Source organism: Acipenser ruthenus, chromosome 6, assembly GCF_902713425.1.
Source record: "Acipenser ruthenus chromosome 6, fAciRut3.2 maternal haplotype, whole genome shotgun sequence".
NCBI classification, from domain to species: domain Eukaryota; kingdom Metazoa; phylum Chordata; class Actinopteri; order Acipenseriformes; family Acipenseridae; genus Acipenser; species Acipenser ruthenus.
Genome location: NC_081194.1, coordinates 78091976 through 78236154, shown reverse-complemented (window position 1 = coordinate 78236154; position 144179 = coordinate 78091976). Strand labels below are relative to the sequence as shown.

General features: G+C 37.8%; 1 protein-coding gene across 2 annotated transcripts; it reads right to left on the bottom strand.

Moving 5' to 3' along the window:
* Positions 1-79380: 79380 nt before the first annotated feature.
* LOC117411302 (ephrin type-A receptor 7) lies at positions 79381-140493 on the bottom strand. Of its 2 annotated transcripts, XM_034018594.3 has the most exons (17): positions 140316-140493; positions 138318-138379; positions 135688-136357; positions 118740-118895; positions 115833-116168; positions 91595-91719; positions 90375-90543; positions 89496-89604; positions 88776-88831; positions 86083-86208; positions 85544-85729; positions 84920-84981; positions 84351-84560; positions 83716-83865; positions 82104-82297; positions 81248-81403; positions 79381-80696 (listed from the first exon to the last, which is right to left on the bottom strand). In XM_034018594.3, exons 1-17 carry the CDS (start codon positions 140407-140409, stop codon positions 80582-80584), a joined length of 2976 nt encoding a protein of 991 aa, XP_033874485.3. In that variant the 5' UTR covers positions 140410-140493; the 3' UTR covers positions 79381-80581. The 2 variants fall into 2 exon arrangements, with proteins under 2 accessions (XP_033874485.3, XP_058881822.1); XM_059025839.1 differs by lacking the exons at positions 79381-80696; positions 81248-81403; positions 82104-82297; ... (9 more) ...; positions 115833-116168; positions 118740-118895 and adding an exon at positions 132393-134200.
* Positions 140494-144179: the final 3686 nt, after the last annotated feature.

Below are 144179 nucleotides of genomic sequence, written 5' to 3'. Positions count from 1 at the left end.
TTTAAGTGTGTAAAAACACAATGTTTTGTTATTTTTGTTTGACAGCAGATATGGGGCTTAGGTCGGCCAGGATGTCCTTGGCTCACCGCGCACCAGCGACCCCTGTAGACTGGCTGCTGCTCGCTAGTGGGAGAGCCGCCTCCCTCTATGCTAGTAGTTTAAATAACAGCGAATTCTGCTTCCATTCATTTTTCTTGATCTTGTTAACATGCATTTTGATTAAAGAGTTCCCCTTATCTAGTCGTTGAGACAGGAAGTGATGTAGGTGACATGCAACAATTAAGCTTTTTTAACAAGAAATGCATTAACAACATCATCGACTCAATTTCAAAGCATTAACGGATTGATTTAATAAACACATTTTGTTTGAAAAGCACTTGATACTAAAACTCCTGTTACTATACCACAAGTTCGATACAATAACACTGTTTTTTGAAAATCCTGCCCCAAGCATCCTGACTGAGGACCCCCTGCCCATCAGTGTCATTTCTCAGACATTTGAGAACCTGTTCAATAATTAATCATTTTGTTTGGCTTTATGAAAAAAAAAATGTATGTGAAATGCTGGCCGTGTGTGATGAATATGAAATGTTAGTTTCTGAAAAATATCTGTGGTCAGGAGATTGTTGTCTTATCATTCAGAACAGCCAAGGACAGCAACACCATTATTGTTACAATTTTCTGCAGCTTGATCTCTCGTTGACTTTAATGCCTTCCCAAGCAAAAAGCAGAAATAGGGAAGGGAGGAAATCCTAGTTAGGTTACCTTACCTCACAGTGTTACAGTAATAACATGCTTAGCAGCTTTAAACAAAGACCAGAAATTATGCCATTTTAACTTTTGTCATTATATCATTTCTTCTTCAGTGGCAGCTAAAAGACGAAGTCAATCTTAACAGAAGGTCTTTTTATGTTAAACAACTTTTAAACATTTTAAAGGTCACTAATTACGAGTACTGCTGGCTAAAGTTCAATAGCTGACACTCAGACAGTGCACTGCAGCAATAATTAATGAATCAATTATTCTACAATGCAAGCTATTAAATAATCCGAGGATAGCATTTGAATTTGGTCAGCTTTTCGATTATGTAGTACCCCTGGATAAAATAAAAAAAAATATTTTTCAAATTGAAATCTAAAGTCATTATACAGCACTGTGTTATATGTTGTATGCACAGCCATTGTGCATTTAGTTCTAAAAATCGTTTGTATTGTGTTTTAGTACTGTATTTCCACTGTGTTTGTGTACTGTGATTCCTTCAGTCTCCAATTAATTTCATGAGTCTTCCTCTCCTTTTTCAAATGCACACACCCGCTGCATCGAAATAATCCATTCCCAGCATAGGAGGTTGTTGCTAGGGAGCTGACGTCACTGCCTTGTGACTTTTGCTAGTGCATTGCTGCCACACATGAACACCTCATTGGCTAAAATAAAAACCGCTTCAGCAAGTAGATATTTAATTTGCTTTGTGTTATTCTGTAATACGTGTGTATATAATATCAGTACGATATTAATGCTTTGTTTTTAATTGTTTTGTATATTGTTGTTTGTGATGTGCAGTACGAAATAAAACGAACAGTAATTCTAAGTGTCTATGTAATTTGTATGCTGCCTCCTTGCTCGCCACTCTGCAGTCTCGGCAGACCACTGTTCACACCGAACGTGGCAGGGGAAAGTCAGCGGATGGTCTGTTGTTACATCACGGCTGCATGTACAAGCAGCAAACAGTAAATGCCAGCGGGAAGGGAAAACTCTTTTTATACAGAAGACACAAAGCTTAATCAAATAAATATTTCAAGTAATGAGGAACGAAACATTATATATATATATATATATATATATATATATATATATATATACAGACGTGCTCAAATTTGTTGGTACCCCTCCACAAAAAACGAAGAATGCACAATTTTCTCTGAAATAACTTGAAACTGACAAAAGTAATTGGCATCCACCATTGTTTATTCCATATTTAATAGAAATCAGACTTTGCTTTTGATTTTTTATTCAACATAATATTGTAAATAATAAAACAAATGAAAATGGCATGGACAAAAATGATGGGACCCCTAACCTAATATTTTGTTGCACAACCTTTAGAGGCAATCACTGCAATCAAACGTTTTCTGTAGCTCTCAATGAGACTTCTGCACCTGTTAATAGGTAGTTTGGCCCACTCTTCCTGAGCAAACTGCTCCAGCTGTCTCAGGTTTGATGGGTGCCTTCTCCAGACTGCAAGTTTCAGCTCTTTCCATAGATGTTCGATAGGATTCAGATCAGGACTCATAGAAGGCCACTTCAGAATAGTCGAATGTTTTGTTCTTATCCATTCTTGGGTGCTTTTAGCTGTGTGTTTTGGCTCATTATCCTGTTGGAGGACCCATGACCTGCGACTGAGACAGAGCTTTCTGACACTGGGCAGTACGTTTCGCTCCAGAATGCCTTGATAGTCTTGAGATTTCATTGTGCCCTGCACAGATTCAAGGCACCCTGTGCCAGGCGCAGCAAAGCAGCCCCAAAACATAACCGAGCCTCCTCCATGTTTCACTGTAGGTATGGTGTTCTTTTCTTTGAAAGCTTCATTTTTTCGTCTGTGAACACAGAGCTGATGTGACTTGCCAAAAAGCTCCAGTTTTGACTCATCTATCCAAAGAACATTCTCCCAGAAGGATTGTGGCTTGTCAATATGCATTTTAGCAAATTCCAGTCTGGCTTTTTTATGTTTTTCTGTCAAAAGTGGAGTCCTCCTGGGTCTTCTTCCATGGAGCCCACTTTCGCTCAAAAAGCGATGAATGGTGCGATCAGAAACTGACGTACCTTCACCTTGGAGTTCAGCTTGTATCTCTTTGGCAGTTATCCTTGGTTCTTTTTCTACCATTCGCACTATCCTTCTGTTCAATCTGGGGTCGATTTTCCTCTTGCGGCCGCGCCCAGGGAGGTTGGCTTAATAATATTTGCAACTGTTGTCACAGGAACATCAAGCTGCTTGGAGATGGTCTTGTAGCCTTTACCTTTACCATGCTTGTCTATTATTTTCTTTCTGATCTCTTCAGACAACTCTCTCCTTTGCTTTCTCTGGTCCATGTTCAGTGTGGTGCACACAATGATACCAAACAGCACAGTGACTACTTTTCTCCATTTAAATAGGCTGAATGACTGATTACAAGATTGGAGACATGTGTGATACTAATTAAAGAAACTAATTAGTTTGAAATATCACTATAATCCAATTATTTATTATCTTTTCTAAGGGGTACCAACAAATGTTTCCAGGCCATTTTACAATATCTTTGTAGAATAAGCAATAATTCATCTCTTTTCACAGCTTCTTTGCTTTATTCTATGACATACCAAAGGCATGCAAGTATACATGATAAAATAGCTTTTAATTTCATCACTTTTCAGGAGGAATGAAGCATTATTTCAATGAGTTGTAAGGGTACCAACAAATTTGAGCATGTCTGTATATATATATATATATATATATATATATATATATATATATATATATATATATATATATATCTTATATAAAACTTAATTTTAATCCCCCAAACCATCATAATCCCCCCACAATTACCCAAAATATCAGGCAATTGTGTTGTTTAAATAAAATAAAAACATGTTGCTTTTAAAAATTGAGATATTTTCTTTCTTTGTGAGTTTTGTCTGGTTTGCTGGGTATGGGCAAAAAGTGTGAGTTAAAGGCATCATTATACATTGATATTATTGAGAATTATCGTATACAAATGCAACTACTGCCATCCCATCATATCAAACTTTTTTGGGGAAACTGTAAAATTGGCAACAATCAGTGGTACTGTGCATCTGACAACACAATACCTGGAACAATGAACAGCAAAGAAAAAAGGAGAATTGTGGTCACCCTGCTCTACCGGAGAAAAAAAAAAAAATGTAAGCTCGCTGTGGGTCCATGACCTCCTCAAGAAAAGAAAAAGGTACAGCAAATATCATCGGCTGATACAGGAGCTCCCGTTTGATGAAGATTTCAAACCGTTTTGATGCAGATTTCAAACCAACTTAATGTTGTATTATACAACTCTGGAAAATCAGTACCAGAAGCTTTTCCTGCGTTTCATTTTTTATTTATTTATTTTATTTCTTCCTCGCAAAGGAGCCCCCTGCTTTCCCCTGATTGGCTGCGGTAGTTTATGTCACGGCACGGTACGGTGCGGCGCGGCGAAAGTTGAAAATAGTTTATCTCTTGCACCGCTCTGTGGTGCCGCTTCCCGTGACCGCCTTCATTGAAAACAATTGCTTTTGCCACGCGGCGTCCAGTGTGAACGCCCCTTTAGGCACATGCAGTTAGACAGTAAAAATGGGGAGCCAACTCCAGGACCATGATATATCCAAATCCGCAGTATAGCGAGGGGCGATATAACGAGGGGTGGGTGTATTTGTAATTATAATTGTAACAATCTTTTCTTCCAGATAAGCAATAAAAATGTCCAAAATGCTTTGGAGCTCTTAATCCAAATAAAAAGGAGAGAAGAGGTACATTTTGTTTTGATGAATGGTGTTTGCATTTAAATTATTTATATTTTTATGCATGTACTGTTTTGGTAATACTGACAATGCATTATACGTAGGGTAAACTTATATTTATGTGTGTCAGTTACTGATTGCATTCTACTGAGTTTACAAGACAATAAATTGTGTGAGTGTGTGTGTGCGTATATATATATATATATATATATATATATATATATATATATATATATATATATCTATGCACTGGATGGGCCAAATCTGAAAATCTTGGTGATCATCTGTGCCTTTTATGCAGATACCTTAATGAGGGCAAGTATTTTCTTACTATTTTTGATTTAATTGCTTTCAGTTCTTTTCAAAATTACAAAATGTATAAATTTGTTTCAATGAAAATCTTGACTCTTACTTGTGTATGCAGTGCCTATAGAAAGTCTAAACCCCCTTTCAAAATGTTCACCTTTTTGTTGCCTTATAGCCTGGAATTAAAATGCATTAAAATATTTTTTTTTCATTTATCTACACATCCTACCACACAATTTTCAAGTGAAAAAAATGTCTAGAAATTTGTAGAAAATCTATTAAAAATAAAAACTGAAATAGCTTGGTTGGATAAGTGTCCACCCCCCTTGTAATAGCAATCCTAAATTAGCTCAGGTGTAACCAATCGCCTGTTATGGGGATGTTTCTCATCGGCAGGGACTGGGGCACTTGTCAGGATAGAAGGGAAAATGAATGGAGGAAAGTAAAGCGAAGTCCATGAGGAAAACCTGCTGCCCTCTGCAAGAAAGCTGATACTGGGACGGAAGTTCACCTTTCAGCATGAAAACAACCCAAAGCACACAGCCAAAGCTGCACTGGAGTGGCTAAGGAACAAAAAGGTAAATGTCTAAATGTCCTTGAGTGGCCCAGTCAGAGCCCCGACCTAAATCCAATCGAAAATTTGTGGCATGACTTGAAGATTGCTGTCCATCAACGCTCCCCAAGGAACTTGACAGAGCTTGAACAGTTTTATAAAGAAGAATGGTCAAATATTGCCAAATCTAGGTGTGCAAAGTTGGTAGAGACCTATCCCAACAGACTTAGAGCTGTAATTGCTGCCAAAGGTGCTTCCACCAAGTATTAACTCGGGGGGGGGGGGGGGGGGGGGGAGACTTATCCAGTTATGATATTTCAGTTTTGTATTTTTAATATATAATTTTTTTCTCAATAAAAACTTTTTCCCCTTAACAGTGTGGAGTATGGTGTGTAGATAATTTGAAAAAAATCCTCATTTAAATGCATGAATCTCTGAGGCACTGTGTGACGGAAATATAATGAGTTCTGGTTGTAAATCTCCCTTTCGACCTGTGAGGGAACTAAGTAGCGAAAGGGAAAGGCTTTGGACAGGTTGGCCTGACAGTTCATTCCCTGGGTCGGGAAGACAGTCAGCCTGGAAAAAGGCAAGACTCTGGTGCAGGAACATATTGACCTGGAAGGTAAACGAGGCAGTAGCTGCAAGCAATAGAGTCAGCTGCAATCGTTTACCATGCATAATCATATAAAAGGGGCCGGAGAATTGTAAATCTTTGGTGTTGAGCATTTCACTAACATACCGGGAAACACACTTTTCAGCAAAACTGTTTGTATAACAAGAGCAGTGTCCATTTGTTTTATATATATATATATATATATATATATATATATATATATATATATATATATATATAATAAATAACACTGTGTTATATACAACTCTTTATTATTATCTTAAATGGATCTTATAGAGAAAGTGATTTTGTTTCTTAATATACCCACACCACACACTTTATCCATTCTATAATATTCACATTGTATAAAATGCACGGTGTATTACTAAGGTATCACTGCTAGTGTAAAATAAGTTAGGTATACCTTTCTACCTTGTTGTTAGTTTCACTATTGTGATGATGTGGCGGAGTGTCCCGCCCCTATTTATTATTATTTGTATTTTTGTTTGCGGCGCGGGTAAAAGCGCCGCGTCTTTTATTATTTAAAAACCCCGTGAGGATGCATGGCTGATCAGCTACTGATTACTTAAATAGCTGACAGTCATGCATCCTTACCAAACGCGTGCAGACTCTGGCCGGGGGATAATAAGATAATTACCAACTAGTTAATCCCTCGGCCAGAGTATATAAACCTGCAGCTCTCTGCATTTGGGGTTGAGAGTGTAGAGGAGAGTACGGGAGAGCGGAGAGCGGAGAGCGGAGAGCGGAGAGCGGAGAGCGGAGAGCGGAGAGCGGAGAGAGGAGAGAAAGCCACATTTGGAAAACAATTGCTAAAACGTGCTGGATTACCCAGCACGTCACTTACTTGTTTGTTTGTTCATTCGTTTGGCCCTCGTGCCCTTTTGTTTTGTGTTTTGTTGGTTTGTTTAATATTTTGTTTGTTAATAAATATGCTGAGTGCTACTGCACTCAGCTTCACCCGCCATCCACTGTTGTGATTCAGTTACTTCCTGGTCCGTGACGTCATCACCCTCACCACTGCGAGCCAGACTGCCACATATGGTGTCCTGCGTGGGACAAACAACGCCTCCAACAGCCGGACCAGGATTGAAAAGTGCGTTTTTTTTTGTTTGTTCGTGTTTTTTTTTCAAATTAAAAATGGGGAAAAGTAGCCGGAGGAGAAAGCAGCAGCAGCAGCAACAACAGCAGCAGGAGGCGCAGCAACATCAGCCTTACCTTGCCACACTGGATATCTGCCTCACCTGCCTGAAGGGTGAGGAGTGGTGCTTCGCGGTTGGTGAGGTTGGGCACGTGGCACCAGACCAACCCCCTCCATGGCAGGAGAAAGAGGAGCCAGAGCATCCAGTGAGGGAGGACCTGCATCCTCCAAAGAGGACGAATGCACTCTCCTCTGAGGGAGTCTGGGACTGGCTGGTGGAGCCGGGGAGGGATTATGAGGAAGCCCTCCCTGCAGTGATCAACCTCCTGTGGGCAAGAGATGGGGAGCGCTGGGAGGCCTGGGAACAGCAACACCACCCAGCTTCCCTCCCAGACATCGCAGCCATGGTGTTCAACTACCTGGCTGCGGATATGGGAGAGACCCTGCTGCTGCCATCTCCAGCGCCAGAGGGAGAGGAGCCATCGCTGCCGTCTCCAGCGCCAGAGGGAGAGGAGCCATCGCTGCCGTCTCCAGCGCCAGAGGGAGAGGAGCCATCGCTGCCGTCTCCAGCGCCAGAGGGAGAGGAGCCATCGCTGCCGTCTCCAGCGCCAGAGGGAGAGGAGCCATCGCTGCCGTCTCCAGCGCCAGAGGGAGAGGAGCCATCGCTGCCGTCTCCAGCGCCAGAGGGAGAGGAGCCATCGCTGCCGTCTCCAGCGCCAGAGGGAGAGGAGCCATCGCTGCCGTCTCCAGCATCAGAGGGAGAGGAGCCATCGCTACCGTCTCCAGCATCAGAGGGAGAGGAGCCATCGCTACCGTCTCCAGCATCAGAGGGAGAGGAGCCATCGCTGCCGTCTCCAGCATCAGAGGGAGAGGAGCCATCGCTACCGTCTCCAGCATCAGAGGGAGAGGAGCCATCGCTACTGTCTCCACCAGCAGAGGGAGAATGCCTGCTGGTTTCGCCTCCACAGCCTGGGGAGGAGCCCGAACGTCCTACGCCCGAGTGGGAGGAGCCCGAACGTCCTACGCCCGAGTGGGAGGAGCCCGAACGTCCTACGCCCGAGTGGGAGGAGCCCGAACGTCCTACGCCCGAGTGGGAGGAGCCCGAACGTCCTACGCCCAAGAGGGGGGAGTCGGTGCGTCCACAGCCCAAGAGGGAGGAGTCGGTGCGTCCACAGCCCAAGAGGGAGGAGTCGGTGCGTCCACAGCCCAAAGAGGGGGGAGTCGGTGCGTCCATAGCCCAAGAGGTGGAAGTCTGCGCTTCCACAGCCTTAGGACCCAAGCTGCAGTCCCAAGAGCCAGAAGGGGAGGAGTTACAGGCTCAACCCCCTGAATTTTTCTGGGGGGGAGAAGGGCAGGATGCTGATGTTCCCCAGCAGCCTCTATTTATGCTGCTGAAGGGAGCACGGCACACACCAGCCCAGCCGCCACAGCAGAGGGAGCCAGAACCGCCACAGCCTCCCTCTGAGTGGCCAGCATCCGCCCCATCGCCTCTGCCTCCACCACCACCAGGAGCAGAGCAGCAGGAGCTGCCTCTGTCTCCACCACCACCAGGAGCAGAGCAGCAGGAGCTGCTTCTGTCTCCACCATCACCAGGAGCAGAGCAGCAAGAGCTGCCTCTGCCTCCGCCACCTCCACCAGCAGAGGGTGAATGCCTGCTGGTTCCACATCCACCGTCGTGGGAGGACTGCTTGCCCCTCCCACCTCCACCAGCAGAGGGTGAATGCCTGCTGGTTCCGCCTCCACCGTCGTGGGAGGACTGCTTGCCCCTCCCACCTCCACCAGCAGAGGGTGAATGCCTGCTGGTTCTGCCTCAACCGTCGTGGGAGGACTGCTTGCCCCTCCCACCTCCACCAGCAGAGGGTGAATACCTGCTGGTTCCGCCTCAGCCGCCGTGGGAGGACTGCTTGCCACTCCCAGCTCCACCAGCAGAGGGTAAATACCTGCTGGTTCCGTCTCAGCCGCTGTGGGAGGACTGCTTTCCCCTCCCACCATTGCCATTGCCTGGGGATGGCTGTTCTGCATCGCCTGGGGCTGCCTTTTGTTCTCTACAGGACACAGGGTACGAGGGAGAAGTGGAGCTCCCGCTGCCGCCTCCATGGCCAGGGGCTCCCCTCCCGAGTTCGCCTCCCGAGGGTCCACTGCGGCTGCCGTCGCCTTCCGAGGGTCCGCCGCGGCTGCCGTCGCCTTCCGAGGGTCCGCCGCTGCTGCCGTCGCCTTCCGAGGGTCCGCCGCTGCTGCCGTCGCCTTCCGAGGGTCCGCCGCTGCTGCCGTCGCCTTCCGAGGGTCCGCCGCTGCTGCCGTCGCCTTCCGAGGGTCCGCCGCTGCTGCCGTCGCCTGGGGTCGCCAGGGATCCTGCTTCGCCTGGGGTCGTCGAGGGTCCGGCTTCGCCTAGGGTCGCCGGGGATCCTGCTTTGCCTGGGGTCGCCAGGGATCCTGCTTCGCCTGGGGTCGTCGAGGGTCCGGCTTCACCTGGGGTCGCCAGGGATCCTGCTTCGCCTGGGGTCGCTACACGATGGCCGGAGCTCCATGAAAGGGAGCTGCCAGAAATGAAGAAAGGGGGGGAGGTCAGGAGACCAGCTCCCCCAGCCGCACTTTCGCGGCTGGAGATCATGTGGTCGGAGCCCCACGGAGGGGAACTGCCGGCCATGAAGAAGGGGGGAGAGGTCAGGAGACCAGCTCCCCCAGCCGCACTTTCGCGGCAGGATAGAGTGTGGCGGGAGCCCCGGAAGAGGGAGCTGCCGGCCACGAAGAATGGGGGGGTGCCAGAGATTCCACCATGGCCACCCCCCAGAAGTAACTTGCTTCCCCCTCTTCCGGGACTTTAAGACTGAGGGGGGAGGTGGCCGTTGGGGCCATGTGTGCTGCGCACAAGGGGGGGCATGTGTGGCGGAGTGTCCCGCCCCTATTTATTATTATTTGTATTTTTGTTTGCGGCGCGGGTAAAAGCGCCGCGTCTTTTATTATTTAAAAACCCCGTGAGGATGCATGGCTGATCAGCTACTGATTACTTAAATAGCTGACAGTCATGCATCCTTACCAAACGCGTGCAGACTCTGGCCGGGGGATAATAAGATAATTACCAACTAGTTAATCCCTCGGCCAGAGTATATAAACCTGCAGCTCTCTGCATTTGGGGTTGAGAGTGTAGAGGAGAGTACGGGAGAGCGGAGAGCGGAGAGCGGAGAGCGGAGAGCGGAGAGCGGAGAGCGGAGAGCGGAGAGAGGAGAGAAAGCCACATTTGGAAAACAATTGCTAAAACGTGCTGGATTACCCAGCACGTCACTTACTTGTTTGTTTGTTCATTCGTTTGGCCCTCGTGCCCTTTTGTTTTGTGTTTTGTTGGTTTGTTTAATATTTTGTTTGTTAATAAATATGCTGAGTGCTACTGCACTCAGCTTCACCCGCCATCCACTGTTGTGATTCAGTTACTTCCTGGTCCGTGACGTCATCACCCTCACCACTGCGAGCCAGACTGCCACAGATGATTAAAGCGCCGGCCGAAGTTTGCCCATAATTCACTACATAGAAACCACTGTTCTTTTAAGTAGGTGGTTACACGATTGCTCCCCAAGTGAGAATCCAGTTCTTCAAACTTGCTGGAGGATACTGTCTGGAATTCTATTAAAACACAAAATAAAAGGGTATTTTTTGTTGCAGTATTACCAATTTTAAGAGTACATAAATAACAAAAGGGTAAAAACAAGACATTTCAGTAAAATACAAGTGTTATCAAGATAACTATCATGTAGCTTGTCAATGTTTATTGTACAGTATGCATAAAAAGTTAGAGAAAACATGTTTTACCCTCAGTCTTAATGTCACCAAAAATATTTAGTTTAATTCGCTTTATTTGCAAAACTAAATGATAAAAAGATGGGATTTATTTTTCATGATAATAGTAGAAATGATGACAATTTGCATTTGTTGTAGATATGACTTACAATACTATTGACAGCACCATCACACCTTACACAATAAGAACGTCTAATGAAAGTAATTATCACATTAATAATTGCCTTACCATTGTGCACGCTTTCATTGCAACCATTGTTTTAATGACCATGTTCCTTTCATCAACTGACAAACATCCTCCATCTCTTTTCATCACCCATCTGTGTACTGCCTTAAAAAAATGGCACATTACAAAACAAATGCACACTTACTATTTGTCACCAGTTAGCTTGCTTTTCTCATAACAGGGTTCTTTTACCGAAACATCAAAATTATTAATATGTATAAAAATAGTATTTATGTATTGGAGCCAGTGATGTAGTCAAGACCAAACGTACTGAGACTGAGACCAAATGTACCGAGACCGAGACCTAGACCGAGACCAACCGTACCGAGACCAAGACCAAGACCAAACGTACCGAGACCGAGACCAAGACCAAACGTACCAAGACCGAGACCAAGACCAAACGTACCGAGACCAAGACCAAACGTACCAAGACCAAGACCAAGACCAAACGTACCGAGACTAAGACCAAACGTACCAAGACCGAGACCGAGATCAAGACCAAACGTACCGAGACCGAGACCAAACGCACTGAGACTAAGACCGAGGCCAAATGTACCGAGACTGAGACCAAGACCAAACGTACCAAGACCGAGACCGAGACCAAACGTACCAAGACCGAGACCAAACGTACCGAGACCGAGACCAAACGTACTGAGACCAAGACCGAGACCAAACGTACCGAGACCGAGACCGAGACCAAACGTACTGAAACTGAGACCAAGACCAAGACCAAACATACCGAAACCGAGACCAAGACCGAGACCAAACGTACTGAAACTGAGACCAAGACCAAGACCAAACATACCGAAACCGAGACCAAGACTGAGACCAAACGTACCGAGACTGAGACCAAACGTACTGAGACTGAGACCAAGACCAAACATACCGAGATCAAGACCAAACGTACCGAGACCAAGACCAAACATACCGAGACAAAGACCGAGACCAAACGTACCGAGACCGAGACCAAACGTACCGAGACCGAGACTGAGACCAATATATTTTTGTTGTGACCAACCTTATCAACTGAATTACTTTTTGCTAGAAGAAGAAGAACAACAACAACAACGATAACAACTATTTATTTTTTGAAAGGTATTTTTCTTTTGATAAACCAAATAAACACAAAAACTGAAATGTGTTCTATTGACTTTTTCCAGTTACAATCAATTCACTTGGGAATACACACCCGAAAAGGTGTATAAAAACATGTACATTAAATATTTACATATAATTGGAAACATCTTAAGAGAATTTTGAACTTGAAACTTGAATGATTTATTTTGTTATTCAGAATCTGTAATTATTTTACCCCCTTTTATACCCCAATTTGGAAATTGCCAATTATTCAACCTAGCTCACTGCTGCAACCCTACTGACTCGGGAGAGATTAAGTATATTGCTGGGACATGTGGAAGCCGAGAGAGGCTAGGATCCTTCAGAACTGAGTTTGACAAGTGTTTGTTGCATCTCAGAAACACCAGAGATGAGAGAAGCTGCAGCGACAGTTTCGCTCGATGTGGTGTCATGATCAGGTCCCCCTGGCTGAAGACTCTTTCAACTTCTGCTGATGTAGAAAAAAAGTTGGATAGACTCTCACACTGACAATGAAGCATCTTCCCCCAAGGCAGACTCTCACACTAACATTGAAGCATCTTTCACCAAGGCAGACTCTCACACTGACAATGAAGCATCTTCCCCCAAGGCAGACTCTCACACTGACATTGAAGCATCTTCCACCAAGGCAGACTCTCACACTGACAATGAAGCATCTTCCCCCAAGGCAGACTCTCACACTGACATTGAAGCATCTTCCACCAAGGCAGACTCTCACACTGACAATGAAGCATCTTCCCCCAAGGCAGACTCTCACACTGACAATGAAGCATCTTCCACCAAGGCAGACTCTCACACTGACAATGAAGCATCTTCCCCCAAGGCAGACTCTCACACTGACAATGAAGCATCTTCCCCCAAGGCAGACTCTCACACTGACAATGAAGCATCTTCCACCAAGGCAGACTCTCACACTGACAATGAAGCATCTTCCCCCAAGGCAGACTCTCACACTGACATTGAAGCATCTTCCCCCAAGGCAGACTCTCACACTAACAATGAAGCATCTTCCCCCAAGGCAGACTCTCACACTGACAATGAAGCATCTTCCACCAAGGCAGACTCTCACACTGACATTGAAGCATCTTCCCCCAAGGCAGACTCTCACACTGACAATGAAGCATCTTCCACCAAGGCAGACTCTCACACTGACAATGAAGCATCTTCCCCCAAGGCAGACTCTCACACTGACAATGAAGCATCTTCCCCCAAGGCAGACTCTCACACTAACAATGAAGCATCTTCCCCCAAGGCAGACTCTCACACTGACAATGAAGCATCTTCCCCCAAGGCAGACTCTGACACTGACAATGAAGCATCTTCACCAAGGCAGACTCTCACACTAACATTGAAGCATCTTCCACCAAGGCAGACTCTCACACTGACAATGAAGCATCTTCCACCAAGGCAGACTCTCACACTGACAATGAAGCATCTTCCACCAAGGCAGACTCTCACACTGACAATGAAGCATCTTCCACCAAGGCAGACTCTCACACTGACAATGAAGCATCTTCCACCAAGGCAGACTCTCACACTGACAATGAAGCATCTTCCACCAAGGCAGACTCTCACACTGACAATGAAGCATCTTCCCCCAAGGCAGACTCTCACACTGACAATGAAGCATCTTCCACCAAGGCAGACTCTCACACTGACATTGAAGCATCTTCCACCAAGGCAGACTCTCACACTGACAATGAAGCATCTTCCCCCAAGGCAGACTCTCACACTGACATTGAAGCATCTTCCACCAAGGCAGACTCTCACACTGACATTGAAGCATCTTCCCCCAAGGCATACTCTCAACCTAATTATTAGGGAATTAGGGAATAACACATATTCTCCCAAGGCAGAGGACAACCATGACAATAACAAATCTGTAAACATAAATATGAAATATTCCATACCAGTACATAATATACAGCCTATATAAGATTACTGTTAAAATAAATGACTCTGGTCATGCAGTAAATAATTGCAAAATAAGTTTACTTAATTAATACTGTAAAAGTATGCATGCATGTTTTGTTAAAATAGCAAGCAAAGCTTTGCAGGTTTAAGCGAATGAGCACAGAATACACCAAAGTGTCTGATGTAAAGCGGCCATTTTCTCTTTATTTTTTTATTTAAACACCTCTTGCAAAGCTTTCTAAACTGAAAAGTTTGTAAGTTAATATAAATAAATGAAAAACATTAAGACTTACCTAATCTGGTTTCCCTCTAAATCAGTAGCTTCTTTCAACATTCAAAAGTAAAAAATAACCCCGCCTCCAAATGTAAACCAATCAATTGGAAGAATGTAATTGAAACAAAACCCCACCGCCTATCCACAGTAAACCAATCAGATTGGAGATGTATTTTTCTGCCTATGGGGCAGATCTGCTCCCAGAACAAAATTCATTGCTGATAACTGAACTGAGCGTAAGGATCATGCTCTGTGCAAATCATGTGTTGTCTTTTACAGAAGACTATTTTCTTTGCAAAATGATGTATATACTTGCCAGCAAAGACAAGAAGCCATGCACCCGGTATAGAAGTGAGGCACAGCTCACCAGCTCACCTCTGAGCTTGATGAGCTCTGTGGGATCTCATCAGTACATCTAGCTTTGCCTGGGTTTTTATTCTGCACTGCTGCTTTTAATTAATCCTTCATAATTCTGATATCCGTCTGGAGACAGTGGGGAATCCTGATTGGTATCACCAAAGTAGTAACGGTTTAATGAAAAGCTCTTTCTGCCTTTGTCAGACCATATCTAGCCTGCCCTTAATGTCTCCGGTGTCACACTTTATTACGTATCTGTTGGTTGAGTTTAGGGTAATTTTGATCAATCTGACGTTTTATGTGGAAAGATTGTTCATTCAAATTATGTCTAACAGGCTTGCATAGTTTGGACAACATGTTCCCAGGAATTACTAATCATGTTTACAGTTAAAACCCCTAATATTGATGCAGCTTTTGAATGTAAGCAGCTCATATCTTCTTGTACAAATACATTTATGTAATTGAGAAATGTAATTAAACAAACTGAGTATGCTCCATCAGATGCACTCAAGATATTCAATCTAATTTCATGTAAATTAAAAAAAGTAAACAGATTCATGAATAAAATGTGAATACAATGCATCTAAATGACGTTTGTTCCACAACAACGCACATGCACGACCCACTTAAAAATCTTCAAAGCAGCCCTGTGATACTTGAATATTATATAAATGAAAGATGCTATAAGTTAAAGAACCATAAATAGCAATTAAAGTATGCTTCCAATTAAGTAACAATCTCTTTCTAAAAACACACCTGATATCATTGTTATCGTCCCATTTGTATGGGCCAGTAGGGACCTCCTACATACTAGCAGGCAGTTATCAAGAATGAAAAAGGTTGATTACAGATATGAAAACACAGTTTTTAAATATATACATTAAGTTGTAAATGTGCCCTGTTATATAGATAATTGTTAAAATTGAAGTGGGAGGTATAGGGAGAGGTTACAGTTGTGTTCTGATTTCTAAGAGTAAGTAGATGTGCTACTCCTACTAAGAAGAGAAAAACTGCACATACTTGTAGTGGATACTCATTTATATTTGTTACTTGGCACACCCCAAGTCAGAGTTATGGGGATTGGACCTGAGTTCTACTTGCCCTGCCATAGACATATTAAGAGACAGCAGCATCTATTGAACTGAATATATCAAAAAGTTAATATATATATATATATAAAACACAATATTTGAGAAATAACAATAAAGTCACTCTGAATGATTGCAGACATACAGCAAAACTTTGAAAATGTTATTTTTCTGTGAATATTGACTTACCTACGGTACGGTACTGATCATCAATTGTCGATAATGACCTTTTACTCATGACAAACGAGGTGCTATTCCTTGATAATGTTACATTAAATGAGTTTATATAAACTACAGTTGAAAAATCTATATTATAAATAATCTTGTAGTTAATGGACTCCATTAACCTAAATATAATGGCTGGGCCCAAAAGGTAATATGTTATATGTTTGAAATAAGATGGGTCAAAAAATGTACTAGACTTCAATAATGAGAATAATCTATCAAACAATCCACCCATCTAAAGCTGGCATGGTCCACATGATAGTAAAGATGAATTACATTACAATTACCGTCAGTTGAAATATTATGCCATTTACATTTTAAGCTCAGTTGCCCTCTCAGGATAGGAACTCCAAGTTCAATACAATAGCATAATACAATTTATCTTTAATTTAATCTTCAATGGATGCTTGTGACCGAGCTGTTGTGTGGTGTGTGGGTGGTGATGTCACGGACCAGGAACAGAAACCAAATCAATGAATGGCAGGTGAAACTGAATGCAATGGCACTCAGCGTTTTATTAAATAATAAAATAAACAAAAGATTTAAACAAACAACAAAACAAAAAGGCTCGCTGGCCAAACAAACAAACCTAACAAGTATCGTACTGGTTTTTAGCCAGCACGTATATAGCAATTATTAAATCTCGTTCTGCCACAGACTTACGTCTCTACTCCGATACTCTCCTCTTTAGCGTGGACAGCTGCAGGCTTTTATGTTCTGGCCAAGGGGTTAACTAGCTGTTAATTAATTATCTTATTACCCCATAGTCTGCGCAAGTTTAGTAAGTATGCGTGACTGTCAGCTAGTTAAATAATCAGTAGCTGATCAGTCACGCATCCTCACGAGGTTTTTAAAATATAAATATAAAACAATAACAAATATGCGGCGCTTTGCCGTAATATAAAACATAAATCATAATAAATAAATAACAAACAAAGGGGCGGGACATTCCGCCACAATGCTGTTCTACTTTTTCTGTTTTACTAGTTATGTAAAGTTTGGTGAACTGTAAACCCTCAGTCACTCATATCATATGACTTTGTATACCTAAATCAAATAGCGCATACTTAAGCTTGCCATCAGTTTTAAAGCGATAAGATTCAAAATCTTATATTTCATGACTTCATTAAATTGAGCACTTACTGTGTCAGAGAGCAGAGTATTCCTCATGTTTTGGCTGTTAATATTACATTCTCAACAGTTCAAATATTGTGTAGTGCTGAGAAATGCGGTCATCACTTTACCATACTCAAGATTCATACTGGTACAGTACCAACAGAACTTTGTAAATTAATTAACGTACGTTTAAAGATATTTTTCTTATGTCAACATTCATTTGTTTTAAATAAGTTAGAAGCAATGAAAAATCTGCAAATTTCAAGATTCAGTATCTCATAGTCATGACAACAAGTTCAGAAATCTACAAAACTTGATAAAGAACAGGTAAAGAGATGTATCTTACCACAAGCATCTCTACAGCTGCTGAGCTGTTGATATGTCATGCATTTAGCACAGCATTCTAGGATTGCTTGACTATTTAAATTTACTGAGGTAACTTATTTTGAAATAACTTCATTTTACCTCCAATCGTAGAACTATATGTTGAGCACACTAGTGCGGTACATTGTATTTCATTCATCTGTAGGTTGGTGTGTATTCCAATTTGCTTATACATTGTATTATATATTTTTTAAATTGTTTTTCACACATTGTTTTCTGTATTACATCGCTATTAAGTTACACATAATGTTCAGTGGTGTTGTTTCAAAAGTATCCATTTCATAATGTGTGACTGTGTCCAGGGGTTAATACATAACCCCTTGTCATTTCACCTGTTTGCAAGCAACAATAACATTGTGTGGACTGTATTACCACCAGACCGATAGCTAAAGCTAACTGTTTCACAGGGCTCATCTTCCTGATGTTTAGCTTAAAAAAAAACACTTTTCTGACACGTCTTTTCATTCGCTGATGTCTTGCATTTTATTATTAAAACGCAACAGGGAATGTTCTTATCATAAAGCTGCAGGATGCCAATATGAAACCCCACCCAGGAGGTGGGGATCTGTTCATATTTAGCTTTCCCAAGGACATACATACAGTAAGCAAGGCTCTGAAATCCTGAAAGGCAATCCATAATGGGGTTGCTGGAACACTGCCGGTAGCTATCGGGATGCTATCTTTATTGCCATCCATTTCCAATGAGGTATCCATTACTGGAAATTTGTATAAAAAAATTAAGAAAATGCCTCTATTAATAATGATTTATTGCAGAACTGAACATGTTTTATTTAGTTTTACTTATGACTGCTCTCACTTACATTATTTAAAGGGATGAATGAAAGATAACAAATGTAATAGCTTCAATAAAATCTGGAGACCAGCAAAAATTCGTCTACTCATCATACTTCCTTGAGGACATTTTTGACTTTGTTCCAAAAAGGGTTTTAAAGGAAACAGGAGTAGTTCTGAGCTGCATGCAACAATTGACGAGTTAGTGAGTTCAATCACAGATGACGTCTGATTTTTTAGGATTTGACCATCCTCCTGCCTCTGTATTCTCAGGTTGGCTGGATCCCTGGTTCAATAATAGCTCTGTTGCTGATAATGGTCGACTATTTTAATTAATATTCTATTTCAAGTGATTTTGTTATTAAACCCATGTTTTTATTATTATTATTTATTTCTTAGCAGACACCCTTATCCAGGGCAACTTACAATTGTTACAAGATATCACATTATTTTTACATACAATTACATTACTTTTTACACACAATTACCCATTTATACAGTTGGGTTTTTACTGGAGCAATCTAGGTAAAGTACTTTGCTCAAGGGTACAGCAGCAGCGTCCCCCACCTGGGATTGAACCCACGACCCTCCAGTCAAGAGTCCAGAGTTCTAACCACTACTACTCCACACTGCTGCCCCACTACTCCAAACTGCTGCCCCACTACTCCAAACTGCTGCCCATACTGTTACTTTTGATTCATGGAATGCATTATACATCAAGGGTCATGAAGGTCAATTAGATTGAGCTCCATTAAAACAAAAAAATGTTTAAAAAAATGTACACCCCTGTGGCAATGTGCCCCACCCCCTGTGTATATTTTTGTGTTTTATGTTGCATGTAGTGTGTTAATGTTGGTGTATTGTAGTTGGTACACGGTATATAATGCGGGTAATGAGCACAAGTGTTTAAAATGTATAATTGTATTTAGGCACAGGGATTGCACTTCACTTCACATGCATTTACATTATATAATAATATGTGAGCACGGGGTTGCACAAAATTAGTTCACGTGCTGGGATTCAAGTGAATAATTAATTAGGAATTGAATCCCAGCACAACAGTATACATAGATGCACGTTTTACTCACTCGGGGTTGTGTGTTCGTGAGTGGAGAACGGGTGAGAGAGAAAGGAGAATAATATATATAAAAATAACAATTACTTTTGCGTGCTGGTAGGACCAGCACGATACTTGTTTGTTTAGTTTTACTCACCGTGTTTGTTTGTCTGTTTGTCTGTTTGTCCACTGTTTCAGTGTTAATCCATTTTGTTTGTCTATTTATTTTGGCCTCAAGTGCCGTGTGCTGTTTTCTGTTTAAACCTTTTTATTTTACAATAAACGTACTGAGCGCAGACATTGCGTCTCAGTTTCAACCCCAGTACTGTCTGTCTGTGTACTCCTTTCTGGTCTGACGTCACCCTTACAGCTAGCCTGTCACAACCCCACTTCAAGTTTATTGCCTAAAGCAAATTTTAAAAGAGAGAATTTCTTTAAAGTTTTTAGGTTGTGTTGAAGTGGTCACTCAAAAAAAAAAAACATGTAAGGGAAACAAAGCAACAACCCTGACATTTATACAAAATGTAATAAAGAATTGCTTGGTGTGACCTTTAGTTATAGTAGAAAGTTGCGTGCGGTTATGTCACAAATAGCATCTTCACTGCTGAATTCTCGTGAAACGATGGTACGTCTTTGCAGACATGTTTCCGTGCAAAAAAATAACGTAGTTTTGGTCAATTTGCACGTCTTTTTAGCACAAGAAGACAATTTACTCACCCTTTTTAGCCTTGCTGTTAAGCGTGAGGAATATGTATGATATGTGTGTGCTGCATCACATTCTCATGACAAGAGAGGGAATTTACTTTCTAAACTGCATGGAAACCACTCCATTGTTTCTTGCATTGAACCCTGTGTGAACCCAGAAACAGTGCCCTATTCACAAAAGCTTAAATCACAAGTCACTGGCACCAAATTTAAAGTTTTTTTTACAAATCTTTTAATCCATCAAAACAATATTTAACGCTTTTACAATATAGCCTACTATTTCTATTCATGAAATACACTTCATTGGGAAAACTTAACATTCCACATAGCGGGTGGCCAAATAAGACCCTTCTTTTACTCTCTTTGCTCTGTTTTAGAAAAGAGGAATTCACTGCATTAGAATAGACCAAATGTTGATCATTTATCACTGATACCGAGGTTATGAATAATTTGGTAGCGATACATAGGTTACAGAGGTCAGTAGGTCGGTACAGAGGTCGGTAGGTGCTGGGGCATTGCTATGATCCCTGTTTCTGGAACTCTTCATTGTCACAGAAATGCTGTCCCAGATGCTAATGTCAAAACAAGCTTTCAAACTTATCGCTTTGACCTTTGCTTTTATTTTAAGCCTGAGATTAATTAACATTTTTATCAATTGTGCAGCCCCTTAGGCTGTTGGTGAGGATGGCAAATCTTTAATTGTAGCCAGTTTAGACTCATATTAACACGTGAGCTTAAATGGTGACTGCGGTTTGTAAACTATGTGTCTAGTTTATGCTGAGGAGTAATCTCTAGCCTTATTAGAGCTGAATCTTCCTTATATATCCCAAAGTGATTCTGGCACTTGGGTTGGCTAAAATACAGTGGGTTCAACAGAAAAGTGCCACAGTAATTTATCAAGGGGTACACGCAAAGTTTCGAAGTCAGCATTTGAACTGTGATCTGATTCTCCCACACACACAATTCCTTTTCTATTTATTTATGCTTTTTGTAGTGTGTGAGTAAAGTGTGAAAGCATTCCTGCAATTGGATATTGATGTAAAAAAAACACAAATAAATGGTAGAAAAAAAGTTTACGTCAAAGTGACCTCTGTTTTTTTAGTCACGTTATTTCCATGTTCTCTGACAGCGTTGTAGATCTCTACATATCTGATAAAAGTGATACATTGACAGACGGTACATGTACGCTGAAATGGACAATCGGTGAAAGGAAGCAACACAAAATGTCAAGTGTTTGCCCAAAGGAAAATTTGAAAGAGAGTAGATAAAATCCTAGCTGTGGTCCTTCAATGCATGGCAAATTGAACACAGATGTTTTTGATCTAGGCGTTTCTCAACAGTATATAGTTAAAGGGAGATTATGTCTAACTAAACTGCTTGATTTTTTTGAGGATGCAATATCGACAATGGATAATTGCAAAGCATATGACATGGTTTATTTAGATTTCCAGAAAGTTTTTGACAAAGTCCAGCATAAAAGATTAATTCTCAAACTGAACGCAGCAGGGATTCAAGGAAATGCATGCACATGGATTAGGGAATGTAGAAAACAGAAAGTACTGAAATAATGGTATATAAATACCATATGGGAGATATTGAAATTGAAGAAGGAATCTATGAAAAAGATCTAGGAGTTTATGTTGACTCGGAAATGTCTTCATCTAGACAATGTGGGGAAGCTATAAAAAAAGGCCAATAAAATGCTAGGATATATAGTGAAAAGTGTTGAATTTAAATCAAGGGAAGTAATGTTAAAACTTTACAATGCATTAGTAAAACCTCATCTAGAATATTGTGTTCAGTTCTGGTCACCTCACTACAAAAGGATATTGCTGCTCTAGAAAGAGTATAAAGAAGAGTGACCAAAATTGTCGACCCAGGGGACTTTTCGACCTGAAAAAAGAAACAAGGACCAGGGGCCACAAATGGGGATTAGATAAAGGGGCATTCAGAACAGAAAATAGGAGGCACTTTTTTACACAGAGAATTGTGAGGGTCTGGAACCATCTCCCCAGTAATATTGTTGAAGCTGACACCCTGGGATCCTTCAAGAAGCTGCTTGATGAGATTCTGGGATCAATAAGCTACTAACACCAAACAAGCAAGATGGGCCAAATGGCCTCCTCTGGTTTGTAAATGTTCTTATGTTCTTATTTAAGTAAAACTCTTATTTTTATAGTGTGAACTAGCCATTAGCATATCTCATACTGCTTACTATATTGTAGTCATGCATATTATAAAATCAATTTCTAAATCTGCCGAACTGAATATGTAGACAGGCTTTATTGTTGAAACAGGTAACCAGTTTAAGTGAGGCTGAATGTATAGCGCACACTGATCTGAATAGGACTCTGCCCTCTTATGTTCTTATGTTCTTATTATATACTCTGACATCTTTTTGTTTTTACTGTTTGAGATTTCCATAATTTTCAGCATGAACCAACTCCAATTCAGATCAGGAAACCTCCTGCCGGATTCTCCTCAACAATATCTCATTCATGTCTCCGATGGAAACTCAGTACTGTCTACTTCTAATGCAGACTTCTCCCATTACATTTGTGATATTGAGTTTTTTTGTCAGTGTTCTAGGAAAGCTGCTTCTAGTTATATCTGCCTATTTCTGTACTATAAAATACATTAAGTAATAGGTTGATTAATTGATTGAAACCGTGCTTGCATACTTATTGATGACTAGGAATCGTGCGGTGGGGGTAATGTGTTTTGTGTAAAGTATATTTGAGTATATTAGCCTACATGCAATTTCTACTGAGATTTTCAGGTACATTACGATGTATAATTATTTTTTATTTTTTTACGATGCTACCCACCAAGTGAACAGTCTTAACTTAAATGGCCCTTGCTGCCGGATGAGTTTGATTTCATAACCAAGTAATTCAGCATGATGTATTTATTTTGGGTTAGTGAATCAGTGAATCAAACAAACAAATCTGTTGAATTGATTCACTAAACTGAATGAATCAAACAAATCGAGTCAGTAAAAAGAATCAAACTGCACATCACTAGTTTTCAGGGTAGAAAAAGAGGTTTAAATAGTGCACCTATCAATGGTTAAAACCTGGTTTCCAGACGCACAAATAAATTACACCATGTGAATGGAGCTCATCTCATTATTCTGAGCTGGATGCACATTTAAAATCATCATACATTACCATAAAAATCACATGAAGAAAAAATACAGTAACTTGCAACATTTGTTCATTGGTGCTTTCCTTTCATGGCAGTACCACAAGTTTATTGTATTATCTTAGTCACAAGTTGATTTTTCTTTTCATTCGATGTATTTCTATCAAACAGTATCAGAAAATGTATATTAAAAAACTGGCTGGCTTAGGGATTTAACTACAGTGTATATAGCTAGTGTTTGCTGTTAGGAGCGTTAAAATCTAAGCTGAAGAAAGCTAAAGAAATCTCCAATGATGGATATGTATTTTATTTATTTTTACTTTTAAATGTTACTTCATTATACTCTGTCAAAAAACGCAATTAATGAATTGTTTAAAATGTGCAAACAAAACTAAATCAAACAAACGAGTGAATAAAATATACAAATGTCAGAATCATATATTGTACAGTATTGAAACTCTCATTTTTTTAGATGATTTTATGGGCAGCAGTGTGGAGTAGTGGTTAGGGCTCTGGACTCTTGACCGGAGGGTTGTGGGTTCAATCCCAGGTGGGGGACACTGCTGCTGTACCCTTGAGCAAGGTACTTTACCTAGATTGCTCCAGTAAAAACCCCACTGTATTAATGGGTAATTGTATGTAAAAATAATGCAATTGTATGTAAAAATAATGTGATATCTTGTAACAATTGTAAGTTGCCCTGGATAAGGGCATATGCTAAGAAATAAATAATAATAATACATACATTTTGACAGTCATTAAACAACCAGACCCACATTTTCCCCTTTTTTGCTTTTAAAAGCACTTTACACTTTTTAACCCATCCTCAGCACCGTTAATTAAAAAGAAAGCCCTCCATTTTTAGTTATCCCTCCCTTCCCTTCCATTGAAAAGTTCAAATTAAAAAAAGCCGGGTGTGAGCCCTCCCAACTCATAAAACACCACAAACAGCTATTAAAAACAAAGTTCATATTTTAAATGGCTCACTTTGGCTGACTCCCAATGACTTCCAAATATTTTCACTGTCAAACACTATGTTGAGGAAGGAACCAAAAGAGCCAATTAAAACTTTGCTGACAAAAATAATCAAATACTAATATTAATAATTAAAAATTCATTTGGGAATAATATGCAGAAACAGTTTTTTGTTTGTTTTTGTAAGATTAGAGATGATGGGAGTATACAATGTAATAACTCTTGGGAGTCCATAAAACTGGAGGCTTTGTTTACATTCTAAAGGAATTTAATGCATGGTTAAATGCCAGACAAATTTGGCATAAAATAACCTCAGCATAAAACAGCTACCAATATTGCAACATGTTTCTGTATACTGGAACACTCTGTTAATACTGATAGCATCCTTTGGAGCAGCACTTGTTAACATACCTTTGTTCTAAAAAGACTTTCACTTAGGGGCTCTCGAGTGGCGCATCTGGCAAAGGCGCTCCACGTGGAGATGCGCTCTATAGCCTGGACATCACTGGTTCGACTCCAGGCTATTCCACTGATGACCGGAGCTCCCAGGGGGCGGCACACAATTGGCCAAGCGCCACCCGGGGGGTTGGAGCTTAGGTCGGCCAATGTGTCCTCGGCTCACCGTGCACAAGCGACCCCAGTAGACTGGCCAGGCACCTGCGGGCTTGCTTGTAAGTTGCCAGGAGCTGCGTTGTCCTCCGACGCTGTAGCTCTGGGCTGGCTGCATGGCGGGCCTGCAGAGTGAAAAGAAGCGGTCGGCTAATGGCACACGCTTCAGAGGACAGCGTGTGTTCGTCTTTGCCGCTCCTGAGTCAGTGCAGGGGTGGTAGCGGTGGGCCGAGCCTAAATACAATTGGGCATTCCAAATTGGGAGAAAAACAGGGTACAAATTAATTGGTGACTATTAAATTAAAAATAAATAAAGAAATAAAAATATTTTCACTCATTGTCCTACATATGTTTCTAACTGACTGCTCAAGAGCTTTCAATATTTCTGCCATGGCACAATAGCTCTTATGAAATCTAGCGCCTGCGTGCAGATTAGGTCACCCTGTTGAAAATGTATGATGTGGACAATTTGCCACAGTGAAAAATCAGGCCTTAGAAGTCTTTTGCAACTTGACTTAGATTTAGCAGCAGGACTGTACAAAGCAAGACAATAATACCATAGTCGCTCCACAGGGAAGGTAATGTATTGGGACCAGGAGTATGCTATCAAACACACTTGGGAGACAAAATCTATTGCTTGGGGGAACAAAATCAATATGAACCGTGCAACTTGACAGTTCTAAAGGCCTAAAACAATGATATTATTAGCCAAGCATCATCAACCATGCTAGAAAATCTTCTAATGGAAGATTCTAAAGTGTGTTTACTTTGATTGGCTGGCTTTACAATCACACAGCACTACCACTGTAGAAAAAGTAGTTTCTTTGGCGACATGACAAACCACTTATTGGTTCTGTATTGAAGGACAAACGGCAGTGCTTCTGCTGTATCTCAGTTTATAGCTCTGGCTGAAACTACTCATTATTTATTTCTAGCAGGTAATTATTAAATGTTAGAGCTTTGCTTACACAGGATGGTATTGTGGTGTGTGAACTAAGTTTGCATCCCTTTTTAAAAATCCAACTGCTGATATTACAGAGCTCTTAAATAACCCCCTGGAGTTCTGGAGTTATTTATATCAAAACCTTTATTTTATATAGCGCCTTTCATAGTGAACCACCATCACAAAGCACTTTGCAAGATGCAGTAACAACAAGAAAATCCATTATGTATATATATATATATATATATATATATATATATATATATATATATATATATATATATATATATATATTAAGCTTTTCAGCATCAATCTTGTTTTCTTTTTATAAAAAAATGGTCTTATGTGGTTATTGCATTGTGAATATGACCCATGGTATAAAGCAGGTGTGTATGTTCTTTAAAAAAATTACCTCATTATCTTTTAATGTAAGTTATAAAGCTGTACAGCCCTACATAGGCTGTCTACAGTTGGCTAATTATTTACCCATCTATTTAACTAGAATTATCCTACTTTTAATAATAATAATAATAATAATAATAATAATAATAATAATAATAATAATAATAATAATAACAATAATAATAATAATTTCCTTTTAAAGGTAAACAAAGATTAAGTACAGCAATTGCATATTACATCACAGTGAGGAATGATCCAGTGGTGATACATTGTGCCCTTGGCTCCATTTCACATAAATTGCTTATTCATCAGTGATAAGACCCTAAGGTCATAAACCACACCAATGGTTCTGGTTCGACTGTCTAACACACAAATGTATGTAAGCCTAACTGCAGTGTATGCATCTGTATAGCAATAGCTTTCATATTTGGTTGCCTCACAACTGTGATAACAGATGTCAGTCACTTATTAGTAACTTACTTAACCTTGCTTAAAAATGTCAGTTGTAGCCCATTCGATTTAGTTTTCTCAACTGTATTAGGTTGTAGTCAATGTTTAGAGCAGAATCTCGATGCACAGAGGAAATGAAAATGCACTATACCATTAAGCAGTCCACATCTGCTTTTAATATTACTTTTAGGAAAATTAGGAAAAAAGAATACAAGTGTGTCTGCTGACAACAACCTTGCTTATTATAAGGAATAGTTTTTTTCTTCTTAATAATAATAATAATAATAATAATAATAATAATAATAATAATAATAATAATAATAATAATAATAATAATAATAATAATTAGAAGTGGTGGTAGTAGTATTTCCTGCAGTATGTAATTTACTTGTAGACTGCAATGCATTTCACTCTTGTTTAGTTTAGCAGCTAATAATATTTCACGTCACCCCTGTAGTTAATAAACTTACATTCTGGTATCTGACGTCGTGGTCTTCTCACCCAAACTATACACAGTGAGATCTCTTAAACACAGACTCCCCCACACACAATGTATTAACTTATATTAGTCACTTTAGAATATTGTTGTATTCAGAGTGTATTGTGTTTGTGTCACGTTTTCTTTTTTATTACACGCCACTGAAGATCCGCTTCACCTTATCAGTTATATGACAGGAAAATAAGCTTCCATCGGTTTTTAAAGCACTCAATTCAGAAGTTAACTGACTGGTACGTGACGGAGGATGGCTTTTTTTTGTTTTAAAATCAACACGTTAAGAATTAATTTATTGGATACCTGTCGATAATACTTCTTAAAGGTAATACGAGTATGAGTATTGTGCTCGCCCTACTCCTTATGTTCTGTAAGCTTAAGGTGCCATAGATCATGACTAAACAAATAGTATTTAAGCAATAATGACCGACAGGCAGGCCATTAATGCCCCAGCTGGGAGAGGCGTAATGCCCTGCCTGGAGGTCATTATTGCTATTATAAACCGTCTTTATGGTTTTAACAGCAGTAACATTAAGATTTATAACCTTTTATTTATATTTTTCTCTATGTCCTGCGGTGCTCGTCCCGTGCTGCTGCAGCAGTCCTTCGACTGTATCATTCCGCCTGTGAACAGCAAAGGGAACTATTTTTTCTTACCAAACCAAATGCAGTTTTTAATTTATTTAAGACAGGGAAAACATTTAAGACCGTTGTGTTTCGTCTGCTTTTTCGAAAAGAGAAGTTATTTAAATAGGTAAATATAACAAACTGATTCTATAACTGAAAGTATTATTAAACAAGTTAATTTATTCTTAAAAGCAATGAATTCAATTAGTAATTTAAATATTTGAGTTGTTTATTTTGTAAAGTTCATTTTAAGTTTATTTATTTCAAGTTGAATTGCAGTTTCCTGTGAAAGTGCAGTTTTGAAAAATAGTGGGTATGTTTGTGGCTGATATTTCTGAGGTTTCTGAATGTGCTTTTGCGGGTTTTCAGTTTGTTGGGAGGTTTGCTGCTGATTTTCAACTGTTGACGGCTGGTGGACGCAAGGGTGCAACCGGGGGAGGGGCTCAGGGGGCTCGAGCCCCCCCTTAGCCAGAGCCGTGATTACAATTGTGTTTATGTTTTGTATTATTACCGACTACAAACTCATGATACAATCGTATACTGTACTGTACGGAAGCACTGACTACGGCAAACATCACTTACCTTCCACCCAATGAAACCATTTACACAGCTGACTAAATGCGACCAATGAAAACCACACGTACAAAGGCTAGCTGACAGATGCAACCAATTAAAATTCTGTAGGTGATACCATCGTTTTCCAATTTAGAAAAATACACGGTTCGCTTCTAGTTGAAATTAAATATGACGAAAAGTAAAATAACACTAATATAATTAGCCTTATTAGAAAGTTAAACATTTGATTTGGTGGTTGAATTTTCTTTTGAACTCATTACTCATTACTGTATAAAAAAAAGTGTCTTAGAAGAAAAGTTAAAAGCTATTGATCGCGTCAAAAGTGGGGCTAAATAACTTGATCGGTATTATTTTGTATTGTTTTGGTTTAATATAATATAGCAGGCTAATGTTCCTATTGAAGTAGGCTACAATATATTTTTTTCATTAAAAAAGTTGTCGTTGTTCTTTGTTGAAATTAATGTTCAACTTTCATATTTTGCTGTGTACTACTCATTTAATCAAACCAAGAAGTTGCTTGTATCGGTCATGACATTTTTCAAATCAAGTAAGCTTATTTGTGTATAAAAAAAAAAAAAAAGACAATAGAGTTGCAGGCAGTGTCATCTCACTTAAAGGCACCCAAGCTGAAATCGTAAAGTAATTTAAAGTAGGCTACAAACGTGGCAGCGGACTGTCTCTCTCTAACGCGCACGCAAGGACTTGCAGACTTGATACAACTGTGTTGAGAATTTTAACTAGAGGTACCGGGAATATGACTGCACGCCCAGAGGTTCCGGGACTGTGCCCCGGCACAAATTAAGCACTGATAAAAGGTAACGTTACTGTTACTTGTGGTGTATGCAATCTGTTACTTTTACCCTACTATAAACAGTGATTGCCCATCTAGCAAGACTGCATAATTGAAAAGCTCATGTTAAGTTTACATCATGATGTATTGTATTATTAGCCTCCTATTTCAATGTGTTTCTGGTTGTATTGCTGCCCTGTTTATAATATCTCAGGCCTCATGATAATACGAGTTTGATTGTACAGGATTTGTGATTTTTTTTTTCTTCTGTGCGTCTCGCTATATTGCGGCCCTTGATATATTGTGGTTTTATATAGGACCCCCGCGCGATATATGCGTGCGTGTGATGTATTTTCTGGACCTCTGCAACTTGGCAGGTAGCACGGTAGCATTCCCGTTCTATTCATCCGAGGTTTATAATATGCAATAAAGTGATGCGGCAGTAACTAGCTCCTGTCACTCAAACACACCTTCTTATTACATTCCAAAGAAAGGATCTGCACTGGTTTAAGTATTTCATTTTTTATCATGTATATATTACTTTATTATTAATATTAGACTATTAGTATTTTATTGGAGAACATGTGTGACCTGACACAATGGTTAGCCATCCTGGCTAATAATACCCTGGCAGAACACTAACTTGTTCAGTCACGCTGACTAATTTCATTTCTGCTAAATGTTTTATCACCTTGCACAAGTTGTTAACACTTTCCAGACTATCTTGCTCAGGCTTGTAAATTAGCAGATTAGGGATCAGTCATACTTTCTTTATATATATATATATATATATATATATATATATATGGATAGTTATTATGCAATTTACCTGGCAGACTTGTTTCTGCCGTACAGTAAATTATTGTAATATCCCATCCATGGGAAATGCAGGGTTTCAGTGAGTCACACCTACTGTTACAAGCTCCTGTTTGTGCATGTGTGAGGGTTTCTCCAGCAGCACCAAGACAGACAAATGAGCTTTTACAGAGCCTTAGGATTTTGTTTTACATTTCTGAATGTACCCAGACTGTGACTAGGCACTAGTCATGTAGTTGCCATGCACACTGCCAGTGTTGTTTTCATGTAAACGATCAGTCGAATACTGAGAACAAAATTTGGAAAAGGGTAAATATGTGAGACCTATAATTAGATTTGTCTTATAACACACTTGAAATACATTTTGTAAAATGGAATGAAAAAGAATTGTAATTAATTTTTTTCAGCTCACCAAAGCGTATTGTTCAGTGACCACCACATAATTCAGTATGATTTAGCAGGATTGGAAGTATTTTAGAACATAAGAAAGTTTACAAACGAGAGGAGACCATTCAGCCCATCTTGCTCGTTTGGTTGTTAGTAGTTTATTGATCCCAGAATCTCATCAAGCAGCTTCTTGAAGGATCCCAGGGTGTCAGCTTCATCAACATTACTGGGGAGTTGGTTCCAGACTCCAACAATTCTCTGTGTAAAAAAGTGCCTCCTATTTTCTGTTCTGAATGCCCCTTTATCTAATCTCCATTTGTGAACCCTGATCCTTGTTTCTTTTTTCAGGTCGAAAAAGTCCTTTGGGTTGACATTGTCAATACCTTTTAGGTAGGTAATAGACCATGTTCATAAAATTGTTTATATATAGGGTACTCTGTTTTAGGGAATCTTTTATAAAGTCAGTTGTTGTAGGGATTTTTTTCATTTGTTTTCATTTTTCCAACCACTGAGTTTTGTGAACAGAACCAAAGTAAAGGTTTGCTGGGTATCAACCTTCTACTCCCCCTGAATCAGTCTTGTGAGTAGAAAATAATCGCATGACCTTTGTAGGTACCTGGTCTTTGCATAATTACACGCATTTCTTTAAGCACAAAGCTAAATAACAAAATAATAAACACAATTAAAATTGAGATCCAGCCTGGAGGGGGACAGAAATAGACCAGCAAACAGCCAAACAATGGGTCATGATTTGCATAATACTTTACAATGGCATGGCACATGTGGTTTAGAAAATAAGAGAAATATAATCAAATAATATAGTACAAAGAATGTATTTCAAGAATAATGATTTATAATATCCCCGTGATCAAAGCAGTCCCACTGTTAAACATGAAGGACTAATGCAGGACACCCATTTATTTCTACTCTGCAATTTGACACAATAGCTAATTGTTCATTAGTATGCACATCATTTTCCGGGGACATACATTTATTATAATTTTAATACCCAGACTCATAATTTTAAGGATTATGTTCAAATGAGTTGAAACCTGTACTATTATGTGAAATTCTATTATTGAAAATACTATTCTTAAGGTCAATACATATTTTTAAAAGTGAGTCACTGTTATGCTGTTTTTGATAAGATATATGTATAGATAAAAAATACCATTTAAATACCAAGAAATTCAGTTTCCTTATAATGTAGTGTATAATGGCCAGTGATATGAATGTGATACAGGCATTTGAAATGTACACAAACTGTATCAAATAGCTTCTATCAGATGTTAATGACTTCCAAATACTATATTTATATTTTTAGGCTATTTATTTGTGTTACCTTCACAGGCAGCATAGACTCCAATCACTCAATGCCTGATGGAATAGAAGAAGCTGTCATCTCTTACCATTGTGAAATGTCATTTTAAATCAAGATTTACTCACTCCACAATACATTATAAAGGTAGAATACACACTGGTATGAGATCACTTGTGGGCAGAGCAGTTTTGAAGGCCACTTGTTGAAAGCAGCTCATGGTGACATACCTGCCTGTAGCTGGATGTCTTTGTTGGCTGTGGTGTATTTGGTTATATTATTTTATTGCGTGTTGTTGCTGATGAGAAGCACACCGACTGGTCCCGAGGTAGAGACGGAACGGCGCCTGTTACAAATCACATACATTAGATTAGAGATACTTTGAGTACAGACACAAGCAGACAAACAACCTACCGGATGTTATGAGAGTAAAAATATTGTTTTAAATGTTCAATAGTAAAATGTTTATGAAATACAATTAAATTGTATTTACCAAAAAAAAAAAAAAAAGCTGGTAGCTTTCACTTATGAATACGGAAGAGAAAGAAAGGGACACTAGTCCTTGGAACTGTAGTTCTGTTTGTTTAACTGTTAACCTGAAATCCGCCATCACAAGTTCCATAAACTAAGGGTAGTGTTGCATCATTGCGTAGGGCACGTTTTAACTGACGTGAAGTCCACGCGCACACGTTTATAGGGAAACGCAACTTTTTGTTTACAACTTGAAAAACCAGCCTATGTAAATACTAGTAACATTTAATCAAGCGCCATTTCCCTGCACACCTCTTAAACAAAACATACAGTTGTTCAATTTGAGTTTAGGTAGATGACACTGATTAAACAAATGAAATATACAACCTCCTTGATTAACAGCGGTCTATATTTAGAAAGTTTGCAGTGTTTAAACTGCACATGGTTGATTACTCTACTTTATTTTTTATTTTGGCATTAGCATTTTGGTGAAATAAGCATTTATATCCAGTCTTTATTTTATTTATTTGTCTTTTGCATAAACAACTATATGCGGTTATTTTATTTGAGTGTTTATTGTTAATATAACTTCTTTATTCTTTCTATATTACATTTAATAATCTGGTTTACACTGACATTTTGTTTTTATCTTGTATTTTCTTTGACTGTTTAATCATATTTAATTTTTTTTATTGTTTGTTAGTTTTAATATTTTAGTATTTTTGCATTCCATATTTCTTTTAAAACTCCCATTTATTTTGAATACATTTCATTTTTATTCTTTTTGATCTTAATCAAACCATATATTTTATTTTAGACTGCTGAATATATGTCTTAAAGTAGTATTTCAGTTTTATTAATTGGGTACTCTTGAAGCATAATTGTATTTGTCACGTCTTAAAAACTAAATCAGTTTGTTGGTGGTAATTCTAGATATTCATTGTTATTAACCAGAGCGCGCACGCACTAAAATTACACATTTTGTTAAATTGTGTGATAATCAGTTATGGAGGATTTTGTAACAAAATATGTAACAAAACATGGTGATCATTGTGAATTTATAATTCAGAACTTGGAGAATGAATGTCAACCTAACAAAAAGGTTGCAAACTTGTTTGAAACTGATCCCTGGGTGAAAAAGAAAAATAAGAAACCAAAAATGTCTTTCGTGATATATGGTTTGAAGCAGAGTTGTGAAATATATCAAGATAAAAGAGGAAATAAAAGAATTGGAAAGTGTTACTGGGGCATCGATGGCTGAGAGGCAGCAAATGGAAATGCGCAAGGAGAATGCGACGTAGTTGCAACAGTTGATAGACTGTCAGGAAAAAAAATAATTACATTTCAAGCGAACCTGCCGAAGTCACAGATTGCATATCAGGAATTGTGGAAAGTGTCAGGTGAAAATAAAGGCGAGATTCACAAAGAGGAAAATAAAGTTATGGCAGGATCTGAGTCCGAGGCTGATAGTGAAGACAGTGATGTCCCAGATAATTGGAGGAAGCATAAGGAAAGTGAAGAAAGTAATGCAGTCAATGTAACACTGGTTGGTAATGACTTGACATTCTGGCAGTTAGTGATTAGCAAGTACAAGGTTTTGGTATACCCTAAATGTAAGCACCTGTTCATACAGTAGAGCCATGAACTGTCGCGTGACAACCTCCCGCAGACTATTAGTGCAAGTATACACAACTGCTTGAGAGATTGGAATGAGTCTGAGCACAACAAAACTGTTCAAAGAAAGGTTGCTGTGTTGGGACGGCGAGTGGCCGCATTGTTTGTTTGTTTGTGTGTGTGAATTAAGTGTGCTAGCAGTGACGTCACAAACTGTGTTGTGTGTTTGTGTGCGAGTTCTATGTTTAAGACACGGATGAATTTAAGAATCACCTCTGAATCACACGTACACATTTGGATTACATGCAACATTGAGGGTATTATTAATTTGGCTAAAAGGACAATGTGGAAAGCAGCTATCAGTGATTTGGTGTGTACTGTATTTCTGAACCCACAATGTTTTGGCTATCATTAATCCTTCCCCTCTCACTGCACAGATGTAAATACAGGCTTTCCCTCAGAGCAATCTAGGTAAAGTACCTTGCTCAAAGGTACAGCAGCAGTGTCCCCCACCTGGGACTGAACCCACGACCCTCCAGGCAAGAGTCCAGAGCCCTAACCACTACTTCACACAGCGTTTACCCACTTTTAATTTGGGCAATATAGCGTTTACCCACTTCTCATATAAGGGATACAGAGTTTACTCATTTCTACCCTCCTGTGATGTGCAAATACTAGGTTAAAGACAAGATATTTTAACAGTCAGCATCTGTGTTGTGTTGCTGTGCGCAAGACTGACAGCTGAGAGCTCTCAGTCAGAACTGTGGCGCAAGCAGGGGGGCATGGCCATTGGACTGTGTGTTCTGTTTGTGTGTGTGTGTGTGTGTGAGTGTGAGTGTTCTGTGATTGGTTGTTTATGTTCTGTTAATGTTCTGTTGTTAGGCACACTGGACCTGCTAGTAGCCTTCATCCTAGCCCACGAAAGGACCCTCACAGAACTGTTCACGTGAAGCGCACCGTCGGGTCTGAACAGCACCTGAGAGGGAAATAACTGTGTGGGGGGCTCTGGTTGGCTGAGGGCCAATAACAATGTATCTGTTCATGTTCAATCTATCTCTGTTGAATCTATCTGTTCAACTCCACCAAACAGAGTAGAATGATATAAAAAAAGGGGAGGGGGTAAGATGCGAACTGGGAAAGTTCCTTATGAAATTATGGACAAACATGGAGAAGGCAATTTTAAAAAAACATTTGTACAAAGATAGGAGTTTAGTTTATTGTACTGCATCTTCAATGATATAACAGAGTGAAAACTGGCTTGAAAACTAGTTTCACTGATAAACAAGTCTGCTGGAGAACTGAAGTGCACTGATGCAGTTAGTCAAGTGTGGAAATTGAGCAATGAAGGAGATGTTTTGCAAATACAGAAACAAATGCACCCTATCTGTGATTGATAAAAGGGAACAACACTCCCAGTGGAGGTTTTGGGAGTTTCATAAACTTTTAAAGGAGAAACAAACCACTGCGAGCAGTTTACCTTTTTAAAACAAAAGTAATGTTATAAATCACATACATAAATAATTAGAGATACTTTGAGTGAGATACTTTGAGTGAGGCTTTCTCTTCTACATGTTCATTTGGAACTGATAGTTTATACTACAGTATGTTTACAACATGATGTGGCTCTAAAATACCCAAGATAGAATTTGGCAGACATTCTGGTGGTGACTCATGGAACTGCAGTAACATTAATATTAACTTGAATGTTCTTTTTCAAGTCTGGGGGATGTATTAATCTTAACAGAGATATCTGTTTGTATGGAGACAAAAGGAGGATTTGCACTTAATATATCTCGGTAGAGATCTTGTGAGTGGATAGCTTTCAAAGCAAAACAGATCATTGAGTTAAAAGCAGCAAACATTCTTTCTCGCATACAGACTGCATCAGATAGGCTACGCATTCCCAGATGAAAGAAAGAAAATTCAAGCAGAGAATGACCCTTTTGAAGGTTGAAATGAAATCAGATATTATCAAAAGAATAAATACTGCACTTCTTGTCCACAGGTCCTGAGATGACATTGATGGTGTTTATGTGGATTGGAAGCACATTGGAACTGAGGGGACCATTCCAGAGGTGTTCATGCAGCCAGTTCCAGGATACTTGCGGGTCAGTTTGGAACCTGCATAACTTTACAATGCTTGTCCATGATATGTAGTAATCGAGCTCTACCGTGTATCTGGAACAAGAGTCTAAGTTGCTGAGAGACTATCATGAGGAAGTATATGAAACTACAGAAGACATTCTTACATATGGGGAACCATTCCGGTCTGCATATCGAAAGAAGAAGAAGAAATGTTTATGATGGCGTTAAAGTGACATTTTTGGGGATGTGGCGGGGACTGTTAATTTAACTATATAGTGGAGCAGCTTAACACTTTGAATGGCATCTTACAGAAGGTGGATAACCAGTCAGTTAATATGCCTGATAATGAAACTACGTATTATAAACATGGGGTACAGATTCATGCAGTTTAAGGTACCAAAAGTAATATGTCAGAGATCCTGGGGTGCCGAGATGGGAGAGCTATATGAAGGAAGATAGTGGGACCTGATCTTTAGAGGACCATGTGTACTGATAATTGTTGCATTTTTGTCAACTTTATTGATTTGAACTGTTTTATCAATAACTATAGATCGGAGTTGAAGTATGTGCGACGCCAAGCACTGAATGAGTACATGCCATTGTCACCCAAGGCTAAAAGAATGGGAGAATAGAAGCATGGAATTATTATTATTATTATTTATTTCTTAGCAGACGCCCTTATCCAGGGCGACTTACAATCGTAAGCAAATACATTTCAAGTGTTACAATACAAGTAATACATAGCATTTATATTGTTTAGTACTATTTGCATTTACAGCTAAAGTATATCAGAAACAGAGAAGATAAGGTAATAATCTACACATATTGTAGAGAATAGAATAAGAGGAACACTTGTTAATATTTTATCACACATTTTACTATTATCACACTTCTATAATGCTGATGGATTTAATCCAATACTGTAGTGATCAAACAGTGCTGTGGTCAAGACATTAAAGAGTGTCATTTAAGCAGACAAAATAGAAATATTGCACATGATTTTAAAGATACTGATTCAACAAACTGCAGCTGGAAAGCATCACACTCCAACAGGAGAAGGTGGGGAAGGAATCCCACCCCCCCCAAGCCAAGAACAAAAGAGATTCAGAGAGGCTCGCTGTCAATAAAAGGGTCGGCAGAACTCTGATTGCAAAAAGCATGTAGTGAAGCGCAACCTGATGGAGTGGTAGCCCACTTTCAAGGAAAGGATTAATGGAGATCAGATTGCATAGCAAGTGAGAATCCCGATCCTGATTTTCAAGGGTGACCAGTGGTGAGAGGCTTCACAGGGGAACAAAATCCTGCAAGCAATATGTTATTAAGAATCCCATAGCGACCTCATTAATTCTTAGGTACAGCAGTCTCTGACTCATTACAAAGCATCATTTTGTTTCAATTGTTTTATTAAGCTTAGGCTGTACTCTCTCAGCTTTAAGGGGGGGTTGTAAGCATATTAGCTATGTTTTATTATTACTATATTGCAGGAATTGCACACTATTGATAATAACCAGTAAAATACTGCATTAAATGGCAAATATATGCAGTATTATCTGTAATAGTTGAACACAATGAATGTTAGCTTTTATGTACTGTATGATGTTGTAATCAGGTACTATTGAATGTTAGTTTGTTATAATTGTGTACAATAAGATTGAATGTAAGAACACAAAAGCATTAGTCACACATGCTACGCTACACTTGACAACCATCTAGTCGCAGCGTGCGCCCAGACTGAGGGGAGCCAAGCTCTGTAGGATTTTGACCAATCGGAGAGTTTTGATAAGGATGCCTTACTTTCTATACGTTGCCTGCTACAGAGACTAGGGCTATTTAACCCCAGGAAACGTGAATGAAATGTTTTACTGAGCTCTGTGTCTGGCGTCAGACCCAGGGATCCTCCTGATCACTCGTTTTATCACCAAACTCCTCAATAATGCTATCCAAGTCATTATTTTATTACTATAACATCTCAAAAAGCTTGGCAAATGTCCACGATTTTCTTTGAGCGCTAGATGCGGAAGCAGCTATATTGTTTGTTTATGTCTGTATTATGTCTGTGGTGAAGGGACGATGCGTATTGCTCAGATCCGCCTCTCTCGGTCATTGAAAGCTTTTCTCGGCTTTTTCTGGAGAAAAAAACGACTAGGGACCTGTGCTTGACACCGCAAAGGGTTAAAGCTTAAATGATGTCTATTGTGAAACCAAAATTAGAGGGGATCAGAGTTACCCAAATCTGTCACATAATTCTGAAAAAGTTCTGAAAGATATGTTAAGGGGACAAAGAACATAGGAATACAACAGAACGGTGTCACAGGTATTGTCATAACTGGTTCTGTAAGGGTCACTGACCACAAAGTGAATTGATGCTTGGTAGTTTCTACATTTTGTTGTTTGTTTTGTGTCACAATATCGGTAGCCTGTTACCATGCAGACTATGTGTAAAATAACAAGATACAGACCTTGTTTCTACAATCCCTGCATGTGTAATGGGCAGTGTTCTGTGATAAACTGCCGCTGCAGATTCTGTCCTGTCACGTCGGTGAGATGAGGTTAAACGCTCTAAATCCATGGATGCAGACGTGTCTGGCTCTCTTGCATTGTGGTTTAGACGCTCGCTTGCTGTTCACAGGGTTTACACCCGGCCTCCGCCCAGTTACACAATAATTAAACAACAGAACCAAGTAGAAAAAAAAAAATGTGTATAGTCTTATAGTCAAACAACCTATTGAATATAGTATTAACAAAGCAATCTGTCCAGATTCAATGATCCCTGCCACAGTCCTTCAAATGGAGAAAAATAAAAAAAATACACTGAAAAATTGAAATGCCTTTAGGACAGCCTCATATACAGCAGTGGTAGGTATGATACTTTGATACAGAAGGTGACTGACAAGAGACACAAATTCAAATGCTGAAGTTCAGGCAAAGACAGACATGCAGGGCTATAGTAGACAGGGGCACCTCATGTCTGAGTTTACTTCATGAAACAGAAAGCTAGAAGGTGGTAGGGATAGGTAATCCTTGAATAGTCTTTTAGACAGACAATACTGAAGATTATGTGTCAGAAACCCTGGTACAAGAAAGTACAACAACAAATGTTGAACAGCATCATACAATGAGGGGTTCTCTGTGACATTTGTAAGGCATTCAAATTATATCCTAAAATAAGTGGGTGTGGTTTATTTTCTTCTGATTGATAATATATAGAAGTAATTTACATATTTCAGGAGGCGAAGTTTCTGCATGGCTGTCCATTGTTCTAAAATCGGTAGCTGGTCCAGTTACACTCTTTGATAATCAGTTTTAAAGTATCTTTAAACAGGGGACCTCAGAGTGACTCACCTGGTAAAGGTATGGCCGTATGGTTTGCAGGGTCATACAGTCTGGTTTTGCAGGTTAGGGAGGCAGAATTAGCAGGGACTGAGTCACCTTACCATGCAACAGAGGCCCCTATTGGCCAAGTGCCCACCTGATGAGCTCAAGCACTTCTCCAGCATCCACTATCGAGCAATGAAGTGTAAAGGCACAATAAACTGGGCAGTGGGGTCAAAGGAATGAATATCCACTGGCCTTCAGTTCTCCTGAAATAGTGTAATATATTTATATATATATATATATAATTTATCCCCAGGTATCTGCGTTTCCGTTCTCCGTCACCTCTGGGAAGCGGCGGTTCTCACCTACGTTGTTGACATGGCTGCTGTCAGGCCTCACCTCTCTGATGGTGGCTCACTGCGGGGACAAAGGGGGAACCCGGGGTACAAATATCGAATTCTGCTTACTCACCTAAACGCCTACATTTCTCCCAGTCATGAACAGCTTCCAGTGATGTAGTAGAGAGAATTGCAGTCTGATGGTATCTTTTTGCATCTTTAAGAAAAGCCTTTGTCTCTGGCATTTAGATCACTGCTGGACAGTAACACAAGTAGCTCCTCTTGATTGCCTGATGTGTTTGTCAGGTGATGGACTTTTTGTTTTGCTAACTTGTTTCCTTTCCTTAAGTGAGTGAGAGTGCTTGAGAACTATTAGGAAAGGGATTCAATGAATTGCTTTAATGGTTGCCTGTCTGCCATTGTGTCTGTCACGCGCAATCTATGGGCAACCGTATTGCTGACAGCCTGGAGCTTAAAACAGTTAACTAATCCCTGAACAGCAGTCCCAGCAACTGTTAGTATAAATGAGATTCAGCAGGACCACAATTGAAAGGAAATCTGCTAAACCTGAATGCGATTTAGCAATAGTAAAGTTATGAAAGCAGCATCTTTTGCTCATAAGTTTTTTAATAGATGAATGTGAAATGTAAATGAAGAGTAACATGTAATTTAAAATACCGTGTGACAATTTTTTTTTTTTTGGGAGACTACATTTGGGGGCTGATTCGTGAAAGTGATTTACAGTATAATCGTAAATCTCGAAAAACTACTCACTTCTAAATCTTTTGTAGTCATTTTTGTATTACTTTAGTATAAATACATGTTAATTTGGATTCATATGTTGTTTTTTTCTGACTTTATGTGAACGAAAAGACACAAATTCGCCCATTTTCTCATTGGAAATAGGTAAATTTCAAAATATCACTGTCCTGGTCACAAAAGCAAAGTTTGTGGGGAATAATAGCCATTTTCTATACTTTTGAGGCATAAGCAATTAGGAAATAACACTTACTACCCAGGAACAAAAATTGTGTTACATAGTGTAATGTATATATGTTTCTGTATCATATGTGAAAGAAGTGAGAAATCCATGTCATCTACTCCAGAATACTGAACCAGGAATAAAAACCACTGTCAACGAGAAAGCATGAGGAGCCATTAGTGATTTAACTCATTCACCAATTACACAATTCAGGGGGAAAAAGACAAAAAAATCAGACTTGTATATTTTGACCTTACCCTTTTATAAGACCTTAAAACTGCCTACAGTATATCAACGTGTACACCAAACTTTACTGGGACGAACCCTCCAGTAAGAAAGCCCCAATCACTTAATGAATTACAATTTCGTGTACAGGTTGAATAGAAAAAAGTTATACAGATGAGCAAGTAATGCATTGACTTTGGAAAAAAAACATAATAGCTGGCTATAAAAAAAACCCAATTGCCTCCGAAACATGAGTTGAAGCACATATGTTTATTTGATGGACTGTACATTCAGACGTTTTTGAGTCAGTGCTGTCTGTCTAAAAAAAGCTGATGCCTTGTCTTGGAATGTTTCAAAACGCCCGCAGGCATAAACTGAGGCCAGTATGGGCAGACTCACTGAGGTTTCATCAACTATTACTTATTTTGGAAAGGCAATGAATTCAATGGAAAATAAGTTGGAACTGAAGCAGGATGGCTTCCTCTGAAATAGGGTGCCCACATTTAATTTTAACAGCTCAATCTAGGTTTTGAAAGCTCTGGATTAAGCAAGAGCACATAAAACCCCAAAGGCTTAAGAGTATAGCAGAAAATTCAATAAGACTGATATTTCTTTCTCTTACATCTTTTATGCATGATACAAGATTTATTGCAGGTAATAATGCAGTCTGGTTAGTGTCTTTTGTCTGTTTGCTCTAACAACCCTATGTATATGGGCCTACCCTATATATATATATATATATATATATATATATATATATATATATATATATATATATATATATATATATATAGGGTAGGCCCATATCTGAAGATAGTCGCACATCGTTATCACTCTTTTAAGGGTGGTTTCAGTACTATGACCTGGGCAAAAATGAAATTTATCATAAACATTATGTACGGCAAGAAATTAGTTAAGTTCGCTACTACCCTCTCCAAGACTTTAGATAAGAAGGGGAGATTGGAAATAGGCCTATAGTTAAGAACGTTTAGGTCTAAAGCTGTTTTTTTAAGCAGGGGTTGTACCACAGCAACCTTAAACGAATTTGGAACAAAACCAGAACAGAGGGAATTGTTAATAATGCTTAAAATGGCAGTATCAATCATAGAGAATGCTTCTTTAAGTAATCTTGTGGGAACAGGATCTGAAACACAGGTACTAGATTTTGTCTTAATAACCAAGTAAGTTAAATCTGACTGGTTAATCAGAGAAAAGGCTAAAAAAGACTGGCCTGGGGCAGCAGGACCTGAGGAAGTGATATTTTGAATGTTAGAGGATGAATGCTCTAAGCTGGGTGCACTGATGATATAAATATGTAATGAACAGTTTTTGTTGTTTTTTTTCTGTAAACAAACACGCACAAGAGTGCTTAATCTGCGTCCTTTCGCCTCTGCCTGCCATTTTACAGCCATTAAAGATTGCACCACAAAGCTGCCCTTTCATGACAAGTTAGATGCCAATCACTGCAGGGAGTAAAAGCAGTTTCAGACTGCTGTCAGCCTGCTTCTAATAGGAATCAGCACACTGCTTGAAACACCCAAAAAGTCCACTTCAACAAATCAATAATAATACAAAAAATCAGTAAAAGAGAACTGGCAATAAAAATAAAGTATTTCTGGATAGAAATGCTGAAACCTGTGCACCCTTCACTGTTGGCTGCATTAACATTGCAGCTCTTCCAAATACAGATGTGGAATATAAATTGATGATTGTGTTTTTGAAGTAAATGGAGAACTAAAATTAGCATTTTTATTCCCAGTCTTGTGAAGTTTTAAATTTGATTTTACTGCCACTGGTCTCTTGTGTCATTCATTTAGTTATTATAGTGTGAGTCCCTCTACTCCTGCACATATGGGTGAATCTTTGGAAAGGAGGGTCATCGGAAATATATTCACATACTATCACTAGATTATTTATATTGTACATATATTGTTTAGAATTAAATATTAAATAATTTACTACTTTGTCATAAAAGTTACGTCTCCATGATAAGACTCACTGTCAGCAGCTAAACACCTGCCAAGCAGATAGACCCTTCGTGATATAGCCTTGGAGCCTGCTAACATATGACCTTCCATTTTTAATCAAGCATAGGCAATAAAAAATGCTCAACAACCTGTGATTTTTTTTTTATCCCCATACCCAACATGAATAGTATTGTACTGTACTCCTACTGGAAATTGAGTGCTGACTGACTTCTGTGATAATCTCAGAAGGCTTTATATTGGTTCAAAAGGTCTGGCTATATTATAAATATAAAGGTTTAATTCTCTCTAAAATGCCAAGCCTATGTTAATATCAAACATACTAACAAGTGTTGGATAGTTGTTAAAAAACTTTTTTGTTTAACTTTTAGCTACTGAAAAACCACTTTACATTAAGTGTATCTAATTACTATGTATTTACATAGTAGTTCAGTTTTTCAGGGAACACAAAAAGATACCATATCAGGAATGCATAGCTGAAAGGACTGTGTTTTAAAATAATAGGCTTCCATGTAGATGTACTGTAGTTGGTACAGTAATAATTTTCAACAGAAAAAGTAAATACCACTTGCCAAAAGAGACGACTGTGGACACGTTGACTAATACAGTACATACTTTTAAATCCGGTACATATTGTAGCAGTATGTAAAATTCCCCTTTAACAACCCGACAGCAAAATCAAATAAAAATGTTACCCATGCACAGAACTGCAGATGGAATCGCTGTTCTCGTTCGCTTTGTTGCTGCTGCATTTGTCAGGTGAAACTGGAGGAAGCGCTGTGTAACTGCACAATAAAAACAAATTTGTGCATGCAAAAAAAAAAACAACACAAAACAAGACAACAACAACAACAAAACGCGAGCTGTAACATTGAAGAGCTGGGCTTTGTATCAGAAAACTGTAGGAAATCGCGTGTGACGGTTATGTGCATTAATTTATTAAATATATACGTATATATACAAAGGAAATGTATTTTATTCTTAATACAAGGATGGTAAAATGCGACTGACGTGTATCTGAGTGTCGTATATCTGAGTGCTATATACGGGAGACTAAAACAAGGTACTTCCTTTCATTGGTAAACAGCAGTTCTGCCAGACTTTATTCAACAAGTAAACAGTCGACAGGCACAACAGGACACAGCAACAACAAAAGAGCAGCCGATCTGACACTCACACAATCTCCCAGTCACGCCCGAGCTCAGGGTCCCCTTTCACACCACACACACCCAACTTATCAGGGCTCCCCGTCCAAAACTACATAAATAAATACAAGAGAATCTGTAGGATATGCTATACACATACATACACGTTTGTGCAGACACATATATATATGTAACGATCTACATGAACGGGTTCTCAGTGAGTTTATAGGCTAAAGTTTTCCGACACAAGCTCAATTTAAAAAATAACTTTCTGTAACAGATGATTTTAAAAAGAATACAGTATACCTTAGGCACTTTGCCATCCGTTCTTCAGGGTCGATGGAGTTCCGGAACCAAGTATCTTTCTTGGAGATGGCTGGTCCCACGATGTGGACATTCTGAAGTAGGTTTAAAACCTACTCTCGTACAATTTCAGGTCTTGCACAAGACAGTGGTACACCCCTAGGGTTTCCCATTGCTCGTTTATATGGTGAATCCACATTATTCTCTTTCTTTCTCTTCTTCTTCTGATCAATAACCATGCAGCAGCTTGCACCCGATCCATATTGCCTTCAAATAAATAACAAAATACTGATATTACCGAATTATTGGATTGAACCTTTTTAAATTATTATTATTGTTCTTGGCTTAAATACATGTTCCTTAAATACACACAGAAATGATGCTAGGAAATGATACAGTTAAGACGCATCTCATTCTCCGCCTGGTCTGAGACACGTGTTAATTATGAAGTCGGTAAGGGTCAATTAACGGCACAATACAGATTTGTGAATCGGACGAATAATACGAGAACATTGGTCTCTAAGGGCATGTTATTCTAACGTTGTGATGAGTGCTGTTTTTTGACGATTAATGCTGTATATGCATCACCGGATGAAATACTGTCATGGTAAACACTATTACTGGCATGATAAATGACACTGTAAGTTTTATGCATATGGGCCCAGGTTTACCAGGCTTAGAAATACGTGCAACGTAATACAAATCCACATCATAAAGGAACCAACTAAAACAAGTTGATTATGTTAAAAAAAAAAAAATAATAAAATAATAATAATAATAATAATAATAATAATAATAATAATAATAATAATAATAATAATAATAATAATTCAGTTACTATTATTGTTTATTTTGCTTTTAACAGAAGAGGTTAAGAAACAAATCTTTATGACAAGCAAAAATGAAGGTTGGTTGTCATGGCTACTGCAGATTGAGTTTTCTACTCGTAACTCCCTAAAACAAAACCGAACCAGGTAACTACAGACCAATAAGCCTGACTTCTATTATATGTAAACTTATGGAAACTGTAATAAGATCCAAAATGGAAAATTACCTCTATGGTAACAGTATCCTGGGAGACAGTCAGCATAGTTTTAGAAAAGGGAGATCGTGTCTAACTAACCTGCTTGATTTTTTTGAGGATGCAACATCGACAACGGATAATTGCAAAGCATATGACATGGTTTATTTAGATTTCCAGAAAGCTTTTGACAAAGTCACGCATAAAAGATTCATTCTCAAACTGAACACAGTGGGGATTCAAAGAAATGCATGCACATGGATTAGGGAGTGGTTAACATGTAGAAAACAGAAAGTACTGATTAGAGGAGAAAATGGAGTGAGGTAACCAGTGGAGTACCACAGGGATCAGTATTAGGTCCTCTACTCTTCCTAATTTCCATTAATGACTTAGATTCTGGTGTAGTAAGCAAACTTGTTAAATTTGCAGACAACACAAAAATAGGAGGAGTGGCAAACACTGTTGCAGCAGCAAAGGTCATTCAAAATGATCTAGACAACATTCAGAACTGGGCAGACACATGGTAAATTACATTTAATAGAGAAAAGTGTAAAGTACTGCACGCAGGCAATAAAAATGTGCATTATAAATATCATATAGGAGATATTGAAATTGAAGAAGGAATCTATGAAAAAGACCTAGAAGTTTATGTTGACTCAGAAATGTCTTCATCTAGACAATGTGGGGAAGCTATAAAAAAGGCCAACAAGATGTGCGGATATATAGTGAAAAGTGTTGAATTTAAATCAAGGGAAGTAATGTTAAAACTTGACAATGCATTAGTAAGACCTCATCTAGAATATTGTGTTCAGTTCTGGTCGCCTCGCTACAAAAAGGATATTGCTGCTCTAGAAAGAGTACAAAGAAGAGCAACCAGAATTATCCCAGGTTTAAAAGGCATGCCATATGCAGACTGGCTAAAATAATTTAATCTATTCAGTCTTGAACAAAGAAGACTATGCAGCGATCTGATTCAAGCATTCAAAATTCTAAAAGGTATTGACAATGTCGACCAAAGGAACTTTTTCGACCTGAAAAAAGAATCAAGGACCAGGGGTCACAAATGGAGATTAGATAAAGGGGCATTCAGAACAGAAAATAGGAGTCAATTTTTTAAACAGAGAATTGTGAGGGTCTGGAACCAGCTCCCTAGTAATGTTGTTGAAGCTGACACCCTGGGATCCTACAGAAGCTACTTGATAAGCTTCTGGGATCAATAAGCTACTAACAACCAAACAAGCAAAATGGCTCGAATGGCCTCCTCTCATCTGTAAACTTTCTTATGTTCTTATGTTCATAACAATATTTATTATTAGATAACACTTTACAAATACTGTGTATTTACATAATAGTTGCTTAGTAAATACATGTGTAGTTACATGTAATTGCAATGTCATTATACATAGTTACAATGTACTTAATGTGGAAATCGTTTTGCATGATATATGTAAGTACACAATTGTATCAGAGAAGGGTTAAGGTTAGGGTTAGGGCTAGGTTTAGAGTTAGGGATAGGGTTGGGATAGGGTTATACAGTATATATATATATATATATATATATATATATATATATATATATATATATATATATAAGGCTGTAAGAAAGTCGTGATTTTATTATCATGAAGTCACGGCCACTGTGTATTAAAGTTGCAGTTTCGGCACGGTCATAAATAAAAACAGTTTGTACATACAGGTATATACATTGCCCTGCATAAGTATTCGCCCCCTTGGACTTTTCCGCATTTTTAAGTGTTACAACCTGGAATTAAAATGGATTTAAGTAGGATTTTTTGTCACTGATCTACACAAAATAGTCCATAATGTCGAAGTGGGGAAAAAAATCTACATATTTTTCAAAATTATTTACAAATAAAAAACTGACAAGTCTTGATTGCATAAGTATTCACCCCCTTTGCTGTGACACCCCTAAATAAGCTCTGGTGCAACCAATTGCCTTCAGAAGTCACATAATTAGTTGAATGGAGTTCACCTGTGTGCAATTAAAGGGTCACGTGATCTCAGATTAAATACACTTGTTTCTGGAAGGCCCCAGAGAGCATATCTTTGTTAGAGAGCATATCTAAACAAACAGCATCATGAAGACCAAGGAGCTATCAAAACAAGTCCAAGATAAAGTTCTGGAGAAGCACCAATCAGGGTTGGGTTATAAAAAAATATCCCAAACTTTGAACATCCCCTGGAGCACCATTAAATCCGTTAAAAGAATATGGCACAACCGCGACTCTGCCTAGAGAAGGCCGTCCACCAAAACTCAGTGACCAGGTAAGGAGGGCATTAGTCAGAGAAGCAACCAAGAGGCCAATGGTAACTCTGAAGGAGCTGGAGAGATCCACAGCTGAGATGGGAGAAACCGTCCATGGGACAACTATAACCCGGACCCTCCACAACATTGGGCTTTCTATCTATCTATCTATCTATCTATCTATCTATCTATCTATCTATCTATCTATCTATCTATCTATCTATCTATATATATATATATATATATATACCTGAACATTACCATGTTGAAACTAATAACACTGAATTACAATTAGCTATCTTAACAAAGAAGGATTATTCTGTTTGAACATTACATAAAACCAGAAGGGTCATTTGCTAGCAATTCAGATTCAAATGCTCTTGTTCCCTCTTTACACTACTTGTTAACCGCTTATGATTGCTGTATTCTTCTCTCCTCTGTTTGTTAAATGCCTTTGGTGTAGATTTAGACTGAGCAAATTTTCCCAGCCAACTTTAGCTTCGGGTCATGAGAAAACATCACTGCCAAAATAAAGTCATGTTATTGAGATGCATCACTATGATATCAAAATGAAGAAGAACATGGCACTTAATAAACGCAAATGATTAGACCCATACAGCTTAATTTGTTTTCATTTTTATGAGAACAAGCTTGATTATTACTGTGTTATTCTGAGTGAAACGCTAGAAAGCTGTTTTAGAAACAGAAAGCATGCTTCAAACAAGACATTCCTATCCTATCTGCAATGCAGTTTCTTCATAGAAATATTCACTGGTAACAAAAATACTTAGATTCTTCAAAGAGGAGTTCTTTATCTGAGTTATTTTACTCAGATAAAGTCAACAAATACATAGTGCTCAGTACATTTTTGCGATTTTGTGTCCTAATACCCCTTAATAATGACTTTATTAAGACCTGACTGATTGATTCTTTTCTTTAAACTGTAAATGTAGCCATGCATTTTCATTTGGTAGTTTTCAAAGGCAGTACCTCTTACGTGATGAATGCATTATTCTATTTTATCCCTCAATTAGTCAACAAACTACAACATGGGAAGAACTAATCTGGCATAGTGTGTCTCCTTTGCATTTCTGCACTCCAGACAGCATGTTTTGAGTAACTGAACACCCCAGCTTAACTAAGACTGAAGCATATCATATTTTTCTATCATTATTCACAACGTCTTCTTAAACAAAGTCATTTTAATCCTTTTCTATCTTGTCATTTCTGAATGTAATGACTATATGTGTGTCCCTGCTTGCTTCAGATATTTATTTTGGCTGATGCCACAGGTTTTTGCTTCAGGATACTGTTTCAGCGACTAAGGAAAGTGAAGTGGTTAGCAAGGGCAGCAGGTAGCATGAGACTGAGATCAAAGGCACGGAAGATAACATAGCTAACAGACTATGCTTGAAGGCAAGTCAGTTAACACTAGTGCAATATTAATATTGAATAGATTGGTTTCTCTTTGATGTGCTTTCCCACTTATTTTAAAGTAAAGTTCTCTGTTCATTTATCATTATAACTAATAAAAGCAATATGTACATACAAAAAAACAGTGTTTGAAAGATGCTGACTGTTTATCATCTGAGGTAGTATGGAGGTCATACTGTATGCACTATTTGACAACATAAAGGTTTTAAGCTTTCTCACACCGGGATGTGACGATGGAAGCATAAAATGATGTACAAAGAGAATCTAAACAACAAAAACAATACATGAGTTACATTAGTTAGAATAATCTTACACCCAGGGGTTAATTTGTAAACAAAAAGGCACCAGGTCTGGGAATCGGTGCGATCCGGCACAAATGAACCCCTGCTATTACCTGTAGCAAGTTGCACTATAAGGGACTCGGCTGTGCATCACAGCTTTAGAGTGTTTCAGTAGGAGGACACATAGGACATTGAAGCAAAATCTACAGGTAGCTCAGATCATTGCTGGAATTTCTAACAGGACGGTCTCCTGTGCCCTATATAATCACTGTAACTGAAAAATACTTATGCAAGGCACTGTATACTTGCTTTCAAGATGGATTTTTGTTAATTTGTTCAAAAACAACAATAAGAAAAAGAAACATACAAATAGATAACCAGAACATAAGTTCTTAAGACTCCCTCTTTATCACAATTTGAAATAAAACATGCTCTAAGCTCTTCCTGATCATATAAATTGAACTGAAGCTGAACTTAGTTACAGGCACCATATAAATGAGTGACATTCATGGTCAGAACAGTATCCTAACAATTCTAGATGTTATGTAGACATTGGTAAAGACATGAAACAAAACATGTACTGTATATGGGCTTATGTAATTATATTATTATTATTATTATTATTATTATTATTATTATTATTATTATTATTATTATTATTATTATTTATTTCTTAGCAGGCACCCTTATCCAGGACTGCTTACAGTTGTAAACAAAAATACATTTCAAAGAATCACAGTACAAGTATTAATACAATTAAGAGCAAGATAAAATACAATGACTTTGGTTCTAGCAAGTACAAGTATATGACAAAATAAAATTCAATAACGGAGCAGATAGCAGTGTCAGTAATAGTTACATCAGGATATAATTAAATACAAAATACTACAGATTAAATGACACTTGACAGATTACAGTACTCTAAAATACAGGGTTAAATGCAGTAAAATAGGGAGCAGATAAGAGCAAGTAAAGCGCATTTAAGGAAGAGTGATAAGTGTCCAGATGGAACAGAGGAATTCTACAGGTGCTGTCTGAAGAGGTGAGCCTTGAGGAGGCACCGGAAGGTGGTCAGGGACTGGGCAGTCCTGACATCTGTAGGAAGGTCATTCCACCACTGCGGGGCGAGGGTGGAGAAGGACCGGACTCTGGAGGCAGGGGAGCGTAGAGGAGGTAGAGCCAGTCTTCTAGTGCAGGAGGAGCGGAGAGGTTGAGTGGGGGTGTAGGGAGAGATGAGGGTCTGGAGGTAGCTGGGTGCAGTCTGGTCAAGGCATCTGTAGGCTAGTACAAGAGTCTTGAACTGGATGCGAGCGGTTATCGGGAGCCAGTGGAGTGAGCGGAGCAGTGGAGTTGCGTGGGAGAAGCGAGACAGAGAGAACACCAGGCGAGCAGCGGAGTTCTGGATGAGCTGGAGCGGATGGGTGGCGGACGCAGGGAGGCCAGCCAGGAGGGAGTTGCAGTAGTCTAGGTGGGAGAGTACCAGGGCCAGGACCAGGAGCTGGGTGGCGTAGTTGGTGAGGAAGGGTCAGATTCTTCGTAAGTTGCTCAGGAAGAATCGGCAAGTGCATGCCAGAGTGGAGATGTGCTGAGAATAAGAGAGGCAGGGGTCCAGGGTGACTCCGAGGTTCTTAGCTGAGGAGAAGGGAGAGAGTGTGGTAGATTCCGGAGGAATGGAGATAGAGAGATCAGAGGAGAGGGAGGAGGAGGAGGAGGGAAAGAAAAGGAGGTCAGATTTAGAGAGGTTGAGTTTGAGGTGATGCGAGTGCATCCAGGAGGAGATAGCAGACAGACAGGTAGAGATACGGTAGGGGATGGTGGAGTCAGAGGTGGGGAAGGAAAGGAAAATCTGAGCATCATCAGCATAGAAATGGTATGAGAAACCATAGGATGCGATGAGGGGGCCCAGGGAGTGGGTGTAGAGAGAGAACAGGAGAGGACCCAAGACTGACCCTTAGGGGACTCCTGTTGAGAGAGGGCGAGGTGTGGAGGTTGCTTCACGCCAGGTTACCTGGTAAGTGCGGTTGGAGAGGTAGGAGGAGAACCAGGCCAGAGCAGTGCCAGAGATCCCCAGGTCAGCAAGAGAGGATAGTAGAATAGAGTGATCAACAGTGTCAAAGGCAGCAGAGAGGTCGAGGAGAATTAGGACAGAGGAGAGAGAGGCAGCTCGGGCACACTTAAGTAAGTTGGTGACAGACAGGAGGGCGGTTTCAGTGGAGTGAGCAGAGCGGAAGCCAGATTGGAGAGGGTCGAGCAGAGAGTGGTTGGACAGGAAAGCAGAGAGCTGGTGGTGTACAGTCCACTCGAGGGATTTGGAGAGGAAGGGTAGGAAGGAGACAGGACGGTAGCTCTGGAGGGAGCTGGGGTCGAGGGTAGGTTTTTTGAGGAGGGGAATGATAGAGGCTTTTTTGAAGGCAGAGGGAAAAAGACCAGAAAGGAGAGAGGTGTTGAGAAGGGAGGAGATGAAGGGAAGTAGAGCAGGAGCATCAGCTTGAAAGAGTTGAGTGGGGAGGGTTCCAGGGCACACATGGTGGGTTTGTGACCCTGGAGCAAGGAGGAGAGGTCAGAGTCTGAGAGGGGCGAGAAGGTGGAGAAGGAGGGTGAGTTAGTAGAGGATGTAGTGGGTGTAGGGGTTGGAGCAGGAGGGGGTGCGGGGGAGGGAGAGGTGTTAAAGAGTTTGTGGATATCTGAGATTTTAGAAGAGAAGAAGGAGGCAAAGTCAGAGGAGATGAGGAGGGGGAGGGTTTAGGAGGGAGGAGAAGGTAGAGAAAAGTTTACGTGGGTTGTTAGAGGAGGCTTGGATTATAGATTGGAAATAAGAACATTTAGCAGAGAAGAGAGTAGAGGAGAAGGAGGAGAGGAAAGTGTGGTAGAGGTCTAGGGCAGCAGGGAGTTTGGTTCTCTTCCATTTCTTTTCAGCAGATCGCAGTGTGGTTCTTGCTGAGCGGAACGCAGAGGAGAGCCAGGGTTGGGGAGGGGAGGAGCGAGCAGGTCGGGAGGTGAGGGGACAGAGAGAGTCGAGGGAGGAGGTGAGGGAGGAGGAGAGGGTGGAGGTAGCAGAGTCTACAGAGAGTTGGGCGAAGGAGTCGATAGGAGGGAGGTGAGAGAGAGCAGTGGAGGCAAGGACAGAGGGGGAGAGAGAGCGGAGGTTACGGCGAGAGGTGACAGTGGGGGTAGGAGGAGCAGGGAGAGAAGGGAGAGACAGAGAAAAAGAGATGAAATAGTGATCAGAGAGGTCCAGGGGGGTGACAGAGAGGGTGGATGGGCAGCAGGCCCTGGAGAAGGTGAGGTCCAGTTGACGGCCAGCTTTGTGGGTAGGGGGGGATGGAGAGAGACAGAAATCGTAAGAGTGAGAGAAGGAGGAATCCGACAGAGTGGCTGGGGTTGGAGAGATGGATATTGAAATCACCTAACAGGACAGTTCATCTAGAAAGTGAGCGAGAGGTTCAGGGGGACGGTACAGTACAATTAGCAGGAGTTGACAGGGAGAGGTTAGTTGGACAGCATGAAATTCAAAGGTGTTAACAGAGAGTGAGGAGAGCTTGGAGGGGACAGAAAAGAGTGAGGGAAAGAGGAGAAGACCAGTCCCACCTCCCCGTCCAGTGAGACGCGGGTTATGGGACAGGACGTAGAGAGAGGACAGGGCGGCAGGAGTTACAGTGTTATCAGGGGACAGCCAGGTTTCAGTGAGAGCAAGGAAATCGAGAGAGAGGTGGGAAGCAAAGGCAGAGATGAAATCAGCTTTGTTAGCAGAAGAGTGACAGTTCCAGAGTGCACCAGAGAGAGTGTAAGGGGGGAGAGGGTGAGATGGGGGGAGAGGCAGAGGGATGAGGTTAGAGAGGTTAGAGGAGCAGCGGCGGAGAGACGGCAGAGGACGAGAGCAAGAGGACAGAACAGGGATGTGAGAGACAGTCATAGCAGGACAGGTGAGACAACCTCTATTCAATTTAACCACACTCACCTGGTATTAATCACACACTACCTCACCTAATTCAATCACCACCTTACAATGTTACTTAATGTAGTTAATTTAAAGTTACTTGAAGCAGAAACACTTACCTATCTGCCTCAGACTGGTTACCTGTAGACTGACCACTAGTAGATTCACTCAGCTTAAATAGGCTCCAACCTCACTTTGCAAGGGAACTGGTAACAGTGCTACAGACAGTATTACAGCAATACAATACTTTCACACACTTCAATGGGATCACACCACTACAGGAAGCTGTGTGGAGACCAATCAAATTGCAAATCAACCTCTATTCAAATTCACCACACTCCCTGGTACTAATCACACACTACCTCACCTAATTATAGTGATACATTGAGTACTGAAAAACGTCAGTTCTGATATTATTTGGCAACAATGGTGGTATTGTTAAACTGTCCTCAGGGTGGTACAAACCAAATAACCAGAGTGTGATACAATTGACAAAGAACTATCTAGCAGGTCTGTTAAATGGTGATACAGGCTATTACCCAGAGAGAAAGTGAATCGATAATTATGACAACATTTTCAAGGCAGCTGTCACAATATCCCTTTATGTGAAGGAAATACATTAGTTAATCAAGTTCATTGAAATACCATCAATTCCAGTACTTGGTCTACTTGTTTAATAATTCTGTATGAACCCCTACTACTTTGTGGCATGTCATTCACACGCAGTAGCATTTAGTAAATGCTAATGTCAGATTATATGACAACTTGGTATTGATCTTCTCTTTACTTTATTAGCTTCCTTCATAGTTCAGTAAATAAACCTGGGATTAAAAGAAACAAAAAGGGAAAGATTGAGTTGGGGCCCTACAAGGCAAGCACTGTTGTGCATTATCATTGGGTGAATGGAGATTCCTGGGATAATAACTGCTGCGGGGATGAAAAAGGTCTTGCTAGTGGTCACCCATTGTCCCCGCTTTTGTTAGAGGAAGAGTCAGAAGACGATTGTCTATTGGGGCCTAGTCTGTGGAATGTGTCCAGAATCCCACTGTGTGTCTAATGCCTTCATTGCCCTGACCCTTTCACATTTACATTGCTGTGAGGCCTGGCAGGAGAGTGAAGCTGTAATGAAGAAAGGGCAGCTCCTGAAACAGCTAAGCTCCCCAGTAATGAGCAAGGGTGTCATTCTATTACATTAATGCGCTTTTATTCCCATGGCAGAGCTAATAGAGTTGTGATGACTTCACACCTGCTGCCGCCAGATGAAAAAAAGACACCGTGAAATCTCCCAGAGGGCCCTCAGCTGTCTATGGGCAAGAGTGCGCCTGACAGATAAAGCATTTGACAATGACATATTGCTTTAGACACCAATGCAAAATGACTTGAATTTTAAACCATAGTCTTCTCTCTGCCCCTCTTGCTCTAAAAATATGTGATACATTAAGAGACTGCAAATGAATAGATCAGTCCAATTATATAGAGCTATCATTTCATAGTTGATGAGGGAAAGTTAGTAATCCCTTTGGAGATGCGTCTCCCGGGGTTTCCTCTTTTTTCCTTCTTCTGGAATCCGATTTTTTTTTTTTTTTTAATTTTGGTTGACTGAATGTGTTCAAATATTACAACAAACCACCGCTGTGCTATCCGTGCTTCAACAAATGCATTCATTGTTTGGTGCAATGTCAGGAACAATGACAAACAATAGTCTTGCACTCTAAAGTCCAATTCAGCATTCATTTTATTTACTTACATGTCTCAGTCCAAACAGACCATCATCAATGTTTGTGTAACTAGCAAACATTAACATGACAGTCTCAAGTGTTGGGCCCTATCATTAGTATTTAAAGTGCCAGTGTCTATTTAAATATATATTAAAACATAACATGCTTAAACATGGAAATTGGTGAGACTGGGGAAATGAATTGGTGTCTTAGTCCATTGAACTGAATGAAAACGCAAGGACTGGACGAACATCTTCCCATTCAAGTAAAGAGCCAACTCTGTAGTCGACAGGTAAGTACGTGTCTGATGCTGATATCAGTATTATTACCTCTCAGCCACTATGGGGAGATTCATTATACTGTGCTTAAAAGTGTTTTGCAATTAATGTGGAGATACAATATACATATAGCGCTTCTGATTTTCGTTTTAAACCGATAACACCTGATAAAACAACCCCGATACAAACAAAAAATGAAATTGGTTGATAGCCAATAAACATCGGAAAGCACCGGAAAAACTGTGGAAATGGTTAATCAATTCACGACTTTAGCCTTTTCCCATTAAAAAATAAAACCTACTACAAAAATAATATTAAATACATTACCCAGTGCTGCTGGGCAATGTCCTGCCTTCCTGATTTGCATCTATCATTGATTCGTTCTGAATACTTTAAACCTGCCCCAACTACTGAGTGACAGCACATTCCCATATTTCTATTGGAGACTCCGCTTGCGAGATTTAAAATGAGATTCTAATCAGGATGGAGGCTTGTTAGCGGGATTTAAAGCTGTATTACAGTTAAGATATTGAGGATTTAAAACAGAATTGTGGCGAAATGTACAAAAATGCCTACACACAAAAACCCTAGAAGAATGTGCCCGTGACCATAGGGATTTCGTTGTGGAAGACAGCAAAGGAAAGAAGGTACAACTTAAGTGTGCAAGTACTGTAGAGTTACTACTATACATATTTTGACAGAAAAAAAACGATTTACATAAAACTTGAAAATAGCTAAAAATAAGCACCAAACAATACACTTAATTAAACCTGAAAAACAGAAGCCATATATATATATATATGTATTGTAACACAGCAGGGAGGGGGTTAATATCCTCCCTGCATAAAACATGTGCGTATGCACATTTTGTTAATTGTTAATTGTTTTGTTAATTGTTTGATTAGTAATTGTCCCCTGCACCTGGCTATCATTGTAAATTAGAGCCAGGTGCAGGGTATTTAAGGAAAGCACCCAGTCTGTTCAGGGCTGCTGGTGTGTTTAGATGCCCGCTTGACAGTGTGCTCAAGTGTAAAAAAGAAAAGGAAGTGTAAAAACCTTTTTGTTTCTGTGTGTAAAACCTGTGTGGTTTGGTGTGTTTGTTTGGCAGGTAAACGGCTTAGCCATCCTGCGAGCTAGTCAGGAACCTGCCTGTGTAGTCAGTGTTCCAACACGGAGTTAGGATTTTATTTGTTTTTGTTTTGTTTGTTTATTAAATATAGCGCGATAGCACTTAAACTCCATTTCTGTGTCCTGGGACTGCTTTAAAAGGGCAAACGAACGACTGTGAGTGCCAGCCTGTTACTATATATATATATTGTGGCAAGTCCAGTGGTAAATACGCACGTGCTCACATAAACAGTAGCAGATCCGTAAACAAAGTTCTACACAACACAGTAATACGGTATAAATCAGGGCGGCACCTGATGTATTTATTTTCCACAATCCAAAGGCTGGTCAAAACACAGGCAGGGTTTGGTACACGTTACGGGTTCTCAGCAAAGTCCAGGTTCAGGCAACAAGTCGGGCAGTCAGACAATCAAAGGTCGGTAATCACAGGCAAACAGGTATTTAACAGGCATTTACTTTTCACTCTACTCACTCTCCCCCAGCACAAAGCTGTCTCCTTACTCCTTCACTAACCTTTTGTGGGCTGTACCTTTTTATGATGATTCATCGTTAATTCTGTGACATCATTTCCTGCCTTGAGGTGGTCTGGGGAATGAAGTTTCCCTCGGGTCGGCCATCTTACTTCCGGTAATGTGAGGTCATAATTTGCCAGCAAACTTGCCCTCACATACCTCCCTACCCCTAGCTTTATCACAATATATATATATATATTCCTCCACACATTTTAATTGTAGGAGTGGGATTATTGTCGTTTTTCAGGTAATACTAAATTAACAAAAACTGCATTAAATAACAATATAAATATAAATATTTATATAAATATAAACCAAACATATAAATATTTGTGGGGATATTTATATTAATTATTTAGAAAACATTACATGTCTGTACTATGCTGTTTTTTTTAGATAGATAACAGATATTTAACCATTGTGGATGTTTCTATTTTAAAAGATAAATCACAGATGAAGCTGCTATAAAAGATTCCAGACACACTGAAGAAAGAGCCACAGCACACAGGCTTGGATCCTACTCTTTTCTAGCAGGTCACATGGCAGAATTCTCAACCACAGCTAAGGCAGTCCATGCCATGCCTTCACAGCCTGCTCCATTCTAAACTGTCTGATCTGCTCTAGGACTTATCCTGTTCTAATGTAACAGGCAGTGTGGCATGATGCACTGAAGTTGTGGATTCTGACCCTTGTCTGTGAAGTCTGAAGAATAGCCACACCTGTAGAATAGCCTGCTCTTCTGTATAGTGGTAAAGACTTGTGCAAGTGCGCATGGTTACTGGTCGACCCTGTTACACAAACCCACCCCACAGCCAGAAGCTAGTGCCTAAATTAAGGGGACCTGCTTGAACAATCACGTTTGAATCCCTCCCAGCGCCCAGGATTTCTACAATATAATATCAAGCAATGTTCTTTTTGCTTCCTTGTAGTGTGTTCCACAGCATTGATGCACTCCACAAACAGGCATGTCAGAGTGTCCATTCCTATCAAAATGTGTAGCCACCCATGATAAGGTGGATGTCTTCTTTGTGCACGGCAGTCAAGTTTTCTCTTTTTATATAAAAAGAGAAATGGGAAATTCAGAGCAAATCACAGCCAGTAACTTGAATACCTGATTTATTTTTTGTTTAAAAATAATTTTATCCTGCTGGTAAATCGCTTTCAGACAAATCATTCATCTATAGTTCGGGAACATTAATTTGAAATGAAAACAAATAACTTTAATCAAGAAGTAATGAGTTTGGAATGAATTTAATCCCCGATTCTACTCACAACATTGCCACAACCCCCACTGACATAACCTGACTAATGTGTGTCTGTGAAAGCAGCCGTCAATGCTTTGAGATGAGTCATCATGGGTGTCTAGGAGACTGCTTCTAAACAGACCGGAGGTACAAATGCCACAAACCATGCAGTGTGGGCTGTTTAAAAAGTATATCTTGTGCAATGAACCAAGCTTGTGCAGCTCTGGCCTTCACATACACTGCTTTGTTTTCTTACTTACAAAGTATTTAATTCTGTATTAAAAGTACCTTTGAGGATTAGATCGTCTAGGAAATAGGTGAACTTGAACCTGGCGAGTACACTCTCACTTCCATATTCATTTTCTGTTGACCATTTTATAGGCACATTAAGAGCTTTTCATCTGTGTCCTGTACTGATTCAAATGTGTATCAGACAGGCAATTGATAATTAAATTGTTTTATGTTAAAGTTCACCACAATAGAGCAATGTCTTTGAAACCTGGTCTGAATTTTTCTAACCTCAAAAATGTTCATCGGAAGAACTAAGATTGCCTTGTTTGGGGACAGAGCCACACAACCTTGCTGAAATGGTGTTTGCACTAAGTCTGTAGATATAGTTACATAATGAGTTACAGTTTATAGGATTTCCCTAAGCTGCTTCCATTCAGCCCTCTGTGAAAATAATATATTGTATTCAATTTAAGATATATTATTTTTTTTTTTTATTCAACTAAGAAAGGAAAAAATGGACCAGTATCTACAGCAGGGCTCTTCAACTATTTTTTTAAGGGGGCCAGATTGGAAAAAAAGTTAGGAGTGGCAGGTCAGACATATTTTACTCTGCACATTTTTAAGCAATATAATAAATATTATATAACGTAATGATAGTTTATTGAACACATTTTACCATATGAATAGTACTTTAATGATAGAACAGTGTGAACATTTAACATAGTATCATTACAAACATTAAAAAATGTATGTGACATTTTAATAGTATTACTGTTATACTATAATATATACTATTATATACCACAATATACAGTCTGAGAGCGGGAACTGTGCGACAATGTGGTTGTAAGGTAATGATGTGACTGAAAAAAAGAGTAAAAATGAACACAAAAAAAGTTTTAATAAATCTCAAAAAAAACAATTGATTAAGAAAATAAATCTACATTAATGTCTGCACATTAAACTGACATTTTAAAAAAAAGAAATAGTCTATTGTACAGTGTGTATAGGTATAGAATCCAGAATAAAATCTATAGGACAACGCACACAGAGTACTTTTTAAAATAAAATTGATGTACATTTTAGTACCGTTAAGTGCTTGTCATATTGGTCATGTATGATATAATGCCCATACAATATTTTTTAAAAATGAATGTATGTGAAAAAATAAAAGCATAAAATTTTTTTAAAAAATAAACAATGTTCTCCTGTCCATAAAATTGTCATTTGAATACCTGATGTCAGTGCGAGAATACAATACGAAAAACGACTAGTTTTTTATACTTCAGAGCAAATGAACGAAAGGAAAAACAGTACTGTATAAAGAACAAAAGAAAATACAAGCTTCTTGTTCATCATATACCGGTACTCATAGTGGTTGAGTCGTCACTGTTATTTGAGCTGAGATTCATTCAGCAACAGCTCCCTTGCTTGTGTGTGACAGATTAATAGTACAACTGTTATACTATAAGAGTTAATAGTGAGTTTCAATGTGAAAAAATGCACATCTTTCCTTGAGCCACCCTAATAAAGTTAGGCTCATATGACGTCAGAGTGATCCAGAGGCAGTGTTGCAGCCCTTCATCGCTCATAATAAGTATGCAATACGGCACAACAGGGTGTCCATATACGTCGACTATAAGGACGCCTCGGGGCGTTGTGAGGCATGAGATGAAGTGTATCCATTCGACGTATACGGACACCCTGAAGGGCCTCTTTTCATTTATAATCCAAGTCAAACAGTGGATTTGAAAAAAAGCAGAAGTAATTTTTAGGGCAACATTTTTTGTTATTTATTAATTATCCTTACGCCAATAAAGTAGACCTGTTTATACTTTGAACTACACACTAAGTTGAGCTGAGTAAATTGATTTAATTGAAACATGCAAAAGTTAAGTAAATATGTTTTACTTGTGTTGAATTGATGTTGAATTTTACATTGCCATGGAAAAGAACCACCAGGTGGCGGAGTTGAGGCGGCTGTGAGTGCAAGATGGCGTTGTTTCAGCAGAACGGGTGTAAAAAAAATAAATAAAATAATGACGTCTCGGATTTTGTTTTTTTTTCTAGGTCTGTGTTGGAGAGGGTTGGATAATGTGCAGGTGTGTCTTTTTGTGTTTTTCTGCAGCATTTACAAACCGCTAAAAATACGTGAAGAGAATTTGAAGTGACAAAGTCGGGGTGAGTGAGTATAGAGAGCGATTTCTTTTCTTTTTTTTTGGTATTTTTTCTGTTTTGGTATCTTCCAGTTCATTTAATTGTTCTTCATCCAAATCGGTATGTCGACTTAAACTTTTGGGATTTTTTTGCTGATAATTGATGCCTCAGTTTGATAATTACTTCTGTAACTGTAAACAAGATGGCTACTGGTATTTTAATTCTGTGAGGCAGCGCAGTGATTTTGAATATGTGACATGGCTCCAACTGTCTGTATCCATCCAATATACGGACAGCTGGAACCTAGCTTGACCAATCACATTGCTTGTTTCATGTTCCATTGCCAGCCCTGGATTATAAGTAGAGCCAGACATAGTGAGCAGGAGTACAGCTAATTTCCTAGCATTTGCGTTCAGTCCAAAACTTGGCAGCACCAGCATTTTGTAAATCCTGTTTCAAAGAATGTGACGACTGAATGTCCACGAGTTCCAACTGCAGCAGACCTTCTGGAGAAAGTAACTGCTTTGTGTTTGACGCAAAATCACGTTCTGGTGAAATGAGGAATGGATCCCAAGCAAACAACAAGTCTTCTTTAGGCAGATTAAAATCTTGAAATCTATCAGCAAAGTTATTCTTCAGCTTGATCAATAAATCTGTCATCATATTGGTGACTTTGGCTGATGATGAGGTGATACAATTGCGCAGCTTTGGGAAGTGGAGAAGTTTTGGCAAATTTAAATCAGATGAAAAGAGAGACAACTTATTTTGAAAGGCATTCAGTTTCTCAAAGGTCGATTGGCATTATCCCTTCCTTGTGTGTGTTTAAGTATCCAAATATATCACTCAAGAAACATACTTTTGCCATGAACTCATCTTCCTCAACTCATCTTCTCTGGATTATTTTGAGAACAATTATTAAGAAATACAATTATTTCATACTTGAGACCACAGAAGTGATCCAATGCTTTGCCTTTACTGAGCCTGTGAACATCGTTGTGCGCTAACAGATCATGATGGTCTGTGGACATGTCAGCTAGCCAATGTTGGAGACTTGATGTAGATAGGGGGAAGCTTATGATTGCCGTTACCCTATCCATTGCATCTTTCAGCTCATTACAAAGTTTGCCACAAAAAACACTTTGCTGTATAATGCAATGTAAGGACTGCATATGTGGTGCTAAGACATACTTTATGCAGGTCAAGTCCATGCTCATCGAAAAATGTTTTGAAAAATAATCTGACCACTAGTGTAACTTTCAAACGGGAATAAAGCTAGCAATTTTTCACAGAAACATTTCCCATAAAAAAAATGCACATACATACACAGTTAAGCTATGTCTGTGTTGTCAGTGGACTCATCTATTGCAATTGACATAAACTCAGCTCAGCATTGTAGAAGTGGAATTTGCTGAACTGATGAAACTACACTTGATTTTATTTTTTCATCAGTGGCTATCTCGTCCAAAACTGCCAGCATGCACTCTTTCATAGGTTCAGAGTCTGTGAATGGCTTATTTTTCTTTGCTAGTATCCAAGCTACATATAACAAGGCTGCTGTAGCTTTCTCTTGTTGAGTGCAAGATCGCGCAAGATTTGCACAAGCACATTGGTAGGAAGAGATCATCGCCTCTACTTTTGAGCTTCTAATTGCTGAGCTCTTTGGATATGTATTTCCGAAAGCTCCGTGTTTGGTTGGAACATGTCTTTTCACATTGTATTCCTTAACACACATTCATTGCACAATAAACACATTGGTCCACTCATTGTTGAATCTACGATTTTCACCATCAAGTTTTCTCTTCTTACTAGCTAGAGTAGAGAGAGCTATGTTTATATCACTTTCAAAATAAGAGGAACAAAACCTGATCTACAGTATACAGCATATTGTTTTATTTGAGCAGAAACTACTTATCAGTACTATAGTACTTCAATCAGTGTAACTTGCAACAATGGTGGTACTGTCTTATTCTCAATGCAATCAAAGTAACTTGTTAATACAACTTGTTTTTGTCTAATAAGTAGTATTATCTGTGTCTGGGTGGCCATTCAAAGTAATAATAATGAAGCCTGAATCTCCTGAAACAAAATAAGCCAAACTGCATATCAAAAGGGAATGGGTATGCTTTCAAAATAAAGAAAGGTAATTAAAGGCAGATGAAAACCCAACGGATATGCATGTTATACTCAGGAGATTAGAGGCAGAAGTAACCCTCCTCCCTACACTGAGACTCCGATGACAATAGATCAGATAAAAAGCTCATCTCAGTGTTCAAACAAACAGTGGTAAGAGTGCTGATAAAGACTGGTCATTCTTTAAAAGTGTTGTATGCTTATGTACACATATCAATGTTCTATTGTCATCCACTAGAGATCTGTTATTAGATAGATTATGTCTTCTTAAATAGATTATGAAAATCAACTTCTTATGGACAGATTCTCTAAAATTGGTCATCTACACAGATTACATAATCTATAGTATACTAATATTCAAAATCTTGCTTAACTGAACTAAGCCAGACAATATTCCTGTCACAGCTTGGATAACACCAACACTAAGAATTGAACCAGGTATGTTTTTACTCTGGACTTGAATTCATGAAATGAAATGTACTTGGACTTGAATTCATGAAATGAAATGTGTATTTCCAAAGGAATGGCATTCTAAAGCTAGGGTGTTGTGACTGTTGGATCAGTCAGAGGCCAATGAAGACACGTATAAGTTTAGTTTCAGTGAACAGATCTTACTTTATTGCTTTATTTCCCAACATGCTTGAGTTCCCAGTAATTAGCTGCCTGGTTACATACTGGATATTTGTATAGGCCTTTCAGTTACGAGATCGCCTGATTCCCTATACGAGGTGCGACCTGCACACATACAGCTTTCCTCTTGTTTACTAACCCACTCAAGACTGTTATGCAGTAAACCACAGAGGGGAGTGTAAGCTCCTCCCATTAGGTGGTGATACAGAGCTTCACACAATTAAAGGTACAGTGTCGTTAAAGGGGTGAAATTATCACAGTGCAGCATAAAAAAAAAACACTGCTGAACAGATGGGACATTGAGAACACCAGCATCCATAGATATAATACAGTGCCTTCAATATAATAAGAGACCAAGTCATTGAGACATGCAGGCTGGAAATACAAAAATGGAACCATTGACTCAGAGTTGTATAATCTCCAATGTATTTCATTCATGTAAAATAGGGGTGGTCAGAATATGAGTTGCTAAAGTCAGAACTGAAATCAAATTATGCAAAGCACTGATAGAAAGAGTTGCTAAATCCAACACACAAACCAGTGTCTCTGCATCAGACTTACTCAAGGAAGGAGGAAGCTTTGTTATTTTTTAGGAGGTAAATTAAGTCATGTTGACAGACCCAATACAAACATGACTATCAAAAGACAGTATATAAAAAGGGTTTTGTTGTTATTGTGTACAGTTTATCTCTAGCATTGTTGGGCTGATGCTAGTGCACCTCCAGATTGGCATTCTTGTTGTGTTGTAAATGACTGTACTATCTTTATCTTAACCAGCTAGCTAGAACTGAAAAGAAGACTCCAATCTAATCCTTCTGAGGTTTAGTCATCCTTAATTGACATGTATTTGAAACTTGGCCCATGGGGCCTTTAAATCTTCTCCAAACCTCTATTAACAGGCTACAAGTTGATTTATGACTGTATTTTAATTACACATTAAAATGTAATTAGCATCTGTTATAGGGACACAAACGGATGTCCCTCCAGTATTCCAAGTCATGGCCTAAAACCTCAGAATCCAAGACAACTGAAAGTCCCCTTGAGTCTGTAAAATACTCACAAGGTACTGTACTTACTTTTCAAATAATCTTTCAATACCGAAACAGAACATTTGTGTTGTATTAGCCATTATTTTTTAGCTAAAGGAAACACTTTTTAACATAAAAAATACAAAAACAAAAATGGCAAACATAACAACAATGGCACAATCAAACCTAAACTGCTAACAGAACACAATGACTAAACATTTTCAGCTCATGTGAGCTTCAAACATTCTTTACTTTAGGTTCTCCTGGATTATGTCTTGAACCACAATAATTGTAACACATGCACTGGAGGTTCCTGCAACATCTTCCTTTTAAATATTTTCTTACCTTTTCTTTTGGGTTTTTAAATTTAACTACCTGTTTCCAGTAAAATATAAATATTCAGTGTCTTCTGCCCCTATATTAATCAGTGAACCTTATCCTTAAAATCCTTTTGAGTAAAAAGGGATTACAATCAAGAAGCAAATTAAAAGACTTAAAAAAAATGATAAATAAAAAAAATCATATTCCCAGTTATATATATCTCTTGTTTATCATATACAGAATACAAGCTGTTGTATGTTCACGTCAGCCATTAGGCCATGCATTAATAACGGGATTCCTAAAACAAAATCGCACTCGGTAACCTGAGCTGGCGAAAGTCCTCAGGGTCCATTGTATTGATTCAATTTAAAGATGCTTGTCAAACATAAGAGGGAAAAAAATGGTATAGTTCCATTAGAGATTCATTGGCTAGGGCAAAAGAAGTTAACAATTAATAATCTGATTACTATTTTGATAGAGGTGTTGAACCTTAAATAATTATTCTGTACATGCCTCTGAAATATGGGTGATGATTATTCAATTTTAATTCGTTTCAGTGTGACCCTAATAGCACTCTATTTTCTGATATTGCTGACCCTATGTAAAATGTCTCTGTGTATGACACGGCATGTTGAAGTATGTGATTAAATCTTTTTTTTAGTAACCATTAGACCATAAGGAACAATATTACAATCCAGATCCTACTGCTTGAAATCCAACAGGATTGCTCAGGCACTGAATGATACAAACCATTAAGTTCTAAATGATCTCTGAGATGATTCTACTTTTCAGTTCCATCCCTAACAACTTTAGACAGTACCATATAACAGTCACACACACACACACACACACACACACACACACACACACACACACACACACACACACACACACCATAAATCAAGTAAGACAAATCTAAAACTTTTTCAGAGAGAAATATAACTACTGTTTTCCTAGTTTCATACAGTTAATATTATTAAACAAACAAACAAATACCATAACGAAATATGGACAGGATGAATTCATAACAATGGCTAGTCCCAACAGTCAGAACCATGGCTGGCAACCCTATGTGCACACTAGCACTTGGGTGATGTATACCATAATGCCCTGCTCTGGTTAGCAGACCAATGGATAGGTAACTTACGTCAGATCTGTGAGGTATAGGGATCGAATATGACTGTGTTTTCTGCCTCTCTGTGTTGTCATTGCAATGTGATTGGTTAGATCAGCTTCCTCTTTTTTATTAGGGGAAGTTTTCTCAACAGGATGTTCAGGGAAGTTAGGTCAATTTGTAGATTGATTACAGGGTAGCTAGGTGCCATCCCTAATCGAAATACGGCACACCCATTCTCTGTAAAGCTTGCAAAGTTACTGGGAAGTTGCTTTTGGAGGTTCAAACCCGTACTTCAATGCAGGGGACTTTTTTTCCAGTTAATATTTTAAAAGCTTTTTTGATAGTTCTTAAATTCGACAAAACATTTCCAGATGCTTCCCGCAGGTGCCTAGCTGGATAATTGAATCAATAATAAGCATACATGTGTTTCCTTATCACTAATCAGCATCTAGGGGAGGCCACAGGGTTAATTTGGTAATCAAACAATTTTCATACATGAAAGAATGCTCACAGTTTATTTATTCATTTCAAGAAAATCATTTGTAACACCAGAAGGAAAATTATTATTTTGCAAAAAAAAAAAAAATAAAAACTCTTGTCCTTGCAGTTGATTTTTTTAAAAATCATAAATTGTATACCTCTAGTCACACGTGGAAGTATGTAATATTTGTGCATGTAATATTTACAGGGCAAAGTAGTAACATTCAAAGCACTAGAAATATTCATTAAACAACTGGATTCTACCCTGTGGAATATTTGACCATATTCAGCATGTTGAATTGAGGAAGAGATGTGGATTTTAAATGCAGTTTTACAGCTGTTCAAAATTAATTCTGTGCAATAGCTACATTTCCTGAAAATTGGACATTTTACACATGCAAATGGGAAACAATAAAAACAGCAGCCACAACTGCATAGTGTGTCAGGGGAGCACAGGTTTGTGTCCTGGCTGTGCCAAATTACCCATTCAGTTTAGCAAAGTGATGGTTCAGACTAGGAATTCATTTTTAATCTAGATTAAAAACGTCAACATCAAGCATATAAGGCACCCTCATTTCCAGAACATTTGTCAGTCAAATGGCTAGTATTTAATTTGTCGTTCGATAAACAACACGTCCAATGATCAGCTAGAAAGGGCTTTATATCGTTTGCCTCCTCCTCCCCACCCTCCACCTATTTTTTCATTTTAGGAACTATCCTGTCCCCCTGGCCTTGATTCCCTACAGCCAGCCTCTCCACTATCAGCAAACGACATTATGGGCAGAGGTACCTCGAAGGGCGAAGCCAAAGATGTGATGAAAATATGTATGATGTAGTATTTGTTGCCTAAGCTTTGACACCCTGGGATCCTTCAAGAAGCTGCTTGATGAGATTCTGGGATCAATAAGCTACTAACAACCAAACGAGCAAGATGGGCCGAATGGCCTCCTCTCGTTTGTAAACTTTCTTATGCATGAGTTTTCCTTACTGAAACAGAGAGCGCTGCATTGACTGTTGTGGGTTAGGGAGGCAAAATCGTGGCTGGGTAACCTCACCATGCTACAGTGGCGACCACTGGCCAAGTGCCCTGTGAGCTAAAGTAGACGCCTGCAGGGCTGGCCTTTGTTCTCCAGGGACCAACACCTGCTGTTTAGGGGAGTTGCTGCTGTGAGAAAACATAAGTGGACAGTCTAAATTGTAGGTGAAAAACAGGGTAAAATATTCAGGCACTATGAATTTTTATTACATCTTCCAGAAAATTTTTTAAAAATAAGTGCTGGATCTTTCACATGGCCTCTTAATTGCTCTTTGGATATTAGAAAAAATAAATCAAATCAATTGTCAGCCCTCTTTCCTTTGCATTTTTTTTCATTTTAAACTTCTGAGTGACTTTGCAATTCTGTATGTCTTCCTCTAGAAATATCTGCACCGAACGACGCCTGAATCAATATAAACTCCATTAGACACTCCATTGGGGGTGGGCTTCAGCATCAACATGCTTGTCCTGTCTGCTGGCTACTTTCCTAAGCCATGTACAACCATTTATCAAGCATTCAGTCCAGACTGTCAGCTGTGAATCCTTCAAGCATATTTCCCTCCAAGCAATTTCTCATTTATTTTGGCTTTTAAAAGTAATTTTGCAACTTGATAGTAAGATACATGCATTCAAAATATTGCAATCGCCTTTGGCTTTTATTAACTTCATTACCTTTCCAAAGTGTTGGGCTGGCAACTCTGGAATTAATTACTAGACTTTCTCTTCAAATTGCTGTTGTCATTGTGGTTTCTAGAATCATATTTAAATGCTAAGCATTAGTTAAAACTACTGTATATTGTAAAAGCATTGAATGTGCTGTAAATGATGCCAAATCTATTGTACTTATTAGTATGCCTATAGGGAAGATGATACACAGGCATTTTCTCCTAGTATTCTGTTTCCTTTTCTCATTTATGTTCTTTTGCTTGATTTGCAAACCCATTATCTTGCTCATTTGAGGGCTTGGATACAATTTCCTATTCTCTCTCGTTTATAGAGAACAAGTTGCTGGAGAGGGCTAACATTTGTATGTATGCTTCACTGATATAGCATAATATTTTTTAAAAAAACAAGAGTGAGACTATATGCCTAATTGTCTTATGTTACAGATCTTTCAAAATATTATGCTGTATAGATTTAAATTCTCAATTTCCTCCAACCACAGCTGATTCTTGTTCTCCAGGAGGAGTATGTTCCAGTATTATACTTTTTTTCCCCCCAAGAGTAAATGTTATACTGTGTTCAGAAAGTACAGGCACCATGTACAGGCCACATGTTTTACTGGATTTCACGAAGCATAATATTGTTCTACCTGACTTTTGGCTTGAGATCAATGGGTGGGGCAATGTAGTTTTGCATAAGCATTCTTCTTAGCATATAGAAATAACTCACTGACCTTTGTTTCGTAGCATACCAAACATTTTACCAAATGGATCTATTTGAAGAGTGATACTGAATAGATGTAAACTTTGTCATTTTTTTGTAAACTGGTTACATAAACATCAATAGAGACTTACAATTAGAACATACTTTACTCAGTACGGGTTTTTGTAACTTGTGTAGCTCAGATAGATCCTTTCTATGTCTATCTCTCATTATATTACTAATAAATAAACCCATCCGTTTGGTGTACGCCTAATAAAGAAGAAGAGCAACACCATCCAGGTTTTGTCAGCAGGCATTTCTAAGGTGCTTCGTCAGGGCATGCACTAACATTTATTTTAGCAGCTTTTCTATATAGAAATTCCTGAAGAATAAGTACTATTACATGCTGAGATGCAGACTGGAACAAAAATCAGCTACAGGAACAAATGATTTGGCATTGCAGGTGTTTACTTATTAATAGTTTTTCTTACAATTTGTTTATACATGTATAAGCAGCGTAAAGATTACAGAAAGTATCACACGAATCCCACCCTGTGTTCTTTCGGTAAAAGAAAAGCACTACTCCTGATAATGGACTCATTTTATAGAAGAAAAAAATCTAGAAACCAAAGGGTTATAGTACATTATTAGCAGATGTGGGTGTGCCTCAGTCAATAGCCTACTTAGATAACATGTATAATTTAGGAGAAGTTGGAATTATACATGTAATGCTTCTTTTCTTCAGAACTTTCTTTTTTTAGAAGAATGAATTTTAGAACATTTAACAGGTAACAGAAAAGCTAATTAAATGTGCTTTTCATAATAGTTATAATTGCCAAAATGTCCGTACCTTACAACTTCCTCACAAGTGCTTTAATGTTTTGCTATATATTCTTTCATTTTGAAGACCTGATTTTCACTTTGACTCAGATAAAGCCCATTCATCTAGCCATTCCTCAGGATAAGAAATTTGAATGCACTATATAGCAAGTAGTTTCCAGGAAGTGACATAATTTACCTGAAATATTGTATTTAAATTGGAATCAAGGGCTGTAAATGCATCATATGAATTTATTCTAAAAGTAGACATTTTTTTCATACTGCTTCATGAAGTGACTGAAATGAAATTCAGTGAGGCAATTTCTAATCGAATTCCACATTTGAGTGGAGAACCAACTTTCATGTTTTAGAATAGGGTAATATAGGAGGAAATCAATATTTTCTATTAAAAAGTAACATTTCCCAATCTTTTATGGGGTTGTAAACCTAAGTGATATCTTTCTTGATCTAATTGGTAATATGTAAAGTAGCACTGGTTGGCATTCAAAGTAAGCCTTTCAAATCATGTGAACTTGCCTTGCATAGTGCTGCTGGAGCTATATTTGTACCAGTGTTTGTAAGCTAAAACTTCATTACCAGTCTTTGTTTCCACTGTTAACATGTTTAATGCGTTGGTATTGCATGCAAGAGATTTAACTATGATGGAGGTTAATACAACCAAAAAACTCATTTTTAAGTTCTTTCCACTGTATGTTTAATGTCTAGTTACGTTATAATAGACTCTCACGATGAGATACTTTATTTATTATTATTATTTTTTTTAATATAACGCCTTTCATAGTGGATCACCATTACAAAGCACTTTACAGAGGTAAGCTGTGACCTGTGCATTATATGGAGAGTCACTTACAATAGGACACTGATTTGACATCTCATCTGCAGGATGGAGCACAAGGAGGTTAAGTGACTTGCTCAGGGTCACACAGTGAGTCAGTCAGTGGTAGAGGTGGGATTTGAATCAGTGTCCTTCTGGTTTCAAGCCCGGAACTTTAACCACTGAACCATACTGCCTCCTATACTGGACTACCTTCTCGGCTCTAAGGGTGTTAACAAAAGTGTAAATTACACAAATGAGAACAAAATAATGTGTTAAACATTATGTAACTGGAAATAAACACAATATGTGCTTAATTCTTTTCAGGCCTTTAACATACAGTTAGGATTTTTATAGATGATCTGCTATTTTGACATTTACTTTTTGCTCTAATTTCTATATAAACTAAAATGCCATTTATAAAAGTTATATTAATGATTATGAAGATAAATATTGTGTTATTTGTTGGATAAATGCATTATTCAGCATGAATACACTTTTCCAGCACTATGCACTGTGCTTTGTATTGTAGCACTATATTCAAAATAAGTTTGATGCAAATGAGGCATAGTTGGTTTGTATATCATAGCATAGCAAACATTGTATACTCACTATGTTTTTGTTTTATTGTGATTTTTTTTTTTTTTTTAATGATTTGGTTAATGCAAAATATTAACCACACATGTTAAAACTTTGCATCGGTAACGCTACACTGTATTTTCAATAACAGCTCATATGACCTTTCTGTCATGGCAGCTAGAATTGAGAATTCTCTTCCTTTTTACTTAGGCATTCTGATTAAATCACTGCAATTTAAAACTGCTTATTAATGTATTAGAATTCCATGGTTCATTGCTCACAGTAGAATAATGATAATGTCCTGCTCTCAGTGGATATGTGTATCCCACTGTACTGTTTTAATATATAGTGAATTCATAAATCGATAAAAAGATGATTCAGTCACTGTGGAACACCAAAGACCTATCCTAGATTCAAACCGTGAAACAGAGGCAAAAGGGTTCATATCCCATTGCCAACCCACCTCAGCATCTGCATGTGTTAACTGTGAAACAGTATTATGATTGTTCCATACCTGCCATTTGTATAAATTCATCCACCCGTTTTTAATCCCAAATGAAATCTTCTTCCTCATCATTCCACAGAATTAGTAGTCTCATTAATGCTGTTACCTTGGGACCAGCCATGATAAATAGCACAGTGCCTGGTCAGTTACAGATCTGGGATTGTGTTTCCTGTGCTGCGCCACATCTCCCCCCCACCCCCTACCCCCCTGATTGCTTTAGATACGCCGCAGAACAGGACTGTTCTGTTATTACCAGCCTAGATGCATATCATGTATATGACACACAAGGCTACAAATTCTACATCTTATCTTCCAGTGTGATTCTTCATTGTCTAGGGATCTGCTCCATGCCCCTGTATATTTGAACGGGGCACTCTTGTTTAGGTTAATCAATAGGCTGACAAATAAGCCTGTGTATTTTTGGTGGCCAGTAATGTTCATGTTTAAAACATTCAGCTGTATACATAAGTAGGGTTGAAACATGAGCTTTCTCTCTGAAACAGCAGTGTACAGTAATAATAACAATGCCATTATTAGACACATCACGTCCATCATTACCTGCACAAAAGCTAAGTTATCAATGATGCACAAGTACGAAGCCTATTACTCATACTTTTTTTCTGCTGGTTGTTGGTAAGCATCTGTAGACTGTGGTCTGGAGTTGTGTTGCTGGAGTATAGGTCATCTGGTAGCAAAGAAAACATTGCTGTGCTTGCGTATTGAACTTCTGAATAAGCAGGTTTGTGTGGTCCCAATATTGGTGAAAGCTGTAGGTCTAGAAGCTGTTGTACCTGGACATGGTTATATATAAAATCCCATTTTGTAAAAACTTTAGATAGGATTAATAGCTGCTGGAAATATGTGAATATCTAGTAAAAATCATAGAAAGGTGATATATTTGGTGTGAAAAGACATAAGCCAATGTAACACGAGACAACTTTTCCTGGCAACTGTTGCATCAAAAGAGTTGCTGGCAACCAAGTTGCTTCAACTTCTATGTAACACCAGGCAACTTCCAATGGCAACTTTTTCAGGAAACTTAAGAGATGAACCAATAATATTTAAGGTAAGTTTGGAGTTACTAAATCTGTTTTACAGTTGCAGTTGTCATGACAACTTTTAAAAACTTAAACATTTGGTGAAAGTAGAAATGGAAGAAAGAAACAAAAGGTTTGCAACTGCCTGCATTGTTGTAGTGTGTTTGAAAAAAAAAAGTTAAAAAGACAAAAAAGACAAGTTTGGGCAAGAAATTGGCTACTTCGTCATGAATAACATGATTGCTATAATACACTTCTAAAGGAGCTTGCCATAGAAGACACAGGTGGCTTCAACTCCATGATTCGAATGGATAAGTACACTTTTCATGCTCTTCTTTCCATTGTTTAAGATAAAATAAAGAAAGATACAGTGATGCGAGCAGCAATAACAGCAAGTGAGTGTCTAGCGATAACACTGAGATTTCATGCAACCAGGGAAACGTTCCAGTCTCTGGAATACTTATTCCGTGTAAGCCGAAATACAGCAAGGCTGTTTGGAAACATGTCAGGCATTGTACAGTGGGAAGAATACCTCAGAACTCCACAAACTCAGCAAGAGTGGATGTCTGTATCCTCAGTTTAAGGACATGTGGAACTTTCAATCAATCAGTCTTTATTTTATATAGCACCTTTCATAGCGGACCACCATCACAAAGCACTTTACAAGATGAAGTAACAACAAGAAAATCCACAATACTTTAAATACAGAGAAATGCATAATAAATGCTATACAGTAAAAAAAATGCATTGGGGCTTGGATGGCATTTTCCACAATGCATTGGGGCCTTGGATGGCAAACATGTAATTATTGAGCCCCCACCACATTCAGGCTCTCACTACTTCAATTACAAGGGCTCACAATCAGTTGTTCTCATGGCCCTCGTGGATGCTAAGCTAAAATTTTCATGTTGATGTTGGGACTAATGGGTGAATGAGTGATGGTGGGGTTTGGGCCAAATGTGGTCTCAGTTCAGCTCGAGAGCAATCAGTTAAACCTTCCACCTCCAGAATCCCTGCCAGGACAGAATAGTAAGGTGCCATACGTGGTGGTGACAGATGAGGCCTTTGCACTTAAACCTTACCTGATGAAGCCCTACTTATGAGCAAACCTGAACGAACAGACGAGGATCTTTAACTATCGTCTCTCTAGGGCAAGGCGCTGCATGGAGATTGCCTTTTGAATACTGGCAACCGCTGGCGGATTTTCTGGAGACCAATTGGACTTGCTCCAGAAAAGTAGATATATTAACACTGGCTGCATGTGCTTTGCACAATTACTTGAGGCGCAACTCCACCAGAAGTGTGCTTTACACTCCACCTGGAAGCACTGACCAAGAAGATGTAGTGACAAGTCAAATAATTTCAGGTTCATGGAGAGAAGATGGTGCCTTGAATTCTTTTCTGCCTCTACAAACAACCCAAAGCAAACATGCATCATCTAATGCAAAGGGAATTAGAGAAAAATACAAACATTATTTAAATTCTACTGGAGCTGTGAGCTGGTAGCTTAGAGCAATCACTTAATTTATTATAAAGAAGATAGTTATTATAATAAGGTGTATTTTTCAGTTGTAAATATACACACCTTCAAAAGAAAACTCCAACCAACTGCCTTGTGTATAAAAGATATTTATTACTAATCAGTCAATTACAAAAACAGAAAATGCTTTCATTTATAATCAAATACAATACATTCATAAAACAAATAGAAACATTTTAAGTAAGATACAATATATTAATTTAATGATTAAATAGATTAATTTGATTAAATACAGTATATGAATTAATAGAATACATGCATTACAGTTGTCGTAATAATAACATTTTATCGAGGAAACAAATACAAATAATTAATATAAAAAAGTGATAGTAGCGTTGTTTTGTTTTCACATTTCTTTACTCATACTGTGTAGTACACTATGCGACTGACATCACGCCTCTGCCTGTTTATCAGCTGGCAGTTCTTTTAGTGCTGTTGTTATATATTTTCCAAATGTTTCATATGGATCAAGTTCTTTTGCTGTTTCTCCATCACTAAGGTACGTCACAGCCGCTTTCAAAAGATCATCTACGCTGTTGTCTTTCTCCGTTTTGGATCTTTTTGTCTGCCTGCTCTTGCTGAGCTCCAAAGGTGGTGAAAGAAATCTGGCTGTCAGATATAGTAGGAAGGACAGATTCAAGAAGAAAAGATGGGGGTTCAGGGGAAGGTTGCACACTGACATGTGCAACGAGTCAGGCACCAGTGAAACAAAAGGATATTTCTTCAGAATGTCACTGACAAAAACATTCATCCATAAGTAGTACACTACATTAATGAATTAATATCAAATAGAGCTTTGTAATTCCATATGTCCAAAACCTATGAAAATACACCGTAATACATGTAAATACTAAACGTGTTACACAAAATGAGTGTTCAACTACCTAAAAAGATACAGTTGTCATCAAAAGTTTACATACATCAATGTACTATACATTGGGGTATGTAAACTATTGATGACAACTGCACATACGGTATTTAAGCAGGCCATAAAAAAAATACTGATATGATTGACAGTCTTTTAAGTAACCATTTACAGTAGCTCATTTATAGCTATGGAATAGCGTATGTATGCAATATTACCAGGGGTAGGCTGAGGCTGTCTTGACTGGTCCTGGGTTGCACTGCATCCCGCATGTATGCAAAGCGCTCATAGTGCTGCCATTTTGGAATATATATACGTCATCAGCACCAGCGCCTGATCTCTTGGTGTTTTCTGCTTTTTTATGTTCTTGTAAAAAAAATGGTCCTGATGTGCTTCCATTTATATTTTATTTATTCCTCTGTTTAAAATCAATTATATGTTATCACAATTCATGTCCAATTAAATTAAAATTAGGTTTCACTTGATGTACTTATGTTCAGATATTTCAAATTATTCTTAGCTAACATGGGACACTACAAAAACATTTTCAAACAATTCATACACTTTTGTAGAATGGTAATGTATCGCATAATATAGGGTCATAACTGGTTTGGAGCCATGCACTTACAAGAATAAAAGTAAAGTGAATAAAATGCTTATATACTGTATGTGAGGCTGTGCATGCAATTCAAAAAGATCAATGATACTGTGCATACATTATCACTTACAGATTTAAGTAGTTATTTACCATACCTTAATGTGGGGTGCTTATAGCAATGAAATCAATATTAAGACATACACTTTAAGTCACATATATGTACATACATAAATACAGACCTGTAAAGCAAAAAAACATTCAGTTTGCCCAAATGTTCAGACAACTCCTTCAGGGATTGTCTTCTTTTATCCCGTTTGAAATATTCTTCATTTGAAGGATCCCATAAAAACCTGTGACCTGAAACAAAAGCGTATTACAAATTGAAATACACTTTTTATTTTATCTATTTATTATATCTACACATCTATAGTTTATGTACATATCTGTAGGAAAGTGAGCTGTGGTTACAGCAGCATCATAATTAAAGTTCTGTAAGATTATTTCAAATACTTTTATTTATTTGTTTATTTATTTTGTAGCCAGGCCACTTTCATCAAGTCTGATGCACTGCTTATTTCAGAGATTTGTTTTTTTAATATTACACTATAACTTAAAACTTTTCGTTTTATGGTTGGGTGGTTTAGAGTTTTGGAAACTCACTCAATTTGGACATACTTTTTTTACCCAACCTGTGTCATTAGAATATGATGTAAATAAATAATGTAAACCCTGCATGTTGCCTTGGATAAAGATGTCTGCTAAATGTTTAAATTAAAATAATAATAATAATAATAATAATAATAATAATAATAATAATAATAATAACAAACGTTTTGTTTTTTTATAATGCTTGAATACACAGTAATATACACAGTTTAATGTACTATAATTAGGGTTTCTGGTTTTCAGTATTTTCGTTGTATTTCCCTACTCACCTTCTAGGTTTCTTCATTAAAATTGAGAAATGTGTTACATGTGTTAATTGTGAAATTAGTTAAATTAGTAACTAATGTGATTCTTATGGTGGATTGGTCTTTTAAACGTGATTTGAATGTGATTGGAGTTAGACTGCAGTTGTTTGATTAGGAACTGGGGGAGTAGCGATGAATAAGGTTTGCCAACACTTATTTATTTTAAACTAGATAAGTCAGTCATTGAAAAGAAGAAGCGCTAAACTGCTTTTAAATGTGACAAACAGACACAAGTGGGGGAGTTTGAAGGATTATTTACCAGTGTTAAAATAAATAATGGTAAACAAAATATACAAATAACACATGTTTTTATTGTAATTAACAATAAACACCAATGCCTGAATAGGGATCAATTGAATTCGTAAAGGGGAGGATAAAAGTCGGACGAAAACACTTAAAACCAGAAATCCTAACTATAATCAATCTCATGTTAATCAAGTCGTCATTTTTAAATCGACGCGTAAGGCAACTTTAAAAACCCGTCTTATTATTTATAGTTATTTAGTAATTTATCAGACACCTTTAAACACAACGATGTACATGGTTTGTCAAACATAAGAATACATTGTACTACATATAAACAAACAAACAAAAAAAAAACATTACATGTAACATTGTACACATTCAACCAGGTGGCACTAGGTGACAACAGTTGCCCCTCAATTGTACCCGCTTCACACTCCGCTAATACGGGGCTCCACACATACTCTACCCTCAGTACGGACTAGGCCTTTTATTATCTGTGAAATAATTTAACTAAGCTATAACATAAATAACATGATTTAACATTACAAATACACAAAAAAGTATGTAACTTACTTTCAAACCATGCAATCTCTTCGTTTGTTACCCACTGCGGTATCTTTTCGGTAGCTATGTTTTTTTTTTTCCCAGTTGGCGTTTAGATGTCACATGACATAAATCTGGGTCATGATTGGTTGTTTCACCGAAGTTTTGCCAGGAACGTTGCAACAAAATAAAAAATGATCTAGTTTTGAGCAACTTGGAGGAAAGTGTTTGACAATGTCCCAGGCAACTAGTCGCTGCAACCGTTGCCTGAAAGTTGCCTCGTGTTACATCGGCTTTAGCATCACTATACACCATTAGAAAATGAACACATGAATTCAGTGCATCAAATGAGTTGAAACAGTCCATATGCAAAAAGTGCAACTCTTGAATGAACAGCCATACTGTGCCTACTGTATCTGTTCAGTGTTAAATCATTCTTGGGTTTCTTAGTCTATTGTTTCTTAGTATATTTTTGTGATATTCCCAATGATTGTCCTAGTTGTAAAAAAGTTAAATACACAATGATTTAGTAAATATACATGTTTTGTTTTTTGAATAAATGAAAAAAAAAAAGTTCCAACAGCCTTTGTTTTGTCTTGAAATTATTTGTTTTCAGAAGTGGCAATGTCAGTAGTAGAAAATGATACTATCAGAAAGGATAATGGTATTTGAATCACACCACTGGCAACTACCCATAGAAAAACACAGTAGAGGTCAAAATGACTCATCGGTCCTTCTAAGATTTTTTGATTGTTCTAGTGTTAAAAGGGCGAAGCCCAGATTTTGTAATAAGCACATAATAAATATATATAGGCAGTTTGTTTTCTGTAGAGATTGTATTATATTTCCAAAAATATATTTACAGTCTATTACAAAGGTTACAAAGCAAAAATGTCTATGCAAACAAGAAATGAACTGAGAATGTGATTGTTGTTAAAATAAAGAAAAAAAGAAAACCTTGGCCAGTGAAAATAATCAAATATTCTAATCCAACAGAAATAAATAATACATTGACAAAATATAATACTGTACAGCACACAATTTGATTTTTTTTAACGCAATAAACAAAACAAAAGAAAATAAGTAACCGATAGCCGTCTTTGGTCCTAAATGAGAGTAACTATGTACACCTGAAAATACATGGGTGAAGATAATCTGCAAGTGAGATAGAAAAATATAGTGCATTTCCAATGTATTCAGAGCTCACTACAGAGAAACGTGTGTACAAAAATGACAGTATAAATAAAAATGTACAAGTTTTACACAGGAACATTTACACATTTACCTTTGATCCCGAGGGTCTTTCTGACACAATCACCAGTGCTAAATTATTTGGAATCATCAGCCACTCTTCAAGGGGCAGTCCACCATTTTCTACATTTAGCTTTTACTTGTGCTCAAAACACACCATTATTGATCTAAATTGAATAAGTCTGTGAGGTTAAAGATACAAAGTGCCCATGTAAGGTTATATATATATATATATATATATATATATATATATATATATATATATATAAGGACGTATATTTTAAAAAAAGGTGGTCATTTATTATACAGATAATTAATGTGTTATAAACAGGGTTATTTTTTAATTATATAAACAGCAATGGATTTACAGCCACTGGGGTTTGTATACCTGATTTACCACATACCTCTTTACATCTTATTTTGGTGTTTAATAAGTAAATACTAATTGGATTGATTAAAACACAGCCATATTTAGGTCCTCCGGTGTTTAGATCATTAAAATAGACCCCAACATCTTCTGTTGGATGTAATGAATGTAATATTGACTAAGTAATTAAGTGAGTACATGTCGCTTTACATGTGGTACACTATGGAAACGCTGTGATTGAATACAGGGGGAGGCTTATTATTCTGCTATGAGCAATTATACTGACTGTTCTTGTGAAAATGGTTGCTTTACTTGCTACAGGTCAGACAAAATGCTGAAATCTGTAAAAGGATGAGCTTTTTGCATTTGACACTGGGCACCGAGATTAGAAACAGATGGAAAAGGGACAAACAATGGAAATTAATGTCTTGTCGCATGACAAGGCCAAGCCAGAGGGCTTTAAAACAAATCCACACATTCAACATGTGAGCATTTTGGAGCAGCCCCTTTATAAAATCCTATTATAAATCCTTGTCAATATACTGCATTCTGCAGCATGCTTGGAAAGCAAGTGTTAATCATTTGCCAAGAGACTACAACTAGTCACTGTTAGAGGCAAACTTTAACATGATAAAACATCCATTCAATGTACAAATGGGAACAAATGGCACCAGTGAATTGGCTGACAGCATGAACCCTGTTAAACCAATAAACATCAGAAAGAAAAGAAGAAAAAGCATACATTATAATTTTAATGGGTTGGAGAATTAGTGCAAAACAACGCTGTGACAACCAGCTGCTTCAATAATTCACAAATTCTCTCTCTTTCTGTTTTTATCACACCAGTGATGAGAAAGGAAAAGTTTTCCAAAGTATGGTCAGAACACTAAAGCATATCTATGAAACATAGAACACTGACATTCTGAAAGATGCCATGTTCCATCAGGAGTAATTATTGCGCTGTGTTTGCTCAAGTTCTTATCATCTTAAGTAAAATCATGGCAACTTTTAAGAAAGATATAACTGCAAACACATACAATAAAATAAAAAGATTAGCAGTACACTATGGTTAGCCCTACAGGACAGAAATTTCAAAATATGATTGTTCCTTGAATTGCTAAGCTTTCAGAGGTCTATCTGTGGAGCTTTTTTCATGTTCCAGAAAACTTTAGAAAAGTTTAGACCTTCAAAATATTCTTTGATCAATTACTTAAAATATTGCAAGCAGTAAACATTATAAACAATTTCAAATAAATGAATCCCAGGCTCGCTCAGACTGATTTAGTAACTTCGTACTGCTGCTGACTGAAAATTCATTAATATTTTAATATATTAAAAGGTTAATACCACAACTTATCACACATTGGTAATTGTTCCTAATTACACCTGCTTAAAAAACATTTTTAAAAAGACAAGCCCACTGATTGCCTTTCCCTTTACCCTGTTCTCCGCTAATAAAAAGGGAAATAATACACCATAGTGTTTGGGATAAATTAACATAACTGAAATGAATATTGAATCACCACTCCAAGGAATAATTCTTCTATAAAGATAATTATTTTTCAAGAAATAGTTATCCAAAATAATGAGGAAGAAATACTTTACACATTTCAAAGAGCAAAAAGGGGAAGGTAAAAATAAAACATTTTTTTCAGTATTCTCTGTCACTCTATAATACACAGTTAAGAGTTCCTCAAAAGTTTCAGAGTTTCGTATGTGCCAGGTAGTATTTCTTGACATCTTCTTAGCTGCTGATAACGGACCCTGTGTTAGCTCCTCCCACCTCTGGAAGGCGGCACCAAGGAATAAGGAATGTGTTTATCCCATGAGTCTTGATGCAGGAAGCAGCGCATTCAATGATTATCCTTAGTAAACGCCTCATTGTAGCTTGTTAGAAGCCTGTTGCCTCCTAACTGGAGGAAGTGTTGCTTGTCACACCTGGACACCTGTGCCGTGTAAGTGCAGCATCTGTGCTCTCATAGTCTGTATGCTGCTCATTATTTTCTTCTGATGGCCCACTAATGTGATCCCTAAGCTCAACACGTCCCTGGAAAAGACAGAATTACTTGTTACAAACAACAGACTTAAGAAACTGTAAAGTGATATATATATATATATATATATATATATATATATATATATATATATATATCTACAGAGAGAGAGAGAGAGAGAGAGAGAGAGAGAGAGAGAGAGAGAGAGAGAGAGAGAGAGAGAGAGAGAATGTTCTATTACAGTGCTTTTTGATTCTCTGTAAAATAACAGAACAGCCACTTGACCAAATATTTTTTTGGAGTGTACACTGGTTCAGTATGACTGGATGAAACAATTCAACTCAGTGTGTGTGTTGGAATTGTTCCAAGAATAAGCAAAAACTGTAAATGGCTGTAATAAAAGAGGTATTGGCAAATGCAATGGTAAATATTTTAAAACACACCATAGCATTTTTCTTTTCCATCAATACACATTCAAACCTCAGTAGTATTTCAGCCAGTACCTGCAGTATGTATACAGCAGATACTCTCTATAAACACACACATGCACACGCACACACGCAGACAGAGACACAGTTCAATGACAGAGATGAAACAAACTTACTCAATAGTCATCCTGGCCACTGATTCCAATGAGCTGTACCCTGCTGCTGTGAAGTTATCATTGTACCTTTCCATCTTGATTGCTTCCAACCAGTCTCCCACTGAGCGGAAAGTAGTGAAATCTGGAGTGTTCTGATCTAAAAGTGGGCTAATTGGTCTGCAGAACAAACAAGCGTCAAATAGAAATGTTGGTACATTACATCTGACACACAAGAATCATCTATCATGAAAGCACAAGGTATTGCTATACTCTAGCTACTGTTGAAATCCAAGGTTGTGAGCAATTAGCACAAAGAGTCAAACAGCTGGTACTTTAATCCTTTTGCCCTGCATGTATGAAAGATTAAAATAATACATGGACTGTACCTTTTTTTTATGTACCAGAATCTAAAAATGAGATATAATCCGTCCAAAAGCAGTTTTACAAAATTTTGTATAGCTGCCCTAAGGAGGGATGGATTTTCTGAAATGGAGACCTCTAAAGAGGCTCCTGTGGTTCAGCTAAGGCCCAGTTTAAATGTCACATCCTTTATCTCCCACAGGGAGCCAGTGTTCTGACATTAAATAGATTTGATTTGAAACATGTCCCAGTGGGATTCTCTGTGACAAGAGGATCACATTAATGTAACCGTTACTGAGGCAATAGGCATATCTCTATTGACTCAGTTAATATATCTATTAGTTAGAGCCAGGCAATGACTCTCACAGATACATCTGCAAGGACTAAAAGAGACCCCATCCAAATAAATGATATGCCTTATTAAACAGGTACCTTTACAAGTTAGTCACTTTGATATATGACAGGTCAATTGCTATAATATAAATACAGAGTACAGAGGTATCAAAGCAGTCCTTACCTACTACAGTGGCCTAGGGGGGTCTTTAATGTATTGGGGTTCCGAATCATTTTATCAAGGATTCCAACTATTTGGTCGAACTTTGGCCTTTCACCCCGCTCCTTTTGCCAGCAGTCAAGCATAAGTTGGTGAAGACCAGGTGGACAATCCATAGGCGCTGGGAGACGGTAGCCTTCCTCGATAGCTTTGATTACCTTGAGGGGACAAAACCAGGCAAGGTGAGCTTTCTGTACAACTGCAGTTGTTTAGTTAAGGGCTTTCCATTGGCGAGCGTCTTTCTTTTTAGCACATGGTATCCTATAATCCCCCATGTTTTGAAAGTGCATTCACTGGATAATTGTGCATGGCTGGCTGTAAAACACTTTAAAAGACAAGCAGGCTAACCTGGTGCATCTGCTGGTTGTCAGCATATAAAAAATTAGTGTCCAAGTGTTAATGAGACAAGTGTCTGCAACAATAAAAATGTGTCCTTTTACTGGAGCATTCAAATACCCCAGACAATTACTAATTGTGCAAAGAAAAAATACACAAGTCAGCAATAGTATTTTTCCAACCCGACTTCTACCAACCAATAGTAAGAGACAGAGCAACTGCTATAAACAACCTAAGTGCTTCATGGGTTAACAATCTGGTAAAAGAACAAGTTTGTCTTGACTTCTTTTACCTTTCTGATATGTGAAAAGTGTGCTGCTTCTTCTCTTCGTAGATATAGTAAATTCTCGTCAGGCCAATTTAAACGTGAATCAAGTATGGATGAAAAGTGTCAAAACACTGGAACTGTCTAGAAAATGTAAATATGTATTTTTGCGCTCCCCATAGGATTTGTTTTCCTACATCCTGACAGACCATAAACTCTTTGACATTGAAACCTGTCAAATATTAACCATTTTGCACGTCACTAAACTGACTTGTCATTCGGTTTTGTCTTTTTTAATCTTTCATGTCTATCATTCAACCAGCAAGCTTAAAGGTTTAACTGTGATGTGAATATTAAATGATATTTAGTCTTGTACATGTATGCGGGGTTATCTGTTATGAATATTTTCTCTATTACCTAATAGGAATACAGGAAGTGCTCCCACAGACACATGGTATCAGCCAGACATCTTCCAGACATGACCTTATTGGCTTAAAAGTGGCTTACAATCACTGCTCGCATAGCATTTTAATTCAGCCATACCCTAATAAAGCCACTTTTGTTAACAGCATAATAAAAAGTATCATAATTGTCATCCATCCTAAAATTAACCAAAACAAAGACTGTCGCTGTAACACTGAGTAATTGCTGTAACACTGAATAATTGCATGACTGGGTAAAATTCTCTGGTCTGTACAGTCGTGCTCTTTTTTAAATGGTCACTTTTAGAAAAAAAAAATTAAATTATAGTAGAGTGTTCTGAATCATATGGGCCATTTTCCTTTTCTGCTAAATGCAAATCTGTATGCTGAGGTGGATTTTCACTGCCCTGGAATTTATAATACTGAGGAGCAAATAAGCAGTGAGTACTGGTCTATTCAGTCAAACTATATCTTTGACTGAATTCCATTTAACATTATACTTATATGTGTAATAGAATAAATAAATTAGTAAAACAGTGAATAAGTAACTTACATCCTGATTGGACATGTCCCAGTAAGGTCGCTCCCCATAGGACATGACTTCCCACATTACAATTCCGTAACTCCAAACGTCACTGGCGGAAGTAAACTTTCGGTACTGTATGGCTTCTGGGGCTGTCCATCGGACCGGAATTTTTCCGCCCTGTCGAGTAAAAAACTTGTATCAGCCATTGGAGTGAAGCTTAAGACCATTAAATCCTAAAATATTATTCCCTAAAATATACACATTATTAATGTTGCTTAAGGAGAAAAGACAGCCAAGAAACTGTAACAGAAATGTTATACATGCTAGATATGATCTATGTTCTTAACACTGGTATTCATTTTTTGCTTCTAAAGTTATTATTATTATTTGTTTATTTAGCAGACGCCTTTATCCAAGGCAACTTACAGAGACTAGGGTGTGTGAACTATGCATCAGCTGCAGAGTCACTTACAACTATGTTTCACCCGAAAGACGGAGCACAAGGAGGTTAAGTGACTTGCTAAGGGTCACACAATGAGTCAGTGGTTGAGGTGGGATTTGAACCGGGGACCTCCTGGTTACAAGCCCTTTTCTTTAACCACTGGACCACACAGCCTCCTAAAGGTAAAGAGTATTAAAGAAATACAGACAAGCTTGCTTACCGTTGTGGTGTAGACAGCTTCGTGATCATCTTCTATTACTCTCGACAGGCCAAAGTCAGACACTTTACATACAAGATTGCTGTTGACCAGAATGTTACGTGCTGCCAAATCTCTATGAACATATCCCATATCGGAAAGGTATCTCATTCCAGCTGCGATGCCACGCAGCATTCCCACAAGCTGGATAACTGTAAACTGGCCATCGTGTTTCTGTACACAGAGACAAGAAATCAGGCTATCAGACAAAAGTGGAGATTCTAAAGGAGTTAATAAAGTGTACAAATGTGGCATGACTTCTTAAACAATGGCATTGTCCTAGTAAATTGGGACTTTACATTACCTTTAGGGGACCCTCAACCCCTTTATGTGTTTCCATATTTCCACAGGAAAAAGTAAATAGGCCCACACTGCTGAATTACACACCCCATAAAAAGTATCAATACCATACATGCCAATAAAATAAAAAATAAAAATAAATAAGACTCCTATCAGTTATTTCCTCAAGATTTATACAGACAACTAGAACAGTGTTTACAATGACATGCTAAAGGTACAGTAGGGGTACTCACTCTAAGAAATGCATCCAGCGCCCCATTCTCCATATATTCTATCACAATCATAATTGGTTTTCCTGCAAAAAAAAAATTAAAAAATGCTAAAATAGCTTCACATTTTATTTTTTATTTTTGCACGATTCCCTTTAATAAATGGTCTTCCATGAAGATTGGCTTGTTATAAATCACAACAACAACAAAAAAATATATATAAAAAAAATAATTGTGAAAAGAAGTATTATGTTACAATGACTTTAAGCATTTATTTATGCAGATATGATTTTAAAAAAAAAACACAGATCAAGTGTGTATTATACAGAGATTGATAATGCTTCAAATGTGACTTGACTATAGCAACTAAAGTGCAGACAGCGTGTTTAGATAAAGTGAAATGAAAATACTTCACTGGTCTTTAACTTTTGTTAACTTCCCAGGAGTTTTACATGCAAGCTGCCTCAGTTTTCCCTTGCCTTTTAACACTTGCTACGTTTTGCCTCTTCCTTTTACTTGTAATTGAAGCATGTGCTTTGTCATGAGCTAAGTTTATCTGAGAATGTGACCCCCCCAATGCTCTGGGAAAGCAAAAACATTTTTGTTATCATCTTCCCATTATGCTCAAGCAAAATGAAGACTGCTTACCCCTTGTAACAACTCCTTCCAGATGAACCACATTGGGATGGTCAAACTGCCCCATGATGCTGGCTTCACCAAGAAAATCTCTTCTTTGTTTTTCTGTATAGCCAACTTTCAAAGTTTTGATAGCAACTGACAGGTCTCTTTTTCCCGGGAGCTTCAGACGTCCACTGCATACTTCTCCAAACTCCCCTGGAAAAACAAATGACTGTGTGTCAACTACAGAAGACCCGGTGGCTAGTATGTGACAAACTGGCAAACACAAAAAAGCATACTATTATGACGGATGTCAGTTCTGCTACTAAAAGACTCTGTAACCGTGCTACATACAACAACTGAGATGATTAAAATAGATAATAAGCCTTACAGTTAGCAGTCTGGTCTACGAGATGAAAATCACATCTTAATTGCACTTTTTTTTTTTGGTGTCAGTATGTAGAGAAGAAATAGCATGGGCACTCAAGGTATAAATATTTTGCTGTCATTGTGATGCATGGGTTTATACTCCAGCTAAATAGAACAGACCAGAAAAGCAGCTGCCTTACCTGCTCCGATTACTCTCTCAATCTTAATGCACGAGGCGTCCAGCTCCTTGGCAAATTGATGGACAGCCCTATTCGGGTCCTCATAGGTTTCTGGGTCAACATACGTTTTGGTGCCTGGAAATTTAACTGTAAGAAAAATAAGAGAGGACTACAGTTCCCATTACGTAAGCACACCATGCAGCCAACACTTGACTGGTACACAATCACAAAGAGCCATATTCAATATGCATTACTTGAATACAGGTTGATGAAAAGGAATTAAGTCAAGAGTTCTTGGTTAAAAGTTCCCTTTCCCCTCTTTTTCAACAGTTAAACTACTTTCAATACAGGCTGTGGGTATTAAACACTGATTACAGCTATATTCTGCATTGCAGCTTAGGATAGGGAAAATACTGCTTTTAATGTATGACTGACAGCAATATGGTGCAGTTTATTGTCTGGGGGACTATTGATTCTTTCATGCCAGTCCATGAGTGAATCAGGAACAAGTTGGTAACTCCCTATGGTTCACACAAACAGCACTTAATGATTAAATTCTTCCGTATTGTTACAACAAGCTTGCACTGAGCCTTATGCATCCCTAAAACATCCTGAATAATTCCTTATTCAAGCTGCCTCGCAGATTGTGACAGACCAGTCCTAATACAGCATACAGACATCACACAGCAGTAACGAGTGATCTCACACAAGGTGGAAATAAACAGAATGGACTCCTCCTCCACTGCCTTTCTGGTAGGTACTGTCTGCATTGTTCAAAATGGAACTGTTCAAGAAGTTCTAGAGACAGGCTTTAAAAAAGAAAAGCACAGCAGATGCAGCTACCTTGCAATATAGCTGTTGTTTCCCCAGTGAGATCACAATATAATGTGTGCACTTTGTTTGAAAACTCTTCAGCAACAACACCACTAGAGGTTTATGTTTAGTATTAATTAAATAACATTGTTGTATGTGTTTGTATTGATATTGCTGGTGAGATACCAAATGAATACAAAATGGCTTTATAATTTTGTTTTGTATTTACACACTTACAAACAACATAGATTTCAACAATGCATTTTTTACATTTAATGACTATGATACAATTTGAACTATAATAGGTTCTTTAAGACAGTTAATTTTACAGCAAAGCGTCACTAAATTGGTAACTTTTATCAGTTTACAGTATACAATAGTCTGTGTGCTCCTTTTCTCATACTATTTTAAATGAATTGCATGTGTGGTCTATTAAAGTCATCAATTAAATAAGACAATCATTAATTTGCCTATTTTGACAAATTTCCAGATTTTCAGTTATAGTGGTTTGATTTCATATGTACAACAAAGCACAACTACAGAAGCAATGGGGTTTTCTAATAAATTTGCACATTACTGTATATCAGAAACTTCCATTATAGAAATGTATTTGCTTACGATTGTAAGTCGCCCTGGATAAGGGTGTCTGCTGAGAAATAAATAAATAAATAATAATAATAATAATAATAATAATAATAATAATAATAATAATAATAATAATAATAAAAAAATAAAAGTTTGCAGTGAGTTCTAAGTGTAATGAGAAGCTGATGTATGAAATTATATGTAAACATCTTTTTTGACACTGCCCTACTTTTACACATTGCATTTCCCTATTACAATTATTACCTGTCAACCTTGATACAGTAAGCTTCTAAATTTGACAAGTGTTCCATAATTGATATGTTAAATCATGTTCTTATGAAATTAATAATAGGCTCAGGAAGAATACTGTTATTGCACTGAAAATATGACAAAATACCAGTTCATGAAATTCCAAGTGAATCCTGTCCTACCTGGATTCCCTCAAAACCACACAAGTAGAAATAAAAATTAGTTCTGACATTATATTGTCTACTTTTATATGCCTTTCACTTCCAAACAAGGAGTGATGCCATCTAAAATTCTCTCCACTCTCATTTATAATCGCTTCATACGTCCAAGCTGTCCCAGAATCTGATAGGAAATGTCTTCCTGCAATCTCCCATGCAACGCACAAGACAAATTGGGCCTGCAAACCCGATTCTATATGGTATCTATCATCTCTCAGCCTGCAGCATTTATTAATTTAATATTGCTGCACCAGTACTTTTATAAAAAAATACAAATTAAAATCTACATTGTAAACACATCTGTTCTCAAATAGTTGATCTAACAGGTATTTAGTAACACTCGCTGTGCTCTCTCTCTGTGGCAGCCAGCTCTTTGCCGCACTGCCATGTGACACCCTGACCCTTTGTTTCCTGATCAGCAGTTTGCCTACAGCCCAGATCATCACAGGTTGGCTATGAAACTATCTGCAACTGCATCTCCAGGGATATCATTAGGACGGTGTGAAACACTTACTGGAAAAGTAGCCAAAGAAGAGAACCTTGGAACAGTAGGACCATACATTATACAGTAGATACAGCAAATGAAGATGTACAGGATGATAAATGTTAGCTTAAAATGTGTTCCAGTTACATATATATATATATATATATATATATATATATATATATATATATATATATATATATATATATAGATGGCAGGATGTTTTTGTAGATTTAGCCTGATTTACTTTCAGGTGCTCTCCCTCTCCCCCGTTTGCACATTAGAGCTGCGAGAATGACAGCTAAAACTGAGTTATTGTTGTTTTAAATGTGTCATCAAAATAATACAGTCCATGAGCCGCTTACATTGAAAGTAAAGCTCTTCGTCTCCTTCCTGGTCTGCTTTGCTGTAGCCGCAGTGCCTTAATAAGCAAACAACAAATACATGAACAATTAATACATTCATGTTTCTGGATAAAAACAAAATGCATCCACAACAATGAAAAACAATATTTTTTATGTTAGCTGTAAATAACAAACGCTAAAAAAAGCCTCTGTGGTCTGTCTGAGGGCTGAGAACCAGGATGTCATTGTTTTATCCCCGTTGGAAAATGTCAAACAAACCTGTTTTTTTGTACAGTATTTAGATACGTATGCAAGCGATCCTCCATTTATAATATCAAATCAAATATCTGGATAACTGGGTTCTGCCTCCAGTGCTGTCAGTAACTTTTCACTCTGTGAGGTTGTTTTTCAATATTTGTAATTCCCATTCATAAATGTCAAACTCTATTTTAAAGACCAGCTGGATTTGAAACCTGTAATGTTTGTCTGCCCAATCGACCACAGGGAATACACTGAAAATGAGACGTTGACTCTCGCCAGAACTGTCTTGCAATTAATTTAATTGTGTTCCTGTTAGTAAGAAGCTGAATGTAATCCGTCAGATAAAATTGCCACCTCATTTGATTGATGATGGGATATGTTACAATACCAAGGTTACAGCAGCCCTGGGGTGACAGAAAGCCTAATTCACAAACATCGTCTCACCGCAGTGGAAGGTCAGAAGGGCCTGCGAGTGCATACCTTCTTCCAATAATGAATCCAAACACCATGAAGACGAGGATGATGGTCCCTGCCACCGCGACTACAGCTATGATAATGACGGGGTTCTGTTCACTGGTGACGGCTGTGGCTGAAAGAATGTTATATTACAAGGAGCAATTATTTTCAGACCCACAGGCAGTTAACAGATCACACACAAGATATCAGAAAGGCACATTTAGGCTAAATCAATGTGCAGCTATCTCCTCAAGAAATGTTTATTTACCCTGTCTTTAGTATAACTCATACGCAATTACAATAGCAATAATAATAATAACAATAGCAATTTAGGAGCTAAAGCCTCCAAGCTGCTAAAATAAACCTAACTTTTTATCCTGTTCTCTGACAAGAAGTAAATGTTTCACTTATTGTGTTTGAGGAATATAAATCTGAATGTCAGATTTGCTGTACATAGTTTATTTAGTGCGGATAATATTCTTTATTAAGTGTTATTTCTGTTTAATATAGAGTATTGTGTTTTTCTTTTTTGTTATAGAACTCTTACGATGGGTACTCATGTACTGTGTTTTAAGGTAAGTTCATAACCAAACCTGTATAAAACTGTATGTTTACTTTTGGACCTCCAAAGGTATCTGTTTATCCACAATCAAGGAAGAACAATTTACTATTATTTTTTTGCATGACTTTTTCATTTGTATGGTACCTCAGTGGTTTTAAACAGGAATGCTACATTAGGGTTATGTACAGTACCTGGATACTGATTATCATGCCTTAGGTACTGTAATGCTGACAGTGAGTTTTATCTATACACTTTTTATTACAATACACTCTTTAATAAATCAGATGCATTAGCAGTAGGACATTCCTTGTAGAGAAACATTGGTAACATCAGTGTATTACCTGTAGCTTCCTCCTGTGTTATAACCTCTAGTCTAGGACCATAGGTGCCGTTGCCTGCAGCAGTAAAAGCTCGAATCTGAAACACGTATGCTGTGCTTGGTTTCAGGTTATTGACAGTGGCTGATGTAGACTTTGATTTCACAGTTGAATAAGTGCGGTCCCTTTGATCCTTTACAACAAAGAGGAAAAGAAAAAGAATAGTCATGACAGAGTAAGGAAAATAAGCCCTTTAGAATTTAATTTCTCATAAAATCTACCATAAAGGGAAGATGGAAGAGTGGCAACATAAAATATGGAACAGAACACACCGAACTGATTGTGAGGACTGAGCAAGAAGCAGGGTCAGAGCAAAGAGAAGAGGTGGTGTGAAGGTGTGCAAGAAACAGAACATGGCTAAGATTTCATATTCATGTTTCTACAATTGACTTGTCTGGAAAATAAAGCTGTCAGAAACAGAAACAGAGCAAAGTAGAATGGAGGAAAAAAAAAGTGGCCTATTGGGTGTTTGTTTTGTTTTTTATCTGCTGTTGTTTTGTAGATTATTTAGTTGGCAAAGCCCAATTGGAATGCTGTATCTTGTTTGCAATGCAGCTGTTCTTTTTTCCCAATTTTACAGCTAGGTGGACTACAGTAGTGGGAGATGAAGAGGTTCCACCAGAGACACACAGTGAGGCTGAGCAGGGATTTCAAACCAGGATCTCCTGAATCCCAGTATCGGTTTAAGCCACTTACACAATGACTCCTTTTGTTATTAAAGCATGATGTTCATCTAACACTCAGGGTAAAGATGTAGTTACCATACTGTATTAATAAAGCTGTTAAAAAAAGTCAATAAAGAATTAACCCAGGCAATTTCCAGTTCTCAGTGCTTTTTTTTATTATCTATGTAATTCATTTTAGTTCTCTGCCCTAATTTCTTAGCTGTACTGTGAAGAAAAAAAGAAGATACAATTGTACTAGCAGATTTTATATATATATATATATATATATATATATATATATATATATATATATATATATATATATATATATGACATTATGTGGATTCCTCTGTTCTGTCAGGGTTATTATATCTGACTTCTCACGGACAATAAATAGGTATATCTGGTTACTATGCCCTGTGGGCACAGCTTCCTAGGTTCGAAAATAAACAGAAAGCTTGACAAAAACAGATCGAAAGAGTGCGGTATCAGTAGTACGGTTCTGCTCTCGACACTTACCTTCTCATAATACTTGATTTCATATTCTGTGATGACCCCGTTGGGAAGCTCTGGCTCCTGCCAGGAAAGCTGAATGCTCCTCTGCCGCACTCTCTCCTTGATAACTTCACTAACCTGCGAGGGAGCTGTTTGAACAAGACATTTCAATAAAAACTGGGCAAACTCACTCCACATCTGCAATCAAACCTCAGGACCAATCAACCCCATACAGTGCCGCTTTCATTATCATAAAAAGGACAATATTCTATTTTTTTTTTATCACAGAAGCTAATGAATATTCAAACAGTTGCTTGTTAATGTTTCCACTCTGTAATAGAAATGTAAATGAAAGAGCAAACAGCAGAATATAGCATTATCCCAGTCAGTACAAATCTGGAATTGATGGGTTATGAATGACAATTAGGCAAATGAATTCTAATTAAGTAAGAAGAAAACATGCATTGTTTTTCTCCTGGTAACAAATAAAGACACACAACAGTCCTTAATTAGTCTATATTGTAACTCATGGAAGTGATTACATAAGCATTATGAAGAGAAGATTTGCTTTTTTTTCTTTTGTTTTTAAATACATGCTGTTTTTTATTATGGGGGTAAATATACAGAAATTCATTCAGTGCATTGGAATGTGTATGCTGTAATAAGTAGCATTATGATCACCATTGTTAGAATCTTGAGAGATTAACTAATTCATTAGTATCTTCCATACATGTGTTATCGAGTGTTGACAATATTAACTGGACCTTATCTTGCAATGGATTTTAAGGAAATACTGAATTCAGCACAAAATTGTCAGTTTCCAAATGCACAGTGGATGCATACTGTAATAATACAATTATGATATTTTATTTTTGCTACTTTTGCGTTGACATTTAAAAAATAAAATCTTGTAATGTTATTTATTAAGTTGTATACACATTTTATAGAGGTGTCATTACTCGTGTATGTACACTGCACACGCACTGTACAATACAGTAAACCAAAATATCATTATAAATAAACTTAAGGCATAAAGGAGGAAACCATCTTCTTGTGCACCATAACCAAATAAACTATGATGCTGCATAGGCAAGGGCTTTTAACCTATACAAACACCACAGTCGATGAGTTATTCAAAAGTTGTACTTTAATTGTAACATATATCACTGAGGGAGGGTTGCAAAACAGGTTTTTTAAAAAAACCCTTCGCAAAATCCCAAAAGACTACAAGTACTTTGAAACAAAAAAAGGAAGACAAACTCATGTACAAGACGAAAGATTGTAAAGCAAAGCAAATAAAAAGTGCTGACTCTGTTCTGTCATGTTATGTGATCAGGGATACCAAAGGTCCCTGGTTGTAGCATTTGCTAACCCCGAATATATTCTCAAGCTGCCACCCTTAGCAGCCAGGCTATGCGGGATTCCACGTCAGCATCAATCACCTTCAAGTGATGCTGAGCTGTGACACTGAGGAGCCACACAGCACTCACAAAGCGTCCCGCAATGAATACGTTTTGACATGCCACACTACTGTGTTGCTAATATAGACATATCCCACATGCCTTTGAGCTGGTAAATGACTCACATTGGCACACCATATTGTCTTCCCCAGCATCGCTTGTATCTGCTTTCCACTCTCTTTCAATGCTTTGTTGGCGACAAGTATCAATTATGTGCAGGAGATTTATATGGTGAAATACAATTTAAAAGCATTTCCTGCTGAAGAACCCAGCTGTGTGAGGCTGTAACTGAATCTCTTGCAGTTAACTATTCATTACTTGTAATACATGACAGTGACGCTGATTCCTTTAAAAAAAGTTTTTACTTAAATACATGCCATTTCCAAATTGTTCAGCATTAAACAGAGTCCTCCTGACTGCTACAGAAGAGCAATTATTTAACCAGCATGATTTAGGGGTAGTTTCATTTCCAGTGTTTGTTCATGGTTTTATAGTTAGATACGACTCAGGTACAAAGAAGAGATGACTTGGCCTCTGGGTCACACAGTGACTTAGAGGTGGAACTCACATGTAGAAACTCTTGGCTGCTAAGGTCTAACTAATCCCGCTGCTTCTCCACCCTTGCCCCTCAGTGATGGAACAACCTATCCACAAATATCAGGTCTGCTCAGTCATTGACCACCTTCCGGTGCCTCCTCAAGACACACCTGTTCAGACAGCATCTGTAAACCTCACAACTCTCCACTATACTGGACTATATTGGACCCAATTGTACCAGTACTTGCAACAGCTTGTAGTTGCACTAAACTGCTCCATACCTTGCCGAATTCTACCACTGCTCTTAATTATAATTATTTCCTGTCTTGCGCTTGATTTTACTCTTATAGGTATCCGTATTCACGTTTTTTGTAATTGCTCTTATTTGAAATCATTCTTATCCATCTATCATACTTACTACGTGCTCTTAAAGGGTACATAAGGACATTTTTATTTTATTGTGTTACATGTTCCCATGTGTTGCTACAACTGTTTATGTAAGTCTGTATTGTTTAAATTTTGTTTTACATTTTGACCACTTTTTTTAAACTTTTAAATTGCATTCCCTGCCTCAAGATGGCTTCCCATGTACCCGCATGGACCTCGCAGAACTACATTTCCCATCATCCTCCTGCTCACCTATGTAACTGAGATGGAGTTATCAGTGAGCAGGAGGATGATGGGAAATGTAGTTCTGAGAGGTCCATGCGGGCACATGGGAAGCCATCTTGAGGCAGAAAATGCAATTTAAAAGTTTAAAAAAGTGGTCAAAATGTAAAAAAAACAATACAGACCTCCTATAAGCAAAGATTTTTACTATAAGTTTAACTGCTCTTAGTCGAACTCGCTCTTAAATGTAATTATTTACTGTATTCCTTATTTTGCTCTTTTTTTAATTTAATCTTATTCTTTACTGATTTTACTGTACTTTATAACTGCTCTTATCTGTAATGTGATATTTTGTAATGTGATACTTTGTATTGTGATATTTTGTAACAACTGTAAGTTGCCCTGGATAAGGGCTTCTGCTAATAAATACATAAATAAATAAATAAATAAATAAATAAATAAATAAATAAATAATAATTTATGCACCTGACAGAAGTCAAATTATTCTGAGATATTAAAGAACATATTTGTGACCCGGCTCCAAAAGAAAGGTTAATTAATTTACAATTTCTATCATGTCCTGTTCTTGAATACATTACAAAAAAAAATAAAAAATACTACCGGTGGGAAATGTGTGTCCTCCCCCACCGCCCCCCCCATAGTTCACACACCCTAGTCTGTGTAAGTCGCCTTGGATAAAGGCATCTGCTAAATAAACAAATAATAATAATAATCATCCATGGATAATATGGGAATACTAAGTGGCTTAAATGTGTTTGCACCAAAATGGACTGCTATGCACAAGTGCATTACTTATGTTCAAATAAGCTGTTTGAATATTTTGAAATAAACAAAACAAAAAAGGTGTTTGACAATTACTTATATTTGTTACACAGTGAATTTGCATTTATTTATGTTTCAAAGTTACCTAAATCCACCTAATAGCATTGCATATAGTACATAAGCCAATAGAAACAAAACATACACATATTCTAAACAGCATGCTATAAATAGTGCATTCTATTAAGAGGGCAACAATTAAAACACCTAAATCAATTCTGCAGAGATTAATTTACAACTGGCAAAAAATAACAAGATAAGACAGAGGCTACCAATTATAGAAAATAACACACACACACCTATCTATCTATCTATCTATCTATCTATTTATCCATCCATCCATCCATCCATCTATCCGTATGCTCTTTTAAATACAACACATTAAGAATGTGTGCGAGGCACGTGGTATGGGAAGGGCCTTTACACATAATTGAGGCATTACAGAGTGAAATCTACAGGTTAATTCTAACCAGTTATTGCAACATTTAACACACTGTGAACTCAATAATAATCACTAATGGTATTCATAGGGTAACAGATGCAAAAATCAGTGGTCAGCTTTGCTATATAATTGTTTACACAGCAGGGTCCTCACTTATTTAAAACCAGTCAACTGTTCTATATCCAAACTGTGAACTGACTCTGGCCAGGCAATTGTTTACTCACGTCCAGAATTCTTCCTACACCATTAAATCTTTTACCAATGGCAAACCAACATGCAATCACAAATGCAATCTAAGATGGACTTTATTTGTTCAGTCAAGTGAATTGAAACTGGAATAAATAACACACATTTTGTTAAGGAAAAACAGCTTGTTGGAAACTTGTAATATCAACATACTTGTAAGACAAATATAATCGTATGCAGTGTGTTGCCATAATTCTTAAAAAACAAACAAACAAAAAAACCCTGTGGAATTTCATCCAATGCTGCTCAATTAACATCTCTTACTGTAAGTAAAGTAATTGGGCTTAATGATTCTAAATTTGGTCGAGAATTGCATTCGCCTTAGTAAAATGGCAACCTCCCTCATTACACAGACTCCCGTGCCTTACTGAAGAAGAGCAATGCCAGCTTCGAGTGACTCATGGGTGCATTACACAGACTCCCGTGCCTTACTGAAGAAGAGCAATGCCAGCTTCGAGTGACTCATGCTTGCATTACACAGACTCCCGTGCCTTACTGAAGAAGAGCAATGCCAGCTTCGAGTGACTCATGGGTGCATTACACAGACTCCCGTGCCTTACTGAAGAAGAGCAATGCCAGCTTCGAGTGACTCATGGGTGCATTACACAGACTCCCGTGCCTTACTGAAGAAGAGCAATGCCAGCTTCGAGTGACTCATGGGTGCATTACACAGACTCCCGTGCCTTACTGAAGAACAGCAATGCCAGCTTCGAGTGACTCATGGGTGCATTACACAGACTCCCGTGCCTTACTGAAGAAGAGCAATGCCAGCTTCGAGTGACTCATGGGTGCATTACACAGACTCCCGTGCCTTACTGAAGAAGAGCAATGCCAGCTTCGAGTGACTCATGGGTGCATTACACAGACTCCCGTGCCTTACTGAAGAAGAGCAATGCCAGCTTCGAGTGACTCATGGGTGCATTACACAGACTCCCGTGCCTTACTGAAGAAGAGCAATGCCAGCTTCGAGTGACTCATGCTTGCATTACACAGACTCCCGTGCCTTACTGAAGAAGAGCAATGCCAGCTTCGAGTGACTCATGGGTGCATTACACAGACTCCCGTGCCTTACTGAAGAAGAGCAATGCCAGCTTCGAGTGACTCATGGGTGCATTACACAGACTCCCATGCCTTACTGAAGAAGAGCAATGCCAGCTTCGAGTGACTCATGGGTGCATTACACAGACTCCCGTGCCTTACTGAAGAAGAGCAATGCCAGCTTCGAGTGACTCATGGGTGCATCTGTTGGACATGTTAAGACCCTGCTAGTGTATATATCAGATTTCTAATAATAATATTGATATAAATAATAAACAATATTCTACAAACGTCATTGGTAAACATTTAAACAGAATATATATTTTACTCAGCTAAACCCATCATTGCATTATGACCAATAAACTATTACATACTTAGGCAACATTGGGGTCTATTCAATTGATTGAAATGGTGGTGGATCTAAATAATGCTAAATAAAATTGGGCCCTTTGTGCGCCAATATTTTGAATTTAGTTTATTTCTGTTTGTAAAAAAAAAAAAAAAGGTTTAAAATAGCAGGGAGGGTTCTATTTGAAGGATGTTAATGACAGTCGTATCATAATCTGCTACAGTTTAGTTCCCCTGATGTGCTGTTCTACCTGGAAGACTAAACTATTTAACATGTGCACAAAGCATATACTGCATTGCACCATTTCAGGCCCAGCATTTTCTAAATCATTCTGCAAATCTATGACAAACAATCAGTAATCCCTTGTTTTCTCACTGCACATAATAAACATTTCAATTAAAGACAGCTGACAAAGCCAAAGACAACAGGACAAGCTCTGAACAGGCTGTGTGATACCTTCATTGAGCCAGCCATTTAACAACTGTTCTCTTGTTTGTTTTAGGCAGGGAGATCTGATTTAGCAAAGGAAACGGTTAAGAACTATAGCCCACTTGAACATTTAAAGAGTCAAATTTGTCAGACAGATGGAAACAGAATATGTCTGAGCCAAAGGAAATGACATCACGATTAGCCTAATCCAGAGCACTTGCATGTTTCTGACAAATATCGGAGAAATTTAGAAACCTAAGAGAGGAGAGAATTCCAAACAATTTTATTTGTATTTTATTATTTTCCTGAGTGACATTATGCTACTGCATATTATTCTACTGTGTCTCTAAAATATGCCTTAGCTGATAAAGTAATAATAATAATAATAATAATAATAATAATAATAATAATAATAATAAATACAAATTCTAAAATGTTTTTAAAATTAACAATAAATTGTTTAATCTCAAACTTGTACATTGTTAATATAACAAAACACTAAATATTAAAATACACCAGGAGGTTTGTATCTGGCCTACTTTCAGCACGCTTAAAATGATCAAAACTTTTAATAATGTAACAACTGCATAAACAAATATGCATTACATTTAGGCCTACCTAAATTACATTTTCTATTATTATTATTTATTAATCATGAGAGTCACTTTCATTGCTGTCACTTATTAGCAGTTCATTACGTTCAAGCTTCTCCTCATCTTCCTCGGCTTCAATGGCAATGACAGAGACCCGGCGTTTAATAGAGACCTGACGTTTACTCACAATATTTGCCAGCAGACCCGGCGCTTATTGGAGTCCCGGCAATTATTTGAAGTTTTACGTTATGTGTGTTCAATACTTAGCTACCATTTTATTTACATGATTCACTGTTTGCTACATTGCTATCTTAAAGTAAAATGTAATGTGTTTGCTTTTGTTGAAAAGTCTATGATACATGATCATTGTTTTTTTCCCTCTCATTCTGTGCAGGGGTTATTAGCAGTGTATGAGCTGATCACTGTAGCATTTTGATTATAAGTTGACCAGTGGTATCTGACTCAGTAAGGAGCTAGAGCACAAGGCAGACAATACTGGTCATTAAATTAACTTTTTGAATTATAGCAGGCTAGTGATACTATAGGTAACGTGTTCTTGTTCTGATAAACCAGATGCTCTATTTTCTGTGAAACAAATTACAATCACTCTTATTTTGTACCATTCTTGATTAGGTCAAATTTTCAACCTTGTTATGCCTTTATTAAGCGTGTTTTAATATTACACAAGGTCTTATTTTTTAAATCACGGGTGGTCATTGCGCATAGCTTCCAGACTGGCAGACTTGCCTATAACAACCCTTTAAAACCAGCCAACTGGGCTTCTTCAATTCAGACACAAACGTTTCTGAAACCGCAGCCAGTGATCTGCCTGCGGTGACCACTGTGACATGTGGCTGGTCATAGCTGTCTATCAGTGCTGTTAAATTCACAGAATGAGAAAGAGCTGATTAGCCTGGGCTCAGACAAGAATGCCCTTTTTTCTCAGTGGAAACAGTTGCTGATCAGAAACGTCTCAGCCCTAAGCACCACTGAGTGATGTGTTACCTGATAAGACAAAGCCCTCTCTCACACAACCCAGCCCAACCCAAAGCCTCAGACACTCTCCCAATCTACAAAGGCAGACCTGCCTCTGAGCTCTCCCCTGGATCCAGCCTGCCGTGATCAGCTCCACTGTTTTAAAAGCAGCCCTTGAAAAGCCTGTCATAGCTGTGCCTGCCCCCATGTTCATTCCCAAATAATAAAGGAGTGAGTTCCATTTTTGTAAATCATTCCCTAATCCTCTTTCGCAGTGTTTTTATAAAAACCTTACAAAGCTCACAGCTGGTGGAATGCGGGCATGTGGATTAATGGAACTAATCTGTTATAAATGCAGGGTGTGATCCCCTCCTGACCGTATCTGAAGTTACTTGATAAATTCACTCTAGTCATTAAATAACACGATGATTTGACAACCCCCACCCCCCGGCACACCAAAGAGATTACATTTAGAAAAGCTTTGATTTCTCAAATTCTTCAATATACTGTCTCAAAATGGAAAGGCACCTTGAACTCTGTAGAGGGACAAATAAAGGAATGAAAGGAGACAACACCAGGGACAAAGAGAAGGGTGATTTGACAAGACTGCTTCTCAGAGATTACCTTGTAAAGTCAATTTCTTTTGCTTTTAATTTGTATGCCTCTACTGAGTGTGTGTCTGTAGTTTACTGTATATACAGGCTGCAGTTACAAGGTATTATGCGTGAACAACAGGTGTAAACTGCGTGGCCGATACACTGGTGCACTTTACACATTTCAATAGGTTCTATTAAAACATGACCTGTGCCATCTATTCCCCCAAGTAAACATGCACAATTATATCACCCATTTCCATTAATGTTTTCAAATACAGTATTAAGACTACACAGAATACGAACAGATGGATGAGCTAATACTCAAACAAATGATGTGTTTTTCTGTTTTTAAGACTAAAATAAAAGCAAACTGAATAGTCTGACTGTAAATACAGGTAGAACAGGTATGCTGGGGGTTAGGGGGTCAGCATAAGGTAACACTTTAAATAAGTTTCAATAGTTTCTCTGCAAATGATTTAATTTATGAGTCCTCTGGGAATGTAGTTATGTACAGTGTTTGTGAATACTGAAAGCCAGAGCTTCTACATTAAAATACTAGCACTAGTCTGAAGAAACGTTTTAAGAAGCATGATGATGCTGATTGCAACATAAGTAGCTTGCAGATCACTATAACTGAGGTCAAAGATTAAGAATACATGGCCAGGAATGTTTTAGTAGTTCTAACAATTTACCATGAAAAGCTTTAAGAACTACTTACACTACCAACTCTTTATAATTAATAAATACAGTGGTGTGCGCAACACACACTTTGTTAGGAAGAAATCCTATATAAATTATAATTGCCCCTATTTATGGAAGAATGCTGTCTAATTTAAGATCAAAGCGAGACTGGATGGTGAAGTTATTGCAAGTTATTTTAAATGACATTTTCAGGATATGGTCTAATTCAAATCAGTTATGTACAGCTTAAATGAAACACTGCCTCACTGCATATGAAAAGTACATAGCGAATGGAAGTAAGGTATTGAAATGCAAGAGGAATAGGGAGGCTGCGCACAGCCTTTGAAGTTAGGAGTCTCTGATTAAAGCCTGAGTCGCTGCCAAATACACAAACCCCCACTCTATTTTGTTCAATATTTGTTCTTATATATAAGAGTAGATGTGAACAGGCACTTCTACTTAGAATTCCCTTTCTTTCTAAAACTTTTCCCCATGGAACTAGTCTCTGGTCGATGCCTTGAATCAAATTTATTATTTTGTCTCTTAAAAATGTCTGGCCTAATACAACTGCCATTAATCAAAGAACATAATTAAAAAGCTGTATCAGACATTGATTTGCCACTAATCCATATTATTCTACTAAGGAACGGCCCTGGCCCTAGCAATGCCACCCCCACCCCCGACACACACACTTTTTCTTTTTGTTTTTTCAGTACAATGCTAGCTCTGGATTGCTCTGTACGAAAGACCACCATCAAAGTACTTCAATGGCAACATCACTTTCAATATAGTTGTTCATGTTAGAATCAGTGACCACTTATGTAAGTAATTGCAATTTGATTCTAGCCTGGGGAATTGTGGGGTGAATCTGGGGCAAATCCCACCTGGGATAACTGCCATTTGGGAATAATTTTGCACACAAAAATGGCTTTAAGGTAGTTTTGTTTGTTCCATTTTCTAACAAATTAAATACTTTACAATGGCTCCTGTGCTCTGCTGTACTTACAACAGTGTCTATGGTTATAGTATAGCTTTTTGAACAATTCTGGAAAAGCTTGAGGTGGTTGTTATAATTGTTATTGATGTTGCAACTGATGGAAAAACAAGATGCGACTATTCCTGAAATATGAATGGTTATACATATAGTCTTATGGTTTAGACACAGGTGGAGCTTGGTAAATTAATATTTGTAATGTGTAAGAGTGCTCTCTCTCTCTCTCGTATTCTGGCATTACAGTAATGTATTGCAATATCTGCCTCGTGCCAGAGTCGATTGTGTTCCATCACAGCTAGCATCACTTGACAGGATTTAGGCTGATATACTTGTATACACAACGACCGCTGTCAAAACCACGGTAAAGATAAATAACATTTGCCACTGGCTTGAGGCACAGATATAACTCTTCAAACTTGTTTTCAAAATACAGTAAATGCTATTTGCTTATTAAATGCCTCCTTGTATAAAATGTGGCTTCTCCAGAAGCTAACTTGTGTAAAGGCATTGAAATATTACAACAGATTTATAATTGTAAAATTGCAAAGTGCCACCATTCTGAAATGCTTTGTGGTTTCCATGCAGGTAGATCAGTCAAATGTACAGTAAAAATGAATACCGACGCACAATAAGCTAATCCATAGTACTTAGTGCTAAGACTCATTTTCAAAGAGTCATACAAGAGAAACTTATTGTGAATCAAAGGGTCACTGATTGGGCACAATTCACCTTTAATAATGAATGGGATTTAGTTTGTATTCTAAAATGAATGTGTTTTAATTGAAAATCAAGTACACAATGATTTTATTTAACATGAATATGGTACACGTGGTCTATTAATCTATTTATGCTAGAAAAATTTAAGGACTTTGATACCAAGAAAACAGAACATAGTATTATTCTATGGTAAGAGGTATACTTCAAACCCTAAAAAAAATATAGCTTTTGTGTTTATTTTTTAATCTTATGTATTCGTATGTATAGAATTGATATGGTACTTTTATGTAGACATTAGTTGTCCAGTTTTGAAGGAAGTTCAAAATAGAGTCTAAAGAATTTTGGCATTACTAATAATATTTGCTATTTTAAAATAAAATAAGACGATCAAAGTTAAACCACTTAGACAGGTTACACCTGCAGTGCACCTGCATTTACTAACACACAAACTCACAAGCAGGAAATTGTTTGAAGGCAAAGTAAGAACCACTTTTATTTGTTACCTCGTTTGCTATTAAAAGTTATTTTCGTAAATCCTTTGAGATCTATGATCTGCCTAAATTGTTCCTCATGTTAAAAACAATTTCATTTGTCCAAACGATACTGATTTAATTTTGACTTGACATTCTCAGAGAAACAATTTTATTTTCAGACCCTATAATTTACAGAACAGGATTAGGCTGTCTCATAAATTGTCCAAATAAAAGTGTTAGCCGAAGTGCTTCCTTACTGTTTCAATTACCTTATGTATAAGCATGAAAGCCTTGCAATAAATATAATCTGCAACATTTCAGCCTGGTGACCTGGCTAAAAGAAATATGCAGACAACTGAATTATTTCAGCTCAGTCTTTCTGTTTAAACTGGACATGTTACACTAAATCTTGTGCTGCAGTGATCAGTGAAATTCGTGCTTGGCTGAATTGTATTGTAATTCATTGAAAAACAAACATAACTTACATGCAGTAATTAGACTTGTGTTGATCGCATGTCTACAGCTATGGCCAAAATATTTGTATCACCCTATACAATTCATACATTTTGCTTCATAAAGGGAAATGAAACCTGCTGAATAATGTTACGTTGACATATTGAATTACACACCGCTTTGTAGTTTTCCATATACTTAACGAAAAACTGACAAAAATTAAAAAATGTGACATTTTGAAATCTAACATGAAATACTGTACTACTATTATGGCTTCCGGTAGACTTCTGCAATATCATTTTGTAGTTTCTTTGATTACATGTTAACTAAAATATCTAAATTATGTTCATGTAGTTTTTTTTTTTTTTAATGATGTCTCAATCCTAAATTTCTAGGCGATGAAAAAACATTTGTCCATAGCTGTAGATGTTCTGCACTGCAGCATAATCCACATGGCAAATGGACACAATACTGCCAAAATCCTACAGTTCCCCTAACAAATGCTTCAGGATATTTGGCAGTACATATTTTTCATTTTGGTGATGCTAACCAGATTTTTGACAGGGCATATAGATTTCATTGCCCATCTACTTTCCAGGAGAATGTAAACTGTAACTTAAAATCTTTGTTATATGATACCTATTTTTAGACAACTTTTCCGCGAAGAAAAAAAAGGGAAATTATAAATTCATGCAATAAACATGGAGTGCATGCATGACACTTTTAGACTGCATTCAGGTTAGTATCCTGGATTTAGCAGGGAGTCTGGTTTTTATATTAATGAAACTCTGGGTTTTAAGTAATTTTGATGACGCCAAACTCAAAATACTACTCGAATGAAGTCGACAAAGCCCAACAAAAGGTTAGATATATTTATAATAATGTGTTTAACCAATGTGGGGAGGCTGATCTGAAATGAATAGTTAAGTATGGAAAAACCAAACAAACTAAAAGGGTGTTCCTTATGTAATAATAATGGCAGTAGTGAGTACGTTTTGAATGCACTCAAAGTTCTAAGAATGATTTATCTGTGCCCTGGCTAACATTCACCAGACCAGATGTGACTCCATCTGCTTAGGTAAACATTCTGATATCCTCTCTGTGGAAACCATAATTGTTTTAGTGTTGTTTTTTTGCTGAATTATTAAAGTCAATACCAGATGGCCTTCCTAAACTTTGTTAAAAAGGTATTAGTTGTAAGCTGATGTATCTTGGAGAGGTGAGATATGCAGCTGAGGAACAGAACAGGTGCACCGGCTGGATTTAAGTAAGGGAGATGCTATTAAATTCTTAGAGACAACGGCTTTAGGGTTCCTAAGGTTACTAATAATCAGATGTGCCAATTCAGAAGTTTAAAGGTTACTGCATTGCCATTCTACAAGTGGCACTTTCTCAATTGAATTCTCAAAGAAGGTCTTTGTTTTGTTTCCAAGGAGAACAACAATAAGCCCAAAGTAGGTAGATCACTGTTTAATATAAACTTTTTCCACTTGCTGGCCTTTAAGTTTGGAAATGTATGTACCATGTAACGCCTTTCAACGTGTAATACACATTGTATATACTTTTATTATTGTTTTTTTATTTATTTTATTTAGAGTGCCCAATTATGTTACCCCTCACTGCAGCAATTTTCCACACAGCTCAGGAGAAGTGAAGGTCCAGTGGGCCCATGACCAAGCCAGTTTCCTCTTTTAAACAGTCCCTTCTGGTTTTGCCTCCCTAACCCACAGGACCAGCAAAGCCAATGCAACGCTCCCTCTGGAATCCCCAACAAAGACTGTCAACTTGGCACAGCCAGAATGCAAACCTGCGCTCCCCTGACTGTATGACTCACCCTGCACACCATGCAGCTGTGCTTTTACCAGGGGAGACACAGGGACCCCTGTGCTCCCCTGACTGTATGACTCATCCTGCACACCACGCGGCTGTGCTTTTACCAGGGGAGACACTCAGGGACCCCTGCTCTCCCCTGACTGTATTATTATTATTATTATTATTATTATTATTATTATTATTATTATTATTATTATTATTATTATTTGTTTATTTAGCAGACACCTTTATCCAAGGCGACTTACACAGACTAGGGTGTGTGAACTATGCATCAGCTGCAGAGTCACTTACAATTACGTCTCACCCGAAGGACGGAGCACAAGGAGGTTAAGTGACTTGCTCAGGGTCACACAATGAGTCAGTGGCTGAGGTGGGATTTGAACCGCGGGACCTCTTAGTTACAAGCCCTTTTCTTTAACAACTGGACCACACAGCCTCCTATACAGGGTATGACACCCTGCACACCATGTAGCTGTGATTTTACCAGGGGAGACACTCAGGGACCGCTGCGCTCCCCTGACTGTATGACTCACCCTGCACACCACGAGGCTGTGCTTTTACCAGGGGAGACACTCAGGGACCCCTGCGCTCCCCTGACTGTATGACTCACCCTGCATACCATGCGGCCATGCTTTTACCAGGGGAGACCCTCAGGGACCCCTGCGCTCCCCTGACTGTATGACTCACCCTGCACACCACGAGGCTGTGCTTTTACCAGGGGAGACACTCAGGGACCCCTGCGCTCCCCTGACTGTATGACTCACCCTGCACACCACGAGGCTGTGCTTTTACCAGGGGAGACACTCAGCAACCCCAGCATGTATATATGTTTAGACACAAAGTTGGTATTGAGATAAGTAAATATGTGTGATTCAATTACACATCAGGGATCTTCATTCTGCCACCCTAAAATCAACCTTATGTTTCACAGTCATCAATTCAATTGAGTTTTTATTGTATTTATTAATACGTGGGTCAATAAATCCCCCGTGGGAACAAAAAAAAAAACAACCCTGCTGGGTCTATCTAGAGTTCAAGAGAGGTGGTTTTCATCATTAAAATAGACTCAGTCATTTAAACATAGTTTTAATACTCCTGCCTAATGGTCAATATACTGAAACGCTCAAATTGGCTATGTTGAAAATAAACAGTCAAAATACATGTATCCATCTGTTGATTGTTTGTAACACAGCTCTCATATAAAATAAATACAACTCACGTTAACTGAATATAAATATTGGCACTATTCTTGGTTAATCAGACCTGTTTGCTGCTGTTTGTTTCTTAACATGTTACTTGACAAAATAGCAGCAACCCAACGTAGTATTTACCTCCAATGTAACTCGAGTAACTTATAAAAGTAAAAGGACTTTATTGCTATCTGAAAGTGACAGCTAGATGTTTTTTCCCCCTGTCAAACTGGGTATGATTGTCTGTTTCAACAGTGTTATTGGAAACTCCTGATATACCCCAAGCAGTGCAAAGGAAATGTATTTATTTTACCTCATAAGAGATCAAGGTCTTGAGATAGTGGCAGCATATAGGAGGTGACTGTTCAATCCCAGTGACTGTTAACATTGATTTCTCCATTATCAAACACTTAGTACATGCATTAGCACTGGGGTTATATGGCGTCTGTCTTTGTGAAACACTTTTAATACCTTAACAACTACTTCAAACTGATTCAATGTTTTCCACAATATGTTAGTTATTTGTTTTTTTTTTGGAGCCGACGTTCTGAATAAATAGAGCAAGTGAGCCACCGGTGGAGTGTTGTACAAGCATTGGGAATGGTATTGTGCGGTACTTCCATTATCCATCAGAAAGAACGATGTAATTGCACATCACACCAGCGACAGGCCATGAAGGTGGCCATGGTAATAAGCATGGTTAACTGTGGGAATGCGAGGGAACCGAAATAATAAAGCTGATATTGTACTTCTGAAATAGTATCACGAGTGAAACTGTATAGTAAAATATCCAAGTCATTATTAGCATGGCTTTTCAGAAAGAAAGAAACACACATAATAAAATGAACAAACCAGAATAAAAAATAAAAATAAAAATACAGGGGCTTACAAATAATCTTAAACTGTTTCTTATTGGTTTTAGAATTTTAATTGGCATAATATGTGAATAGCTTGCACATTATTAAGCAAAACAATGGCACAGATTATTGTCATATTTATAACAGTCATATTTGTCGTATTTATATTATATTGTCATATATACATACACACAAACAGATGTTTGGTTTAAGTGCTGTTTTGAACTCCTGTTGGTTTTTATAATTATTATTATTGTAAATGTTATAATGCAGAGAAAAAACTAATTAAATTAAAACAAGTGAATGCATTCTGCAACTATTGGAATGATGAAAAGATTTTCAGAGGAAGATCACTAAATGGCTGAATGGACAAAATCATTGTTCTACTCTCCTTGTAGCCAGCTATATAGTCAGTTATCCTTTTCATGCATTCAGATTATCAGTGAAAAACAAATACTGTTCAGAAGTTACAGCTAAAATTGTAAGTTTATTACACAGATGAAGGCTCTTGACAAATACTTGACTTAGTTGCCTTATGTTTTTGAGTGTTGCGAGTTGGTGGATGCATTTCCTGTATTAATGATTTAGGACACAAGTGTAGTGTTTAGAATGTCCCTGTTCTACTTTAAATTGTCCCTTTCTGCTCATTCGTTTTTTTAAAAAGCAAAGAAATTATAGAAATTAAAATATGTGCTTTGTACTTTGTATTCTCCTGCCTTTAGTTGAATTCAAATCTAGAAAAGTTATATTAAAATTATACAATGCACTGGTATGAACACACCTAGAATATTGTGTACAGTTCTGGAAAGACATTGAGACATTGGATTCCCAGAGGTTTCATTTCCCCTGCTAACCTGGTTAGGGTTTTTTCTGTTCTTTGAGTGCTAACTGACCAAGTGTGCATAGGAGGGTCGAATGGCCTTTTCTCATTCTTAAAATGTCTTATGTTCTTATGTTCTAACAAAGTCAAAAAGTAATCTCATTACCATTTATTACATTAGAGTTCAATCAGTCATCCTCCTCATAACCTGTAAAGAGGTCATCCACTGCGGACCGGCCCAGAGTTAACTACTACAATTAGTATTCATCAGCCAAAATAAAACGGGTTTCAAAGAAGGATTATTAAAGAGTGCCACATTCTCTTGCTTCTTATCATTCTCCTTTGGGAGGATGAGGCCATAATCTTCCCTAATAGGCCATTTATTTTACACCTGAGGGCTCCCATCTTTGTTTCATCCATTTCAATAATATAAATAAATATATAAATAAATAAATAAATAAATAAATAAATAAATAAATACAAATGCTTACATTCTGCTGTGAGTAAGTATTATAATGAAAAACTAAAAGTAGGTATATGTAAATGGCACTTACACAAAGTGTACTGTTGAGGTATTTAACTATTAGGCAATTTGCCTCACCAAAATTGGTAAGGAAAGGCTGAGAATGGAATGCAGTGTCTAAGTACCGTAATTAATGACTGGTGCAAGAATCTGTCTAGGACTGAAGGAAGCATTTCTAGAGAGGACAAGATTTTGACCCCGGATCTCCCCAATCCTGGATTTGCCAAAGCCTGTCTGAAGCTGAAAGACACAATAGGCACTGGTGCTACGAACTGGACAAAAAATCTAACTTGTACTCAGGGGAAGTATTGGGTGGAGGGGAAAAGGCCCAGTTGTCATCACAAAACAGAATCTTCTACTGCAGAACTAATGAGCACCTTTTGCAGTGTAACATTTTCTCAAGAGATGATAGGGACAGTAGGGGCATGGTGACTAAACTACCCCTTCACCACATTATATCAGGAGTGATCCATAGAAGACAAAGGAGAGAAGGTTGGAGAAGGATAAAGAGAAGGCTTTCGGGCTGTCAGTGTGCCATCTTTCATAAGCACTAGCACAAGGGAAAAAAAGAACAGGGGCTATACTGAACCTATGTTCACTCAAGCACAGTGATTCAGGGGGATCTATAGGGGCTCGTCTGCCAGCAATAAAAGGCTGAAACAGGATACTTGGAGAGATTAATTACCCAGATAGGGCACGATAATGCAATTTAAATGGGAAAGTAATTAAAGTGCACCTTCCATGAAAATTATTCATTGCTGACGGATTGGGTGACAGACAAATCTGAAGGCATTTCCAAAAAAAATAAAAGCTACAGGTTAAGTGTGGCAGGCCTTTTCCTTGTGAGACCTCCACAATGTCCTTGCAGCTGTTGAATCGAACCTCCCTGCCCAGCTCTCATCAAATTACTGCATGTGAAGACTAGAAGGGTAAAAAAAGAAAGGCAAGGCTCCCAGGTAATGTAAAACTGGGACACATGCTACAAAAGAGGATCCACTTAACTAGAAAATTACAGCACATGTCAGTGGTCAGCTGGGAATCTCCGGATTCAATCAATCCATACCATTTAATGCCATAATGGCAAGTGAGACCATAAAAAGCAGCAAGCAATCAATCAATAACCTTATCGCTCCCTAGTGTTATCCTTACAAATGTATTGGACAATATCTCTTTTGTAGTGATAAAGCGACGATATAAATTACCAGTCAGGTGTCATGAGAATAAACTGCCCTGTGCTAGCATTAAACTGATGCCCCTTTTTCCCTTGGCTTGAATTCTTATTCTTTTTGGAACTGTTATTATTAACACAAGACACATCTTGTATAATAGCATTGTCAGGAATTTCATAAAAGTTTATTATTATAAATAAAGACAAAGAGCATCCAAAGTGCACCCCAGAGGCTTACTCGAGTGTCTTTACACAAAAGTGCAATTTGCATCATTTTTGTATGTGAAATAAAAATCATTATAAACAAAATAAAACAGGTACAAGCATTTCAGAATTTGAATTTAAACAGTAAAATCAACAGCTTTATTTTCACTTTCACTAAATTAATTACGGAATTTGTTTAACCAGCTTTATTTACTGAAAGCCATTAAAGAAATAAAGCCAGAAAAAAAGCACAATTATTAGATTGTTTTGTTGCCAGGGTCTAAGCTGCTCATTGTGATCACCATAGCAATCATACTCATTAGAGAGTAAACGCCAAGCTAAGTTATAAAATACTGGAACCGCTGCAACACTTTAAATGGCCAACCACTGCCATATTTTTCAACTCTGCAAATATTTTAACTGATCTTGATTGACTGTCACTACTGGTTGCTAAGGGGACCACCTTTTCAAACATTGTTGGTTGGCCTTTTGCTGTGTGTAGCTGTACCTTTATTTTGCACCGAAAGATGGTTTCTCTGAAACATGCCATGCTGCATTTATGTGGTCTGGTTACTGCTGATAGCAGCATGTATTACTTAAAATTCTAAGATTTAAAATTCTAAGAGTTGTAACTTTTGTATGTTATTTTCGTTATATCATCTAGCTGCAAGGTTTTATAAAATATAGTGACAAAATATAGTTTATGTTTAGATCAATTCCAAAATTATGTTTTCAAAATAGGGGACAAAATACCGATCAGGCTTTTATTTAAGTATGTTCTGTGGCTAATGATGTACATATGATATTGATTAATATGCTGTTTCTGATTTCATGGGTATATTAGATTATAGATATTACTCTCTTTCAGCATGAGGACACAATTAAAAATAATAATTTAAATAATGCATAATACATTCATATGATATTTATTTTTGTTTATTGTTGTCTCATTGTCACATCTAAGTAGAAAAAGTCTGTAGAAAATCTTAAACTAAATTGAAGCTATATATTTTTTCAACATAAATCCAGCTGACTCCATGTCTGTTTTCCATACACACCTACCATATGCTAACCATCAGGCCATTTGCAGGCCATTTGGTAGGTCAAGAAAAATTTTAATCTTCACGTGTAAAGTATAAACAAGATGAACTCTAGACTTCCTATCCTTTGATACTTTAACTTTTAAAAGGTATTTCCATGTAGCTGAAGTATAAAGGCTACGTCACAGGTGGTAAAGCCCATTTTACACTGAATCTTTGAGAAACAAAGTAGAGAACCCCAGGGTGGTCTTTGTGTCTCCTCAGATCAACCTCATTTGAAACTGGCAGCAAGGCTCAGAATCTGCACTACAGTTTAATTAAAGAATGCTGATCAAAGGGTAAACCATACACATGTTGGGTAGGAACATGTATATGGTGTCACTGGGTTGTGGGAGGCTTCAGGGAGGAGACTCCAGTTTGTGTTACACAAATTTAGGTGACAGGAGATCATGTAAATAATGGCTTGTTGTTCGGTTCAGAGAAGCTTGCTGTGCTTCTGTGTCAGTGCATTCTAATACACAGGGTCATATTTGCAAAGGCTACAGTTCATTTAAAAAAAGCACACAAGCACAACAGCTCAAAGAAATCCAATGCAATTTTCTATGACAATTTGTTTTATGTACATTTTAATTTTTTATTTTTGTTATCTTATATAATTTTTACCACTTGCAGAATTATTTACCTGCACCAGCAAACTTGAATTTTAAGCATCCCGTGGTCTGCCTCAATCAGGCTGTTTGTTTAGTTTTGTTGCTGTTCCCATAACCAATTATAATTATAATTATAGAAAGAATACTCTGGCTTGAATCTTTGAGGGCTACTTCTGTCTGGTTTATAGGTTTCTACTGTGCACTTTATGGTATTCTTTGATGCAAATTGTTAGCAACAAGAGGAACATAGTTAATATAACTCATGTGTGTTGCCATTTGCCAAAGTGTTCTGGCAGAAACTGGTTACCAAATGGTTAAACAGCTGCTGTTAAAAACGAATTAACAGCACAGCAGAAGAAAGTAGGATAGGAGGCTCAATACCAATTCAACACTATCCCGAAGCTAACACAATTTTCTTTTTTTTCTTTTTTATTACAAATAACCCAGTTTCTGTGGTATAATTAGTTGAAGTGTAAAACCTGCTGTGGGATCACTAACCACACACACACGCACACACACACGCGCATGCACACGAACACAATACATGTTCTCATGCTCTCCTGTTAGGGGTTGTGATTAAATTGAGAAAGTTTTAAGATTTTAATGCAACTGCATACCCTATTTACTTGCCAGTAACCTGACTCAATCCCCTCCTGGTAAAAGTTAATCAAAAAGAGAAGATAAGGTGTTAGGTTTAATAATGTAGCCACTCACAGCGGTGACCCCAAGCGGGCCCAGGAAGTGGTCAGTATTTTAGATACCAGGACATTCCAATTAAAGCTCGCTCAGGCGTTTCAGCTCTTGCCTTGGGAAAAAATGAAACGTCAAAGGCCCACTGACTGCGGCTCAGGACAATGAGTTAATATCTCGCCAGAAATCCACACAGGTGGCTCTTGCAGCTTCTATTTGGACTGAAACTTGTTTCAATAATTGTTTTAGGATTTATTTCTTCATTTAGGTTTTTGCTATGTTATTTCCCTTTTGGAAAAAAATAATAAAAACTAATTGATTCATTATTTAAATTCATTTTCTGTGGATATGTACATGTGAGAGAAGATATATCAGCTGCAACTTGTAAATATGACATAGCATTTTATTTAGGATTCAATTTGAATAGTTCTAAGAATTGTGTTGTATATTTATTAAGTTATTTTCTTATTTCTTGTCTTTTGGCACAATAGAAACCATATCCTTAACCAGTTACAGTGCTACGTTAAGGAAGTTTTACACATCTGAACAAATATGAATTACGCATCATTTTTAAATTAGCATTAAAGTATGTTCAGTATTTATTCAAAGTACTCACCCAAAATACATTTTACTCACATTGTGTCTAAATTGGAGAGCAAATACTCAGTGACCCAAAACCTTATCTGGAGCACTGCATACTATAGTTATTAAAACCTGAAGATCTCTGAACTACTTTGTGTATTTTAAAATGGGTCAGAGTGTGTCTCATTTAAAAACCCCATGATCAGTGGTCTAAATCATAATAAATTAAATGAATAATGATTATAAAAAAAAAAAAATACAATTCTCACGTTCCTCTTTTGCAAAACTATGCCGTATGGGTCTAATTGTGGCCATTTCAACAAAAACAGCAAACCATCTTCGTTTTAAAGTCTTTCAAAGTCACCAGACTGTAGTTTACAGGTAAACGCCTCTCCACCACCCTCCCCCTTTACTGCAGTTAATGACTAAATATTGTTAAAATTGGGATACTAATTGTCTGGTGTCGACATGCCACGGGTAATTATGAATCGCTCACACAGAAGCCTTACTAATTGTTATTCACAGGTCTTCTTGGCATGTGTTTGTGTCCTTGATGAGACAAGCCACAACAGGCTGATATGTACATCTCTGACACGTACCTTGTCACTGAACATACATCATCCCATTCAGCTCATCCCAGATTCATTTTACTGGCTAGTAGCAATTACCTCTCTCTTTGTGCCTGACCTCTTGACAAATGGAGTGCAGGATGGTTACATGTTTTTTTTCCATTTTAGTTAATTGACTCCCCACCTCTCTGACCACAACTTCTTCACAGGTTTTAGTTAATGATTAAAGAGGCAATGTCTTTACCCTTCTGGCCTTAAGTAATAAAAATAAATACACAGTAACTGCTTGGCATTATGAGGTAAATGGGAGCCAGGGCCATATAATGAGGCAGTACCTTTATATGCACATGACTGTACATGTTCTAATCTGCACAGATAAATACTGTAGCAGTTCCCTGCCAGTATCAACCACGAAGGGAAATAGGTGGATTAGTGTAGAGGTTTGGTGCTTTATTTCCAGGCTCTTTACTGATCCAACCATTAATTTACATTATTTCACTGAGCACCATTCATCTGCGTTATAAATAACCATAACTTGAAACATGTTTTGGTCAACCCCCCAAAATGAAATTGAGTTTACAGTTGTAGCATGTAATGCTGTACCTAATGCTTAAGGGTATAAAAAGTGCTGAAGCCTTATCTTCCTTCCAGCATTGTTTAGGCATGTATATTTCATGTTTAGCCCAGTGTGTTCTACATGCCTGGTTACAGTCTATTTACACAGAACAAACACTATTTGGCTGAAGAACAGAGCTTGTGAATGACTATATTAGCTAACACAGTTTTAAGAAAATGATGCTATGTGGTTGCTCAAGCCTAGAAACAATAGCTTTTTTGATTCAATCAGTTAAAGATCTCACGTCAGGCTGTGATTTGACACTGAAGATTCATGACCCTGAATTACCGTAAACTCCTCTGAGACCACACTACACGCACCGCTACTTATGATGCTTCACTGCAGAAGAGCGCAATGAGAGCTGATAATGTTTGCCTTAATAACCCCATAAAGTATAATTTTTGAGCACATTTAATTTGTCTAAAGGAACACCAATAAAGCTGGCTTATATATATATACAAAAAGAAAAAGAAAAAAGATTGTCTGGTAGCCAAAATTATATCCCATACTGTTGCATTGACATTATTGTCAGTCACGAGGAAGGAGATATAAATATGATAATAAGAAATACTCCACTAGTCTTAAGACACTCATTGACTTCTAATGGCCTAACACATGAATCATGACTGTTTGACAAACCAGCTGTGAATGTAACTAATTACTCAGCTGTCAAAACTCATGGGTCATCAAAACCCTATAATGAACAAACTACATATACCTAATTAAATCTGGCTTTTGCATCTCTTTCTGAATCTTTTGAAAACAAATGATTATTAACCTTTGACTTCCCTGCTCTATTACTATATATTGCATTGCCCACAAACTAGTAACCTGCAGCTGGATATTCAAAATATCAATCAGCATTAGTAGACTAAAGCCCACCGCACACAGCCCGACTCAAGCCATCCTGACTCATCTCATCTGAGTTTGCACAGATTCTGCGATCAATTGTGCTCAGTTTTGGTTTGATGTCACAATTGAGTTTTTCCTGACTGGGTGTCGCACACTGCTAAGGCTGAATTAGACGGACCACAACTAGATCCTGGTGATTACTATGTATGCAGATTTAATTAATACTGCCCTGCACACATTTTTGTATCAACTTAGCCCAACATAGCGACTCTAACATTATGCATGGCATCGTATGCTGATTAGACGGCGGAGACAGCCCCGCGAGGCAACCAAAAATAAGTGCTTAGCCTATTAATTTAGCTATTGAACATTTACACCATGCAGACGTTTCAGCATGTGGTTTGTGACCTATCGGAGATCGACACACCGGTTACTTCTGTTTTAGCGCAGTAAGAAAATATAGGCTGCCAGTAGAGTGATAATAAAAATGTAAATTGATAATTTACCTTTGATTAGTAAACACCTAAAAAAAACAAATTCAAATGTGCACATATTTGGTATTTTTGAATTCAGGACACTCAGAGCAATTCAAGACTAATGTATTTTTACCTGTGGAACTAAAGCTGTCAATATTCTGCCATATTGTATGACAAGTCACATGACACGCCACGTCACCTAAACCTGCTTCACTATTGGTTGACACCCTTATGACTAACGAAACTGCGACTGAAAAAGATTCAACATGTTCATTCTTCAAAACTGAAGACATCCCGACTGAAATCTGGATAATCTTGGTTTTAAGGGCTACCCCCCGAGATGGTCTCGAGACCGCTGAGTAGTGTGGACGCAAACCCTAATTAGCACTTTTAAGCTGGTTTAAAGGCAACTAATATGGTTTAAAGGCACAGTGTGGACAGGGCCTAAAGGTAGCCTAACAATAAACCAAAGGGGTATAATCAAGTCCATGCAAAGCCTTCATTTTGAACCTTGGTAAATTTTGCCGTACTTCAAATACAATTCTGCAAAATGTGTACTTTAGCAGAAAACATTACCAAAAAATAGAAGAATACTCTTATTTAGGAAACCTGCACTGATTTGCTGTTTGGGTCTGTGAATGAATAATACATTTAAATGTTGTACCCTTTCTCTTTATTTTAAATAAACAAAACATTTAAATTACTTTAGTTTTTGCTAAAAAAAATAAAACTAAAAAATAAAACTTCCAAACAATTTTACCTGCTTGGCTGGTCGCAACGCTGACTGCAGCGAAGAGCCTCTGGGTGCGACTGAGGTCTGAGACTCCATTCACAGCTTCAACCTCAAAGGTGTAGTTGGTGTGGGAGAGCAGGTCCACGATGGTGGCATAGGTATCGACTAGTCCAGATTGCTGGGGTACAAATCCAACGATACTGCTGCAGGGCACACACTCTCCCTGCTCCCAGCTGCACTTCCTGCACATAATCCTGTAGGTGACATCACTACGGCCCCCGTTGTCTGCAGGGGGGCTCCACTCCAGGGTCACAGTGGTCTGGTTGATATTGTAAATCAGGTTCTGTGGTGCAGACGGGGGTCCTTATGTAAGGGAAATAAGAAAGTTGAAGAAAAGGTGTTTTTTTTCCCAAAGTGCTAACTAGATAGTAATGCATTGTTTTTAAGTTTATGTATTCATAAATAACACAAAAAATGACTGTTTTTTTGACAAAGCAGACACATTTGATCTTTGAATCACCAAATACTAAATCTAACCTTGAACTCAGCCTTAAACTGTGGACCCTGGTAGTTTCATAAAGCAGCGTACAAACCTTGTTTATGTTAACTAGCACTGTAAGTTTCGCATGTCTCCTTGTTGCAGTAATTAATTCAATTAATGAGCCAGTGCCCCGCAGTTTCAAGAGCAATTAATAAAAAAGAGTGGCGCCTTCATTGTGATGTATTAAAAAAGAAAGCTTTTAAGATTTGGTACCTTGATCAGGTGTTGAACAGAGAAGAGAGGGTGGTGCACAGACAATGAAGGTGTGAATGTAGCTGGGGTCCTCAATAGTTACTCACCTCTTCCAGGTCTACTTGAGGCACAAAGGCTACAGATGTGTTTTTTTAATGTATTAGTCAAGTGGTTTTAATGTTGCCTTGGGTACCATTTTATTCACTTTATTCATTCTGACTTCACACTCATTGGTGCCTCAAGAGGGGCCAAGCATGCTGCTTGACATTTTTGGGGTTGAAGTCAAAGAGAACTCATTGTTCTACGACTACCAAACTAACACTACTGCAACAAATTAAATAACAGTATGCAGTTGTAAAAAGTATATTGTTTTTTGTGCAGAGGCGCCATGTTGAGATTTTTTTGTTTGACCATGAAGAAATAATATAAAAAGCATGCATTTTGAACTCTGAAACACATATCAATAGCAATGGAAACTAGATGTTCCTTTCCGGCACCTTCCACTCTCTGTTAATGCAAACCTTATTTGCATTTGCTGCAAGAATAGAGACTCTATTGCAAACAGCTTTTCACAGATGCACGACCGCAATGACTGCCAGATCTCTTTTCAGACTGCTTTACAAGTTATCAGAAATCCCAGGCTACCAAAATGTGTGATTCAGAATTACTACCTGGCAAACATAAAAAGTCACATTTATAAAGGAAATTGTTATTGGGCGTTTTTCCGCTTATTGTGACGATATTAATAGATTGCTTTCAATAACAGTGTCTGAACTGATCAAGATATCCTGATCATTGTTTTGCTTTTGATTGCCTGAGAATAGTAGTAGTCAGACAGAAACAACCTCTACCTACCTTCACATTAGCAATCTACTGATGACCATTGTTTTCCCAGGGAAATACACCACTTTGAACCTTCCTGTCACATGTAAACTTATGGCTTACATGGTAGGGACCACATAAAGGCATTCCTGATCCTTGTCCTGATGTGATTTGTTTCATTGTTTGTGGAGGGCTTTGAATTTGATCGCTTTTCAGATGTTCATTTAAAAAACTGTCACTCAGTCTGTTTACACAGAGATATAAATTCACATCCAATTTCTGTTCAATGCGATACTATTCAACATACATACCAAAGTAATCTGACAAAGAACTTTACTCTCCCTGAAGTTATATGTATAGTCACACAGAATGACTCCAGTGTTGATATATAATTAAAAATAGAGATTCCACATCGATAGCACGCTAGGGATTGTCCATAAAGGACAGACAGCCTACAAGACCAGGAAAGTCCGACTTTGAAACAAAAAAGGTAACATTAATTTATTCTATTCAGAGTCTCCAGCTGGTAGTCTTGCAAGGCTTAATTAAATTACTATCCAAGTTTTGTTCCCCTTTACTTCTATGTGCTTTTGTATCAAATGTCTTGGTTTGAAAGACACACAGTATAACTAGAGTCAAAGGGTTATTCTGGTTGATTAAATCTGAGCTCACAAAGCTAAAACCTAATTCATTTAAAGAATTGATTATGCCTAAAATCTAGCATATAAACACAGAACGAGGAAGGTACACAAATCAACAGACACAAACACAGACAGATTTTTTTTTTACACATATATAAAAAAATCATCTGTCTGTCTGTGTTTGTGTCTGTAATTTTCCTGACATTAAAAGAGAAAGTAAAAGTACAATAACAATTTTTGTAAATTCAGCCTACTAAGAGAACAAATATATTTTATGGCACAATGCCAGACTGTTAAACACTAGAAAATACTGCAAAGCAGAGTGTCTCATTTAAGTGGCAGGTTGTATTCACAGCCGCTAAATCATGCTCCACCTATAAAACCTGTACCTCCATTCAGGCTCTTAGTGTGGCCTCTCCCAAACTTTCAGTAAACTATTTTTTTTAAAAACAGCCTCTCAATGAATGGACCTTTTTTAAGTACTTGCAGAGATTGGAAAGGAACAAGTGTGAGATCTCCCACCACAGTCCCAGCCTGCCAGCCCCTGCTAACCATAATCACAAGCAACACCCTAACTATCATGATCAAGATCCATAACCTGACTTAGAATGTAAGAGTGCTTGAGCCCACTCAGCCAAAACATTAGTTGTACACTATTTAGCTTCTACGAGCTGGTGAACATAACCTTAGCTTATATGGTTCATTATCTCGTTTCCCTTCCCATTCCGCTAAACTCACTTGTGCATGCCGCAGATGGTGGGTCTGAGGCTGCTCTGTAATATCCGTCGTCGCAGTCACATCGGGAAGAGCCTTCTCTGTCAGTGAAGCTGTGAGCAGGGCAGCGGGAACACTGGAGGTCTTGGGAGGATGATTTATAGAATCCACGTCCACAGGCTGGAACAGAAAGAAACATATTTACACTTGAATGAACAGCAAAACCCTGGCTGTGCAGGATCAAAAAAGAAAATTAGTTTGTGTTCCAATACACAGAGGAAAGCTGCTCTTCCGACTAGGCCAGTTCCCAAACTGCAATTTTATTTATTTATTTATTTATTTATTTATTTATTTATTTATCTCATTAATGAAATCTGTTCTGCTAATCCTTCCAACAATGTAGGTTGTTCAGTTTACCTGGTATAGCACTTTATAGTGGATCTACAAGAAAAAGGGAAAGGGCAGTTCAAATTTTTATAATTAAGTCTTTAGGCAGGCAGCTTTAGTAAACATCATTTAATGGAGATTTAGAGACACTTTCGCTACATTTTAAACACAACTGGCTTAACTTTTTCTACTTCAGTATGCATTATCTCTTTAAAATACTCCAAAGATGGTACTGTTCGCCTTTGTAAATAACCATATGCTTACATTGCTTCTAATCTTGCTGTTTGTTAAGTAGTTGATTTTGCAAAACTGCTGAAGCAAGCTAGTTATTACAGTGCCGTGAAAAGGTATTTGCCCCGTCTGATTTTCTGCATTTTTGCACATTTTTCACATTGTATTTGGTCAAATTTATTTGTGGGTTGTAGTAGTATATAGAGGAAGTCTGAGAGAAAAAAATGACACCAAAGTTTGGTGCTTCTTTCATTTGTTTGGTGTGCAAGGTAATCAAACATGCAATCTAAAGCACAGCTGTGTCATGCAGCAAGACAATGATCCGAAACACACAAGCAAGTCTACATCAGAATGGTTGAAGAACAATAAATTTAAAGTTTTAGAATGGCCTAGTCAAAGTCCAGACCTAAACCCCATTGAGATGTTGTGGCAGGACCTGAAACGAGCAGTTCATTATTATTACTATTATTTATTTTTTTAGCAGACACCCTTATCCTGGGCAACTTACAATTGTTACAAGATATCGCATTATACAGATCACATTATTTTTACATACAATTACCCATTTATACAGTTGGGTTTTTACTGGAGCAATCTAGGTAAAGTACCTTGCTCAAGGGTACAACAGCAGTGTCCCCCACCGGGGATGGAACCCACGACCCTGCGGTCAAGAGTCCAGAGCCCTAACCACTACTCCACACTGCTGCCCTATAGTTCATGCTCGAAAATCCACAAATGTCACTGAGTTGAAGCAGTTCTGCATGGAGGAGTGGGACAAAATTTCTCCACAGCGCTGTGAGAGACTAATCAATAACTACAGGAAGCGTTTGGTTGCAGTTATTGCTGCTAAAGGTGGAGTAACCAGTTACTGAGTCTAAGGGGGGGATTACTTTTTCACATGGGATCATTGGGTGTTGCATAACTTTCTTTAATAAATAAATGAAATATGTATCAAATGTTTGTGTTACGTGTTCACTCAGGGTCCCTTTTATATAATATTAGGTTTTGGTTGAAGATCTGATAACATTCAGTGTCAAAAATATGCAGAAATGTAGAAAATCAGACAGGGGGCAAATACTTTTTCATGGCACTGTATATCATCTACCCCCTAACCACGCATTCTTGCTCCCTGTCAGCACTGATGGATTTTTGCCTAGAGAGATGAAAGGTGGTATCAGGCTGCACAAAGCGAGATGCCACAAGACCTAAATGGATTATGCCTTGCCTGAGCACGATGTCAGAGAAACCTACTTGTCCAAATGACAACGGGGGAATAAAGAAACACAGCACTGGGCATTGTAACCACATGCTATTAAACACAGTTTCTAGCAAACCTCTGCTAGCATTAAACTGGTTTGCATTATGAATAATCAATCACTAAACTTATTGCAAGAAAGCTAAGGGCCTAACTAGATACAAATTAGTCCAACTGTAAATATATATATATATATATATATATATATATATATATATATATATATATATATATATATATATAATTGAATTTTTTTCTCTTTGTCAACAACCTCTAATTAATACTTGGCAAGCCGTAACTGGGAACTCAAGACAGTACATTAAGACATCCTTAATGATTTGCTGTTATTAACTTTTAAAGGTCAAATTGCCTTGTTTCAACAAAAATGTAACAACCTAAATGTAACCTTGTGATATGCTATTTCTACTGGACTGGCTCTTAGTGGGAATAGCGAGTCACTGTGCAGCTTCTTCTACTTGCACTGGAATGTAATACATACATTTTCAGTACATCCCACTGTGGATGGCCATAAGTCTTAATTGAAGGCTTTAATCAATATCTCTTTCAACTTTTAGCTAGTCATTATTGCATTCATCTGCCTGTCGTTTCAATGTACCGTTACTGCTCTGCATTTGCATAACTATCTAAATGTTCTGCGTGATACAGTGCTGAATAAGACGTGAAAGAAGAATGATGAGATAGGCATTCAGACAAGCCAATGAGTGATGGCTAGACATGTCTGGTATTATCTGCTGGTATTGGTGGCACCAGGTCATGTTTTGACCTCAGTTTCTCAATCTTGTGCTGAGTCAGATAGTAGTCATAAAAAACAAAATGTTCTAAAAATGCTTTGTCTGTTAAACTCTGCAGAACGCCAACAAAGTTAAACAGATTATAATCATAAGAAAATCTAAGATCAAATGTGCTGACAACACTGCAGTATAACAGCTTTTTAATGGCAACTGCTGATTGATTAATCCAGGAGTTTAACATTTCCATACCAAGAACCAAGCAGAGAAACAGTGGAAAAAATGATTTAAGCAAAGAAAGATGATACAGTCAATGTATCTTTTCTCTGAATAGGTCAAATCACCAAATTCATCCAATATCTAATGAACATTTTCCAGCAACAGTAGTAATACATTTTCAGAGCAGTGTCTTTTTACAGACTGCACCTCTAAGCAGCCTAATCATTCTTTTCCATAAAGCAAACACATCTTGGTTACAAATGTTTTACACATTACTGTATATAATGTCATATTACATTTAATCAGCACTACAATGTGTTTTACTCAATTGCCAAGGGCCAGCTGGCCTAAGCTAACAACACTAAGTCATATGCTCAGGCTCTAATACTCAGTTGACTATGAGAGCCTGACTGACTAAAAGCTAACTATTAGTGGCAAGCTATTTGTGCCCACGCCCAAATAATTATATCTGAAGTGCGTTGAAAAAATATCAACCAATTAAACTCAAGCAACATGTCTTGTTGATTGGAGTTTTATAGTACTGCTAACAAGCCTTGTGCTGTTCAAACTGACCGTCTGTTTTTTTTTGTTTGTTTTTGTTTTTTTTGGGAAGGGGGGCAAAATTTAAAATGAATTAGGAGTAATGAGGCCTTTCAAGAAATACAATTAAAAGTATCACTTTGAATTCTGTATCTGTTATAAGTAATATCGATTTACATAAAAGCTTTGTCTACTCTGCTTTAGAAACAAGCTTGGTTCCACCTGAAGTGAAATCCTTTGAGACATAACATACTGTAGAAGTTCAAACCAGAGCTGGAAATTCTGCTAAGCCCCTGAGTAAAGTTTGAAGTAAGCCTGATTCTATAATTTGCTGCAGGAGAGATTATATTGCCGGAAAATGTAAAACAATAGCCTGCACTCAGCAGTAAAATAACAGGAACCCCTCAGTAAAGGCCTAATAAACGGAATATAGAATGACCACAGGCTTGTGTTCCTGAAAATATCTAAATCACAATTCTCATTGTGGAGCTACAGGTAAAACAAAGAAATACTATCTCACTTAGAAAAAAGTGGGTTTAGACACTAGTTTACTACTGGGCTAATTAACATTCTTGAACTGTGTCCAAGCTTTTAAAATGTTTGGTGATTAAATAACAATTTGAAGAAAGGCCAAAAAAACAAGAGAGATGGATGAAATTGCGAACCTAAGCTGACATTCTGTGACAGTCTGACATACCATTTCCTTTGGTCATGGCCGAGCTGATAATTATTACTCATGCCCCTGTGTGACGCTGCAGCACAAAAACTGTTTTCTTTCGGTTAACATACCTTGATGGACGGATCATTTCTAATTGGAAGCCTTGAAGCTAGTGTTACCATTGCTGTGGAACAGTCTTTTGAGTCTGCGACCTTTTAAAAAGGTACCCTCTCATTAACCTTTAAATTACACCATCAGATATCTCTCTAGACCATCAAGGGCAGTCTGTCTGAAGCCAAAAGGGACAATGGCTAATCTCGTAGTATTACATAATAAAGGCTGGAACTCTTGTGGAATGCTTCAGGAATAAAGAGGTACTGAAACTGCAGCTAACTTAAGAGTCTGTCTCCTCCGAATGTGCACTGCTCCTGTCAGGTTCACCCCCCTGGCTGATTACGTGTTAAATCCTCCTTTCTGTCACTGTGGATATGGTAAAAATGCACCACTGTAAGCAGCAGAGAGAGAATGCAAAGTAACTTAGAGATAGCACCCCATTAGAGTGATAAAGGAGGTACAAGGGAAGAGCAGACGACAGGATGTGGAGGCAGCACCAGTGCTGATGAAGACCACGTGGAACAGGTCAAACATGATAAAAGAAACTTGATAAAAGACTTCCTTCTTGTCTAAACATTTACCAGACAACTGATAGCGAGATGGGTTTGTAAATGCTAACTTTAAACATGACTACCACGATTTGGCACTTTGCCCTTCTTGATCAAGATGTCAAAAGTCTACTATTTCTTGTTTAAATTCAATTGCTTTTTTAAAAATGTGAGTGGCTCCTAAGGAGCAGAAACAAACTAAAAAAATGTATTCCTCAATTCAGTTTGGTTTTTATTCCAGGCCAAGACCCAACTAAATGTGTTTTGTGAAAAAGTCAAGGTTGTTGAAAATGTTCCTTGTTACATGTTTCAATCAAGTTAATGATCAATGTTTTTTCTCAAACCTGTTCAATGAGCACTAAGGGTCTATGCAGGTTTACATTTGTCTGTGGCTCCACAGAGCTGCTATTGCACACAGGCACTATGTTCACATTCTGTGCAAGCTGCTCAGTGCTGTGCTAGTGCTCTAGCGGAGCTGCAATTGACAACAAATTGCACAGAAGCAGAGAGCACCATGTCCCGTTTTTACCAACCACGGTGTTGCTAGTGCATTTTGATGTGGGAGCTCAGGGTTCAGCAAAAAAAAAAAAAGAAATAGAAAGAGGCGCTGAATATATCAAATGTAATATCGACCATTTCACAGTGTTCCTTACATTACTCTACTTTTCATAAGCAACAAGATTCTTGTGACTCTTAACAGAACAATGTGAGCTTTTTCTTCTATAGCTACTGAACTACTAGATGTCCAGAACATTTTAAAAATGCACAAAAGCCTCCTTTACAATGAGCATCTGTAATTTATCCCCAGACATTTTAATCTTCCACCTTTTAAAAGGAAGGCGTCTATACAGAGGAAAGGAAAGAAATCCTGCGGACAACCTCTGCTCTGGGTGGGATTGTGTTTTAGATAGCCTGCGTTTTCCAAACAAGGTGCTTTCATACTGTTACACCTTCGCCTGGTTATAAAGAGAGCTGGGACAAAATATCAGGCACCAAAAATAAAATCTGAGACAGGTAGATTAAAAGTCTCAGAAACACCAGATTCAAAAGGTAACAAGGATCATATTTTCCTTTATTCGTCTAGAGCCTGCACATTACTTCAATTGAGCTGGCTGACTTGCTGGGGTTTAGAACACACAGACAGCTGTTTTATTAATCTATCGTATCTGTGCTTAGGATAAGATAAGTAGCTTTCCTGTCGGAACATTGAAAAGCTTCCCTTACACTTTCCTGGGAGGGTTTAACTGACAGCGACATTTTTGTGTCATCACAGTTTCAAACTCTTTTTAATATTATGGCTGTTGTCTGACTGCTGTAATCTCCTCATAAATTTTCAAGACACAGACTGCTTCTATCTACAGTCATTATTGTTTGTAATTTACAGATGTACCTGGTAAATCATTACAGCTAAGATTTACTAGAGCTTGATTTAGCTGCACTGATGCATTGACGCAGTGAACATTAATTACTGAAAAGGAAACCTTTATATCCAAAATCATTGTCATCATAAGAAAATGATTTTATATAATGTATCTTATTTATGCTTTACCTTGCGACTGATGGGGATTAAGGAGAAGAGCTTACACTATGAATATGTGAAGCAAAAACCGTTCTGTTCTGAACACAAGCTGAACACTGAAGCTTTCATAATGAATGAACATTGAAAATTGTAATGCCTAATTTCTTTTCAATGAGTTCATTTGACCGGGTAAAAGAAATCACACTGCATCAATGCTGACAATGTCACTGGGGGATGTGGTATGTTCCACCCAAGACTTTTTCTGTAAAGGCGTACATTGAGAAAAAGGTTAAAAACAATCTATTATTTCAAGGATAATGGCGGCAAGCTTTAGGGTCTGCAGAAGCCCTTGCCCCCCTACGTCCTGGCTCCCTGAGAGAATGTCATCTCCCAGTTCCCTGCATGCTCCTCCGTCCCGCCACCATGACAGGAACAGCTGGGCAGGACGACAATGTCAAACCAGCTGCTGGCATTGCTTCTGCCGCCTCTGCCCTCAGAAAGCAACACAAGGAGAACATCATCCCCTCAGTCACCCACAGCTCACAGCAAGAGGTGTCACTGTGTGCCCAATGCATCTTACAGTGCCTGTAGTGGCGTCGAAAACAGAAAATAAAATACAAATAAAAAAAAGAGATATACAAACTGCTATCAGCACTGCAATCGAAAAAGCCACAATCACTTCAATAAATGACAGGGTTCTCATAAAAGGTCTCCTATAACAATGCACTATTTAAGATAATAGTTAAACATTGAATGTAATGGATTGTTTGTGTAAACACATCCACAAACTTGTTCATGTTAACTAAAACTGTCCACTACTACTGCCACAAAAATCCTCAAAATAATAACTACCTGAAACTATTAGCTATTCTCTTTACAAATGTTTTACACTTTAATGATCTTTGAGATTATAACTACCCCATATTATCAGACTACATATTGTCTTCGGCGATGCTGCCTTTACTAAACTTAATGTATTAATGTATTTCAACTTGGCCAATGAGGTGGAAAAGAAACCAATCTGTTTTTGTAAAAAACACTGAGAGTTAATTTACTTACATGTCAGCTATCAATACAATCAATGTACCAAACCCCATTTTGAAGGATCTGAATCCTTTCTTAAAGTGGAAGTTACTCAATACTCATAGAAGCATGTATGAACCAAGGAATGAAGGATATGTTTTTGTGCAAACAGCCAGGTGAAAACATATATAATGGACTCAAACCCAGTGTCTATGTTGAATGAATGCAATTATCTTCTTACAGGGTTGGGGTCAACTCCGAATGTGTTGGTAAACTCCAATTCAATTCAAGAATTTGAATTTGAATTTGAATTGAAAAAATCTTCAGGCTACAGAATTTGAATTTGAATTGGAATGAAAAGAAATATAATTTAATTCCATGAAATTCCACTCATTTTAAAAAGGCTGAATGCCACATTTATTTTATACATCACTATAAACAATACTGATTGCAACAGCATTAATATATACTTTCAAATACTGTATCTTAAGCATGGCTCAAAGCTTTCAAAACTTTTTTTTGCATTTTTGTAATGAGATGTTTAAGAGCTACAGTAGTCCTTAATTATTTGTTTTTCTTTATTCGTCTGTTATTTAATCCTTTAGTTTTTCACTCTGATGTTGTTACATGCCACTCATTTTTAAAACTTTTATGGAAATACTGTACTTGTTCAATAGGAATTAAACTTTAAACTTTAGCCAATACACCTCTTTCCAATATGTATACATACTGTATAAACTGTCACAATAAAACACTGTGAACTATCAGAGCATCTCAGCCATCTTTGTTAGGGAAACATATGCACTGGAAATACTGATATCCGATAAACAGATAAGTGACATTTTGGCTTCTGCCTTATTCATGAGGTTTATCTTGCACACTGCCTGTAAGACTGCTGTAGAAATATGAGACATATTATTGCTGTGAGTACACACAACTTGGTGGCCTAAATATAAATAAAATAAATAATTCTTTCCATTGTAAAAAGATATGTCCTGTACAATGTGCCTGTATATATGTGTATGTGTTTTATATCACGCATGCATTCAAAATAAAGAAGAACACAAGACCGTTTGCAGAAGTATCCAACATGCATCTTTTTTTCAGATTTCATATCTCTATATAATTGAACACAGATCGAATAATACATCAAGATGAATTTAAAAACAGCTTCAAGCTAGCAACCATTACATGGTCAGCAAAAAAACAACAAACTACCGGCAGCATTTGCTATTTAGTGACAGATAGCATTATTTCCAAGATGACACTGGGGCCCTCATTGGGTATGCATAAGGTCAGTGAATATTAACTTCATTTACACTTGGCTGAGAATAGTCTGGTGTTAACAATGGAGTTCTGCCTCTTCTGCTCAGCATTGTGAACCCAGACCTGACAGGACACTGCCATAGCGGAAGACAGATGATAGTACTAGTTGACCCTGGTCTCCTGAAGCGTCACTGCATCAGCCTCCTCCTTTTCAACAACAAAGTACCTCTCGCAGCTTCTCAACAGCTGTCATCTTTATTTGTGCTAACAGGTCTAGACATTTCTATCGATCCAGGTTCTATACCTCTTATACTCTTAAGCTTGGTCTCTTTAGCTATCTAAACCTTGGCACAGATGTCTTTTTTGTAATTGCTTGCTACTGCCTGTTAGGAAGGATGCAATTGGACAGGCGAACATTGTGTCAGGCAGACAATGTCTTGCCATAAAGCTCAGATTCTCTTTGGCATTTCTGGGAAAGTGATATGTGACTATCCTTGAGACTTAACCCTCTCACTCCTGGAGGGGGGAGGGGTGTGTGTGTGGGCTTGTTACCAATGCAAGCTCCTGAAGGACTGCAAGCCATGGCTATGCACTTCAATCTTCTGTTGAACAAAAATCAATAGCTTACTTACTGCATAACCTGCCCTCCCTTCCAGACCAGTGGATGTAATTTCAAAACTGTTTAAAGGTGCTCTGTACCATGAAAAAAGGGTTATTTGTTTCCAGTGAATGTCTACCAGGATGCCTTCAAATAAATAATTATTTACTCCTTTCATTCCAAACAAAAAGTATAATTTCATAGAAGAACAATGTTGGTGATAATAATATAAATATAAAACAATCTAATTGGATTGCACATTTAAGACTAGGGGTTTCATGATTTGTAGGTACACAAATGGGACTGGACAGACTTAAGTTGCATTCAAAATAAGAATGCTAATTGTAAAGTCACTGAAACCAGCAAACTTACATACTGTCATACTTAAAGTTTAATAAAACTATATACAACCAGTTTCATTACAGCACCTTTTAACAAATCAGTGTGTTTGTTTATTTAACAAAACAAATTGTCTAGTTTTAATAATCTAGTTTCAAAACTGTCCTTGACCCTTAGTGACATGGAAACAGCAACTTTTAGAAGAGTAGATTTTCAATCACATCTCACAGTGACAGCAGCATGAACCCAATCCATCAAGGGATTACTTTAATGTTAAGTGATTAAACTGGAGCTTCCCCTGAGGACTAGCATGTTCAGTATTTACATAATTAAGCTTAGTAACACTTGTAATGGGTGACATGACCATTTGGAACACAAATACACACCTTATCAATCAAGTGAATGTCAACATGTATGAGGACTTTTCATGGCATTTGAAATGCAAAGGAGGCCTAGCATGGGACTGCTGGTGCCTCTTTTGCCTAACCGCCCATACACCTTGGCTGTCTCACAGCCTTTCTGAATCCCCAGACCTTCCTTCCTGTGGTTTCAGTCATCAATCACGGTCCCTGTGTTACTTTTACTAAAGCTTCTGACAGCCAGAATACCAGCCTATCATATACGGCTCCTATAGGATATAGACAAGTACAATTAGTATGGTTCATATAGAAACACAGACTCAATACACTATTATTCAATCAGTTAAAAAATAACTGCTCTGCTCCAGATATATTGAACGAATAAGGCTATAACAAAGATGCCAATGTCTATCCTGAGAAACTCCTAGTATTAACTCAGGAGAGGATTCAAAGGAATCCCTTCAGCAATAGGTAGATTTGGTGCGGAATACAAGCCTATCATATATGTCTCCTATAGGAAGAAAAGCATTTTGTTTGTTTTAGCAGAGATAGCATCAACTGTCCAAGAGAAGAAAGCTTGGCTTTTGTGTGGATGATCGGTGCTAAAGAGTTAAAAAAAGAAGTGAAAGACAAGCTGTCCTCCTCTATCCCTCTCTCTCTCGGCTGTGATGAATGACTTGATCACAACACATTTTAGAGAAAGCTCATGCAAGTACAGATGGGGGCTTCTCAAATGACATGACTGACAGCTCGTCTCATTTACTCCCCCGCTCCCTTCCACTTCATATTTTATACAGTTTTACAGTTGTGTTATTCTGTGTTGGGGCCAGAATAAACCATTCTGTCTTGCCACAGATATTTTAAAGACCCCGGGGAGAGCAAATAGGCACAACTGTAAAAGCGGTGGGGGTCAAGGTTTATTATTATTATTATTATTATTATTTGTTTATTTAGCAGGCGCCTTTATACAACGCAACTTACAGAGACTAGGGTGTGTGAACTATGCATCAGCTGCAGAGTCACTTACAACTACGTCTCACCCGAAAGATGGAGCACAAGGAGGTTAAGTGACTTGCTCAGGGTCACACAATGAGCCAGTGGCTGAGATGGGATTTGAACCGGGGTCCTCCTGGTTACAAGGCCTTTTCTTTAACCACTGGACCACACAGCCTCCTAACTGGCAATTTACCCCAATTGTTTCGACTAACTTGGCTTGTGTTTTTGATGAAAGTTCAATCTGCTTTTATTGTGCCTGAAAAACACACGGCAAGTTGTTTTGATGTCTCCACTTTAAATTGCTGGACACTTCTGATAACTTGCCATTTTATTCACATTTCTAATGTGTTTTTGTTTCAGATATCACTTCTTTTTTCACTTAATGGATAATAACACACACACATTACGGGAATAACAAAATTGTTCAACCTATATTAAGGCAATGTATTGCCATTTGGATAGGGTAAATGTAAATAGTAGACTAGTCTGTTGAAAGGGTTAAGATGTGAATCTGTGTAGCGTAGTGGTTATATAGTTGGAATGAAAGTATGACTAGTTAGGGTTCAAATCCTGCCATATATATATATATATATATATGCACGTTAAAGTTATGTATATATGTATGTTCAATGAAAGTGTCATTCATATCAACTGCATTTTTTTCACATAAAAGATGTGTCACACCACAAAGTTTGTCCTTCCGTTTTACATTTGCAAGTAGTATAGCACTAAAGTTACAGTTTTTAACAAGTAACGAGGCAAACAAGATTTTGTAAATAATTATTATGTATTATCCCAATTGTATTGAAAGCTTTCATTTGATTTTGCAAACTATCATAATAAGCTTGACCCGTTCATTTAGTATATTGTAACTTTTTCATGTTTAGGAAGTAGTACTCAGGGAGACAGTGTTGAATTCTCAAACTGTTTGACTACAGAGCTAGTTACAAACTACAGAGAATTCCTGTCAGAGGCGAGAATTCTTGGCACCAAAATAATAACCCTACCTTTTAGTCTTGGCACTTTCATTACATATTCTCTTCAGTCAGAGTGTTTTATTCCCTGATGAATGTCGTTTTACCCTTGACAGACCTGATGGAAGACAACGTGTGTGGAGACGTTGTGGTGAGCATTATGCTGACTGTTGCATTGTTCAAGCCAACCGGTGGGCCGGTGGAAGTGTGATGATGTGGGGAGGAGTCTCCTTTAACACATGAACGCCTTTGGTGCAGATTGAGGTCAGCCTTACTGCTCAGCAATACAATGACGAAGTCCTTGAGGCAACAGTTTTTCCATTCCTGCAAGCCAATCCGGAAGTGTCGATTTTCCAGCAGGACAATGCCAGACCACAGAATGCTAGGATTACAATTGCACAACTTTAAGAAAACAATGTCGAGGTCCTGATGTGGCCAGCTTTATTTCCTGACCTGAGTCCAACAGAACATCTGTGAGACCAAATCGCCAGTGCCATCCACAGGAGACAACGTATCGTATCGTGGTTCATGTATAGTGATACGTATTGTATCATGGCTTGTGTATAGTGATACGTATCGTATCATGGCTTGTGTATCGTGATACATATCGTATTGTGGTTTGTGTATCGTGATACGTATTGTATCATGGCTTGTGTATCGTGATACGTATCGTATCATGGCTTGTGTATCGTGATACGTATCGTATCGTGGCTTGTGTATCGTGATACGTATCGTATCGTGGTTCATGTATAGTGATACGTATCGTATCATGGCTTGTGTATCGTGATACATATCGTATTGTGGCTTGTGTATCGTGATACGTATTGTATCATGGCTTGTGTATCGTGATACATATCGTATCGTGGCTTGTGTATCGTGACGTATTGTGGCTTGTGTATCGTGATACGTATCGTATCGTGGCTTGTGTATCGTGATACGTATCGTATCTTGGCTTGTGTATCGTGATACATATCGTATTGTGGCTTGTGTATCGTGATACGTATCGTATCGTGGTTCATGTATAGTGATACGTATCGTATCACGGCTTGTGTATCGTGATGCGTATCGTATCATGGCTTGTGTATCGTGATACGTATCGTATCATGGCTTGTGTATCATGATACATATCGTATCGTGGTTCACGTATAGTGATATGTATCGTATCATGGCTTGTGTATCGTGATACGTATCGTATCGTGGTTCATGTATAGTGATACGTATCGTATCACGGCTTGTGTATCGTGATGCGTATCGTATCATGGCTTGTGTATCGTGATACGTATCGTATCATGGCTTGTGTATCGTGATACATATCGTATCGTGGTTCACGTATAGTGATACGTATCGTATCATGGCTTGTGTATAGTGATACGTATCGTATCATGGCTTGTGTATCGTGATACGTATCGTATCGTGGTTCATGTATAGTGATACGTATCGTATCGTGGTTCATGTATAGTGATACGTATCGTATCATGGCTTGTGTATCGTGATACGTATCGTATCGTGGTTCATGTATAGTGATACGTATCGTATCGTGGCTTGTGTATCGTGATACGTATCGTATCGTGGTTCATGTATAGTGATACGTATCGTATCATGGCTTGTGTATAGTGATACGTATCGTATCGTGGCTTGTGTATCGTGATACAAATAGTATCGTAGCTTGTGTATCGTGATATATATCGTATCGTGGTTCACGTATAGTGATATGTATCGTATCATGGCTTGTGTATCGTGATACATATCGTATCATGGCTTGTGTATCGTGATACATATCGTATCATGGCTTGTGTATCGTGATACATATCGTATCATGGCTTGTGTATCGTGATACATATCGTATCGTGGTTCACGTATAGTGATATGTATCGTATCATGGCTTGTGTATTTTGATACGTATCATATCATGGCTTGTGTATTGTGATAAGCATCGTATCATGGCTTGTGTATCGTGATGGTGTATCATCTCACCCCTAGTAGAAATGTTTATAAAATTGTTATTTTTGCAAATCTGCCGCTCAAACGCCGTTAGGATACCTAATACATATATTTAGGAGAAAAAAAAAATTCTACCCGAATCTCGCCCTCACAATGGGGGGGGGGTCGACTTTTACACAAGGTCGACTTTTACTCCAGCAAATACGCTAAATTGAAAAAAAAAGTAAAAACGTTTTTTAATTAACAAAAAAGTCATTTTTATGAAATATCCTTCCGCCTAAAACTGAGATTAATAAAACAGTTTCATATAACTTTTAAAAAACATAACCCCCCCACCCAAAAAAAAGCGATTTATAGATGCTGATTGAACATTTGCATTGAAAGTGCAGTTTTTCTGTATTTGATTCGTTATACTTCTTGTAATTCTAAAAGTAAAATATTACTGGCCATTTTCATCAAGACACAGCACAAATGAGTCTGCCTTTAAATCACACAGACCCTTCCTCACAAGATCTGCAACAGTATCAGGTGGCAGTGCTGTTTTTAAAAATATATATAAATCATCCTTTGTTATCCAGGGTAGTGACAGGAGGTATCCATACCAGATTAGCGCTACTGCTTCATAGTGGCGAGAAAGATGTTATTTGCATTATGGAATACCCAGTTACTTATCAAACTGACTTTGAAGTTTATGGCTGGACAACGTGGAGAACTACTGGGCCAGTGTTAAGAAACAATTTAAAACAATGCAGGGCACAGCAGAAGAGATGATACCATCGTGCCTGGACACATTTATGTGGAGAGAAAGGTACAGCAGGAATTGTCAAGATAAATTTACAAATATTCTGCATCAGATCACACAGCTTTTTTTTTTTTTAATTCTACTGGCATATGGATATCTATCAGTGATTTGACCCATAATGATATGCTGTGATATCAACACCCCCATCTGACCTGTTTTGACCAATCAGAATAGAATATTTAAAATACTCATTTATTATATATATACACAGTAAAATCTACCAAGAGTGACCACTCATGGGAGCAAGCAAAAGAGGTCAGTTGTAAAATGGGCACTTTTACAACGTACAGAAAGGTTAGTATTGTTACTGATGTTTCCTGTAAAAATTTTTATCACATGCTTCAAAAGACATCCCACTACACTATCTTATTTTTTTATTTTTATTTTTTTTTATTAATTTTACATACAGTATACAGTACAGTACTGTATTTAAAATCCCTTGGTGATTATAACATTTTATAACATGTATGTTACTCAAAAGAAGAGGAAATTCAGTTCTAATGCAAGTTTTGTTTATTTTCTAGACTGTGAAGTTATAAAATCATTATCAAAAAGACCAAAATGTTCTCGAAAAAATGTGTCTGGTTTCAGTCTACAGTACCTTGACTCATAATGGGCAAGGATTTCTGCCTTCCATCATCACAGGTTTTGGATTTGTGTTTTTCCGACTCCAAACTGTTTGGCCACTGGTACCGGTTTCCAGATGTGATATTGCTTTAACAAGTTGCTCCAGGGTAAGGAACACGTTGGGTTTGATACCCGGCACTCCGCTGTGCCAGTCTCCTCTCTGATACCCGGCACTCCGCTGTGCCAGTCTCCTCTCTAATACCCGGCACTCCGCTGTGCCAGTCTCCTTTCTGATACCCGGCACTTTTCTTAGAAATGTGTCGGTACTCTCTCCTGTTAGGCTTTACAAACACCCTGGAGTATTGCAATGTCAGAAAATGGCACGTTATTTGTTTTCCAACTACATCAGGATCATCAAAAAGAGGGAGAGAGGGATATTGAAAATGAGCTGCTGGATCTGCTCCAGAGAAATATATTCAGAAAGTGATTGCTTGGAGTACTGCCAGAATGGGAAGTGCTCTTGCAGCTGAACACAGAGCTCGACTCGAGAGCAAGTTATCATTTAATCCCAGTGTCAACATAACTAGCTATAAATGAAGGCTCTGGTATTCAAACAATTAACATGGGTTCCAATTATAATACCTCAGATTTGTTTTTGCTTCCTTAACTTTATCCTGAATAATATTTTTGCTAAACATGCAAAGCAAATTGTGTTTGCTTTCAGGCATTGCTAATGTGACCTTATTTGTCACTTGCAAGTTCAACAGAATTAACAAGGCTGCGGAATTAGCAAGTCAAATGTGCCACGGAATTGACAAATCACATCAGGTTTGTGATGTGAAAACTAATTTGCAGATGTAGCGCTGATTATGTGTCTGCTTATAAACTAATGGGGGGGGGGGGGGGGTCACTACAGAATAATTTTAGGAGATTCCACAGTGAGATCTGATTCGTTTTTAGAAATGAAAAGAAATTGCTACTAATCAGCTTTACAAATAATGTAAGCCTGTAGGAGTGATCAACCGTATCCCATCAAGACGCTGTACAAATAATAATACATCTTATATCCCATGGTGGTATAAAGTTTCCCTTCCTATGCTGCACAACAGGAAACCCTCTGTCAGAAATGTATTCTCCTCCTAATGTACAGCTGTGACCAAAACATTTACATAACCTACAATTTTTGGATTGAGACATAATTAAAATATATGAACATAAATTTGATTTTTTATTTCACATCATGTTATCAAATAAACTACAAAATGATATCTCAAAAGTTTACCAGAAACCATAACAGAAGTACAGTATTTCATGTTAGATTTTCAAATGTCACATTTTTCAATTTTCGTCAGTTTTTCATTAAGCATATGGAAAACTACAAAGTGGTATGTAATTCAGTATGTTAATGTAATATTATTCAGCAGGTTTCATTCGACTTTATGAAGCAAAATTAGTTAATTCTATAGGGTGATGAAAAACGTTTGGCCATAGATGTTATAGACCCACTAGAGTGACCACAGAGTCAAATGCTTTTACGATTGCCTCAATTCTAAATTTTTCTTCAAGAAAGCTATAAGTTCAGAAAAAGATCAACTGTTTTTATAATGACAGCATTCAATCTATAATCTCTCACTTCAAAGGAGAATGTTTTGCGAGTTGGGTTCACCATCCACAGCACTCTGTGCCGCACGTTCTGCTTTTTTGTACATGCATAGTGAGTTTTGAGAACTACCTGTAACAAGCCACAATTACAACTGAAAACTTCTAAAAGCCTATTTTTAGTCAATTTAAAAATCGGAAATGTATGGAGTTGTAGTTTGTTGCAGTTTGCTAAAAGGGTAGCACAAAAAGAAAAAAATATGACTTTTAGAAAACAGCTGTACTTACGCTCACAGGCATCTCCTTTTTGATGAAATCCTGATTTGCAGATACACTTTCCAATAGGCACCAGCCATTCACCTTCAGCACTGCAGTGCATCTTGGGAGAATTCTCTGCCTCCTCTTCTGCGTCACTCACACATGTTCCGCTCACTTCGACCAGGGAGGAAAACTCGGACCCTGTGACTGTGTCCGGGAAAATAGCTAAGTTCTCAATAATAGACCAGCACTTCTTATAGTAGACTTTGACAGATACCAAAGCTATGCAGGCCCCTACATCCTGAAAAGCCAGATAAAATCCTTTTCTAGACAGAGGCCCGATTTCCCGCACTTCAGTATTCAGCTTCATCTTACGTTCCCCGAGGTCTCCCTGGGTAAAGCTTTCATCTGCTGCAATGGTGTCTATTTTTACATACTGGCTTTCTTGTATATTCCTCCTATAGTCAGAGTCTGTCTCTTGGTAATACAGATTGAACGTTTCCTTACAAGTCCCCAGCACACCTGGCAGACTATTACAATCCCTCAGTGTGAACTTCAGTTCTACAAAAATCCTCTGAGCATTGCCCTTCTCAATCCAATTAGTTCGCAGCCAGTTGTTCTGATTGGGCTCCATTACCTGGCACACCTGGTAAGTCCGAATAGGTGTGTAGTTCTCATCAAGTCCACTGATTTCTTCCCACTGAAAGATAACAAGAAAGGTATGTCATGTTGCAGTTCACACTAGCTTTAATGTGTTTTTGGACAAAAGCAATCTATATAACAATGGTGCTAAAAACAGCTAAACGCATTGATAGGTAAGCTTCTCTTGTTTAAACCCTGCTTGTCTAAACTGGATTTCCAAAGTTATAAACAAAAGCACAGAGAAAACAAGGGAGTTCAAAGTAAAAACAATGATTAGTTGCAACTGTTTTTTTCTTTTTTACTCTGAAGAAGGGATTTAGAAATGTGTGTTTTTCTCTTCTATTCAAGCTGCTGAGACCCAAACCCAAGCTTTGGGATTCAAGCATGTATCAATTGTGATCATGATAATTATGCCACAGAGCACACTAATAACATTGTTGTATTAAGATTTGTAGTAAAAGGAAAAGGCCACAAAAGGTCCTGTACATAGATGTAGGTGACAACTGAAACAGACCATCCTGTTAGATTGGCTACAATGTTACTGCAAATGAAAGGCTGCACCCCATGGCTTTCCAATAGATAACTGATGTGTCACTATATGGAAATCCAAATGTTTTCTTTTTTTTTTTTTAAAGAAATGTCACCACAGTCCTTAAAGTAAGGAATCTCATTACATTTCCCTTTGTTTTTTAAACTTATAACTCTAGAAACAGTGTCTGTATGTTTTCTGTTCAAGATAACTATTGAAATCAAACAAAACCGTTATTTTATTAGTTTTTTTAATGGGCAATGGTTTTGGATAAAATAAATAAATGAATTACTATAACTGATCATCGGATACAGGTTTTGGAACATCAAATGAAATGTAGATTCGACAGAAAGCCAACACAAAACTGTGAAGGAAAGACAAACAAACGGCATATACAGTAGAAGACAGGAGGGCAGTGGAATAATACACACAGTATCTTAAAGACATTAACTGGGGTGGAGGGAACTGCTATGTATCCTTACTAGACTAAACTGCTGTTTGTTTTGAATGTGGAGATTACTGGGATCCGTGAGGTTTTCTTTCTTACTAAGGTTACTTCTCTCTGAACAGGATTTAAAGCAGGATTTTAAAGATACCTGACAGCTGAAGTCAATGTATTAACTAAAACTACAATAGAAGGGTGTGTGCAGGAAGCTGTATCACAACAAGACCAAATATAATTATCCTCAAATGATTTATAAATAAAAAGCACACGTCTGCTAAGGGTTTCTGTTAACTGAATGAGGAACCACCCAATAGCATACCACCCACTACACTTTTGGAATTGCTTTTCCATTAACTTCATTCCACAAACACCCTGCTAATGGACCTGGGAATCTAAAAGGTCGTCTTGTACAAGATATTCTGTTGCTGTTGACCCAAAGATGGAATTGCTAACATTTGTATGCATTTGTATCATTGATCAAACCAAAAAATACCATTCAAAAATGATTTTTCTCTCTGGTTTTGAAGTTTTACTCGGACATTTGTAATAATAATAATAATGTAGATGTTATACAAATAGTAATACTACAGTGTGCACGTGCATACAGAAACAGAAAATAATAATGTTGTGAACAGGAACGGTAATTTAAAATGTAGCGCAGTTAGCAATATTACAGTCTCTCGTTGTTTCAATACTTCGTACAACACAATTTAACACTATCATTATTAAATCATTACTGCTGCAGCCTGCAGGGTGTAAAGAATGTTTGCGTTAGGTTGGTAATTCTATTTCGAATTGCTTTCCCAGTAGACAAAAAAACACAACAGATAATTGTGAGAGGGAAGCCGTTCTCTGTAATTAGCAACTGCTTTTATCTTAGGTATCAAAGCAGAAGCTGAAGCGCCCCTAATCATCAAAAATATACCGGAGGGCGATCTCAGAATCTACATTTCCTGAAATTGGGATGCGGATACATGGAGAGTTCTAAGGAATACAAACGGTATGTGGACATGATTTAACCAGCAGTAATAGAGAAGACCTTACCCCGCCAGAAGGAAAGGATATCCACTCCAGTTCCGTCTGTGCTTTAGAATCCAGCAACATTACTGTAGAAGCAAACATAATGCAATTTCATGTTATACACAAAATAAAACAAAACAAAACAAAAAAGAATCCTCTTTTAATATAGTCTAGTTAATCAATTTTTCGTTGCCTGAGGTCCGAGTCAATATTCCTATTTTACATTTTCTTGTGAATAACAGTAATACCCAGAACAAAACAATTAAAAATACAAATGACGCCAATAGAAACAGGTTACACTCTGTCCCAGCCCAGGATCATGGACTATTACTTTCCAGGCAAACAGAAAATAAGCCATATAGTTTGTTCTTCTGTATATACAATAAACAGCACTGTGCTATGTATCTGAAAGAACATACTTCACGGTTTACAAAAGCAACCAAAAAAAGAGACTAAGCAAAGCAACAAATGATTAACACAACAAACTCTTACAATTACCCTCAGACATGTATCATGCAAATATTGTGAAACTCGGACATAACACACATTTGTTCTTTCCATAAAGTTAATTGCGAAAATACATTTAGTCGCAGGAGCCCTATATGCTACGTGGTATGCTGCTAGCCCATGTATTGACATGGATGTGATTTGATAATTTTGTACTATTAATTAAGATATGTAGCTATTAAAAGTTTAGGACTGCAAACTGAGGCAGTGATTTGTCTGTATTTGTGCACTTGTGTCCTGAACAAAAGGAAACTTTCTCCTACTCCCGGCGCAACTCGGCGCCGACAAAAGCGGCAAAAGGTGATGCATTTCGCCTCCAAGCGACTTAGATTGCATTTTCACTTTTTTAACTACTGAAGAAAAACAGAAGCTCCAGTTTAAAAAAAAAAAAAAAAGTCTCAAAAATAATTTAAACCACATGTGGTTATACTCTGTCGCATTTTTTTTTTAAATCACTGCATTATATGCAGCTTGCACAGTGGATAAAAGAGCGCCGTATATGTAAGGTTTTTGTGATGTTTTATAACGTTGCAATGCGTATTACTGCCGATAAAGATACCAACAAAACACACATATGCCACTTTTGTCACTCAAAATAAATACAGTAGCATATCTATGCGTTCATTATAATATCGGTAACAAACTATTTATATTGACATAACATTTATGATGTTTCATTTGCTAACAGTGGAACTGATTCTGAAGCATTCTAACACTTGTGTAAATCAAGGCATCTTTCAATATTCTGCAGCTCAAGCACTTAAAGTATGCAGCTATACTTAATACAAAAGAAAATTAGGGTTAATCCATTCGATAATAGCGCTTTAATTTCTTGTGTAAACTACTGATCAATAAATCGACATTGCATTTTTCCCCCCTTGTCTAGGCTATTATTGACGGAGTTCTGCTGTTGAACTATTCACCTGCAAACGTGAGAGTAAGGTAACTATTTTTTTTTAAAAGTAATTTAGCTAAAATTACAATTTAATAAAATAAAAATGTACAAATTGTACTTGGTACTACGGCATCCCTAGTTAAACTGTACAGTAGCATTATTTTATTTTAAGGTAAGCCAGAACGACTGGGGAACGGTACAGATGCAGACTGTATTAAACTTTCGGTCTTCTGCAGCGGACTTACTGTCCGAAATTAATATTCGTAAGCAATTTGTATGAAACACCAAAAAACATAACACAAATGTATACTTAATACATTGTGTATTTTCTTATAAAACTAGTGTCAGTTATGTCAGTACAGAATAACACATGTCCGAATGCAGTAATGCCATCTGTCTTTACATTCTACTCGATAATGTTGCTGTCAATCGTTTTTTTTTTGTTGTTTTTTTTTTTTTTTTTCTGACACCGTAGTTTGTTATGCACCTCACATTAATATTGAAACCCATGCAGAAACTAAGAACCCCTTGCTTGGAAAACACTTAGTTCATAGCACTGTCACTGCAATTTTCAAGATGAAGATGCGAAGAGGAGGAATCAAACTTTCTGTGACGCTTACCTTCCTTTACATTTTGTGCTATTCCAGTGTGCGTGTGATGAAACAAAACAAAGCAACACATAATCCACAGAGAAGGTATCGGTGTAGAAACCATGGTGCGATCTGTGAAGTTTGCTAGCCAGTGTGTTGTTTCCGACGACCGTCCGCTCCCATTGACAGCGCAAGACCAGTTCTGAATGTTACCTCCACTCGCTCACTCAAATAGCATCAACAGCATTGGGAGGAGCCCGGGGAGCACGCGTGCCAGTCTTGGCGATTGACAGCTCAAGCATCCACTTAGAAAACGGCGTAGCCTAAAACGCGAACCACTTCTAACAAATGAAAGCAAAGCAGAGGCGGAGTTAGCGCTGAATAAAAACACAGAGACGATGTACCACAGATGAAGCATTCAACGCAAGAGGAACAGCAGTGGATAAGATAAACAAAACGAACTATGTGCTATTATTGGGGTAACCAAGTAGCCTGTGGCAACATGACATAAGCAGCTATGCGCCAGATTAACTTATTATTATTATTATTATTATTATTATTATTATTATTATTATTATTATTAAACCAGGAAAAAAATTCAAAGTTTATATATGTTATCGACTTCAAAGTAAGTTCTAGGTATAAAGTCGTTTAACTAAAATACAGTAATATAGTCTAACAACAGCACTATAAAATGTGACGCTTTGGGCTACAACAGACACAGACAGCATACATATTTCTATTTGCATGTGCGTTGTAATACTTGCTTTCTATCACCGTTATGTAATTAGGACTACAGTTAAATATAACACAAGCTGTGAAATTTAACACGGCTAAAAACTGCTTTAGATAAGTATTTTAATAGGTAATGATGGAGGTAGGTAATAAATACAACTGTTCGAATTAGACAGATGCACTTATATTGCATGATATACACTTGTATTTTATAGCGAATGTCAATATTAGTTGTCACGGCAAACACCATTTTTCTGTATCTCTGACTGATAAGAAATACATAATAATAATAATAATAATAATAATAATAATAATAATAATAATAATAATAATAATCATCATCTCAGATAAAGCTTTGTAAATGACCGGACACTTCTAACTCCTTACAAGCGCAAACGTTTGTTTTTAAATTTACAATCCCCCAAATAGTGCTTTGATAGCTGTAAAATAGTCACAAACAAAAACGCCAAACAGAAAACACAAAAACATTAATTAGGCTACCATTTGTTCATAACACTTCTGAGGAAGCTTGCTCCTGTTTTATGCGAAGTGAATCACAGATGGCAAAGTGCAGTTGTCAAGCCTGTGTCTACTGACTGACCCTATCAAAGAAGCGGACAGGTGACAGTCTTTGACTGTTCATTAGAACACATTCCTACTTTTAAACTCGTCGTTACTTTCTGTTAGTCCTATGAGTAAATACTAATGCGTGCATTCATAAGGTGTAGCTAGAGTTATGTCGGTGTTTTCTGAAGACTATGACTGCTGTCAAAAATGCAGCTATGCATTTTGAAAAATAAATGGGAGGTTGTATACTTATTCTACCAATTATGATAAGGGAAAGGATAGGATGAAATTGGGTTGGATAAGAAACAATACATCTTACAATGCTGGATACCAGTAATGCCGTGGAGCTGAAAAGAAAATGCACATTTTTAAAAAATGTTGAGTTGTATGGTACAACGCATCTGAAAGTTACATTGACTGCCTCACTTGTAACATAAAGCATGTTTAAGTGTGGATGTAACAAACGTTAACAGAGTATCTATTATTAAAAGGAATGCGTCTGTAATACTAGAGGGGCTATTCTACAGAAACTAATACAAAAGCAACCTTTCACCTGCAAGAAAAGTCTCTTTTCATGCACTCAGAAGATGAACAGGTAGTTTGTATATGCAGCACAGGCTACTGTATCATTGTGTAACACCAATGCACTTTTTATATATTTGAATGCATATATAATTTTATTTTCTTATATAGACTCATATGGAAGCTGCACCCTTGCAGAGACCACTGTTACACCAATCTTGCTTTTATTCATTTGTCACATGACAGAGGTGACAAGCTTAGCCTTTAATGGGCTCTATTTAGCCACAAGTGCAAGGGCAAAGGCACATTTTCTGAAAGTAACAAAAGCATTTTGTTGGTATAAAACAACTTATAATTGTTAGCAATAGTTATACTGTTAAATTGCTTTATATTATACACATGGCACATGTTCCATATGTTGTTTGCATCACATTTTAAATGGTATACAATATCATGTAATAGGCACATATTCCATGTGGGAACTGCAACTAAAATAGAGAAAGAATGTGTTCATGGCTTGGTAAATTAAAATGTTAATGAAAAATAATGCATTACCCTTCTTCATATACTCAATTTATTGCAGGTTACTTATTAATCTTCATTACCTCATACAACTAAAAAACAACTGTAATTATGCCTATGAATATTGATTAATAAACGATGTACATCACAATGGCTGGATAAAAGCAGAAGTGGGTTTGCTTCAAGGTTTTTAAATCATTATTTTTGTTTAGTGTGTTTATTGTGCAAATTGTTTGTAATTCTCTTTACCCTTGAATCATTCTTTAGTTATAAAACATAAATAATTATGAGGGATTATTTAACGAGTATGCTGATGTTTCTATGTTTTGGTTTGTTTTTACAAATACCATACATGGTTCACTGAGTTTACATCACATACACTACCGGTCAAAAGTTTTAGAACACCCCCATTTTTCCAGTTTTTATTGAAATTTAAGCAGTTCAAGTCCAGTGAATAACCTGAAATGGTACAAAGGTAAGCGGTAAACTGCCAGAGGTTAAAAAAAAAAGTTTAGGTTACCAAAAACTGAAAAATAATGTACATTTCAGAGTTATACAAAAAGGCCTTTTTCAGGGAACAAGTAATGGGTTAACAACTTACAGCTGTTCTGCAGCAATGGAAGTAAATTAAGCCTTGAAAGTTGATGCTAACAATTCCTACAGGTGTCCCAACTTTTGTTGATTACTTACAAACCCTCTGTCTGTATAAAAGCAGTGTTGGAACAGACTGTGTTACTACACCCTCTTAAGCATTATTTGGACAGTATTGTACTGCAGGAAGTAGTATATTGCTCTCATAATGGCGAGAAAAAGGCAATTAACAAAGGAAGACAGACAGACCATTATAACCCTTAAAAGTGTAGGTCTTTCCTTTAGAGAAATTGCAAAGAAAGCCAAGGTGTCAGTGAGTACAGTTTCCTACACCATCAAAAGGCACTTGGAAACTGGAGGAAACTCTGACAGGAAGAGGTCTGGCAGACCCAAAGCCACAACAGAATCAGAAGACAAGTTTCTGAGAGTCAACAGCTTGCGTGATAGGTGGCTCACAGGACAACAGCTTCAAGCACAGCTTAACACTGGTCGAAGTAAGCAAGTCTCAGTTTCAACTGTGAAGAGAAGACTTCGAGCTGCAGGTTTGACAGGTTGAGTGGCAGTAAGAAAGCCATTGCTAAGATGGCAAAATAAGAAAAAGAGGCTTGCCTGGGCCATGAAGCACTGCCAGTGGACTACTGAAAAATGGAAGAAGGTCTTATGGAGCGATGAATCAAAATTTGAAATCTTCGGTTCATCACGCAGGGTTTTTGTATGCCGTAGAGTAGGCGAAAGGATGGTTCCTCAGTGTGTGATACCAACTGTCAAACATGGAGGAGGAAGCGTGATGGTCTGGGGCTCTTTTGCTGGATCCAGAGTCGACGACTTGCACAGAGTGAGTGGCACCCTGAACCAAAACTGCTACCACAGCATTTTGCAGCGCCATGCAGTACCCTCTGGTATATGCCTAGTTGGTCAGGGGTTCATTCTACAGCAAGATAATGACCCAAAACATAC

Excerpts from the sequence above, each read along its gene's own strand:
- LOC117411302 (XM_034018594.3), bottom strand. The coding sequence starts at position 140,409 with ATGGTTTCTACACCGATACCTTCTCTGTGGATTATGTGTTGCTTTGTT. Across the intron at positions 118,896-135,687 it reads AAAAGGAGATGCCTGTGAGC|CCTGTGGACGTGGATTCTAT; the intron begins GTAAGTACAGCT and ends TTTCTGTTCCAG. Across the intron at positions 86,209-88,775 it reads CGAAGAGCTTTACTTTCAAT|TTAAATTTCCAGGCACCAAA; the intron begins GTAAGCGGCTCA and ends TTTTTCTTACAG.